The sequence below is a fragment of the Equus caballus genome, chromosome 2, assembly GCF_041296265.1.
Source record: "Equus caballus isolate H_3958 breed thoroughbred chromosome 2, TB-T2T, whole genome shotgun sequence".
NCBI lineage: Eukaryota > Metazoa > Chordata > Mammalia > Perissodactyla > Equidae > Equus > Equus caballus.
The window spans coordinates 93,988,635-94,132,813 of NC_091685.1; the positions used below are offsets into that span (position 1 = coordinate 93,988,635).

General features: G+C 38.2%; 1 protein-coding gene across 1 annotated transcript; it reads left to right on the top strand.

Moving 5' to 3' along the window:
- The first annotated feature begins 56,230 nt into the window (after nt 1-56,230).
- GYPA (glycophorin A (MNS blood group)) lies at nt 56,231-93,307 on the top strand. The gene is made up of 7 exons (XM_005607829.4): nt 56,231-56,509; nt 59,983-60,030; nt 80,158-80,223; nt 82,190-82,222; nt 83,757-83,842; nt 85,613-85,727; nt 88,968-93,307. Exons 1-7 carry the CDS (start codon nt 56,473-56,475, stop codon nt 88,979-88,981), a joined length of 399 nt encoding a protein of 132 aa, XP_005607886.1. The 5' UTR covers nt 56,231-56,472; the 3' UTR covers nt 88,982-93,307.
- Nucleotides 93,308-144,179: the final 50,872 nt, after the last annotated feature.

Genomic DNA, 144,179 nt, shown 5'->3' on the forward strand with positions numbered 1-144,179 from the left:
TGGAAACATCTGCTGGACAAAGATCCCAGATTTGAGAAGAGAGGATAGCCAAATGCTCTCAATACCTCACTATTAGAAAACTAAAACTTACCGCTGATGTTCAAAAGAAAGTTGGGAAACTGTTTGAGATTCACATAGTTTATGTGAAAATGGTCAAAGGGTTCTAGAATTCTTTACAAAAATCTAGATTTCCTTTTTTTTGCTTTTTTTAACGTACTCTTCACTTACAACTATTTGCCCACTTGGATGGGCCCCTCTCTGAAACTAGATTTGTGGAGTCATATCTCTGAGAAGCATATAGGTTGTAGGTTTCAAATTGGTGCAAAATGTCCCCAGGTCATTATGAACTTAAAAGCGCCCACAGATGTTCTGGAATGTGGAACAGAGTTGTGTTTAAAAACACCAGAGGCTGGAATGGTCACTGTTTAAAACTGTATGGAATCATTTTCAGCAACTTTCTTGTCTTGTTTTTAGCAACCCATTTCCCATTCCATTCCCCATCCTTGAAAAAAAATAAGATCTTTGAGTCACAGGTAGAGGACATTTAAATTAAATATTAAACTTAAAGTCATTTTCTGAGAGTAATCTTTTAAGTCTGGTGTTTGCCTTAGGTATGAAGTTCATCATCTTGCAGCCCCCTATGAAGCACCTTAACTCTCAGGTAAGCTGCTCACAATTATATCCATGTAACAGACTGATATTTTCATTTTATACTGTTTTAAAACCCTACAACAGATATATATTCTAGTTTATGTGATCAAGAACAATTAAAGGAAAAATTAGTCATCTTTCTTAAGAAATTGTTCTTAAGAGACAAAAAGTTATATATGAATGCATAAGAACAAGTGTGCGTGGATGTGTGTTTAGGACCAAAGATGAAGTAGAAAAGAGGAGAGTTATTGCCCGAGAGTTTCACCCAAAGGAACATAGAAAAATCTATCTTTAATAAGACATAAAAGTGATGGGCTCTTGTTTTTGAGGGAGAAATTATGAGCAGAGGAGCAGAGAGATCATCAGGGAAAAAGATGGAAAGATGACCCCGTACAATACTCGCATGTCAAGTTCCTCCTTATTAGGTTGGCTGTAGAGTCCAACAGCCACACTTTCTTTTCCATAGGCATAGTTCAGTTGGGAATCTGGCAGCACAGAGCAATGTCATGCTGTATCAACACCTGCCCCCTGATTTGGACAAAGTATGGGGAAACCGAGACACAGAATAACTGCAGAAATTTAGTCCATCAAAGGAGCTCACACCAAATTCCCACCACTCCACAGCAAGCCCTTAGATGAGACTGAGACGGGCCCAAAATTGACTGATGCCGAGGCCTGAGATGCAAAAAGAAGGGGCAAAGACGGTTGGTGATTCCAGACTAAAACTGAATAGTGGACACATGGCTCCTGGAGTCTTGGCAAACTCTCATACTAAAATTCAAGGAATTTTAGAGCTAAGGGAATGGAAATTACCTAGTCTTATCTTCAGACTTTTTACTCAAGGATACAAACTGGAGAAGGCTAGAGCCAGCTCGAGAAGCTGGTCCCCACCTCCCAGTCTAGTTCTTCCGCCTGCCCTCCCCTCACCCCCGTCACGCTTGTGTGAGTTAGTGGACACTGAATGGGTCCAGCCAGTGGCAGTCCTGGCAAAGCCTCTGGCAGGTCCAGTGCAAGATTGTCCCTCCATGGCTCTGTGCCTTCAAGTTTCAAGTTAATGGAGCAGCCACAACCCTAAATGTCTCATCTGCTTATTTCAGTTTCTTTTGTGTGGTACTAGAAAGTACTTGTCTTCCATAGCTTTACAAAGCTGACAAAAACTATAGTTTAAGAAAGAAAAATGTATAGTGAATGCTAAGTAAAGGAAAAGCCATTTCATAAAAAAGTTTTCTCAAAAATTAATTTTCCGATTACGAGTTTGCTAAATAATCTTTAAATACTGGGCCTGAGTCAGCTTCAGTAGTTTTCAGCTCCTTGTAAAGTAATGACCACATGTAACATTATTTCCCTGAATATTCTATGAAAGTTCCTATCTATTCCACCTGGATGATCAGGTATACCAAAAAAGTGCAAGGAAAGTTTAAAAAGATTATCTTTCTCCTTAATTAGGTAAGTCATAGAAAGATAAGTGTAGAAGAGCCCCAAAACTCATCCCTAACCTGTAATCAAGTTTTCACTGGAATGAGGCAAAGTAAGGAAATGCAATGAATTTTTGCAAAAAGCTAAATTTTCAAACATCTTATTCCCAGGCAGATAATGTCATTTCATTTAGGAAATGTGGAAGGTAGTAGATAGTAGGCTTGTTTAACGTTATACTTGGCAAAATAAAATATTAACATTTCCATTTAACAGTAATTTAACTTCTCTGACTCTCAATTTCCTTATTCATAAGTGCAACATAATAATAATTTTGCTCTCAACCTCCTAGAGGTGTTGTGAGGATCAATTAAAACAATTAATATGAGTAAAGTAAAAAATTTAAGTATTTAAGGTATAGTTATCAACTACTATTGTGGCAACCAATTGACTGTGTACCGTAAGCAAGGGGAAACAATGGAAACATTCTAGTTGAGAAGATGAACAGAAATTTATTTTACAGAGTAGAATAGATTTAACTTCATTGGTGGGATCAATGCTGTCGGAGTTTTTAATGCAGGGGGCATCTTTTAGTTAAAGTTCATCTGGCAAAGCTTCTTGGAATCTATGTGATCTGGGAACACTTTGGATTTGTCTCTAGGGATGGGGGTAGGGGGTGTTTCCACTGAGCAGAAACCCAAGTGTAAAGACAGAGAGATAACTAAGCAAACTTACAGGGAAGGATGGTGAATGACTGGCCTAGCTGAAGGGGGCAGTTCAATATTGGGAAAAGTGGGAGATAAATTTTGGTTCATTGGGTGAAGCCAATTGATGATAGACAATGGAAACCAAAGTTGGATATTGTACTTGCCCCCCCAAAATAGGGAGTCATTGACAATTCTTATGTTGGAGGGGAAAGGAGCAGCATGTGGAAAATAATGCTTGTGCACGTAATTATCATATAAGACATGGGATCTCCTAAAACATGAGTATAAACGAAGAACCTGTGGAGATCTCATGGGGTCTTACCTTTAGGAGATGGTCTGAGAAATGTACACAGCAAAAGTGTAAGAGGGCAGATCTAAGAATTAACTGACCCAAGAATACAAATGGACAAGAGAATTTCAAAAAGAGTTTAGACTATAGTTTAAACTGTATGAGAACTTTTTCTTTCTTTGGTGAGGAAGATTCGCCCTGAGCTAACATCTGTTGCCAATCTTCCTCTTTTTGTTTGAGAAAGACTGTCGCTGATCTAACCTCTGTGGCAATCTTCCTCTGTATTATATGTGGGATGCTGCCACAGCATGGCTTGATGAGTGGTGTGTGGGTCGTGTCCGCAATCCAAACCCACAAACCCGACGCCACCAAAGCAGAGCATGTGAACTTAACCACTACACCACCAGGCTGGCGGCAAATTGTATAAGAATTTTTTAAAAGACCTCTAGAACTTCCACAGCTTTTTCGAGATACTAATTCCATGCCCAGTCCTCATACACAAGCCAAACTAACAAACTCTTGATATTCAACTTCTTTGGTGTATTTTGCAATAAATATATTCTCCAAAATACCATTTATTTATTCAAATGAACGAATATACAAGTATTGCCAATATCTTTCTTACTAGAAGAGTATTTGGAAAAGATACATAAATGAAAGACTAAATTATAATTGTCCTGAGTCTTTTCATCTCATTTACTCTTTCTTTTTTTCAAGTACTGAGAAATAGCAAGTAGACCAGCAAAAGCACTATGTTGGGAGGCAGAATACCTGAGTTCCTGTCTTAGTTCTGTCAGTAATTAGCTGAGAGGGAAAATCATTTAATCTTTTCCTGTTGGTTTCCTCCTTTTTAAAATTAAGAAGTTAAGCAAGTTAATCTCTAAGACTTTCTTTTAAAATTATGGGGTCAAACAAGTTAACTTCTAAGATTTTTTCCAGCTTTAATATTCCCTGATTGTAATTTCTCAGTCCTGTGACGTTACAGTGAGTTTTTGACTACATGGTCTAGGCAATCACTAACAAAAGGACTGTTACTTTGGGGAAAAAAAATGAAGCTGTCTAAAAAATTTGGGTAACACGGCCTGTTTTATCACTTTTGTTTAAAGTTTTTACAGATTGGTTTCAACATCATTCAGGAGACGAAACCCATGAAATTGACTATTCTAAATAAAATAACATACTAAATCTCATTTGAATCTATGGAGAAAAATACTAAAGAAAAAAATAATATTTAAAATAAAATAAAGTATAACTTGTAAATCCTAATCTCTGTGAAACCTGTTGAGTCTATGTTGCCACAAATTCTGTTTAGAGAATATTTTTCCATTAAGGATATATACATAAAAGCATGTGTGTGTACACATATCCATACACACAGATGTGCAGAAACTGAACACATACCCAATATGTGAGTATTTGTGTATGTGAGAGAGAGAAAGTGTGGTATGCACGTATTACAGGAAAGAAAGTCGAATAGAGTACCCTTCATCCTTGGAGATGTGAAACCTACCAAATTACTGACTAAAGAGAGAATTAATCACTAATACGTTTCATTCTACTCAGTAAAATAAAGTCAGTTGTTTGCATATTGAGGGTATTATAGTTTTGGGGTCAAATATCTAATTGATGATTTGTCTTATATTTAAAGAGAACTTCATATATTTCCCAAATTTAGACTCTTAAGAATATGTCTAATGTTTATTGGCCCTTGGGAAATTGTTCTAGGGGTACGATCTAATCAAAGACTCAAAGATTATAGGTGATAACAAACTGAATTAAAAGGTGTTCTTCTGTTGTTCTTTGGTTAGTAGTTGTAGTTGTTATTCACAGAAAGAAAGATGACACTAAAATGTTTAACCTAGAGCCATAGTTTGTAGAAATTAAAAGGTAAATATCTACACAAATTTATCACATTACTTTCATGACATGGGATGCAGTTCGGGCTGTGCAATTAAATTGATGTGGATGATTTGCATTGGATTCCTAGGAAATAGCTGCATGCATCTGTGCAAAAGATAGAGAAAGAGATTTGTTAGCCAGAGCTTCCCACCCTTCCTATGGCACACTTGGGTAGCCCAGGTTAGAGGCATTCTGGGATATCCATCGCCTCAGTCGTCCTTGCAGCAAGTTGGGTCTGAAGCATTCAGTTGGTCACCTCCAGCCTCAAACAATTCCATCCACCTACCCCAATGTGTTGTGTTATCATTTATCATGTTCTATGTGTTCCATCTGCAGAGAGTTGGGAAGTACTGGTTTACTCTATACTTGAGAAATACAAAGGATGATCTAGAAGCCCACATGCAGAAGATAAGCAAAAAATACCATTCAAATAAACATTTGTTCTATCTCCTTCCTAACACCTGAATGTTCTGAATATGCACTGACATCACGTAAATGTGCATTTGGTTTAGTTCCTAGGTATCCACATAGTAAACAGTGGGACCAGCTGCTTTCATCACTCCCCAGTACGGAAACAGTAAACCCATCTCCCAAATGCTTTTTGCAAATCCTCACAAAGACATCAAGTTAAGCAAGGTCTTACAGAATCCACCATAAAGTATCTTGTGAGATAGAAATTACTGAGGAGATGCATGCTGAAATCCCGCGCTTGTGTGCACGCTTGCTCCAGGAAGGCTATGATCCAGAATCCATCTATGCTCACTTGTTGTGAAGACTGCGTGCCTCAGCAGCTAATAATTGGAACTTTGATAGGGACTTGGAGGAGGAGTTACGAGGCAGAAGCTCTGCGTTGTTTTCTAGTTACAAACTAGCATCCTGAGAATGTAGAATACTTGTTAATAATGATTATATTACAAGAGCACATTTTCCATTTCTAAATCAGAAAGATTTATGAAGCTGTGTGGTCATGCCTTGTAGCTGATGTTTCCAATGAAGAATAATCTAATTTCCCAGTGCAAATCACACTGATGTGACCTAGAGACATTTCTGCTTTGTCACAACAGCATTTAATTGGAACTGAAATTAGCCAGAATTACACCATGTTCCTGGCTGACAGTATGATCCAAAAATGTCACCATAGCAACATGTGTATTCTATCAACAAGTCCCCTTTTATATTTTTTAAGGTCTCATTCTATCAATAATTTTGAAATGCATAAAAAAATTGTTTTGGAACACCAACCCATTACTATAAGGTATTTGTAACTCAATTTAAATGGCATATAGGGTTTAAAAAAAAATATTTCCCTTTACTTAAGGAAACATTTACTTGCTCATTAAGCCAGATCAACTTTGCAGATGTAGTGAGAGCTTCCAGGGATGTTTTATATGACCAAGTGCTGAAATTCATTTTCTTTTTACTGTTTCTTTCATCACCTTCTAAGAAATTATATGTTCATTCCAAGGAGTTAGGTCTCAACTGACCCTGGAAAGGTAATTTTTAAGTTTGCTTCTTTAAGCTAAGAGAAATCATAGAGAAAACACTGCAAGTTCATATTCTCAAAGAGGCTTTAGTTCTCACTTCAGCTATTGAAAGAGAAATCTCTTTTGATTATATATAAATGAAACGGTTCTAATTGGCCCTTCATAGGTTTAAAGCAGTTCATTTCCTCCCTTCATCAGCTAGGTTTGTTCAATGTTTCTAGAAGTAACAATTTGTACAAGGACCAATTTGAAAAATGATAATTAAATTTATTACAATGCTCCAGGTTGATGTGTGGGTGGTTAAAAGAGAAAGAAGGGAAGAAGAAAGCAGACAGAAGATCGAGGGAGGAGAGAAGAGATAATATTTCAATGCCATTGACTTGTGCACAATGAACATTGTATAAATAACAATTGACTTTTAAAGGAAAAAAACTCTCTAAGTGATTTTCCTGAAAAAAGAGTAAGAGCTATATAATGCTAAACACCAGTGTTTGTGGGTGAAAGACAAATAATGATGATAGAGGATGGGTAATAATTTCAAAAAGCTGTAACTTGGTAAATGTTTGAAATGCTTTCATCTGAAGTACTGGCCTATCGTGTGAAGATCATGTGTGAACACTTCAGTTTTTCTGTGTATAATAAGTTTCAGCTTGATACTGTTAAGAATGAAAAAAGTATTGTTTTGTATAAAAAGACTGCCTTTGATTAATCATGCTCAGGGTACAGCATACGAACAACGAACTTTCCAAAGATGTTAATTTCATCTTTATGTTTTGTCACTGTCAGTAGATTAATGATGTAGAAAGCAAAGCATTACAAATAAAGTCATTTGTTTTTCAGTTTGACTTGAACTCCTTAACTACATTGCAACTCCGTGTTGGCATTTTCACTTATAACAACATACTTCGTGAGCTCTATGGCCTCGTTTGAAATAACTTTTTGTTTGTTTCTCTCTGTTTGTGTTTGTTATCTTTCTGGTTGCCTGTATCTCTTTCCATTAAGTTTATAGCTGTGAGGACAGTGACCCATATTTTATTTCCTTTAGTAAAATTCTTCTTTATTCTTTGATAAACAGTCATTCATAACTTGTGGGAAATTTTGACAGAGAGAGACAAGATCATTTTTTGTTTAAACTGTGACAACAGAAAGACTGTAGTGTTACATCCATTTACTCAACAACTGTTTGATTAACAGCTATGCTGTGCTAGGTATTGTGCACGGCAATGGATAGACACGTGTGAGCAAAATAGACTCGGTTCCTGCCCACTGAGACAGATATCAGACATACATAGCAACCTTTATAATGATAAATACCAGTAAGTGTCATAAACAGGCATGATGCTAGAGAATAAGAGGATGAGACATAATTGGGGAGCTAGAAAAGGTCTCCCTAAAAGTTAATCTGATAGTTGAAGATTAGTCACAAAAAGAGAGCGGGTGTGATGGCGGCTGGCGCAGAGTAGCAGGGAGGGGGAGCTGCGGCCGTGCATCATAGAGAATCAGGGGAGAGCAGTGAGAGATGGAGTCGAAGAGACAGGCAAGGGGCAGAACTAAAATGGCCCTGTAGACTTTATTAAGAGGTTTGAATTTTATTCTAAGAGTGATGTGGCATGATTGGAGAATCGCGAGGGTGACATCGTGTGATATATTTTTAAAAATTCACTCTGGCTACTCTGAAGAATAGATTAGAAGGGAACATGAGTAGAGATAAGAAAACCTAATTAGAAGACTGTAGTCTGAGTGAGACATTATGGCGACCTTGATTGGAGACATGACAGTGAAGATAGAAGTAAACAGTTTCGAGATTTACTTTGGAGGTAAATCAACAGGACTTGATGAGATAATAAAACCTCGGAAGAAGAAAGATCAAAGATTGATCTCATTTCCTGTGGGGGTTGGGAGCCTGCATTATGCCCATTATGGCCCCCAATTTTCCTACCTCCTGAAAGTCACACCTTTGTAATTCCCTTCCACTTCGTAATAGGATTGGTCTGTGCGGTCAACAGAAAGCAGCAGAAGTGACGGCATGTGACTTCCGAAGCAAGATCATAAAAGACATTGTAGCTTCTGCCTTGCTCCCTCCCTCTTGGATCACTTGCTCTGGGCTAAGCAACTCTATAAAGAAGTCCATGTGGCAGGAAACTGAGGCTGCCTGCGAAGAGACATCAAGGAACCAAGGCTTCTTGCTAAAACGCTTGTGAGGCGGACAGCTTGGAAGTGAATCTTCCAGGCCTAGTTGAGCCTCCAAACGATTGTAGCCCCAGCTAACATCTCGACTGTAGCTTCTTGAGACGCCCCAAGCCAGAACTGCCCAGCTAAACTGCTTCTGAACTCCTCACCCACAGAAACTGTGAGATAACAAATTGTTCTTTTAAACAACTAAGCTTTGTGGTAATTCGTTACACAGCAATAGATAAGGAATGCATTTGTTTAAGCAATTGGAGGTAATATTTACTAAGCTGCTAAAGACCAGGGAAGGAATAGATTTGTAGAGAAAGATCAAGAGTCAGTTTTACACATCTAGAGTTGTGTATTTGTGGAAATATTCTAGAGTTGGTGCCATGTAAAGAACAGAATAAGTGAATATGGAATTCAGAAATGTGATCTGAGCTAATGATATAAGTTTGGTGATAATAAGCTAGAAGATGATAATTTCAACCATAAGAATAGGCGTGATCACCTAGGAAGAGTATGACATGTTAAGAGAGGAGAAGATCTAGGAACCCCAATATCTAGATGTCTGTATATTTGTACCTCTTTTGTACCACTTCAGTCGTTTGACTTCCCTCTTATTCCAGCCACTGTCATGGTAAATAGTTCCATTCACTCTTCTACAGTCTTTGAACAGGTGCAAACTGACAAGGCCTCTTACCAGCCCACCCTGGAGCTTCTCTGATGTGCTGCCTGCGGCACTCACAGGAACCACTCAGTACTTACGCAAGTGTAACCTGGAAGTTAAGAAAAGTTGCCGCCCGTAGGATCACCAATAGGAGATGAAGAGATGATGGGTAAATGTTTCTCCTTTTCAGCCCCAGCCAGATAGCTCTGAGATGTACTTTATAAAGTTTCTCAAAAGCTCCTGCAGGATCTAGGACTAATTTCCCAAAGTGATGGCAACCACAATGTCTTTTTTGCCTTGATTTTCCCTGTTTTCTATCGTACTCTCTTAGCTCACAACCTTGCTTCCTGGGATCACTGCCCAAAGAAATCATCCACCTGCAAGCTTTTACCTCCTTTCTGAGAAACCCGGGCCAGGATAGTTTGGTAGAAAAGGATCCACTGAGCCAACTTAGTAGATGTCAAAGAAGAAGCCAAATTGGTAGAGGAAAACCAGAAAATTAGTGTCACAAATGCCAAGAGAAAATGAGGGGTCAAAAGTGTTGAACGGTATTTAGAGGACTAGTTAAACAAAGGAAGTTGCACCACACTTTGCTTTTCATCAAATTTTCACATCATCTCACCTTCACAGCAGTCTCACGAGGTAGGCCAGACAGATGATATTCTTCTCAAGGTCCAGGTAAGATTAACGCATCCAGAAAAGTTGCATGATGTGTCCAAGCTCTTGTGTTAAGGGGCCACATGTTCTGACTCTAGTTCATTTACTTCACAAACCATTGCTTACGTTATGGTTGTTGGAAATCAACTTCAGTGAGTATGAGTAACCTCCATCATTTATAAGAATTTAATTGCAGACACATGTTGGCAATATATAAATAGTTTAAATTCTAGAAGTTCTCTGATAAGTTTCACATCATAGAAAATTGGACATTTTTTAAAAGGACTTAATTCTGATGAAATAATCATAAGATGTTATAAACTGCAACTATTTTACAGCTACTACAAAGTCACCTAATAAAAACTGGAGGAAAGCAAAGGAAATACTTCCACATTCTTACTAGACTGAGGCCGTGTCCACCTGAGATTTATTTCAACACTCCACTATTTGAGAAAATCACTAGTAAATCAGCGGGATAACTTGAAAATTTAGATTATAATTGTTCACATAATTGTTGGGATTTGAGGGGGCCCAGTAAATGACACCACTTTCCCTGCCTGAGTTCTGAACATTTGCCTGAATTCTGAATATTTGAAAGAGGAAGCAGTCAGCTGGAGATGAAAATGCCAACTTTACGCAATAGCTAGATTAGAGTACAAGGCTTCCAATGCAGCCAATGGGTTTTTTACCATTCAAAGCCCCCATCACCCTGAATCCAGGCCTTGCGAAACTAGAGATCTACAATACCTAGTCTTGCTGTACTGGACTGTTTAGCTAGAGAAGAAAAGTAAGGAAATCCCCAGTATACACAGGCTTTTTATTGCACTTGCCTTCTGATTAGGAAATGTTGACTAATAGATGTCACACACCAATTAGAGGGAAGAATGGACAAGGAAGAGAAGTAGGTAAGGGGTAGGGCAAGGAGCCAGGTGTGCTACTCTACTGAATGGCATTTCTCTCCAGACTAACCTAATGACAAAAATCCTAGGCTGGTCTTCTCACCTAGGGCTTATTCTGCAATGAGAGGGTTGAGTTAGAAGGAAACACGTGGCGGCATACAGTTAAGGCGGCGTGAAGAATATTACGTAGCCTAAAAAGGAAGTATAGTTTGGTGGCACACAATTGCGCACACGGAAACACACACACGGTCTGGGAAACTCCCGGGGTATACATATTTCATCTCCTACCAGGTGGCTAACCAGCAAGCTGAGTGTCCTGGGCTTTGCCTCCGTCACGTCAATGAACGTTGCCCCAACATGATATTAATACTTTTCAATACCACAAAGCACACCAGCTTAAAAGAAGCATGTTTGTAAAACTCTTCTTTCAGGTAACCTGTTCTGATATTCTGAAACAGACACTGATTTAATCCCTGCTAAACCTTTGTTTATCAGAACGAGAACTTCTTTTTAAACAAAACTTTTTTAAAAAGATTTTTAAAAGAAGTTAAGTCTTTTACCTGATTCTAGAAAATGCATAGTGTTCCTTGCAACAAATGCAATATAAAATTACTATAAAAGGGGGCTGGGGCAGATGTGAATACCTGGGACATATCAGAACAAAGAATTGTAATAAATAAAATCATGGGAAAAAAATCCACGCTTCCCTCTTCATAATCAGCAGTAAAACCTGCGATGATTGAAGACAGTGTTGCTTTACCTGTGCAATGAAACACAAACCAAGCAAAATATTTCTTCCTCTAGAATTTATAGTGTTGTCACTTCAATTTCATGAGCAAAATTTCTACTCCAAAGAATACATTCTAGTGATTATCATTTTTGAGGTTGACAACATATTCAAGCTCCCAAAAGTACTAATAACAAAATTTAGAATAGACTTGATAGTTTTATCTTTCCTTTCCCTGTCTACATTCCAAAGCAACCTATGTCAACTGGCTAGATGATTTCAGCGAAAGGACTAGAAGAAAACACACATTTGGATGCCTAAATACAACTGAGGAGAAATGTCAGGGTAAATCTCCAAACCAGGAAAAATTGTGATTATTGTTGAGAATCTGTTCCTGGAACTTTTTCCTGCCTTTTGAATTTCAGCGCTCAGAAATATAAGCCATGGATCTCAAGTCTGCTACAGCGAAAGAAAGAGTGTCACCAGTCTGTGTCTATTAACCACATTGTGTTTAAACAAAAAACTTGCCATACTTGTAAACCCGCAAAGAGTTGCTTTTTGCTGATGGGGTTGAAGCGCTGTGCTCCCACTGCCCCTTTGGGTTCCTCTGATAGCTCTTCCCTAGTGCTTCCCTGAGAGAGAAAAGCCATGCCCATTGAAGTTTTCCAATTGCTAGCTAGTTCAATTAATAATGAGGGGTCAAAGGTGACGAGAGAGAATGTTTTACTTAAACCATAATGAAGGATATTTCGTGTATAAACTGGGCAATTCTTTCTGAGCGCTTGATTTGACACTCGTGCGCACTCATTTCGGTGCAGGTCCTGCATAGAGCGTTTAGTTACTGAGGGCCGACTGGAGAGCTAGCTTTGCTCTTTCTGGTTGGCATGCCCTGGGATTATGACATGAGGCAGGTACCGGTGCTCTGCATTGAGTGGGCTCACAATTCCTGCCTTCCAAAGACTGACTTATTCTGCATTTTCTCAGCATGCATGTACAGAATTTCAATCTGAGCTCTAGTAATAGGATATTATTTTATACCTTGCTTTGGTTTCAAATCAGTCGAAAACTCTATTCATTTCCACCAGGTACCCTCCATTGGGCTCAGTTCTGAAGAAGATCTGAAAGCCCTTTCAAACATAGACCCTGACTTTAAACAATCTACAATCCAGTTTGGGAGAAAAGACATACATAAACAAAGCAGAGAACTACAGAATCGTATAGTTCTGCATATATTTTATTGATATGGATATGGTTTGCTTAAACATATTGAGCAGCTTTTATGGACCCTGTGCTAAGTGCTTTACATACTGTATCTTATGTAACCTACATACCAACCCTCTGAGATAGCTTTTATTATTATCTCCATTTTAATAGGTGAGCAACTAAGACTTGTAGGAACAATGCTGCCTGAAGTCACTCCACTAATAAACACAAAGTGAAGACCAGAACTGAAACTTCTGTAACTCTTCTGCCCATAGGCTCAGCTTTTGGGAGACGGCGACCAGGAGCAAGGCGGAAGGTACTGGGGTCCTAGGTAAGTAAAATCTACAGAGATGTCATGTCTAAGACTCAAGATCAAAACCCATTGTTCAGCTGGGAGAGGGAAGGCCAGGGCCAGGCCAATGTGAATTGAGGCACAGTTCTAAAACATTTTGGTTAAAAGGACTTAACCCCTGAGGAATCAATACTGAGCGTGTCAGTAGGCCCTCGAATGCATGGAGAGGAGGGAGAGAGAGACCAAGAGCAGGCAGGGTCTGACACACTCAGCCTACCTTCTCAGGATCCCCAGGTTGTAGAAGCAACAGGCCAATGCTGTCCTGATATTATCTCCACAAGAACCTAATAGGCTGAGTGTTGACTCAGTGAATGAAATAAACGGTTGTCATAATTGTAGACGACGGCCATTTGAGGTCATGACTATATCTCTCTCAACTTTATGGCAGGTATAAAATGTACTCTACATGAAAAGAATGAAAGGAAGGCTTTTTGTATACGGTGTGAGCCCCTTCTTATATGGGAAGATTTTCAGGACGAGAGAGAGGTTTTTCAAGGCCCCAGTAAAGCAGACCATCTTCATAAACTGCTCTGGAGGATGTTGCACTGGAACACCATAGGTGTTTAAGTTGGTTTCCTCTTTATCTTTACTGACCTGAGTACATCAAAAACTTGCCTTGCTATCTCTAATACTGCATTAGAGGCATTCCAGTAGCCAAAGGATTAAATGCCTTTTATGTCACAATCTCTTCTCTTATCTCTAAACTTTTCTTTAGAAAGCTATAGTTGGCTTTGCGCAGTAACAATCCCATCAGGCTGAAGTTTTCACTCATTACATAATGTGAAATTACTAAGATCATTTAGACTAATGCATTTAATCCACTAATCCAAGTGATACTCCTCTGAGCATGTTCAGGGTTTGAGAAGATATTTGTTCATCGCAAGGGATTACTCCTTATGTCCTGTGCTTGCTTGCAGACTGTGCTTCAGAGATGCCGCGGCAGGTGGGGTTTGTGGCGTAAGCCTACCTGAATGCTAGGAATACCTGATGGGAGCTCCAGAGTCAAAAGTGCTTATCTGTGGGTGGCGCTGACACCAGCCAGCTTTACCACTAAATCCTGGAAAGCACTAGAGGAGAAAGAAAGAGTCCCAGCCTGAGTCAAGGGGCACACGTGCCATTCCTAGCCTACTGACTCAGTATTTGACTGGGGACAAGTGGCTGAACTGTACTCAGATTCCTCAATGCCAAAGTAGGATGAAAATCGCAATTAAAATATTTTAGTGCCTTAGGCATCCCATCTAATAAGTTAGTCTCTTTCCAACCTAGAGAAGTGAAGTGACTTGTCCAACGTCAAAAGTTCCTTATCTCCTAGGCAGGGAGGGGTTCTCAGGATTCCTGTCTTGTAGCTCGGTGCTGTTTACTGTATTGTCACCTTGCACTGCTGCCAGCCCCGGTGAGAGGAAAAGTTTTGAAACAGTTTAATTTCGCTTTTGCTGAGTATTCAACTCAGCATTTTATGAAGTTATAGACCAATGTTTCTTTTTAAGGCAAATGTTAAAAATATATAAATAAGTTGCTCAGGCTTGCAAGTAAGCTTTGTAAACTTGAATTTTATCCTTGTTTAGAAGCTGACTCAGGCTGGATTTTATTCAAACTCCTGTTCTAGCTCAAAAGAAAAATGGCTCCCAAGTGTTTGCCTCTCAACATTTGTGCTTCACACAGGCCATAGAGTCCAATGATTTCAAAGATCCCTTCAGCTCTGAAGCAGAGAACAGCGCCCCAAATATACAAATGCTCACATTAAGTTCTCAAAGGCCATTAGTCCACTTGTTTGTGAATCTCTTTGTAAGCTCAAGTTGTCTAAGATAGGTGGAAGCACGTAGCCATCAATGTATTTCCACCAAATAGGAGTCTGAATCCATCTTTAATATCTTCAAAACCAAATACACTTTTCTCTACTTTGCTGATGTAGGATCTAGCAGGCACCATTTTCCAAGAGTCTAGTGTTGCCTGCACTCACAATCTGTTGGGGAAGTTTACTGCTGCTCTTGTAATCTCCACAAACTGGCAGGCAACTCCTTGGCCACTTTGGTGTCTACACTGGCTGCCTTGACAGTTGCCTTGATGTTGTGTAGAATCCATTTGGCAGCACTCTCAACAAGCTTAGTCTTTTAGTCCTTGAACCAATGCCCAGCCATCTCCTGAATCACGATTAGGCTCATAGGCACTTACCATTGATACAGGTGCTTTGACCACATGCTTCAAGTTCTCCATTTTTCCTCTCTGGTGAATATGACTGGTTGCATCTACTTTCCACTTCTTTCTCCATAACAGAATCCTAAATGTCCCCAGGTATTCACCCCTATGCCATTCAGCCAAGTGTCTTCCAGGAAGCTAACACCTTTTGTCACCCCTGCCAGCCAGTTTCAAGAATGGGACTGATTAATATATTCAAACTCTCCAATTGCTGTGACAGATTCAGAAATAGAAGTGTGCATAAATCATAAAAGAGATATGAACAAGCAAAGCAACTACATTTTGGGCCAAAGGGTTGCTCAAAAATCAAGAATTATACACCTGCATAACTCCAAACAGCATCCAGGTTGATCAGTATTAATATCATATTTCTCTGGGGAGGTTTTTGTTTCTGACTTGAAAGGTCCTAAAGAGAGGCCTCCAGATATTATTCTTAGCTTGTCAGTGAGCTTTTACAAGGAATTCAAAGGATTTGTACCGTTTGATGATTCACTTTGCTTAAGTGGGTTTATATCTCTTATCTGCGTAGTGAAGAGGATGAAAAGCTGAACTATTTCATCATATATACTGTAGATGAGCAGGAAGGATGGCACTATAGAGTCTGATATACCTCAAAGAGTAAGGATTCCTATACCTTAAAATTGCTGGAATATTCCCAGGATACTGGGCCCATCAGATTGCAACTATGTAAAAATAAATTTTTCATCATTGAAAATTTTAAAAAAATAAAGAGAGAGAGAGGACTATCCCCATAGAAAGAGGCCATTCCAAGCAGGAATGGTGATATGGTTTAGCAAAATTATCAGATAAGAGCAATGATATTTTTGTTATTTGTTTTATTTTGTTGCATGTTGGGCGAAATGACATTTAAAAGTTAAACATATAAAATAAAATGTCATTTAATAGTATTAACTCATTTCCCCCCCCCCCCCCCCCCCCAGTATTCCCCTTTTCCCTTTGGTCCTCCACCCCTTCAGGTAGTTGGGTTTATCTGTAGAACTTTTTACCTCAGGGAAGGAATGTGACAACAAAAGGCAGAGTGTTATTTCTGCTTCTTTCTGGCCTGAGTTTAAAACCCTTAGGCTCTCAGTGGATGGAAAGGACTCATGGTGTGGATAAAATATTTTGAAGTAGACATGATGAGTCAGAGCAAATATTCCTCATCTCTTACTTTTCACCCCACCCTGGGCCTCAGACTAAGAACAAACAAAATCCTCAGGTTGAAACAGGAAATGAACATCAGAGATAACCAATGAGAGAAAGTTGGGTGGTTTTAAAACGTGGTTCCAAAATCCCTTTGAGAGGTAGGGGCTGTGTCTCCTTGCCTTGAATCTGTATGGGCTTTTGATTTCTTCAACCAACAGAGGATAGCAGAGGTGACTTGTGTGTCTTCCTAAGGCTGGACTGTAAAAGGTAATGTAGCTTCCATCTTATTTTCTATAACACTGGCTCTTGGTGCCAGGAACTGCCATGTAAGAATTCTGACTACCTTGAGGTCGCCATGCTCTGAGGAAGCCAAGCCACACAGAGAAGTCATAGGAGGAGCTCTAGTCAGCAGTCCTAGTCTTCAAGCCATCCCTATCCAGGCCCAGACATGTGAGTGAACAAGTCTTCAGATGATTTCAGCCCACAGCCTTTGAGTCTCCCCTGCTGAGGACCAGACATCATGGAGCAAAGCCAGCATACCTGCTGTGCCCTGTCTAAATTCTTAACCCACCAAATTCTGTGAGATAATAAAAGGTCGTTTAAGCTGTTAAATTTTAAGCTACTTTATTATGAAGCAGTAGTAATTGGAACAGAGCACTTCTGGAATTGTCTGTGAGAAATTCCTCATAGAGGATAAATGTCTCAGATTTGTCTGTAGAGTCTGGGAGCGAAGGAGATGTGTGTCCATCTCGAGGACAGAGGCTCAGGAAGATAAAAGTCCCAGTGAAGAAACACTGCAGTGTGTCCAGGCACAAAGGGCCAGAGACAGGCTCACAGACTTGCCCTGTTCTCTGTGGCACAGGTTCCCTACAGTGACCCCTATGTATCCCCAAATAGCATGGGGGTGAGAGAGAACTGCTAGACCTTTCAGGGCCTGTGGGTTTGTCCAACCAAGAGGGTACATTTGGGTACTTTTGGACTAGGTCAGCCCTCCAAAGCCTGTACACAACTCTGAAGTAAAGAGGTCACCCTAAAATTGCTGATCAACCTTTTGTCACTCCTGTAGAATAGGGGTGCAAGACAAAAATTATGTTGAATTATAGTAAAATTAAGAAAATAACCTTTCTTGCACACTCAAGGGTGTACACTGGGATTTATTCTCACTCTTTGTACCAGCAGGTATCAACTTATTGTTCCACCAAAAGTCTAATTCGAGTTAATCTTTCAGTGTCACTAATTGTTTGATCACCAATATTATGAGCTCCCTGATAAAGTATAGTCAATGATCCAACACTGTCAGCTTAAATTCCTAACTCCTTGGTATAAACTTTTATCGATCGCCACCTGGCTCTCCTCACGTGTGCAGCCCATCTCATAACACACTCTACTAAAAACCCAAGGACCGTTAAACTCTTTGCCACTCCCACATAGGCCATACTCTTTCTGACTTCCATGCTTCTTCCTGTGCTATGTCCCCTTTCTAGAATGTCCTTCCTCCTTTTCCACAACTGTATCATTTTCTCCTTCTGCTCCTAACAAAATCCTACTCGTCTATCAAGACCCAGCACCAAAATTCCCTTATTTGTGAAAGTTTTGCCATCATGCCCAGGCCAGGCAGAGTTAGCTATTCCTTTTTTCAGTGCCCCTACTGCACTGTTTTCATGCTTCAGTTCTAAGACTTCTCATACAGTGTTGTAACTATTTATATGCCTCTTTTAGAATTCTGAGCCCCTTGAGAGCAAAGTATTCATTAGGTGTGGTATGGTGATCATTAAGATACTAGCTCCCAGTGACTCAAGCCTCTCCACATCCGTGATCTAGTGTAGTGTTGCCGCATTGACTCCAAACTTGGCTGTATAATTTATTTGGGGCAATAGAACACTGGTAGATGTGATGCGTACAAAGGCTTTAAAAATGCTTATGAAGTAGAACTGCCTTTTCTCTTGAAGAAGTCCAGGCTACCATACTGAAAACAAGATGGCAAACAGCCAGCACCAACTGCGAGACTTGTGAGAGAGGCCATTTGATACTGGCCAGCTTCCATCTGACTTGCCAACTGACTGTGAACCCATGAGTGAGCCTAGCCAGTGCCTTAAGGAGAAGAGATGAGCCATACCAGCTGAGCCTTGTCCAAATTGCCAACACACCGGATGGTTTTTCTCCTAGGCCATCACGTTTAGGGATTGTTTGTTATACAGCAAAACTGATACAGTTTGCTTACTGCTCTAACAAGCAGTTAGAGTATCTTAGCGGCTTAACACAATCAAATATACCTCTTGTCTAAGTCACAGTCCACTGTAGGTTGATGGTGATGGGAAGAAGCTTGTTCTACACAGCCATTCAGGAGCCCAGGCTTCTCTCTTCTTGTGATTCCTCTCTCTTTTCTAGGTCCTTTGAGTCCTCTTCATTTATGTGGCAGATGGGAAAGAGAGAATGAGATATTTTTAAGGGGCAAGTCTGAAAGAGGCACATAACACTTCCGTGGTAAAGAAAACTAGAAAATGCAGTCTAGCCATGTGCCCTGAAGAAAGAGGAGAACACAAATATTGGTAAGAATTAATGATCACTGCCACAGGCAAAAATGTTTTATTCCACTTTGCGTGTCCCCCAGTGCCTAGCACAATACCTGGCTTATAACAAATACTTCATAAATACTTGTGGAATGAATGAATGAAATATTCAGTAATGCTGTGGTGCCTCATTTAAGATAAGACCTGAGAATTATGCATAAAGGAACATTTATCTCATCCAGGCTCATCTTCTCCTAAATCTTCAAAGCGCTCATTTTATGATGGAGCACTCGCCAATTTAAAAACCAAGGCAAGAAATGGATGTTGATGTTTTACTGGGGCTGGTTTTCTAACACGGAGGTGATGACATAGTAGCTTTTTCTCATCCTGAAATTTGTAAGAATATCAAATTTAAAAAAACAAATTGAAAGTATATTTAAAATTAAGTCTCTGATTCCCCAAGTCTTTACGTGTATGTGCGTGTGTGTGAGTATAACACATTAGTATGCCATTCAACCAAGTTACCAGTAACTTAAGCACTTTTACATGAAATATGCTATAAGTAATATAGTTAGAAAATTTATACAACATAATTTTCACTCAGTGTATGATCCTATATAAGCACCCTGAATTGAAAAGCCAAAAAGACTTGGGTTCTAGTTTTCCCTGTGTTATTGCTCATTTACACTTCTCTGGCTTTAGTTCCTTTAGTTTCCTACCAGCTATAAAATTCTAGAATTCTTTAATTCTCGATCATAACATATATGTTAGAGGCATCCTTCATTTTTCTCTATCTGTTAAATCAAATTAAAATAGATCAAGCTTCTTTAATCAAATTGCAAAGAATAGTCCTTTTTTTTTTTTAAGATTGGCACCTGAGCTAACAACTGCTGCTAATCTTGTTTTTTTTTTCCCTTCTCCTTCTTCTCCCCACAGCCCCCCAGTACATAGTTGCATATTCTAGTTGTGGGTCCCTCTGGTTGTGCTATGTGGGATGCTGCCTCAGCATGGCCTGATGAGTGGTGCCACGTCCACACCCAGGATCCCAACCAGTGAAACCCTGGGCCACTGAAGTGGAGCTTGTGAACTTAACCACTCAGCCATGCCGGCCCCAGAATAGTCCTTTTTTTTTACCTGAGAAATGGGAATGTGAGTAAACAGACTGTAAGGTGTAATCTCTGAACACCAAGCATTCAGGTGCAGAAGATGAAATGGGATCCAGGCAGCATTTAACAGATCAGTAGGGCAGTGACTCAGCCATGGGGTAGGACATGAGGCGACAACTGGTAGCCTTCTTTTGCTCCCTAATATCATCTTCAATGTTTGGCAATTATGATTCATTACTGTGTTTTAAAGTGTGATCTTTCCAATCATTCTATTTTGAAAGACACACAAAAAGGTTTGAGTTAATCAATCATTATCCCCTTGGCCTGACAGAGTATTTTTAGCTTCTCAAGTCCTCTAGAAGAAGCTTTAGAGAAAGGAATAACAAGCAGCAAGGTTTTCGTGAGACAGAGTGGTGGGAGTCTGCCTTGCAAGTCAAGACCCTGAAGGGCCACCAGAGAGCAGGAGGAAGGTCCTGAGCACCAAAATGGTGGTGCCAGGACCCCGTGCTCCTGGCTATGCTATCCTCCAGAGAAAATTAAACAGTAAAGACCACTGCAGCAAGTTGAAAGACCACACAGATCACAGGCAAGCTAACTGGGCAAGTGGAAGGCAGAATATAAAGACAACGCTTTTGGTTGGGAATAAGGCATTGTGGAATAGAGACCAGAAAAGAAACAAAGAGTGATACAAAGTATGAGTGGGAGGAGTTACACTTATTCACTGACACACTCGTCCGTTAGTGTGCACCTTAGACTTCTATCTTTAACATTTCCCATAAACTGTTTTAGGGGTATACTTTCTCAGTTTAATTTTAGACCGTACCTGTCACATTAACTTGTTTCTTCGGTGGAGGGAAAGTAACTCAGTTAATTCAGGAAGAGAATAATTTACAGCATGGATATGTGGTTTGTATAAAGTTTTTACCTTGGATGGGCTACTCTGATGTGGTTAGAGACAGTCATAATCCACTCCTAGAAACATTTGATGTTAGGAACTGTTTTGATGATATTCGTATCACTCCGAAATTAGAGTCCATCCCTCATTTCCTCACTACTCAATTCCTTTTCAAAAGAACCCTACAGAACAGATTAACAGTACATTGTTCTTCCATAATTCTCTGGTTACTCCAACAGAGTCAGGGTAAATTTGAAGAGAAGAAATGCAAACCAGCTTGAGGCAGCACTGCCCAATTTGATCAAAACGAAATGCAACCATCGTCGGTTCGAGTTTGGTGGTCCAAAACACTGGAATGTTTCAAAGACATCTAAAATGCCATGCCAGTGTTGTTTTATTTGGTTTGGGGTTTGCTATCCCTTTATGTTAAACAGGAGTTTGGAAACATTGCACAAAAGACTCACTGTCTGTTTCCGAGGATGCCTACATACTAAGTAGCCAGTGTTGCTGATAAAGGAAGACATCAAACGTGCGTGAACAAACTCTCCACTCACCTACCTCATGAACTTAGAGGAAGGTGAGGATGAATCACATATGATCTTTATTTAGCTTCCTACCTCACAGCAGCAATTCTCTCTGAGGAACTAGATTCTGAGCCTTAGAACTGCACATAAAACAGAGGTACACCTGGATCCTCCTGCAGGGACCATGTAACACCTTGTTGAATCCTTTGTACATCAAGATACCTCTCTTTGAAGCTAGACCAAGGGTTGAATTTAACACCATCCAGATCTTCTTAAGGAGGACACAGGGACTATACACTGTCTTTGAACCCTGGAGAAACATTATACTATAATCCAGGTTTGGAGGAGGCAAGTTAAGTTCAGAATCCAGAGCGGCAAATTATACCTTTGTAATTCGCCGAAACATATTCTTCTAATATACTATTTTAAAATGTTTTATTTTGTTTGTTTAGCCCAGATAGCAAAATACAGTCTTGTCAGTCAAGACAGACTTCAAACTGCCTGCGCCCGTTAGAAACGTTTCATTAATAACATGTGTTTACCATTGAGAGAAGTAGACTTCGTGTGCTAAGATTTTGTTTGTCAGTCATTCATTGGAACCCCACTGTTAATAGCATACAATGGTTTGTGGTTATGCCACAATTTAACCCAGGTTTAAAAATACAAACTAGAGCCCTGGTGGTCTAGAAGGAACAAGGAGCGAGTGAAGATATTGGCTCAACCTGCTTTGTGGGCTGGTGGCTTGGAATGCTTTACAAACTAATCAAATTTATTGACTATGATCCCGAGGAAAAAAAATATCACATGCTGGGGTGTGCATTCTGGTTTGACTGCAGTTTGGTGAGGTTCTGAATGTCTGAAGGGGGAAACAAGGCAACTATTTGGCATTCCTTTCCCCAAAGACAAATTAGAAACAGATATCACAGAATATGAGATTTTTTTTCTCCAACAGTCTAATAAGAAAAAGAGATTTTCCTCTATAGTTTTAATTCTACTGTATATTGAGGATAAGTAACCAGAATTCTTATTGCACTAGGCAGAATAGGCAGCAAAAATTCTATTAATTCAGTAGTTTGAGCAGTGAGTGTTTTTTTAATGCACCCCAGGAAAAGAATCGATTTCGCATGTAGTATCAGTTCATCTTGGTAGGGCTGGCTGAAGGGTGATTGGGATTAAACGCTGCTAGCTCTAGAGGCACTACTGTAGATATACAATCCAAGGGAAAAATTTACATTTTGTACAGATCTATGTGTAAAATATTCACTTAAAATACAACAAAACGTAGCTTTCTACAGTAATCGGTAGAAAATGCCTCTGTGTTTAATAAGCCACCTCAGTTATGCAGAAGTGTTCTGAACCACAATAAATAGTTGCTATATGATGTGTTTATGAAATCTCATAGTCATGGAAATAACACCATGATCCTAAACATTTGTGAAATCTTATATCACATGTACTTAAAACCAATTTTCCAGTTGCTTACAACGTATGCTTTTAAAAGTATTTGTGTTTCAAAATAAAACAAGATCACATTTAGAGAAAATTTAACCCATAAAAAAATTCTGTTAGCCTGTCCTTAAGCTATTTCTTTACACATTCCTGGAGGAGATATTTGGTACTTTAAATCTTTTTAATGGTTTGAGTTTGTTTTCCTTTCTTTTTATGACTTTTTTTTTTTTAAGGAAAAGAACATATCTAGAGAGAGAAGCTTACTACTAAAAGATTCATCTTCCTAGTTTTGAGTACTCAGAAAATGAAGAATCACAGACAATATCTGTTAAATCACACTTCACGTTTTTCAAAAGTTAAAGCTGACACTCTGTCTACAAGGATAAATTGTGCATGTGCGACAATATGCTAGAACAGTGAAGGATATAAAGGTGAGTAAAACTGAATCTACCTCTGAGGAGCTGATGATTTAGCAAAGTATACAAGCACCTGGGGCTGGCCCAGTGGTGTAGGGGTTAAGTTTCCACATTCCTCTTCGGTGGCCCGGGGTTTGCAGGTTCGGATCCTGGGTGCAGACCTATGCACCGCTTATCAAGTCACGCTGTGGCAGCTGTCCCACATATAAAGTAGAGGAAGATGTGCACGGATGGTAGCTCAGGACCAATCTTCTTCAGCAAAAAAGAGGAAGTTTGGTGGTGGATGTTGGCTCAGAGCTAATCTCCCCCCACCCCACCCCAAGAAAAGTACACAGACACCTAATGGTTCTTACACAAATTCTTCAATGTCTGAAAGAGTAGCATTTTTACTCATATATGATTCTTAGAGGTATTTCCTACAATGCTTTTGTTTGTTTATTTGTTTTTACTAGGACTTTGTGTATAACAAAGTTTTTCTGTAATTAACTATGGTGGAAACACAAAAAGGAAATAAATAGTATTTAGGGTAAATGGCCCTTTCTCCAGACAATAGGGAGGCAGCACTGGCAGATGAGAAACCAGAGACTTGCTGAAGGTGAAAAATAGCTGAACCATCCTTGACATCCAGACTGAAGGAATAATTTCTGGAAACTGTGTCCTCTGCTTAAACTCTGACCGGATCATAATACAGTCAGCTTTAATCCTAACTTCTAGCTGGTCCACTATAAAACAGCATTTTGAGGTTGTAAAATATTTAATAATATGACAAGAATTTCTTTTGTCTTATGTGGAAAGTAATCATTTCACCAAAATCATTTAAGAGCCAAGATTTTTTTTTTCAAATATGCTCATTTATAGAATTTCACATAGTAAATTCCATTTTCCAGAGACTATGTCCATTTATTCACATTATTGCATAGAGAGCTGTAATCTGCTTTGTTTGTTTGTTTTCTCCAACATGAATCTTACATTGGCTATAAACCAATTCTAGACATTAAAATAATACTATAATATTATCTCACGTCCTAATTTTCTTTAACTAAAAATATCACTGATTATAGAATCTTACAACTCAGGTCCTGAGAAGACTCTAATAGGTAAATTTTGGACTTAAAATAATACCTTTAACCGCTATCCTCACTATGCTGTCAAAAACTGAAATTGATTTTCTGATTTATTATTTTCAGAAGACTGACAGTTTCCTGAAGAACTTGACAGTGAAAACTCTACAGTGTCCTTACTTTTTTACTCATCTTTGCTGAGATTTCCACATTGTTTAAATCTTCAGATGGGAATCCTTTGATGGTGGTATGATTCCAAAAATCTCCCCATTGTTCCCATGACCCCTGGGGCAACTATTGCTTTTCCAACATTATGACTGGAAAGAGCAAGTTGCAAAAAGATGTTAAGTGACTTCTGGGAGTCTGATGCACAGCCCAATAATGCTGTGACCTCTACCCCCTCTCCTATTCATGGAATCACATTGCTTCTTTTTAAAGCTTAGTATAGTATTGTTCTTGCTTTATAGTTTTGTCTAATTAAAATTAAGAACTTCTGTTCATCAGAAGACAACATTAAGAGAGTAGAAGGCCAGCTCACAGAGTTGGAAAAGATAGTTAGAATATGTGTATCACTAAAAGCTGTTATCTAGAGCATATAAAGAACTCCTACAAATCAATGGGAAAAATGCAGACAACTCAATAGAGAAATGGGTTAAAAGACTTCAAAAGGTACTTCATAAAAGAGGATATCCAAATGGCCAATAAACATGTGGAAATATATCAAGTTCACTAGTCACCAAGAAAACGCTAATTAAACCACAATGTAATGCCAATAAACACCCACCAGACTGGCTAAAATGATAAACAAACAAAAATAAAAACTTGGAAAAATTTTCAAGTATTGGCAAAGATATAAAGCAACTCAAATCTTTACACATTGCTGGTGGTAGTGTGAATTGGTATAACCACTTAGTAAAACTGTATCACTAATTCTTCTCTATGAATATATATATATACGGATTCAACAAAAATACATACTTGAATTTTCCAAAAGACTTAACTGGAATGTTCACGGCAGCACTACTTGTAATAGCCTCAAACCAAACTGGATACTATCCAGATGTCTATCAGTGGTAGAGTGTATAAATAAATCGTGGCATATTTACTCAATGGAATTTTATACAGCAGTGAGAATGAATGGTCTACAATATATGCAACAATAAGGTAAATCTTGCAAAAAATACTCAGCAAAAGGAGTCAGACACAAAAGAGTACCTACTGTATGAATCCATTTGTATAAATTACAAAAAGAGGCAAAATGAAGCTGTGCTGTTGGAACTCAGGAAAGCGGTTAATCTTATGACTAGAAAGGATCATGGGAAGGTTTCCAGGGTGTGGGTTATGTTTGCTTGTTTTTGATCTGGGTGCTAGTTTCTCAGGTCTGTTCAGTTTGAGAAAAACTCATCAAGGTGTATAGTTGAGATAAATACACATTTTTGTGTATTTGATAGATACACAATACACATAAGATGACTACACATTAATACACATAAGTATTTTATATCTATAAGAAGTTTTGAAAATAGCTTGTTCCATTCAGTTCATATTGTTTAAGAAAACAGTTGGGATGTAGCTTCTGTATTATCAGAATAATAACTATGAAAGATGAGTTGATAGCTGACAAAATCACACATATGGACTTCCAGTTCATTGGTTCTTTAACCAGCTTCTTTCCTTCCTTCCTTCCTTATTCTTTTACTTAGTGAAAGACCAATACTAAACAAATTTTGTCTAATTCTGGGAAACAACATTGTACCAACTCTCCCACCTAGATTAGTGTAATTAGTTAGTCATTCATATACTAGCTGCTGTTTCAAGCCAGGGAGGAAGTGGAGGTTAATCCTGTGATGAGGGAGATGACAAGAAGAAGCAGAGCCCGCCTGTCTCTACAGCTTGATAAGGAGACAAGGAGAATACCCTTGTCCCATACAAAGCCTTTAACATCTTAACAAAGGGACTCTTACCAAATTAATGGTTTTTCTCTCAATGGACCTACTTAATCTTCACAAAGACGAGTAATAATTCCTTTCACTGAAAAGCAAGGCATGAGTATCAGAAAGTTAATATACTTCTTTTCAAGGTTTATAAGAGAAGTAGCAGCTAAACGAATTGTGCAGAGCATCTCCTACACTATCATTATAACCCGGCAACCGGGTTCTGGGGGGTATCCATCCCAAACAGCTGAGTCCAGCGATCTCAATCACACTTCAGGGAAAGACATTCACATGTCCTTAATCCCCGGAAGCATGAGATATAATATCATGGAGACGAGAGTCGGTTTGGCCTGATTAGAGATTTCCTACTACCTGTAAAAGTCTTTATCCACAAATCCCTCTTGCTTGGTTCTTTCAAGCAGATAAGTAGGGACCTGTTTCTACATCAAAAAGGCAAAAGAACGGTATTGATTTCTTTAAAGAGATGACTCTTTTAAGAGCGCTATAAACCTGGAAATAGAACGTTGGAAAAATGAAAAGTGTCTTTGATATTTCTTCTAGTCCAAAAGGACTGCAAAACTATTTCAAGATTTCCACTAAATCTTCATCTCCTAAAATTTTACTTAGCTATTTATAAATATTGGTAACACACGTATTAAAGCAAACCCTACCTTTGCAGTGGCTTAAACTAATAGAAGTTTATTTTTCACTCATTTGAAATGTCAGTGTTCCACCTAAGGGTGGCCGGTGATTTTCCTCCACTTGGTGACTCAGACACCCAGATTCCCTCTATCTTTTGGATCCACCACCCCTAGGATCTCATCACCATTAGCTGCGTTCAGCTGGAGGAAAGGGAAAAAGTGTAGAAGGCGTATCTACTACTTAAAAAACCAGCTCTGAAACAGCTTCTCTTCATATTTCATCATTAAAAGCTAATTGGACCACACTTTGAGAATTACTGGTCTACGCACTTAAAAATCAATATGTCATTAGCAAATAAACAAAATTGTACTTGAACAGAATTCAACTTTCAGCTGCCACAATGAGAAAAGGTGAAATTCCATAAATATTTCAGTTTATTTGTACTCTACCTGAGAGCTATCCAAATTGGTGTTAAGATGAAAATACTCCAGAGAAAGATATGTTAATAGCTGTGCTAAGAAAATAGGTTTGTTGGTTTAACCAAGAACAGAGTAAAGCAGATTACCTTGAGTTCATCTTTAATATACCAATGTGAGATGTAAATTTCTCAGAGATGTCGCATTTCCCAAACTTTTGACCACAGAAATCTTTGTTCTCCAGTATCTGGAAACTATTGCTCAATTTACAATAGAATAATAAATTGTTCTATCAGTTTTAAAACAACACTTAAGCCCTAATTTCTTACTTCCTAATTGGCTAAACAGTTGCTAAATCAAATTATATAATATTGAAAATAGTGAAAACATTGTTCCTACAGATTTCCACAGATCTCTGTATGTGTCAAATTTAACTTGAGTTATTCATACATATTTTTTTCATTACCAGTGGAGGCCTCCAGGGCAATCTTTCCTCTTCCTGTGGACTTCTTGGGATGACTCATACGAATCCCTTCTTTTAGAGTGGCACCCAATGGCCCTGGCTTTGCCACCAGACCGTCTCAGCAGCCGTAGTCCAGGGTGGTCTCCTGACCCAAGCTGGCTGATCTGTCCCAGGAATTTGGAATTGTGAGCTAAAAGAGACAAGAAAGCCTTCGGAGCTTCTTCATATCAATGGCATAGCTCTAGTGAAAAAGTCTTTGTGCCTCCGTTTCCCCATGTGTAAAATGGGCAGATAATAGTACCTACCACACACAGCTGATGTGAGGATTGAATGAGTTAATACATGCAGAGTTCTTAGGGCAGTGCCTAACGCATAGTAAGAGCTTCATAAGTGTGATTATTTGTTAACATTATTATTAATTCCTGGCTCAAGTCTCTAAAGATGATGAGACTCCTGACCTCCCTAAGCCTTGGACGTTCAAAGTCTCTTTGGCTTTCATGAGATAACGCAGTGTCCTTCCAAAATATTCCTCTATGTCATGTGCTAGGCAGAACAATGGCCTCCCAATTATATCCATGTTCTAATCCCCATAACCTATGAATCTGTTACCTGACATAGTAAAAGAGACTTTGCACATGGGAATAAATTAAGGATTTTAACATCGGGAGATAGTTCTGGATTCTCTGGGTGGGCCCAATGAAATCACAAAGGTGTCTATAGGGGAAAGAGGGACACGGGAGGGTCAGAAAAGAAATGCAATGATGGGAGTAGAGTCAGAGACAGATTTGAAGATGCTCCACTGCTGGCTTTGAAGATGGAGGAAGGGGCCACAAGCAAAGGAATGCAGGCACCTTTAGAATCTGGAAAAGATAAGGGAATGGAAAAAAAAAACCCAAACATCTAATTGTATGGCTGCCCTGAGATGCGAGGAGAGAGCTTTGGAACCTGTAGTTCTTGACAGAGCTGTCACCTCTGACCAAAAACGCCTCTTTGTGAAAGGGAAAATGTGGGGTTTTGGTGGTGGACATATGCTCATCTGTGCCACAAAGGTCTTCACCTACACCAGTAATGAATTTTACCATGAGACAAGGTGATGAGTAACCTAAGATTGATAATTCAGTTAAATATGGAAGGGAAAGTGAATTAGGGAAAAATAAAAGTTGGAATCAGAGATTTGAGGCTGACCATGATTTTTCTCCTCTGCTTAGGAAATATTCGCAGCAATGCATTTATTCATTCATTAACCAAACAAGCATGTGTAGAACATCTCTTAAATGCCAGACACTGATCAGGGCTCTATGGATGCAGCAGTGAACAAAACAGACAAAGTTCCTGCCTCCGTGAAATGTACATTCTAACGTAAGAGCCAAAAAATAAGCACATACATCGATAAAAGTGCAGCACGTAGGGATAAGTGCTGCAAAGGAAATGAGGAAGGCTTAGGTGATTGCAAATGACAGAAGTCATATTTTCAACGGTGAAGTCAGGGAAGATCTGCCTGGAGAAGTGATAACTGAGCAGAAACCAGACTGAAGTGAAGGAGTGGCACACTAGGACACCTGGGAGACAAACAAGGCCCTCGGGGAGAGCAAGCTTGACCTTTCCAAGAACAGCCGAGTAGCGATGCCGTGTTAGCAGGGCTGCATGGGCCCGTTTATGCAATTCATGCACGGTTGCCTGGGAAAGAAGTATTGGGCAGCGGAAGGAGAATGGATTTTGGAGTAAAAAAGACATAGTTCAAAAATGGAGTCTGGCACTTATAGATGGTATTATTTTGGGCAAATCATTAATATATTTGTCCTCTGATTTTTTCACTTGCAAAATGAGGATACTTATCTTACTGAATTGTTATGAGGTTTATATGAGATAATGCACATAAGTTACTACTACTACATGGTATATTGCAAACATTCATTTAATATTAATTACTCTTCCTTTACACGTGGTCCTGGGGGTGGTGAGTGAGTGATACTTTCTCTTCCTTCTTTCCATTCTTCCTCAAGCTGGGCAACTTTCACGACTTCCCATCAGGAACTCATGAAGCCCCTTCCTCATCTCAGAGAACTGATCTTACTTCACAATAAATGAAGAAGGGGAGGAGAGAATGATAAGTTCTTCTAAAAGGCGAAGGACATGGATATAGTTATCCACCCATCTGTGGACCCTTCCCTTATGAATCATGGCATGTTTGTACATTTAAGGATTTGGTTGGGAGAAACCAGAAGTTCACGGCTATGAACCACAGTTTGAAGGTCAAATTTGTAAGTAGGCTCCCTCCCCATCTTATTGTACTATGCTCCTTATTCATTTATTTCAGCTAAGCTCTGGGGGATGCTGTTATCCTTTGGAGAAGTGTTAGAGAAAGATGAGATCAGTGGTTTTTTTTCTTCTCAGACTTACCTTAATGGATTCTCCACCTGCCTTGTGACTTGACTATGGCCAAGAAGTTTCTGCATTCGTTGACACATTGATTTAATTTGGTTTAGTACAAATACATATCTGAAAGCCATACTGTGCTTGCATTGGAACAGATCTGTATTAGCCCACAAACTACAGTCAGAATTACTTTGTGTGCATTGTTATACATGCCATTTTGAGAATATAGTCCCTCCTTTTTTAGAATGTATCTATCCTCACAGTATATACATGTACTCCTAAATTTGTGTCTTTGATTTCGTCATTTGACTGTAACATCCTCAAGGCATTTCTCTCTCTCTGGTAAGTCCTGAGCTCCCTGCGGCAGAACTCAGTGCTTTCTATCTTCAAGGAAGCCCCTAGCCACTCTCAAGAGTACAATACAGCACAGGTTATTGAACATTTATCTATATACTTGCACATGTAGTCACCTACACACTAGGGGCCTGGTTGTAAATCACCTTTTCACAGTGGCAGTAACTTTATCATATGAGTAGCACTTTGAGGTATATATATGGAGTTCTTTCGACTAGATTGTATCATCACTCATTCATTTTACCTGCTTGGAGCCAAATCAGGTCTTCCTTTTTCCTTGGACATACCTTTCCTATCTTCAGGTCTCCCGTATCTCAGACACTGAGAAAAGTTTTAATAATTTCATTTTTTAAGACATCATCATCAGTTGAAACACACTGAATTGCAATCTCAGGTCCTCAGTGAGATAAATAGAACATCCAAAAGTGTCATCATCATGGGGGTATTTGGATATGGAAAATTGGGAAGAGTACTAGAACATCTCTAGCCTCTGTAACAGCAAGAGCCCATTTTCATAAAAAAGAAATGAAGCTGTTTCCTAAAGAAAAGCTTATGTTCCCGTAGCCTGGAAATCTGTGCCCAGCTCCTTCCTGTCTCTAGCCCTGACAGCTCCCTTTGGGCTTTGCCCTTTCTCTCAGCATCTTGCTTCAAGTAAATCCATGCAAAGATACTTTCAGGGACATCTGCACTCTCTCATGCGGGAAGACAAGCAGAGCGGATATCCTGCAGAAGGAAATGCCAGTAAACCTTAAAACACCAGGAAAGACCTTTGTCGGGGTATCTGCAGACAATTGTCGGGACTAAATAAGCCCACAGATAGGCCCCTCTCCATGTGGCAAGCTATTGAAACTCTGTAAAGGCTGCAGAAAACTTCCATATTGCCTTTTACATCTCCAAATGCCAACCTCTGGTGTGTTGGGGCAGGACCTAGATTTTATGGTGCAAGTGAAAAATAAACGTTTGGATCAACTCTTCTTTCCAAAAACACCTTCAGATTCCTCATGAACCTTGGACAACAGTACAGTTGACTAAGAAAGTACAGTGCCTTGAGCTTATTAAGTATGTAATAAATATCTGCTAAAAATCAAAGGACTTTAGAATTGGAAGTTTCTTTAAAGATTGTCTAGCTTGGGCATACAGTACCTTTGATAGAGTGGGGAAACTAAAAAACAAGAATGTGTTAATGGTCGTCAACCTAGGAACCTAGTTATTACATTTGAATTTGCACAAAATAATCTAGGAAATATGTGGAGCTGTTGAAAAAGAAATCAAAGTATAATCTTTTGATCCTGAATTGAACTAATTGTACTAAATTAGTAGGATACTTCAGTATATTTCTAGTAAATGACTTGAGTTTTACTGGAAAATCTTCCAGTCAATGTAAAAATAATTAATATTAAAAGCTCAATGTATTTTCTGAGTTTCTTAACGGTTATGAAGAATATAATGAACAAAATGCATGCTAATTATAAAAATTTTGTGAAATATCAAAGACTATAAAGAGGAAAATAAAAACTATAGTCCTGCCACAGAGATACACATAGTCAGTATTCTAATATCTTCACATTGTCTTCTTTCTCTTCACTTTTTCAATAATTAAGGTCTCTTTATATTCTTTATTTTGCTCAGTTAATATTTACCATCAGCATTGTCCGACTGTGGTAGCCAGTCTCCAAGATGTCCCTCAATGATTCCTACCCCCAGTATGCACACCATTATGAAGTCCCCTCTCCCATGGTACCAGGACTGGTCTGTATGATCAATAGCATATGACAGAAGTGATGGAATGTCATGTCTGAGATGAGGTTATATGTGACTTTGGCTCTCTCCTCGAGCTGGCTGTTTCTTCTGCGCTCTCTTTCTCTAAGGGAAGCAAGCTGCCATGTTGTGAACAGCCTTATGACAGGGCCCACATGGTGAGACACTGAAGCCTCCAGCCAGTAGCCAGAAAGCCCACCAATACTCACATGTGAGCCTGGAAATGGCTTTTTCAGCACCAGTCAAGCCTTAAGAAGACTATAGACCTGGCCAACAGCCTGACTAAAGTCTTGTGAGGCACCCTGAGCCATAACCACCAGATGAGCCATTCCCAGTTTCCCAATTCAGAGAAATTAGGTGGTTTGGTGTGTTTTTTAAGCTATTATGTTTTGGTGTGACTTGTTGTGTAGCAAGAGAAACTAATGCATCTGCATTTTTACAGGTTCTTCAAGAAAACTATTTTTTATATCTTTTTTTTTTAAGGAAGATTAGCCCAAAGCTAGCATCTGCTGCCAATGCTCCTCCTTTTTGCTGAGGAAGACTGGCCCTGAGCTAACATCGTGCCCATCTTCTTCTACTTTATATGTAGGATGCCTGCCACAGCATGGCCTAACAAGCAGTGCATAGGTCCACACCTGGGATCCAAACCGGTGAACCCTGGGCTACGAAAGTGGAACATGTGAACTTAACCACTGCACCACCAGGCCAGCCCCTAAGAAAACTATTTTTAATGGTCGCCTAATATTCTGTCCTGTAGACATATCATGATTTGTTTTAATACCTTATTATTGGATTTTCAGGTTGATTTCAATTTTTTGTTCCCTTAATTATTGCAGTATACATCTTTCGTATACTGTCTATATTTGTGATTAGAGTGTTAGAAAGCACTCTTAGAAGAAAAATAATTAAATAAAAATATTAATATTGTCAAGGCTTTCGATATTTACTATTTTCCAAATTTGTTGTATTAATAAGTTCCTGTTAATTTAAATTTTGTTGATTCACAAACGTCAGATCTATGACATTAATGAATTGTATCTGTTTACAGCGCTAAATGTTTTTCGTGTATAAGGCTCTATATTTGCATTTTATTTAAAATGCTATTCTAGAAAATAATTAGATCTTAATATTCATTTGCTTATTGGTCGTATCTGATGATTCAACCATCCGACACAAACACGGTATCTTAACCACCATGCTTGTTCTCTTTCTGTTTTTTATCATCTCAGGGAATAGTTCCACCACCCACGCAGCCTACCAATCCAGAAACCGGCGAGTCTTCTTAGAATACTCTCTCTATCTCACCCCTCACATACACTCTGCTCCTTATCTTTACACCTCCCTGTCCTTTCCGGCCCCACTTCTACTGCTTTAGTGCAAAGCTTGTTCAGCTCTCTCCCAGACTGCCCTCCCTGTTTTTATTTTCAATTTTCTCTTTTCCATGGCTCTATTTTGCCATAATGGATTTGTTATTCTTGCAAGAACTATTGATAATTTAATTTTATTCAGCTATAATCCATACTATTATCTTGTACTTTTATGACTGCCCTGTAATGCTAATATTTAGTGTACAAAAGACTATAACTATTTTCATGAAAAGAAGAGAACACCTGGACAAATTATGCCTGTGACTGTGGCAAGGCATGGCCTTCAATAACCATGTCAATGGACCATTTAAGAGAATTTTGGAATTGGAGATGCAAGTCTCAGCAGGGACAAAACAAAAACCTGCCCTGAGGGAGCATCATTCCTTCTTCTACCTCTCCCAGAATATTCATTCTGTTTAGGATCTTGTTTTGCCTTTCTTTAGGAGCGCCCTCCACCCCCCACTCCAGGGAGATTTCACTATAGATTTGGCACAGGCCCTAAGACTGAAGGCAAATTCAAGCAGCACAAGAGTAAAGCGTAGACAATGAGGAAAAGTAGCATCTTGAAGATAATGCATCAATTTTCCCGTGTCTTTCAACAGTTGCCTACATTGCAGCATTTTAGCACTCAGAGGAAGAAAGATAGTAGTTGTTCCAAATAATAAAGTTAATTCTTTGTTAATTGTTAGGAAACTGTTCTTGGGGAAAAAATGGATGCTTTCTTAAATTTAGTTTTGGATTATCTTATAGAATTCCCACATCAATTCTGGGTCATCTCTTTTGTTGGCTAAAGTTACCAAAAAGAACTAAATGCAGATCAAATATAAGTTTGAACGTATTTTTTAGATATTTATTGGAATATAGCATTTTAATGTACCTCCTCTAGCTGATGAGTGTTTGATAAAATAATATATATTTTAAAATGATGCCTTCTCTAGATCTAAAAACAAACAGCATGTTTTAAGTTTTATGGGCACAAAGAAATTTCCACGGTTTAAGAGATGCATCTTCTAGGTTGAGGCTATTTCTACTTAGTCTAATGTGACTATTATTTGAAGAGACATTCAAAGAATATATTAGAATAAGATTCCCGTTTTGTTTGGTTCCTGTTATCTAAGCAGTCATTTTTCACTCTCAGTTAAAATTAGCACAGAACATTCTTCAGGACAGCCCCTACATTCCTAACATATTTCCACAAAGGGCCCTTGGTTGGAGGCCCCTATTCTCATAATAGTATTTTTGTGAGTATTTTGTTAATAATATTATTCATAGTCGTGGTTAATTATTCATTTGGTGCATTGCTTAAATCTTTGCATACATTTTCTCATTTAATTCTCATACCAGTGCTGCAATAGATTTATTATCATCTCCACTTTCTAGATGAAGAAACTGAAGCTTGTAGTTTGAACAAGTTGACCAAAGTCACAAAGTAAGGGGCAGTAACAGGCTGGCTTACCTCCAAAGCAAGTTCCCTCAATCTTGATGCTATTTCTTCTCTTGTGGCTCATTGCCTAGTAATTCCATATCAGATTGACTTTTGACCTTGATTCTTCTAAGATGTCTTCTAAGACTTTGAACAAGTCACTGTACATTAGGAACCTGATTTATGAAGAAACATCCCCACAGAGTCTTAACTTGGATTTAACGAATTCCAATTGCTTCCTGCTCACAGGGGAGGCCTGTATATATTCTGTGCTCTAGTAACTTATACACTCAGTTTCTATTTTTAGTGCCCCCTTGGGGTACACAATAGTATTTCTCCAGGGGCACGAAATTCTCAGGGTCTAACCCTCAAGTGGCATCAGCTTTTACCAGGGTGGACTTATGACTGACAAATAGAAATGGCAAGCAATAGGATATATTGGAGTATATGAGGAAGCCATTTGGTGTAAACCTAATTTGACCTGACTTTGTTTTTCCAAAAGGGGCTGACGTGGCCCTTGAGCATGCGTTGTATGTCTGCCTTAAGCATTTGTTATGTCCCGAAGACAAGAACAAAGGCCTCAAGATAAAGGTGCAACTTCCCCCCACATTGGCATTTCCTTAAAAATAAGCATCTTTCCCTAGGCTAGGAACTGATTGCTGGGCTCACCTGTGACCACCCAGCTCAAGACAACAGACCTGCCACCCTGCTGTGTCCACCGAGACAGCAGCCCTACTACCTGCTGTGTCCCTCAATCGCTGTGCTGACAGTGCAGTCTCCTGAGTATTATAAAAGGGACATTTCAATCATATGTGAAACATCCTCTTTGAGGGTATATAACCACTCTGTACACCCCACTTCTTTGGTGCCCTTCCTTCCTTTGGGAAGCAAGGCCCAGGACCATTTTGGCTCAAAATAAACTCACCCAAATTTTCATTTATAGATTGGTTATGGATTATTTTTATTGACATGACTTAGTCTGCGTGATTTAAACTTTTCCTACACACACGTGGGAACTTCAGGAATAGCTTCCTACTCCTCAAAAGTGTATCTTCAACCCAAAACAATCAGCCTTTTCCAGACTTATGTAGTGATATTTGTCTAACTGCAGGCGTCAAATAAACGTGTCTTTCAAATAAACTGCATTTTAAACTGGTTTTCCATTCCTTTAAGTAATTAGGATCACAGCCCATTTTCAATCATCCACATAATAGAGGGTTTGGCTGCCCTTGTTTTCCTTCTTTCCTTTTTTTCTCTTGCCCTCCTCATCTCCACTCTGTATATTTTCTTACCTACCTTTGGACCATTTTGGTGTTCAGAAAAAAGATGGTAGTTATTCCATATAATAAAGTTATTTCTTGGTAATTATCATATAATTTTTCTTGGGAGGAAATGGATACTCTCTTAAATTTGGCTTTAGATTATCTGGTAGAGTTCCCATGTCAGTTCGAGGCTATCTATTTTGTGGCCTGAAGTTCCCAAAAAGAACTAAGTATATATCAAATACAGGTTAAAAATAACATTAATAATGACTTACATTTGGTTAGCACTTTGCTGTTTACAATACACTTTTGCAAATATTAAGTCATTTAATCCTACAACAATTTTCTGTGGAAGCAAACTAACTTGCCTTAGACATTTGCCGTGAGCTAGACATTATGTTCATGCTTTACACTGAGACTCTCCCTTCGTTGTCATAACAGTCCTTCAAGGCATATACCACCTCGACTTTACAGGTGATGAAATTAACTTTCAAAGAGGTTAAATATTTTGTCTAGTATCACACAGTTTTAGGATTCTGAGAGTTTTGAGATCCAAAATCCAGTGCCTGACCCTGTGCTGCTTCTGCCATCCCAGCCTGCTATGGTGGTTCTCAGTGCCATCCCACAGAACACGGTCAAAGCTGTGGGAGCCTTAGCATCGACCATAGATATCATTCTATGGTAAGAATTTTCATCTAGGAGAATATGTAGACAGGCTTAGACATTTTCATCCACATCACCATTATATCTCTAAATTCTCTTCTTTAAAATTTCTTCCCTAACTTCTCAATTTTAGACAAGTAAATAAATTCTTTTCTGGCTTTCCTCCAAATGTCCATGGGAAGGGAAAGAACTGGTACAGGAATGAGACCTCTTGTCTCCAGATATGCCAAGGCCTTTTATTCCACTCCAAAATGTTTCTCCAGCCCATGGGTAACACAACTGTACCAAGTTCTTATGTGCATCACTGTTCAGATTACATGTCCAATAATTCATTGGATTTGTAGTTTGACAGGATCAGATTTACCCAAAGGAGAATTTCACCCTTCTAGATGACCTGAAAGGTAACTCACACGTTTTCCTACTTTCTGGAATAGGACAGAAATAGTAATATGAGCTGCCCCCAGGACATTCTGGTAATGCCCTGGTATAACACAAATTTGCTGTTTCCTTTAACAGAAGGCAGTTCCACTTCACAGATTTAGGCAAAGGAGGATGACTAGGTAAGTGAGGCATGACAGAAGAGGTAAATGGATATTAGGTGGACTTAATTTTAAAATCTTTCAAAAAAAATTTTCTCTTGATACTCTCCATGACAAATTTTATAAATAACATATAACTGATTTTATTTTTGTGTCAAAGGATAACACACACATGCACACACACATATGCGTATATATGTGTGCGGTTGTGTACAAGTACTTCATTATTAAATGAAATTGCCTTTATGATAATAAGAAAAACAGTCCCATAAATCTGAAGCATAATGAGTGAAATAAAATTAATGAGTTTTTGAGCTATGCTTCTGAGTCACTTTATAAGTACAAATGCAAACCTGAGTTTCTAGTAGATTTTGGAATACATAGTCTGTGAATTTCATAAAAGAATCAGCTTTTAGATATAAGATCTCCAATATTAGAATTCCTATATTAATATTCCCTTTAAGTTAACAGCTATTCCATAGTGATAGTTTTTAGGACATCATTAACAACAATCTGTAGTTCTGCATTTAACTAAACTTTTCACACGAATCATACAACAGGTTCCTAACAACATGTTTTTAAATGTGTCTCCTAAGATACAGTGGAAAATGCGACTTTTATTTACAACTTCATAAATAACTCAATGATGTGAAGTGTTGTAAGTACAGCAATGTGCTACTTTAAACAAAGTAGTGAAAATATATAACTGACTGCGTCTAGTTGTTTTCACTTCTTTTAAGCTTTAGATTTCCTTTGCCCGTCCGTCTGATTTAACTTAAAAAAAAAAAAAACTTATGGAAAATGGGAACCTTGGATACTTCAAAGTTAACCAAGATCAAAGTCAAATAAAGTCCGCTGAATAAGGAACAAGCCTGAATGCAAAATGAGTCACGTTGATATTGGCTTGAAGTCTCTTAGTTTATGGCTTGTGCCAGAACCTTGACCTTGGGTCTGTCAGGTATCGACGCACTGGGAGTTCTTAGGGAAAAGAATGATTTCTTTAGCTTCTCTGGGAGAGGGATTCAACACAGATTCATCTACATGACCAGGTAAGTAATTTATCTATCGGTGACTGAAACAGTGAAAATGTGAGAGTCTTCTCACCTATTGCATCTTTGTCCACTGTATTTAACTCCTGACAAGTAGACACCTTCCACATGCTGCATCTTGTTGAGTTACAGAAACTTCATCTTGGAACAGGAATTACACCTCCCTGAAATGTGAGCACGCCAACAACGTTGAAATTAGTTATACTTTCTTTAGCTGCTTGATGAACCTTTTGGAGAAAGACAGTTTCTTTGGATGTTTGCAGGATTCCAGTCTAGTTTTTGACTCTTCCCTGCCTCTCCATAATTTTAGGGTCTGGGGATTTGGGCTTATGTTGAATTCAAAAAATGCAGAATCATTAACACGCGAAAAGGTAGTGTGGTCTGTTATTCAAAAGATGCAATGGGTGTTCTTGAATGTTCTGCTTCATTGAAGCCCTCATATACCACACATGTTACCAGTAAAGGCACAACGTTTTTTCCTTGAAATGGTCCATGCTGTTTCGTTTGAAACGGTGTGTGCTGCTGCTGGGTGTTCTGTGGTTCTGTCTCAACAACATCGCTCAGAACTCACATTCAGCAGGTATCAGCCAATAGGCCCTTTGGTATCAGAGGAGGAAATAAATCACATTCTCCAGAAACACCCATCTGTTTTGAATAGTCCCATAGATAGATGGTTGTCTGTTTCAGAGAATATTTAATGTTAGAAAAAAACTAGTCCAAACAGTTTACTCTCCTTAAGACTAAGCAGCAAGAGGTCTTCCAGTAAATGCTTCAAAAGTGCCTAACAGGAGATGCCAGAAACATCCCTCTGTGACTCAAAATAAAAATGGAAAGAAAAAAAATTACTAATAATCTTTATGACTTTGGTGACCTCTAGTGATCAAAACAGAGAACAAACTTTCCAGGTATTTTTTTCCTTCTGGAAGAAGGATCTTCCAAAGTCATCAGAAATCATATATTTGTTTTCTAATGTTTCTACTCCTTCTTTAAATAAAATAACTGAAACTGATTTTTCTTATTAGTAAACAGCAATGTATTCTCGTGGTAGAATATTTGATAAGCAAAAGGAGGAAAAACCTCATTATTTGAGAGCATTTTCTTTTCAGTCTTGTTTCTATGTATTTATATCCAGGTTCCCAGCAACACACAAAAGTAGATAATTCTCCACAAAAGAATCTTATGGGACTTTTATTTTGCAACTTGTATCTTTTTTTTACAATATATTAAACTATTAGTATACAATTTTGCAACTTATATATTTTTAGCAGTGAATATCTTTCCATGTCATGAAATGTCCTTCTATCACATTATTTTTACTGGTCACTTAGCATTTCATCATAATTTTTTTAAACATTTCTCTATTACTGGCAAGTTAGGTTGTTTAAAATTTTTTTTTATTCTTGGAGCTAATTCTTTGAACTCTTCCAGCGTTATAGCGTTAAGATAAAGTCTTAGAAATAAAACTTCTGTTTCAAAAAATGTGCAAAACAGAATCATTTTCAACACATAGTATCAAATTGCCAGATAATTCTAAGAAAGAAATGGCCACCTAGATACGATTATAGTGTCATCCAAAGGGAGGACATGGTAAGCTGGACTCTGCGGCAGTCTACGGGCAGAGCTTCCACCCGAGCTTTCCTTGAAGGGCCTGTGGCTGAAGAGAAAACCAAGAATAACCAAAATGCTATACGTGAGCCACATCTTGTCCGTTGTTGCAAGGTTGTACCCCTTGAAAAAGAGGACTATGTAGAGTGTTATCAGGTTCCAAGGAAGTTTGTTTTGTAAACACGTATAGACATATGGTTCCCACATCAGCAAAAACATCTAATCTTGCATAAGGTATCCATTCACTATCAGCTGAAGGTTCTATGTGGAAAGCATCTGCTGAAGGCTTAATTTTTTTTTAATGGTTTTTGCCTTCACAGGGTAAACACTCAGTTCTCCTTTTCTTCTCTTTATAAGATAAATAATGTCCAGGTAACGTTTTCCTTGTAGGGTAAGCAGGAGAAAGAGAACTTCTGGACATCTGTTTCCACAATGATCAAAGTAAGGGTGGCACATTCTGAAATACGTTCTAAATGTGGAAATTAAATTTCCTGGCTATCCTGCTTTCTGAGTTTATATTGTCAAAGAGATGTCATCTATTCAGCAACCGCTCTGCACACACACCCCTCTCCCAGGAGGATGCATTAGAATACCATGGGATTCTGTCTTTTTTACACAACATACTCATATACACTTTGTATCTTAATACCAATTACAGAAAGTAAAAATCAATCAAGTCTTCTGGGTTGATTAAAACTGAGGATGGATGGAAGGGATGGGTGGCATGAGTTAAAAAGATTGAGACATTGCCTCAGAGCAATGTCTACGTACCAGGTCTTTGCAGCAGGAGCATCATTTGGTGAAATTAAAGGATGTCTTACAAGGTCTAGTCAACTTGCCCTTGCTCTCAAGTCACACTCTCAAGGCACTGCTGGCCTCCTAATGGCTACAAATAGCCACTCTCTGGCTTTTTCCCAGGATTAAATAACAGCAGCAGGAGCACGACCTGCACAGGGAGCAGGGCTTCCCAGTGTCAACCCACAAAAAAGGAAACCAGTTTAAGAGGCGAAGCATTTATCAGGGCTCAAAGAATTCCAATTGGACAGCACAGAATCAGGTGGAAACCCAAATAATGTCCCCCTGTGGAGTAAAAGTCAGGGGCTTTTAAGGGCAAAGAAGGGAGGTTGTATTACAAAGAATTTTAATTGGAGTTGGAGGCAGAAGCTAGCCTTGGCTAAACATTGATTGACTGTTGATTCTGTCTTCAGAAAGCTCACAATGGTCAGTCTTTGTGAGAAGGATGTCTGCTCTCCTACTGACTTCTCAAACAATTGCTTGAGAATCATTGGCGTTTTGGCCCAGTCCAAAGGTTTCGCCCAATCCAACGTTCAAGACAGCAAGCAGTTTTTCTGGAAAGGCAGCACCGACTCCATTTAAAATGGCTCCACTAAAGCCAATTTTGATACCAGGCTGGCTCCTTAGCCTTCTCTTTGTGTGAAGATAGAGATGCCACAAAGATACCGATGCTTCGATTAGAAGATCCAGGCTGAATCTGTGCATCCTGGTCCCCAGGTGTGGCATCACCTCAGGTTCTGAATTTCGGGCTACTTCTCTGATTATGAGTGCCTTCTCCTGTATCAGTGACAGTTATATGATTGCAAGCAAAATAAATAAATGCTGGCTAATGGGAGCCAAAAACTAAAAATGAAAAAATAAATAAATAGGAGTAGCTCAAGGGATCCAAGGAAAAGGTACTAAAGAAGTAGTCTTTCCTGGACCTGGTTAGGAAGAAGCAGCTCAAACCACATTCTGCGTTTGCGTCCCTCTACCCAAAATACCACGTAGGATACACATAGGTACCTCCCCAACCCTGCACACCCAAGGCAAAGACTCCATACAGAGCTAAAGTAATTTTTCTTTACTAAACGGTACATGTTATCAAAGTGAGACATTTATTTTGTATTTTAAAGTCCTCCCCAGGTAAGTCAATTATGTGTCTCATTGACAGTCTTATATCTTTTTAAGGAATAACTTTTAGGTTATTTCTAGGTTCTAACTTTTTAATAGCAGTGGCATTTTGCAGTATCATTATAATCTATAAAATTTAAACAGATAAATCCCTAAATCGTTATTGAAGCTATTGAAGTATTACATTACTGAAAACTTGTTTTCTTTCTTATGGCATAGTTTTTCTCTTATATTCTTTTAAACTATATCTAGCATCAGTCACAATTTTCATATTGAAGGCTGTGCATTAGAAACATTACCACGTGACTCATTTATTAAATCATGTCAGCTAGTAGCATGTGACGCTACTAATATAGAAATTAACCAAGCATTTGAAAATGTCCTCATCCATCATTGCTTATTCTGCGAACTTTTGCCCTATGAAGATAGACATCAAAATTTTCCAGTAGTCTCTTCTCTTTCCTCCTACATCTAGTATCTGTAGAATGCCCAAATGAAAAGGATGCGGGCCTTCTGTACTGTCACATTCTATGAGGGAAAAAAACAACCCTGGCAATTTGGCTGAAGCACGTAAACGAGAAACAGATTTGTGCAATATGAGTTTGCCCCAAGCCACAGAAGGCTAGCACCATCCTTTGGCATCTTTTTAAGGCTAAAGAGTAACTGAATCCCTTCGACGCTAGACAGATAGTAAAAGAAAAAAAAACCCAGCAGGGTTTGTCTCAAAGCGACAGTGCAGGCTCACATCTCACTTATGGGAGTGTCGTGGCAGGACTGAGGAGCACATTTGACTTGTGCTAAACATCTCCACATGATTAGCCATGCACAAAAGAGCCCTCGAGTCATTTGAAGCCAAATGATCTGCAATGGCTTTAGAGCGGGCAGTCACCACGGTCTTCACTCCTGCCATGGAGACTTGTAAAGCCGCCTGTCTTGGTCCCTGGCCAGTTCAGCTCAGCCTCAGCCTCTGCTTCATTCTGTTAACGATTCTCTAATTAGACACATCAAGGCTGTCCTAATTAAGACTTTTTTGGTTACAAGTATCCTAAACCCACTTCCAAATAGCTTCATAGAACGAGAGAATTTATTGGAAGGACACTGGGCTACCTCACAGACTCCAGGCGTCAGAAAGGGTGGGAACCCTGGTAGTTCATTGGAGCCCTCGAAATTTGTGTTGATATTCACTTGAGAGCGTCATCATTAATAGACCTTTACTTCTAACTCTCAGTCTTCTGTTTTTCTCAAGAAAATATTCTCCAGAGGAGAATCAGATGGAGATACAACCTTGATACAACCCTGATACAACTTGTATCAGGTGTCCATTTATGAGCTGATTAGCCATGGTCAAAATTGATTCTCACATGATAGGCTTACTGTGGGCCCACCTCCAAAGGGGAGGAAAGTACTCCAAAGAAAGGGGTGAATTCTGCACAAAAGATATCTTTTATAAGGGCCCAGCTGGGTGCTAAGGGAACCTGGTCATTTCAACAACAGATGCTGACTCAGTTAGATAACCACAGTGATATTAAAAAAAAAAAGGTCTTGTTATCCATGCAAGACAAATCTGAATGAATCTTGCAGACTTTATGTTAGGGGGGGAAAAGCCAGACGCAAAAGAGTTCGTAATGTGTCATTCAATTTATATGAACTTCCAGAACAGACACAACTAAACCAATGTTGTTAGGAGTCAGAGTATCAGTTACTTCCACAGAGATAGCTATTGACTAGGAAGGAGCAAGGGAGAAATTACTGGGAGTGTTGAAAATGTTCTATATCTTGATGGTTACACATACACACATGTGTATGTATGTATGTACAATTTTTGTATGTTCCATCTCGATAAAAAAGAAATATAAGAAATTACTATATATCTGTTCTTTATCTTTTGCAGATCTACTTCTCTCAGTATTTCTTCTTGTAGAGATCCAGGGCCAAATCCACGTTTACAAAGGTAAAGGGCAGAGTGCATTGACATCCTACATACTGAAGCACAAACGTGCACATTTGTGTGTATGTCCTTAGAATTTCAAACAGTTTTGCAAACTACTACAATGCTGTCTCTCAATTCCAGACCATTGGTCCTGCTGTTTTCTCTGCCTGAAATGTGCTTTCCTCTCCCTTGACTGGGCTCCAGTTCTCGTTGCTTGCTTGGAAAGCCTTTCCAGAACCCTATGTTTGACTTAGGAGCTTTCTTATGTGCTTCTATAGTGCCCTTTGCTCACAAATATATATCCTTGAACACTTCATAATGCAATTACCTTCTTACTCATGTTTCCTCCGGGTAGGCTGTACATTCCTGAAGGGAACTTGAGTTACTGAAGATTGTATGTCTGACACTTGGCCCAGTGCCTGGCAGGTGCTCACGAATCATTTGTTCAATGGTTAAATGAATGAAGAAAAAACTGAACCTATTAATTCTTAGTGGAAAAATCCCACACGATACCTGACTGCAGTAGGACAACACAATAGAATTAGAGGCAACCTGGAGCAGTTGTTCACTGCCTGTTCACCATGCAATCATGAGAGTTTCTGACTTCCTGGACATTATTGAACATACCTGTAACACACAGCACATCTCATAATTGTATAGAAAGGAAATGGGGACCTGGGTTAAATCTCAGCTCTAAAAGACCTTAAAAAGGCCTCTAACGATCTAAATTGGATTTGCAAACCCAAATGCACAAAAGAGTTAGACAGAGAGGATCAATGAATGTGGTGGATTGTATTATTGTTCTCATTTATTCACTGCCCTTCCTGCAAGTGTTTTACATATCCTAACAATTGCCATATGACTTGGGGAAACTTCCCTTTGGAGGAAGTAAACTTCCTTGCCTCTTTGATGTCAGCTTTGCCTGTGATTTGCTTTGGCCTATAGAATGTGAGCAAAAATGACATAAACTATATCCAAGCAGAAGTATTAAAAGCTATTGCCCCCTTTGGCCATTTTTCTTTTCCCTCTGCAACAAAAACAGCGTATTCCAAATGGGGGCTGCTCCTTCAGTCTGGATCCTGGAGCCGGGAGCCAACAGAGAGAAATGTCATGTGAGCAGGAAATGAACCAAGGCTGCTGTAAGATACTGAGGTTTGGAGGTTTTATCAGTGTGTAATGTAGTCTAAGCTGACTTGACTAACTTAAGAAAGCCCACCTCTCCCAAGGGGCAGCCAATCCTCAGCTCCAGCGGATTGTCACCATTTGGGAATGCAAGCTCACTCTTGACAGATCTTCCTGCTGTTTAACAGGGGCCAGATTTTTAACTGAATTCCATCCTGATTTTTAATTAAAATATACTTCCAGATCTCGTCAAGATGGTGGCGTAGGCCGACTCTGAATTCACCTCCTCCCACAAACACAACCAGATTACAACCATTCTTGGAAAAATTATTCTGGAAAAATAGCGTGAAAACTGGATAAAAAGAACTCCCACAACAAGGGACAGTCCTGATTGAGGCGGAGCTTCACATCTGGCCAGGAGGGAGCCACCCTAGGGTATGCAGCCCTCCCTGGAGAAGTGAGCACCTTAACAGGGGGCACATTACTGCTATAAGCATCCTGAGACTCAGCACAGCTGAGACAAGGGTCCTACTATCTGGCTTCGCTGGCTATTAACTGCAACTGGGGACTAAACCCAGAAAAGCTATCAGAGGAAAGTCAAAAAAACTTGACTCTTAAAGGGCCCACACAAAAATTCACACATCTCAAAGAGCAACCTAAAATCACCAAAAAGACAGCTGCACAGTCCTTTGGTGAAAAGAGATTCACCTGGTAGACTCTGGGTGCATCTCAGTGAGAGGTGCGACATCTCCAGAGACTGAAACTTTGGTGGTGGCTATTGCTGTGACCTAGTGCAGGCATGCTGACACAGATGCTGGCAGACATCATTGAAGTTCTTCCCCTGGTCTGATAGCCCAGGGGTCTGCTACACCCACTAGAGCACAGATTTAATCCAGTTCAGCCAGGGCGGGAAGCCCACCCTAGAGACCAGCCCCACCCAACAGCAAGCTGTCAAGTTACTTGTCAGCCTGCATAGCTCCATAGACTGAGTACCTTGAACCTCTACAGGCAGGCGAGTGTGCCCACCTTCATGGGGCAGGGATTGTGTGAGGACCAGATGAACTGTGGGGGGTGTTGGTGGAGAGGTGGGGGCCTCAGCAGTGGGGCAACTGGGTATGCTCCAGGGAATCGGGAAGTATGCATGGACCAGAACTGTGTTGACGGTCTGTGTGGGCCTGTGGGGGCTGGGGCTTATCAGCAGCAGAATACCTGTGCTTCAAAATCAGCCACAAAGAGGATTGACTCCACCTTCCAAAGCCTGAAACAATTGGGTGTTCCCATGCCTAGGGCCAGCCACCCCTCAGCTGCACTCCTAAGAGAACTGACAATAGCCTTGCAGGCCTGAGGCCTACAGCAACTGTAAGCCCCTGAGCATAGCAACCAGCTACACTGGGTACCTACTCAATTAACAGGAAAACTGCAACAGGATTGTGCTGTTAAACCTCGCAGTGAACAGTGGTGGGGCTCCCTAAGCCCAATTTACTAACAGCTGGCCAGGGAGGGAAAGACTAGACTCCCTGGGCACCTGCAGTAAGAGCAACCCTGCCACAGCAGAAGGACACAAGTAGCCCAAACAGGGGTCACTCCTGCATTATTTGGATTGGTGACGAGAGGGAAGCACACTGCTGAGCCTCAAAAGGCATCTCTTACATAAGGCCACTTCTCCAAGCTCAGGAGACATATCTAACTTACCTAATACATAGATATAAGCACAGAGAAAGAGGCACAATGAGGAGGCAAAGGAATACATTCCAAGCAAGGGAACAGGACAAAAGCCCAGAAAAAGAACTAAATAAAACAGAAATAAGCAATTTACCTGACAAAGAGTTCAAACAGAAACTCATAAGGATGCTCACTGATATTGGGAGAAGACTGGATGAACACAGTAAGAATGTCAACAAAAAAATTGGAAAATATAAAAAAGAACCAATCAGAAACGAAGAATACAATACTGGAAATGAAAAGCTCAGTAGATGGACTCAATAGCAGAGTAGACGATACAGAAGAATGGATCAGCGAGCTGGAAGAAAGACTAGAGGAAATCACCCAAGCTGAACAGATAAAAGAAAAAAGAATTAGACAGAATGAGAACAGTCTAAGGAAACTTTGGGGCAATTTCAAGCACACTAATATTCGTATTGTAGATGTCCCAGAAGGAGAAGAGAAAGACTAAGGGGCAGAGAATCTATTTGAAGAAATAATAGCTGAAAACTTTCCTAACCTAAGGAAGGAAACAGACATCGAAGTACAGGAAGCACAGAGAGCACCAAACAAGATGAACGCCCAGAGGCCCACACCAAGACACATTATAATTAAAATGTCCAAAATTAAAGATAAAAAGAGCATCCTAAAAGCAGTAGGAGAAAGGCAACAAGTGACATGCAAAGGAAAGCCCATAAGGCTATTGGTGGACTTCTCAGCCAAAACCCTACAGGCTAGAAGAGAGTCACATGACATATTTAAAGTGCTGAAAGGAAAATCCCACAGCCAAGAATACTCTACCCAGCAAGGTTATCATGTCGAATGGGAGCAGAGATAAAGACAAGCAAAAATTAAAGGAGTTTATCACCAAGAAATCAGTTCTACAAGAAATGCTGAAGGGACTTATTTAAGTGGAAAAGAGAAGACCACAAATAGGGATAAGAAAATTATAAAAAACAAAGAAAACCAGGAAATAAAATCAGTGGTAAAGGCAAAAATACATTAAAGGTAGCACATCAACTACCTGTGAAGATGATATATAGGTTAAAAGACAAAAGTACTAAAATTACTCATTACAATGATAAGAGAGTAATGGATAGACACACACAAAACAAGAGATTAGATATGATTTCAAAAGCATAAAATGTGGGAGGAGGGGAGTAAAAGAGTAGAGCTTTTAGAAAGAGGTCAAGCTAAAGAGAGCAATTCAATATAGATCACTATATACATAGAGTATTATACGGAAACCTCAGGGTAATCACAAACCAGAAACCCATAATAAGTAAACAAATAAGTGAGAGGAAAGAAATCAAGCATATTACTAAAGAAAGCCATCAAACCACACGGGAAGAGAGCAAGAGAAGAAGAAAGGAACAGAGAAGAACTACTACAACACCTAGAAAACAAAGGAACAAAACGGCAATAAATACATTTTTATCAATAGCTACTTTAAATGTCAATGGACTAAATGCTCCAATCAAAAGACATAGGGTGGCCAATTGGATAAAAAAACAAGACCCATGTATATGCTACACACAAGAGACACACTTCAGAACTAAAGACACTCACAAACTGAAAGTGAAAGGATGGAAAAAGATACTCCATGCAAATGGCAAAGAAAAGAAAGTGAGGGTAGCAATACTTATATCAGACAAAACAGACTTTAAAACAAAAACTATAATAAGAGACAAAGAAGGGCACTACATAATGATAAAGGGAACAATCCAACAAGAGGATGTAACACTTGTAAATATCTATGCACCCAACATAGGAGCACCTAAATATATAAAGCAATTATGAACAGACGTAAAAGGAGAAATAAGCAGTAACACAATAACAGTAGGGGACTTTAACACTCCACTCACATCAATGGCTAGATCATCCAAACAGAAGATCAATGAGGAAACATTGGCCTGAAAGGACACATTAGATCAGATGGACTTAGTAGATATGTATAGAATATTACATCCAAAAACTGCAGAATACACATTCTTTTCAAATGCACATGGAACATTCTCCAGGATTAATCATATATTAGGCCACAAAACAAGTCTCAATAATTTAAGAAGATTGAAATAATACCAAGCATCTTTTCTGACTGCAAAGGTATGAAACTAGAAATCAACTACAGGAAGAAAATCAGAAAAGCCAGAAAATTGTGGTGAATAAACAAAATGCTACTGAACAATGATTGGGTCAATGGAGAAATAAAAAAATACTTAGAGACAAATGAAAATGAAAATACGACATGCCAAAGCGTATGGGATACAGCAAAAGCAGTTCTAAGAGGAAAGTTTATAGCAATTCAAGCCTATCTTAACAAAGAAGAAAAATCCCAAATAGACAATCTAACAGAGCACCTAAAGGGACTGGAAAAAGAAGAACAAACAAAGCCCAAAATCAGCAGAAGGAAGCAAATAATAAAAATCAGAGCAGAAATAACTGAAACAGAAACTAAAAAAGCAATAGAAAAAATTAATGAAATCAAGAGCTGGTTCTTTGAAAAGATAAACAAAATTGGAAAACCTTTAGCTAGACTCACCAAGAAAAAAAGACAGAAGGCTCAAATAAATAAAATCAGAAATTAAAGAGGAGAAACTACAACAGACACCTCAGAAATACAAAAGATGATAAGAGAATACCATGAAAAGCTATACACCAACAAATTGGATAATCTAGAAGAAATGGATAAATTCTTAGACTCACACAACCTTCCAAAACGAGATCAAGAAGAAGCAGAGAATTTGAATAGATCAATAACCAGTAAGGAGATGAAAACAGTAATCAAAAATATCCCCAAAAATAAAAGTCCAGGACCAGATGGCTTCCCTGGTGAATTCTACCAAACATTCAAAGAAGACTTAATATCTATCCTTCTGAAACTGTTCCAAGAAATTGAAGAGGAAGGGAGACATCCTAACTCATTCTACGAAGCCAACATTATCCTGATACCAAAACCAGACAAGGACAACACAAAAAAGAAAATTACAGGCCAATATCACTGATGAACATCAGTGCAAAAATCCTCAACAAAATACTATCAAATCAAATACAACAATACATTAAAAAAATCATACATCATGATCAAGTAGGTTTTATTCAGGGATGGAGAGATGGCTCAACATCTGCAAATCTATCAACATGATACACCACGTTAACAAAATGAAGAATAAAAATCACATGATCATTTCAACAGATGCAGAGAAAGCATTTGACAAGATACAGCATCATTTGTGATAAAAACTCTAAATAAAATGGGTATAGAAGGAAAATATCTCAACATAGTAAAGGCCATATATGACAAACCCACAGCTAATATCATTCTCAGTGGAGAAAAACTGAAAGCTATCCCCCTAAGAACAGGACGCAGACAAGGATGCCCACTTTCACCACTCTTATTTAACATAGTATTGGAAGTCCTAGCCAGAGCAATCAGGCAAGAAAAAGAAATAAAAGGGATCCAAATTGGAAAAGAAGTGAAACTGCCACTATTTGCAGATGACATGATTTTATATATAGAAAACCCTAAAGAATCCACCAAAAAGCTTTTAGAAATAATAAATGAATACAGTTAAGACATGGGATACAAAATCAACATACAAAATCAGTTGCATTTCTATACACTAACAATGAAGTAGCAGAAAGAGAAATTAAGAATACAATCCCATTTACAATTGCAACAAAGAGAATAAAATACCCAGGAATAAACTTAACCAAAGAGGTGAAAGACCTGTACACTGAAATCATTGTTGAAAGAAATAGAAGAAGACACAAAGAAATGGACAGCTATTCCATGCTCTTGGACTGGAAGAATTAACACAGTTAAAACGTCCATACTTCCTAAAGCAATCTATAGATTCAACGCAATCCCTATCAAAGTTCCAACAACATTTTTCACAGAAATAGAACAAAGAATCCTGAAATTTATTTGGAACAACATAAGACCCCAAACAGCCAAAAAAAAAAAAAAAAAAAAAAGAAACAAAAGAACAAAGCTGGAGATACCACACTCCCTGATTTCAAAATATCCTACAAAGCTATCGTAACCAAAACAGCATGGTACTGGCACAAAAACAGACACACAGATCAATGGAACAGAATTGAGAGCCCAAAAATAAACCCACACACATATGGACAGCCAATTTTTGACAAGGGAGCCAAGAGCATACAATGGAGAAAGGAAAGTCTCTTCAATAAACGGGGTTAGGAAAACTGGACAGCCACATGCAAAAGAATGAAAGTAGACCATTACCTTACGCCATGCACAAAAATCAACTCAAAATGGATTAAAGACTTGAATGTAAGATCTGAAACCATGAAACTTCTAGAAGAAAACATAGGTAGCATGCTCTTTGACATCAGTCTTAACAGAATATTTTCAAGTACCATGTCTGACCGGGCAAGGGAAACAAAAGAAAAAACAAACAAATGGGACTACATCAAACTAAAAAGCTTCTGCACAGCAAAGGAAACCATCAACAAAATGAAAAGACAACCTAACAATTGGGAGAAGATATTTGCAAACCATATATTGGATAAGGGGTTAACATCCAAAATATACAAAGAACTCATACATCTCAACAACAAAAAACCCAACAACCCAATTAAAAAGTGGGCAAAAGATCTGAACAGAAATTTCTCTAAAGAAGATACACAGATGGCCAACATGTACAAAAAAACATGTTCAACATCATTAACTATCAGGCAAATGCAAATCAAAACTACAATGAGATATCACCTCACTCCCATCAGAATGGCTATAATTAACAAGACAGGAAACGTGTTGGAGAGGATGTGGGGAGAAAGGAACACTTGTACACTGCTGGTGGGAGTGCAAACTGGTGCAGCCACTATGGAAAACAGTATGGAGTTTCCTCAGAAAATTTAGAATAGATCTGCCATATGATCCAGCTATCCCACTGCTGGGTATTTATCCAAAGAACTTGAAGACATAATGCATAAAGACACATGCACCCCTATGTTCATTGCAGCCTTATTCACAATAGCCAAGACTTGGAAGCAACGTAGGTGCCCATCAAGGGACGAATGGATAAAGAAGATGTGATATATATACATAATGGAATACTACTCAGCCATAAGAAATGATGAAATATGGACATTTGTGACAACATGGATGGACTTTGAAGGGATTATGCTAAGGGAGATAAGTCACAGGGAGAAAGTCAAATACCATATGATCTCACTCATAAGTAGAAGATAAAAAGAACGACAAACAAACACACAGCACAAGAGACTGGATTGGTGGTTACCAGAGGGGAAGAGGGGAGGGAGGAGGGCAGAAGGGGAGATTAGGCACATGTGTGTGGTGATGGAATATAATTAGTCTTCAGGTTGTCAACACGATGTAATCTACACAGAATTGGAAATATATTTTGATGTACATCTGAAAGTTATATAATGTTATAATCCAATGTTACTGCTATAAAAACAAAAATTCAAAAAAAAGAAGAAAAAAAGAAAACTTCTCTCCAATGAAATAAAACATAAGAAAGATTAACAAATAAATAAACAAAACAATGAGACGGCTACAACCTATTAGAATGGTTAAAATCCAAAACACTGGATTTATTGAGATTTATTTTATAGCCCAGAAAATGGTCTGTCTCAGTAAATGCTCCAAGAACACTTGTGAAGAATGATACCCTACTGCTGCAATGGATATATAAACATCAGCTGGGTCAAAGTGGCTAGGAACACTTAGCAGAAATCTGCTCTTCTTATTTTTGTTCTTCTGTGTCTTTTTCACTGACTGCTTTTAAGCTTTTCTGTTAATCATTGATTTTGAGCAATTATGATGTGTCTTGTAGTTTTCTTCATGATTTCCGGGCTTGGGGCTATTGATCTGTGTGTTAACAGTGCTCAATAAATCTGGAAGTTTTTCAGGCAAATAAATAAATAAAATAAATCAATAACAAAATATACTTCCTTTTAAATATTGGCAACTAACTCGATATGTTTAACGAACACTTAGGGCCAAATCAAATCAAGTAACACATTTGCAATCTCTTATCCACCCCTTAGTTTCCTCACATATAAGTAAGAATACTATCTGTTCTGCCTCTCTAACAGGGTTATTCTGAGTGTCAGATTTGTCTAAACTGGTGTTTATTTTATTTTAATTTTGAAATGATAAGAAAACAAAAAAAAATCAGGGAAAGAAGTTCAACCACTCTGACAAAGCAGGCTGGAGAGTCCTAAGGTGACAAGACACCAAGGAGGCCAGTAGTGCAAGGCACTGTCTCAGATTTCCTGTCCCTTCCCTGTTCTTCAGTCCTCCACACAAATCGTAAAAGGAAGACTTCTCCACAGGCAGATCAGACCAGCGTGCAACCATCTCCAGGAATAATCTGATCCTGAAATAACCAGGGCATAAGTAATTGGCAAAAAGGGCTAGTTCCCTATCATGAAACACGCTCAAGCTAGGTTGATAGATCCCAGCTGACTTTCCCAGTTTGTAACATCGTATTTCATCCTTCTCCTTGACCAGTGACAATACCAAAAAAATAGCCTAAGGACATATAATACTGAGAAATTGAGATAAGCTTTCTATGTTTGATTAAATGTCTCAAAAGCATTTGTTTTACTTTAGGCATAGATTCAAAATTCTCAAAAAAATATGTAGATTTGTCTGAGACACTTGCATGATATATATCACAGGTAGGATTTTATGATAATCCTGACATGTGTTTCAGTAAGAATATAAAGAAGATTGAGGAAATGCCGAAAAGGAAAAGAGTAGTCTGACGTATATTTTTTTCTGTTGCATTTTCCGGTTTCACGTTATTCATTGCAGTATGCAGATACGCCACTAGAGGTCACCATACAGTTCTGCTTCCACATCTGGTGTGTAATACTGGGTGGGCCTCCAATTTCCGCACTGAGAACCCTACCAGGTTTTGGCTGTCTTACTCAGGCCAGGTAGTGTCAACATGTCCACCTGAAGGACGCTACAAATCCACACTTGACCCGAGGTCAGTGCCCACTCCCCACATTATTAAGACCTGAGAAGTCCTTCCAGGTGACAAGAGCAAAGCACCCATTCCTCCCCTGTGGCCTCATGGTCATGTAGGTGGCTCCTTATGTCGTCTGGTCACCGGCACTGATGACAAGCTGCCGCCTGCACCTCAGCCTCTGTAGGGTTTTCTGCCAGAGGCTGGAAATAGAACAAGGAAGACAAGACTTACAAATACAAGGAAAATGATGGTGCAGGACAACAAATGAACTAGTGTATGTAAGTGCCACAGGAGTTCCAAGCGTGGCTAATGAAGTGATTCTCTAGGAAAGCAGGAGGTCACATGCAGAAAAGTGTTCTCAGAGGCCAATCAATCCAGGCTGAAGAAGGTATGAAAGCTGGATTTTAGGCTGATTTTCCTTTACTCCTTTCTGCCTTTGCAAGGGACCTTCATAGTGGGGATAATCTGAAACTAAGATATGACATAGGAGACATACAAATATATATCTATATATGTATATAAAGATCAGCCTTCACTCCCCCAGACTCCCTGAGAGAAATTGCTTTCCTCTGCACTGCACTATTCATTTGTCGTTTATTGATTTGACAAATGTTTATTATCAATTGTGCCCCAAGCACTCAGTGGTGAATAAGATAGCCACAGGCGGGACACACCCACCTGGAATTTGTAGTCCAGTGGGGAGACAAAGATGATGGCAGTGCAATATGGTAAGTCCTAGGATAAGGGAAGAGCAGAGCACGACATGAGTAAGGAGCAGGGGCCCTGACACAGACTTAGGAAGTCAGGGAAGGCTTCCTGGGTGAAGTGCTGTTCAATTGAGATCCTAAGCAGAACGGAGGTGAGCCATGCAAGAAGAGAGTAAGCATGTTCTAGGCAGAGGGAACAGCACAGAGGAAAAAGAATCAAACAGGATCTTATTTTTGTATACACAGTTTTGGATCTTGCCGTTTTTCACTTACCTATTTTATCCTGAGTCTCCATATCAACTATTTTTGAAAATATAGTTTTAATAGCTGCCTAACAGTCCACTGTGAGGACAGTGACTAATTTATTTACCCACTATCAAAGGGAAATAGCATTTTTAAGGCTCATGCGAATTGCTCTCCCCTTTACAAAATCATGTGAAATAATTCTTTATGGCTCATATTAATACCCCAAAAATCTCCTTTATTGGCTATCCGTTGAGAACAATTTCTACAAACCAGTCCAGTCACAGCAAATACCGAATTTAAGCAAGCTATTTGTTACTAACTGTTAGTTATATTTAACTGTTTGTAAATTTTGCTGCAGTCATTTTACATGAATTGGCAGGGCATTCAGCGGGACTCCAGGATTCTGGGGCTTTGAGATTCTGGCACTGGCCCTCAGAGTCCCCACTGTGTCCCTCAGTCTGAGCGTCCCCCAAGCCTGCAGCTCAGGCCCCATCCATCCCTCAGCCTCAGGCTCCCCCCTCTCTGGGTATTAGCTGTTACTTATCTCCATCTTTTCCCCAGTAAATGATTTTTTTTCTCTGTGGCTCCATTTCCTGAACCTGCAAACAGTTTCATAAATAGTTTTTATGTTAACCACATTTTGGGTAAAAATATAAATGTATTTGACAAATTGTTGACTTAGCAAATTAATTTTCTGGGTCCAGCAGGAAAAACTTTCACAAACAACTCTCCTGGGAAGTAGGCCTATTTCGGTGGAGCGTCCAATCACCTTTTGAGCTGTTTAAGATCTAATTCACATCGTTTTGTTCTGTCTCCCTTTAAAATTGATCTTTCTCAGGTTGCCACGCCCCTCACTTTAACCTGCTTTACAACAAACTTTGTGGTTTGTCTGTTGTTGAGTGTTTGCGTTTATTGTCTTGGCGTTAACTTGCGCTTACCCAGCGAGGCACGTTTCCGAGAGAAATGGTGCACTGGTGCTGCAGCTGTGTGGGCACTCACTGTTCCGTTCAGACTATTTTGAATCAAAGATTTCTTGTGTCTCGTGTATTCTTATGTTGCTGTATGACTTGTCGTGAGTTTGAGAATCTTTTCAAACCTCAGAGCACTCAAATAGTAACTAAATTTCTCAAATACATTTATTTCACGTGTAAGACGTCTCTTTCATCCTGGCGCCTGAGAATCTCCACGTGAAAAATGAGACGGTTCCTAACTCCATTACAGCCCCCACGGCCTGGCTCCTGCCCTGGCCTCAGCCCTTCACGGTCTCGTTCTCGTTTGTCCAATTGGGCGGCTCCTGACTGTTACTACCTTATGATGCCCATTTAATTTATGCAAAGTAAGTTTAACATGTAGCATCCAGTTCCTTGAAGGGAAGATTTTACTTAATACTTTCATGATCTCAGTTAAGCAGACATTCATGTATCTTTATTGACAGGCGTTTAACAACTTTGCATAATTTAAAATGTCACCCGGGCCTATCAACTGATGAGGCCTCAGGAAGGTGGGTCTGAAAGATAACAGCGTGCACACTGGAGCTATAGACGGCCACTTTCACTCCTCCTGAGGGCTTTTCCTGTACTGACTTTTGCTCGCCAGCTCATGATCTCAGGATGTACGAAAAAATAATCATTGTATTACTACTGTCAGGTAAGTGGATTTTTTTTTTCAGCATGATGCTGTTATATTGGATATAAGATTATAGATTAAAACATAAACTACCCCTCTTTAGCACTATCGTATTTAACTGAATAAATAAATGAGTAGAATCTCCGATCCCAGTCTACTGGATGGATTTTATCGGGACTCAGCTGGCAAGGTGGAGGAAAGGGTATAAGGGAACCCAGTAGTTGTGGCTGGATCACCGTTTTCCAGGATGAGAAGTATGCTTCAATTCTAGCTCTAGCTAGACTCAACAGAATTTTATCAAATATTAGAGAAATATCTCTATGTGAATAAATTTGTGGCTTTGTGTTTTAATGAATTTAACTTCTAAATTAAAGAGTCATTAATGAAGGTGATGGTGGATATAGAGTCTTCAGTTTTCAAATAGTTTTCCAAAAAATTATAATTTCCTTCTTCTCTGGCCAGAAAGGTACAAGCCACAAGCACAAACTCTGAAACCATGGGGGAGTGGTTTTCCTCTCCATGGCTCCATTGTTTAGGTGTGATACACGAAAAAGCAAAAACAGCTCTTATTGGCTTCGGTGTTATGTGGTTTGGGGAGAAGTCTAAATAAATCTATTAAAATAAAGAAATAAGGTAGGGGTATTATTAAGTTGTATTAAATTAGCATTATTTCTAGCCTCTTCCTGAGAATATTATGGTTAATGTCTTCTCAAATGCAGTGTTTACATGTTAGAAATACTAGTGCCCAGCACATAAATAAGGAACAGGCATTTCCTTGGAATATATTTAATCCATCAGGCATGCTCTAATTCAAGTTAGAGCAAGTATCAAGGATCTCCTGGACACTCGGCAGGAGACAGGGAAGAGACCCAGCATTTGCTAAGACAGGTTAGGGGATAAAATAGAGTAATGGTTAAAGCACAGGCATGAGAGACAGACAGAACTGAGTTCAGATCTGTTCCCGCATCTGAAAGACTGGGGAACAACTAAGGCAAATTATTTACCTCGCTTTGCCCCAACATTCCCATCTGTAAAATGCAGACATTGTTGGTACCTGCCTTGTGGTAATCACATAAGGACTAAAAGTAATTAATGTCATGTGTGTTACCTCAGTGCCTAGCATATAGTAAAGCACCAAATAAATATTTAGCTATGATAGTTATTACAGACTAGGGAACAAACCTGGGTATGTGATGGCGATTTCTGAGAAGTCATGGAGAAGAGGAAAATTAGGGGAAAACAGAAGCCTAACAAAGCTGCTTGAATTTTTTTTAAGTAGCGAAGTATGAAAACATTCAGCTTGAAGAAAAGAAAATGAATGGAGGGTACATGGTGTCATGTTTAAATATATTCAAATATTTGTAGAGCTATGACACAGAAGAAAGAAAAGGTATTCTTTGTGTTGTTCCAGAGGGCAAAGTGGGGCTACTCAATCACTTGAGACATATTACCCATGTTCGGAGGGAGGGGACAAAATATTTGGAAGAATTTTATGTGACTGTGAGCCGCCCAAAATTTGGAAAGGATTCCTAGAAAAGAAATAAATTCTTCATGTCTACAACTTTTCAAGCAGATAGTGGATTAAGGCCTTAAATGACACTTCATAAGGAGGCCGTTGAGCCTGATGACTCTGAAGGCTCCTTTGGCCTTCAGTGCCAATGCTATTGTCATCTTCACATCGTCTGAAGCCTTCCAGAAAAACTCCCTTGATGTGACTACTTTACAAACTAATAGAAAGACGCGGGAACAAGCCTTTCCCCCTCCACTCATTAGTTGAAGAGAAGAACCTGCAAAGTGTGAGGCAGGTTAAACATCTTTAGCTACAGAAAAATATATGATTGTTTTGCTTTCTCCAGTCGTCTTAGGGACAAAGCCAAGATTTCTAATTCTAAAATATATCAGATGTCATCTGCCAAAAGGAGAGTTAGTTTTCTGAAAATAATTTGATTCCCAGTCCCTGAATTCATTCACTCATTTGTTCATTCAGTAAAGTACGCGTCAGTGCTGATCCCTGAGGTCACAGCTGTGAGACAAATGAGCTCCCTCCCTCTGGGGATGCATTCAGGGGGTGTGGGGGTGGGCAGTGGGAGGGAACACAGCCATTGAACAGAACAAGCACATTATTAACATAAGGGCAAACAGTGAGAAATTAAACAAAGAAAATTAAGCCAGGGAAGGTGATAAACACAATGCAGAAAGCTGCTTTAGAAAAGAGTAGCAGGAAATTTTTCTCTAGTGAGAGTGGAGCAAGAAGCCAACCTTGCAAAGTCTGAGGGAAGGGTGCTGAAGGTGGGGGAAGAGCAAGGGCAAACGTCCGGAGACAGGAGGAAACTCAGTGTGTTCAAGGAAGCCAAAGATTTATTTGGGAACCAGATTCTAATGCTAAGACGAAGAAACAGTTTGAGAAAACAGTGTTATATCACTTCAACAAGGAAATCATGTCATAAACCAGGACCCTCTAAAAGTTTTCTGATTTCACTTAAAAATGTATGCAAAATTTGCATTCTAGGTCATAGTATACTGATTTAATTGGAAAATCCAAGGGACAGGTTTCATGATGGCTGTTTTATTCCTCAGTATATCCCCGGAATCTAGCGCAGCTCTTGATATCCATTAGGATATTGGTTGAATCAGCAAGGAAGGAAGTAAAGGAAGGGAGGGAGGGCAGAGTGGGAGGAGAAAATATTTGTTTTTGTTTGGTTAAGCAAAATGAGAGCTCTGAGTAAATAGACCATGATTACCCCATGCATCTTACTACCTACGTCTGCAGGTCCACCAGTTTGAAAAGCACATGATTAGAGTGACTAAGTAAAGAAACAAGGCACCTCTTTTTTCTTCAGTGATCCAAGAAGAGAGGCTTTCTGTCCATTTAATTGTTCCAGGGAAGAGTTCTGAACTGGGTTTCAGGGACCACAAGACTATGGATTTCTTCAAAATAAAGCCTGTGTCTTCATTTATGCATCCCAAACATTGCTAGGCACATGGTAGGCACTCAATAAATAATAGTTGCAGAAATGATAAATGACCAGAATTTGACTGCAGACTAGTTTAGCTATGGAAAATCAGTTAACCCCCACGGGCCTTGGTGTCCCCATGCCTGCTGAGTAAAGCAGAGCCTAGCTGGCATGTAAAGTCCCCTCCATCTCTAAATTTCAATGAATCGTCAGAGGTCAGCCTCGGGTGAGCTGTAGGCTAGTTCCCAAACCTGTAAATCTCCTTAGCTTGGTATGAAACTGGGTTTTTAGGAAGAAATGGACAGTCCACTATGAATGCCTGGAGAAGAATTCCTAAGACGGGGAAAAAGGGACAGTATCTCAAAATTGACTTACACTGACTTAAATTGGGAAATTGAATTTAATATTCTTGTGATGAATTTCTTTTTACTATGTTTCTATGTTTCTATGTTTACTATGTTTTCTGGAGAGTTATTGAAAATATCTATGAACCTATTTGGGAAACGCATTTTAAGTAATTTCCGCAACTTGTCTTTATAGGTTTTATTTCTGCACAGACTATTGCAACTGGGTCACCACCAATAGCAGGTGGGTAATAGATTTCCAGCCGTTAATATCATATCTATGTATTTAATAAGTGCCTATCTGTGTGGTTTTCTGTGATAACGAACTAAATTAAAACTAAAGCAAAAATATTGAAGAGAAACATCCCAGGGTTATCTCTAGCTGTTGGGATTGTGGGTATCTTTTTTTCTGTTTTTTAAGATTTTCTAAGTTTTCTGCAAAGAGAATCATAAAATGTAATTAGAAAAAGTTTAAAAAATTTTAAAAAGTAAACAAAACACAATGTCTTCTTTCTCAGAGATCTCTAACATTAAGCAATGCTGACAAACATTAAGAGAGGAAAACCAAGACACCAGCTTATTCATTTTATTGTGGGTAGTACTACTCAAATAAACTTGGTTGTCATGTATCCTGAAACTGATTTCAGGGATCTGGTAGAGAAAAGACCAAGAATTGACAGTGAATGTATGAGATAACTCATCATTAATAATTTTCCCGTTTTCTGTTTTTTATAGCTCTTGTTTCTGTTATAGTACAGTAACACCTTCCCAAGCCCCCAGCTGCCACGCTGCAATAGCTAAGAGTGTCAGAGACGTAGTAGCATACGTAGGATACATGATCCACTGAGAGGCTCTGTCACATCATGGGGGTCAGACAGTGTCCTGACTCTTCCCTGTCTCGGAAAAGTAAATGGCTTCAAAAAGACTGGAAGCCCCAAATCATAAAACATTGTACATTCTTCTCTCTGTCCTTAAGCACCACACCAACTCCCAACGCAAAGGTGCAGGAGGAACGTCTGACCTCATCCAGAGCCTCGTCTCCCTTGATATTTTAGATCAGACTCAACTTCAGCAATTTGCTTTGAAGGTCCAGAGCAAAAGAGCTGGTTTCCCGCCGAGGTGTGCATCACCTACAGAGGTGTTAAATTTAAGCAATTAACTAGGTAGAACAAGAAAAAGAAACTCACTGGACTCAGGGCAGAGAAGTTGAGATCCCTGGCAGTAAATGGGGAAAGAATCCAGTTAAAGATATTCTGCTAAGCTATGTTTCTTCTAATCAAACTTGAAAATGAGATCTCTTTATGAGTAACATTAGGCTTTTGTAGTATTAGCCTCCTGTGACTTTTTCACTTGTTAGTATTCCTTAACAGTTTCCCACAGGTAGCAATTATAGATCTTCCTCTTTTACCTGTGTACCACCTGTGACCTTAGGTCCTGTGAATCCACTGATGACAAAAATTTATCCAGTGGTAGAGAAAATGAGTTCTCTACTTTGCGAAAACCACGTGTAAAGAGAGGAGAAGGTTTAACTTCTGTTGTTTTTGCTTTAATAGGGTCATGGCAGATATTTAAGTTTTTACATATTCATTAAAGTAAAAGGAGCATTGTAAGATATTAATAGGGCTAAGCAAACACTTTCTATGTAGCAGGTACCATGTTAAGCCATTTACATGGATTATTTCATCTTATCCTTATAACAACTCTGTGGAGTAGGTATTATCCCCATTACACAGATGAAAAAACAGAGGTTCAAAAAGTTTTAGAATCTTGCCAAAGGTCATATAGTCAGTGAACAGTGAAGCTGGATGCAAGTCCAGGAGGTTAGACTTGAAGAGCCCTCATCCTTAATCGACATGTTCTGCTTCTTTCCTCCAGAGAGGATAACAGTCCCTTCTTAATCTGCTATCTAGTAATAAGTTGGCATTGTGGTGCAAATCTTTCAGATACTTTTTTCTAGGTATCTTTATAAATATATACTTTCAAAATTACTCTATGCAGTGTTCTGAAGTTGCCTTTTCTTCACTTAAAAGGCATTTTTTCAATATTAGCAAATACACTTGTAAAACATTTTAATGGCTTGACAATATTACGTCTGATGCATAAACGTGGTTTACTTAACCTGTGTCAGCTTTTGAATATTTAGATTGTTTCTACTTGACAGTCTTTTAAACCATGCTGTGATGGACATCCTTGTAGATTCATCTTTCCGTGCCAGAGTGTGCACATAGCAAAGATTTTGATGGATATTGCCAAATTTGTTTTCCCAAAAGCTATACCAATATATATGCTCATCAGTAAATTTTGAGAGTATCTGCCTCAGTAACCTCTTACCAAACTGTGTGCCAGACGTCTTTTTATCTTTGCCAATAGGATAAGTGAATGATATGGTGTATTTATGCTTTGAGTTTTATTTCCTTGATTACTGATAAAAGTAAAACCATTTCACTACGTTATTTTTTAACAACTTTACTAAGATGTAATTTGCATGCAATGGAATTTACTCATTGTCGGTGAAGGATTCGAGGCTGGGATTAGGAGGAGGAGAGTGAGGACCTCACCCCGGGCCCAAAATTTAAGGGTGCCCCAAAACCTTAGCCATGGAGATAAATATTTTAATGCAATATTTTAAAAACTCAAAATTAATTCAAAAGATTGACTGTGATTAAAATATTAAAATTTTAAATACAGTCGGGATCCCTCAGAGTCAGGATTAGGGTGAGATGAGTGCGGTAAGGCAAGCCAGTGCTGAGTCAGATCCTGGCTTCTGTCAACAGTCATGGGAAAGGAAACTCATCAGAATCCACTCAGCAACTGAGCTGAGGTGCAACTAGGGTTGTCTTTTTTTTTTTTTTTATTAAGATTATGATAGATTACAACCTTGTGAGATTTCAGTTGTACATTGTTGTTAGTAATGTTGTGGGTACACCACTTCAGCCTTTGTGCCCTCCCCCCACCCCCTCTTTTCCCTGGTAACCACCGATCGGTTCTCCATGTCTATATGTTAACTTCCACCTATAAGTGGGGTCATATAGAGTTCGTCTTTCTCTGTCTGGCTTATTTCGCTTAACATAATATGGGGTTGTCTTTTTAAAGGCTTGTCCTTGTTTCTGTTCACCTCTACTCCTAGGTACTAGTAGCCTTTTGGAGGATGGCTCCTCCTCCTCGGTGGACCCAGAACCCCATTTGTCATTCCTCTAGTTCTGTGAGACTGTCAAAATCTCTGACAAGCTTTGCAGGCTCTCAGGCCCCACTTGCAAAAGACAAATGTCTCCAGAGGAAAGCTGGTGGCTAATGTCAAGCTCACCTCTCTGCACTTCTCCTCCCCACCTCGGGCACCTGCTGTCCTGGTAGCCTCTGACACCCTCCCTAGATGCTTTAAATTTGCTCAGCATTTCTACTTGTTATGAACAGGAGGCTGGATCTGCAACAAGCCAATCTGCCCTGACTTGAAGCCAGAAATCTTTATTTCTCCAAATGAGTTTCCGAATCATTTGGGAAAGTAATCCCTTACGCAACATCAAACTATTCCCACTGTTATTTGGTTAGAATAGAATTAAAGGAATAGATGAGCTCATAGAAAATAAAACATTATATAATAGTAATCTTTGAATAGATCATGTTTTCCCATTGTCGTATCATTTTTTATGTGCTCTGAAGAGTTTGAGAAAAATCCTGAAAAAAGTTTCTGAAGTAAACTTCAGATAAATTTTATATATTTTTCTTTTTTAAGAAGTATTTTACATATTTTGTCATTGTTTCAATTAAAACATGTTTCATTATATTTTCAAACTGTTTATTGATGGCCTAAGATGAATCTATTGCTTTGTGTATATTCATTTTGTAAGTGACATCATTAGCCTTTATTTGTTATAATAGATGATCCTTTTTGGTTTCAAAATTAGGCAATCATATTCCCTATAAAAATGATAATTTTGTTTCTTACTTGAAATAAATATTTATAGCCACTTCTTTTCTTCTCATGTTGCATATGTTAGAACTTCTAAAACAATGTTATATAATGGTCTTGATAGTAGTCATCCTGGTCTCGAGTCTGTCTATAATATGAATGTCACATCATTAGTTATGATGTCTGTTGCTTTCAGTAAATAATTCTCATCACGTTGAGAAATTTCTCTCTAGCTAAGCTAAGAAATTTAATCAAGAAAAGATGTTGAATTCTATAAAATACCTTTTCTGCACCATAGTTGAAACGTTGAATGCTGACTTTTATAGCTTAATGTATAATAATAAATTTCCTGACAATTATCATGAGAGAGAAAATATCTGTTATACCAACTATAACAGAAATATTTTTTAAACTTTTGTTTTCTTTTCTTTAGAAATGGCTGTTAATCTTATTAGTTTCTGTTGATTTCTCTGTATTTTTATTCTTTAATGTTGAAGTGATGATTGTATCAATGGATATCATAATATTGCACTGCTTCCCATCCTAGTACAAATTACTCAGCTATTGTAGCATATTCTTTTAATATTGTTCTGCATTTAATATTTGTTTTAGGATCTTTTTATCTATATTTTTGTATATAAAATATTTCTGCATTTATTTATGCACACAACTGTGCGTTTGCTATCAAAAAGCTAAATGAATTTTTGCCCATTTTATTCAAAAATAATTTATTAATCACTACTATGGGCCAGTTTTCAGCATGGGAGATATTTAGAAGAAATAGCCATCTCTTCCAACTATAGTAGAAGGGTTTTCTGTTTTACAAAAATAGGTAAAAAATATCTTTTCTTCATATATACATGAACATGATAAATTATATTATCTTATTTCTTTTCTCCAAATTTTCATTTCAAACACGTGGAAAATAATCAAAGAAGACTAAAATTAGTATTCATATATTATCTTCCATGATTCAATAATTGTGGATAATTGGCCACATTTGCTCTATCTTTCTATAAGTGCATAAATATATATATCCTTTTGTTGTATTTGAAAGTAAGTTATAAACATCGTAACACTTTACCCCTAAACATTTTAACATACATCTCCTAAGTAAAAAGACATTCTCCTAAATAGCCACAATTATTTTAACATCTAATAATATTACTAATAATCTCATAATCTTACTTTGGTTCATGTTCACATTTCTCCAATTGGTTCATAAATGTCCTTTATAGCTGCTTTTGTTTTAAAATCAAAATTTAATCTACATTCGTGCAGTGAATTCGTTGTTACATGTATTTTAGTCAAGAACAATTATCCAACTTTTTTTTAATGACATTGGGTTTTTGAAGTTTCCAAAAGAGTTGTCTAATACAACGCCCCACGTTTTGATTTGCCTGATTATTTCCTCATTGTGTTTATTTCTTAAAGGAAATTTTTGGCAATGTTCTTTTTTTAATGACTATTGCTCAGGCTTTAAACCTCTTCAGTAGATGTTTAATCATATACGTTTTTCAAAGACCCTTTTAATTTTAATTAAAACTCTCCAATTTAAAATATTATCTGTGAATTTTATATATGTTTTCTCATTCTTAATAATTTCGTATTTGTGTTTTATCTCCTCTCCTTGTCTTGATCAAAATTTGCGATGGTTTGTTTATTTTATTGATTCTTCAAAAACTCTTTTGACATATTTAGCAATTTCAGTATTTTACATTTAGTCATTTTGGTTCTTATCTTTACTGACTTCATCCTTAATTTCTATAAGGTTTATTTTGCTATTTCTTCGCTCATTTCATTTATTATCATTTTTTGTTTAGTAATAAATCAATTGAGGCTGAGAGTTTTGTAGGTTTACTTTTGGCCATCATTACCAAAGTTTAATAAGAAGCTTTCTTGTTGTTAATTTCAAAATAGTCAATAATAACTACATTAATATCCTATTTAATTTAGGAATTATTTTAGAAGTATTTGTGTATACGTATGTGTGTTTTAACTCCCAAGTTATTGCAATTGGATTCTTTCTTAAATTTCACTTTTTCTTCACTTTTTTCCCACATAAATTTCTCTTTTTATTGTATTGTGGTCAGATATTATGTATATAATTTCTACTTTGGGACTTTTATTACGAATTTCTTTGTAACCCAAATTACTATAAGTAAGCACTAGAAAAGAAGATGCCATCTTTGTTTGTAGTGTGTCAAGTTTTATAGATAGCTATTTAATCATCTTTGGTACATCCATCTCTAGATTTACGTAGTGTTGGTTAGGTTCTATATAGAGTTAGGTTCTGAAGAATACTAGCCAGCACTGATAGAGCACTAACTTTGTGCCAAGCACTGCTCTAAGTGATGTACATATGTTTAACTGTTTTTTTATTCTGGTGAAATACATGTAACAAAATTCACCATTTTATTAGGTGTGCAACTCGGTGGCATTTAGTACATTCACACTGTTGTACACCCATAGCCACTATCTAGTTCCAGAATATTTTCATAAATCTAAGAGGAAATCCCAGATGCATTAAGCAGTCACTTCTATTCTCCCTTCCCACCAGCCCTTGGCAACCACTAATTTGCTTTCAGTCCCTATCAATTTATCTATTCTGAATATTTCGTATAAATGTAATCATACAATATGTGGCCTTTTGTGTAGAATGATGTTTTCAAGGCTCATCCACGTTGTAGCATGTATCAGTACTTCACTGCTTTTTATGGATGAATAATATCCCATGGCACGGATATATCACATTTTATTTACCCATTCATCAGTTGATGGACACTTGGGTCATTCCACATTTTGGCTTTTGTAAATAGTGGTGTTAGATTCTTGTGCAAGATTTTTTGAACACCTATTTTCAGTTCTCTTTGGGGTATATCTAAGAGTAGAAATCCTGACATACGGTATTTTATGCTTAACTTATTGAGGAGCTGCCAAGCTGTTTTCGACAGGCACTGCACCATTTTACATTCCCTCCAGAAGCGTATAAGTATTCAATTTCTCACATCTCTACCAACACTTCTTATTTTCCATTATTACTATTATTATTATTATTATAACTGTCATTCTAGTGGGTGTGAAGTGGTATTTCATTATGGTTTTAATTTGCATTTCCCTAGTGACTAATGATGTTGAACACCTTTTCATGTGGTTGTTAGCCATTTGCATTATCTAGAGAAAAGTCTACTAAAATCCTTTGTCCATTTTTAAATTGTGTTTTTTGTCTTTTTGTTACAATGTTAAAGTTCTTTATATATTCTGGATACTAGACTCCTATCAAAGATATTATTTGCAAATATTTTCTCCCATTCTTTTTATTCTCTTGGTAGTGTCCTTTGATGCACAAAGTTTTTAATTTTGATGAAGTCCAATTTATTTTTTTTTGTTGCATGTGCCTTTGGTGTCATATTTTAAAAAAGAAAACCACTGCAAATCCAAAGTCATGAAAATTTACCCCCACGTTTTCCTCTAAGAGTTTTATAGTTTTATCTGTTATATTTAGGTCTTTGATCCATTTTCTGAGTTAACTTTTTTTAGATGGTGTGAGATAAGGGTCAAACTTCATCCTTTGCATTGGGGTACTAGTTATCCCAGCACAATTTGTTGAAGGGACTATTTTTTCGCCCTGTAATGCTCTTGACACCCTTGGTGATAATCAATTGCACATAAATACATGAGTTTATTTTTAGACTCTCAATTCTATTCCATGGATCCTTAGAGCAGCGCCACGCTGATTACTCTTGCTTTGTAGTAAGTTTGAAATTGTGAAGTAGAAGTCCTCTTTGTTCTTTTTCAAGAATATTTTGGCTATTTGGGGTCCCTAGCAATTCCATATGAATTTTAAGATCAATTTTTCTATTTTTATTTTATTATTTGTGCAAAATTTTACATATATTTTAATTCATTGAACCTAGTCAATGATTCTATAAGGTAGAAACAATTATTATCTCTATTTTACAAATGATGAAACAAAAGTACAGAGAGATTAAGTAAGCTGCCCAAGTTCTCAGCTAGTACTTAGTGAAATTAGTTTGAACCCAGGCAGTCTGGGTCTAGAATGCGTACTTAATCATTACGTTATTTTGCCTTGTTTGTCATACACAGTGATGTTCCAGGCTTGACTCCTCCTTACTCTTGCAACACTGTCACTCAGCGTTCTGCTTGTGCTTTCACTAGAATGAAGCCTGTACTGAGGCTGGTGGTCTGTCTGCTCCTTCTGGTGTGCTAATGAACCCTAATCGTGTGACTATGAGGTTAGCCTTTTGTTCCTTTTATGTGGACTAGAAAAGCTTTTAATCTAGGCGTCTCCCTTTAACATTGCCACTTATTTCTCAGTCATGATTATATTTAAAAATCAAAATGAAAGAAAATAAACCCAAAGGACAAAACGAGAATGTAGTACATCTTTTGGAGCAGGTAGGAAGATGGATCATGGCAGTGAAATTGCATCTTGCTAGGAGAAACATCACAAAAGTTTGTCTCTTGGTAACCTCCTTAAACTATTCTGTCAGGTACAGATCTCAAAAACATCTTGTCAGGCATTTCAGCAATGTCACCTCAGAATGTGGATGGGAATGTGGGAACACATGACAAAGTTGATCCATATTGATTTATTACCCAAAAGAATCCCTCACTGTGATTGCAAGACAAGATATTTTTCAGATCCTCTCAGTGTTTATGTTTTGCTTTCTTGATCTACCACAGTTGGAGAAAACTGTTAAATTTCTCACTGTTGTTGTAATTCTGCCAATTTCTTCTTCTTCTCTTTTTTTTTGGTGAGAAAGATTGGCCCTGAGCTAACATCTGTGCCAATCTCCCTCTATTTTGTATATAGGATGCTGCCACAGCATGGCTTGATGAGCAGTGTGTAGGTCTGTGCCCAGGATCTGAACCTGCAAACCCTGGAGCACCAAACCAGAGTGCACAAACTTAACCACTATGCCACCAGGCCAGCCCCAGCCAATTTCTTCTTTTGCTTTATATTTCTTGATGGTATGTTATTCGGATATAATGGTCCGTATTTACTTAAGAATCATTGTCTAACATATCCTTTAACAGTATAAATTAATCCTCTATGTCCTTTTGAATGTCTTTGGCTTTAATTCTACTTTGTCTAATATTAAAATTGTGATTCCTGTTTTTATTTATCTTTATTTGCCTAATATACCTCTGCACTTTTTTTGCACATTTTGTCTTCTTTTGTTTTACTTGAGTTTCTTATAATCTAGTATATTGTTGGAGGTGTTTTTTTTTTCCTATTTTACTCAATTTAAAGTTCTTTGTCTTTTAATACAAAAATGTAATCCATATGCATTTATGGATTCACAACTGACATTTAGTATCTTTTTTGTTTTCTTTATCCCATACTCTCTTTTTAAATGATTTCTTATTTCTAATCTTTTTATATATATGCTATGCTTTATTTGCCCCTATCCTCTTATGCGGTTTGAAGGTATATAGCCGACTTGTAGTTATCCCATCAGCTAACTATGTTTTAAAAGCATTTTCTCTCAGAAATCCCAACTCATTTTAATGGCTCAGCACACGTAGAAACTTTAACTGTCGTTATGGATCCTGTACGACCTGGATAAGGTTGTTCTAGGCTGAAGCCAACTCACCAATAGCTCGTGGGGCCTTGAATGGATTTTAGTTGTGCCGTGGGCAAGAGTCCCTCTGCCCCTCTCAGATAGGCCATAGCCAGGTGTACCAACCTCGTGACATATTCAGGTATGATTCAGATATAGTGAATGTACCCTGCAACTCATTGCACACAGAGATGTACACATAAACACACACACATGAAACAAAATTCCACCAAATGATAACTGTCCTTACTATGTGGGGTGCACTCTGATGTACTTTCTTCTATTTCATACAATTTAATTTTTTAATGTCAGTGGCAACCCACTGAACTGATTTCATGGCCCATTAGTGCAGAAATTCACTATCTTGACCACATGTTGGAATCATCTGAGGGACTCTAAAAACTACTGGTGATCCAGTTCCACATCCAGGGATTCTAATTACTCCTGCAGAGGCCAGCAAACTGTAACCTGCAGGCCCGATCCAGGCCACTACCTGGTTTTGCACAGTTTGCAAGTTAAAGATGGTTTTCACAGTTTTAAGTGCTTAAAAAAAATCAAAAGAAGAATAATATTTTGTGGCATGTGAATATTAGATGAAATTAAAACTTTAGTGTCCATAAATAATTATTGGAACACAGCCGCACTCATTCACTTATGCTTTGGTTTAGATATTGTCTGTGGCTGCTTTTACACTGTAAAGGCAGAGTTAAAGAGTTGTAGCAGAGACCGACCGTCGTCCACAAAGCCTAAGATATTTATTCTTTATCCTTTTACAGAAAAAGTTTACCAACCCTTGCACTAAGGGATCCCAACCTGCAATTTGAAAACTCAGTTTTAGACTGAGGATTTCTAAGCTAAGTTCCCGTGGAGCTCCTTGAAGCTGCTCCAGGAGGCTGTGGACACAGGGTGTGAGGCCCCAGGCTGTACCCCAGTTTCCACCAGAGCCATCCACTCTGTCCATTAAGCTTACCTTTGGAAAGTGCAAAGAGTAAAACCAAATGCTGCGGAGAGGAGATTTTCTAGGACAAAACCACAAGAAATGTCACACTTAATATGGCAACTTGTGAATGTTATTATTTCTCAAGCAAATCAGAGTAATATCAAATCGTTGTCTGAAGCTGTTAAAGTTTTACATAATAGTGATGTGAGAACCTTAGAAAATGTAAGGATAGACCTCAAAAACCATGAAAACAAAGTTTCCATATGTTAACTAGTATGGAGTAGTGGTTCCTAATGCTGGCAACACGTTAGAATCCAGTGCCTGGGGACCACAGATCATTCCAACATGCAGTCAAGAGTGACAACTACTGATCCAGTTTCCTCTGTTGCTATTCGTCACTGTTCAACCAGTCACAGGAAGAATCAGTGGTATGAGAACTTTGGGATAAAGTTTTCATTTTAAATGAGAATTTTTCTCATCCAGCCTGATTTCCTTAAGCCCAAACCTAAGATGTGTAGAGAGTTCAGCTACAGAAATGTCAATACCTTAAAATAAAGCTGGCACACCCAAAGTATGTAAAATCCTCTTTCATTCTGAGGATTTTTGGTAGGCAGGGGCAACTGGACTGGAAGATGCTTGGCTGGAAAAAGTAAGATTTCAGTTAACAAAGTGATACTAACCGGAAACATCTGTCCTTCCATGGTGTGGATATAACAGCACAGGTCACCCCACAACTCTGTGTTAGAGGTACAGCCCTTCACCTCGGGTTAGGCACAAGGTAAATTATTATTTTTGTATCTTTTCAATCAGTCCTCATTTGCTGTAAGTGAAGGCTTGCTTGAAAGTTAGTTGTACTATAATTTGGTGAGAATTCAATCTTCTATTAATGAAATTTATTTGCTCTTCATTCATTTTATTCTGTATATATCATGATAGAACTTGGCAGATAGTTCTGCAGTGAAATAGATTTGAATTCAAAATCCAGATCTGCCACTTAACAGCTGCATGATCTTATGCAAATTAGGCAATGTTTCCGACCTTTGTTTTCCTCCTGTAAATAATAATTAATATATAATAATATGCTCTCAGAGAATTGTTTTGAAGATGGTAAGAGAGGATGCCTGGAATGTGGTAAATACACAATAAGTGTTAAATATGTATATTATTATCTCAGACATATAAATTTCCATGATTTTGAAAGGTGAAGTACCTTAGAAGACGTCTTTTCTGTTAATCTCATTTTAGAGGCGAGAAACTGAGGCCCAGTGACTTATTCACTTCTGCAACCAGATAGTAGCAAAGCCAGGACTAGAACGCTGACCTCCTTTCTCACTGGGACAGTGGACAGAAATATCCCTTGCTTTCCATCTGTCTTAGCTGAAGGGTGTACAATGGCTGGAATTATGGACTGAGTCTTCTCTCTACCCCTGCTGTCTCAGTAATGGTTTGGGACAGTGAGGATGACCAGAAGCTGGGCGGTACAGAGCCAGGCTATGAAGTTCAGAGTTCCCTGAGGGGAGCTGCTCTCCTCTTAGGCCATGGCAGCTTCAAGGTAGACTCGATGAAGAGCTATTCTCTGCCAAGTTAAGGAAGGCAGAAGTGTGACCAACTGGCTGCTTGGGAACTCCCAAAACATGCCACTCTGAAGGGAAGCAGAAACTGGGTCATTTCACTTGAGACCCGGCCCACTAATCAGACCAGTTACCAGGCTATGTCCTTCTTTAAGAAGTACTGACCCACAAGTTCAAACAAAATATTAAGGGCTATTCAAGACACTAGGATCAAATGCTATCACACCAACAACTTTATCCTTTAGGAAGTTCCATTTTTCTAAATTGTAATTGCCTATTTTGGCTTACTAAAACCCTTCCCCAAAAAACAAACGTGAACAACAACAGACAAGATGGACACCTAACTATATTATTACAACTTGACTCAGACTGAATTTCTCAGTCCTCTAATTCAAGAGCAAGACTGAATATTTCTCTTAAAATATTGCTTCATGGCACTAGCCTTCTCTCAACATCTTTTGGAACAGGCAAGATCCCCATTTACACATTCACTCTGTATAAAATAACAAGGTCTGGCTGAAAAGGCATAGAGTTGGAAATCAGAGGATGTGAGTTTTTGTCCCAGTTTTACAAAAAATTAGCTGTGCAGAACTTCCAAAAATAAATTTATCGATCAGTTTTCCTGGTCATCACAATACCAAAAACTGACAGCACTTAGAAAATTTAATTTTTGACTTGAAAACTTTTGAAGGCATTTCATAGGCAGGGTGTATCCTTGTAAGAGTTTGCTTTTGCAAGATAAGACTTCTATCAGCTGTGAGGCAGGAGGGCTTCAAAAGCAAAACCAGCAGCTGCATGAGCTGACCTTATCACGTCATGACAGAAGCTCAGCTACTGGAAGTGTTGGCATAAAGCAAAACTGCAGGGTATTTGTCCAATGTTGCATTTTACTGTTATTCTTTCTAATAACAGTTGATGTTAGAAATGTCAACAGTTTGGGAAAGCCATGTGGTTTAGTGCATAGAGCATAGAGCAGATGCTAGGCTCTATTCCCAATTGTTGCCTAAGGAGTTCTGGGCACAGAAGTCACCCCATGTCCTTGGTACAATGGAAACAGTGGCAGGAGCCCTCTCATGCTTCCTCCCCCGACACAGAGGCATCTCAGGCTGGGAGAGTTTTCACAAGCAACTGTGAGGTCAGAGTAGTGATGAGACAAAGTGATAAGAGACAAGAAGATAAGAGAAAAAAGAGGTGAATGTTTGGAACAATTCAAATGTTATGCAAATGTAAGCTGTGAGATGATATGATCATGCAAACTTGGAATATTTAATATTCTGGGTGGCATATTAATTAATTCATTGTACCCTTCCTAAACCTAAAATAATACGTTTTGGTTCAGGTCACAAATATGTACTTTGTACAAGTATTATAGCAAATGCCATTTCAGTGTTTGGGGATTGAAAAAGAAACTAAACTCGGAGTTAGAGGCCTTGCTGTACCTACCCTTCTGTTTTCTTTTGCACTAATTTGCCTCTTGGACATTAAACTTTTGTCAGTCTGAGAGCTTTGCCAACCTTTGCCTGCTGGCTGCCCCCTAGCCTCCACGTGAATGCACACTGTACTCTTCTTTCTCTATATTTCAGCCCATGCCGTTTCGGTTTCCCTTCTCCACATCTTCACCTAAAACCCTACTCGTGCTTCGAGGTTCAGCCAGTGAGACATTGCAAGTAGGCGTGGGGTAAAGACTTCAGAGTAAGTTTTTCAGAGCCTAGTGCAGCTAAGGAAATGTGCAGTGTTGGCCCAAGACCCATCCATTCCTGGGTAGCCAGGTGCTGGACCCATCTTCCATAGTACCTCAAGGTAAATATGCATCACTTGGAAAGAGAGGTGGAATTTCAGGTATAGTCTGGATGTGTTCCTGCCAGAAGTGAAAGGATTAAGAAAATGACCCTCATGTCAATATTGCTAGAGCAGAAAACAGTTTCTTTTAGTGGCTATAGCAAGAGGACACTGAGGGTAAAGAGATAGAATGTAAGCAGTACAATGAATTGGTGTGAAAAAGTCATCAAAATGAAGACTACATAATTATTATTAAAATTCTAGCCCTTAGGATGCCTGGGAATCCCAAGGAATTTAGTTGTCTTTTTTTGTTTACAACACACCTCAGTGTTCAACAGCTAATATGCTAAAATATCAAACAAATCTTTTTATTTTTCTCAGGTTTCTAGAATTTATTCATTTTATAACTGAGAGTTTGTACCCTTTGACCAACGTCTCCCCTTTTCCCCGCCCCCTCAGCCTCTGGTAACCGCCATTCTATTCTCTGCTACTATGAATTAGACAAACGAAATCTTGCTGACAAGATCTCAACCAGGCGGTGAGATCTGGGAGGTGGGAATAATATTGGAAGTCAGTGGAATAGGTCTCAGTTCTGTTCCTTACCAGCTCCGTTAATTCTGAGCCAATTATTTAATTTTTATATCAAGTTTCTTATCTGTAAAGTAGGAAAGTTGGATTAGATGTTCCGAGTGACCTTGTAATGTAAAATGTAAAAGTAATTCTTAATTAAACAGGACAGTATTTAAGTTGATCTTTAATATGTGAGCAACGCAAACAGACGTGGAAAGCTAGCCCTACCCCTCGTGCGCGCACGCGCACACATACAGACACAAAGCAGGAGAGAGACCCTTCTTATAATCCAGTCTCCAGGAGATTTAGACAAACCGTGTCTGTTGTTTAATGGCTACAGATTTGCTTGGATGTTATCTATCTAGTTGACTCAACTGAAGATTCTATTGTAAAAAGCTCTGTTTAAAATTCACTTACTCACAGAAATTTTGCAACTCAGCATTTCTGAATATGTCCACAGATGTCTATTAGCTGATTAGGGCGTGAGGAACCTGGGAGAGCCTGATAAACATGAGGGCTGTTGCTGTCAAATGTAGGATTAGAACATTCTTGGTGGTTGTTGCAAGTACGTATTGTGGCATTTGTTTTCCTTACCTTGAATTTTGAAAGTAGCTTAAGCATCTGAGGATGTATGAAAAGATAGGTTTTTTTTTGTTTGCTTCTCCTAAATGACATTTTTCAACCAGGACCTAGTTTATTTAATTTGACGCAATTGATAAAATTCTTTGAATTATTCCATGTGAATCTATCTTGGAATAACCAACAAGTTCTTTAAAATTTAATTAAATATTAGAAGATACAAAAATATATCTGTGTGATAAAAGCTGTTGTTCTTTCAAGCTGGTACTGTGAACTATGGATCAATAACAAGTCTTCAAGCGCTCCTCATACCACTAAGCAAGCATGAGGATTAATTCCTATTGAAATACTTATAAGGTTGTCTGGGTTTTTTTCGGAAAATGGAAGAAAAGCTATGACAAAGGTCATTTTATAGATCAGCTACAGATATTAGGTTGTTAAAGAAATATTTAAAAATATATTTTATCAAGTTGTTCTTGGGGCATTTATGTATTCAGTTACTTACCGTGTTGATGGTTTTAGGTGACTGCAACAGAAAATTGTATCAAAGCAACAAATCTGGAGAATTAAAGCAGGTATTTCTAAGAACATAAGTGGCAAGTTTCAGACTCAAGTCAATTTGGCCACCAATCTGTTTTTGTAAGGGCATAAATGGGACATGACATTCACATTCACAGACGGGACTTGGATAAAGAGTATGCAATTTTTGGAAATTATCTCAAAGACTTTGTTCCTCTAAACAATGTGTTGCCTTCAATGTTAGATATTCCTGAATTTTAGCTATAGTTTAGAGCCTTGCTTAGAAGCAAGGATGGAAGACGTGTAGCTCTGAGCTGGAAAGAGGCACTACAACCAACTTCAGACAAGTGTTAAGGCCAATGTCAGCATGTGACCTGCTCTGTAAACTTGGGTAGTTTTTATCTCCTGGGTCTTCACCCTCTCCTTTCAGAATAAATTTCCACTAAATGCTCCTTTTCTTTGAGGAGTAGCTGTTGGAAAAGAAAGAAGTCTACTTATTTGCTAGAGAGTTAAAATTGTCTTGATAAAGTTCAAAACTTTTTAATGAGTGTTCTCTCCCTAAACGTTTTCTCATTTTAATACAAAAAAAAGGTACTTTGCTTATACATTTAAAACACTTTTTTCTCCTTCTTTGACTTTGTTTAAAATTAAAAGATTAAAGTGCCAGTTTGAAAAGATGTTAGATCCTACTGTAGGGTCTTTGCCATATTCTCTTTACAACTTGCTATAATTTTTTGCCCCTTTAAGCTCTTAGATTACAGACCTCCTCCATGAAACGCAATGCCGAAAAGTGATAAGAACCCTCTGCAAGGAGGAGTGGCTTGTTTGTAAAGGGACTGCTTATCTTGGCCACTCATGATCACAAGGTGGAATCCTCCTATGAAGGGTTCTGGGCATGCTGCATGCTCTTTTCCCACACCATCCTCCATGCTATTGACAGTGATCTTTCCAAAATGAGAATCTGGTTCCAATCCTTTGTCTTTCTGCTGCCTTCAAGATAACGTGAAAATTCCATACTATGGCACATAACACATGGGGCTTCACTACCTCTTCTGCCTTTTTCCTTGTCCACCATTTCTCTATTCCTCTGCTTCTCACGTCTTACCCTGCAGCCACATAGACACCCTGCTGTTCTCCCAACTTCTCCCAATTTGATGTCTCAAATTCCAGGACGTTGCTGACTCTGTTCTTAACTGTCCACACAGTCTCCCCAGTAAAATCCTAAACTTCTTTCAAGATGAGTTCAAAGAACACTTCCGCGAGATCTTTCTACATCCTACTCCTTCAAGTAGAAGTGACCACTTATCTCCTTTGTACCCCGACTTCCACCATCACCCTAAAAAAACTGTATTATACTTAGCTTAAATTTCTATCTCTCTCTGCTAAGCTGGAATTTCCATGAATGGAAAGACAACGAATTATTTATTAATTCATTGTATTCCTAGTACATAGCGTAAAGTAGGCTTGCTAAAACTCTTTTGTAAATGAATGAACAAATGGACAAATATACCCAAGGTTCCCAGTGACCATCAAGGCCCATGGACACATGTCTTAATTCCAAATAGTCAATCATAAAATTCCATTGAGACTTTACCATACCACGCCAAGTGCTGTGGACTTCATGGAGTTTTTAGTCTAAGTCTAAATAGAGGAGGTCAGAGAAGACCTTCCAAAGGAAATGGCATTGAACTCTAAGACCTGGAAAGAAGCTTGTTAGGTGAGATGGGTGTTGGGGGTATATTTCAGGCAAGAGGAAGAGCAGGAACAAAGGCCTTGGCATGGAGAAGAGTGTGGTGCCTTTGAGGAACCAAGAAATGTCCAGCATGGTAGAGTGGCAAGCAACGAGGAGGGGAAGCTGGGGGGGGCTGGGTCATGCAGGATCTTGCAGTGTTCACAAGGAGGAGTAGGCACCATCCTACAGATTCAACACACTTCCCCAACTGACCCCTACAAATCCTGCTCAGGCAGTCCCTGATGTCCTGCTGAACACTTCGGAAACCTGGAGGAGGGGTATATTTGTCTTCACAGTCAAAACTACTAGATGTCCTCAGGTGCAGTTTTAACATTTGAACTCATTTAACTCTTGAAAACTTCAAGTTTGGTGCGGTTTTGTTTTGTTTTTCACTTTTAGATTTTTTTCTTCAGGTTGTAAAAGTGTGTGCTTCTTACTGAAATGTTGAAAATATTTTGTTGCTCTTCTATCAACACACGTTTTCAATATGCTTGCACTCATGCTGTGCATGCCTCTTTGCTGTATGGCTTGTTTTATTCATTGTTATGTTCATTTTAGATGCAATCCGGAAACTCACTTAGTTGTTTCTCCATAAGAAATTGGCCAAACATTTATAACTGTTAGCATTTTACTGAATACCTATCATGTACGAAGCACTATTCTAGTGCTGAGGAGATTCAAAGTGAGCTAACTCTGGGACCTTGGAGCCCTGAAAACAAGTTTTATGTTTCAGAAGATCCCATTTCATATTCATGAGGGATTACAAATGTGTGCCCTAAGTGTGAAAGAATTACGCTGAATCGAAAGGTGTAAAGGAGATGTAACGTTAACTAAGAGACAGAAATCATTTTGTTCATTAGTTACCCTTTTTTGTAATTTTTACATACTTTAATTGATTCTTCATGAAAATATTTCTTTCCATAATTTTAATATTAATACTTGCTGAATCTCAAAATCCCAATCATCAGGTAATTATTTAAAACATTTGTTCTACAAACATGACTCTTTATATGCTTTTCCAGTGTCAGAGAATTTGTTGGGGGTCCAAGCAGGTATATGAACCAAAATATTCCTCTAGTGCATTTCTAAGAGAAAAGTGAACTGATTTGTAGGGGCCAACTCATTTTGATATAAAACTTTTAAAATCACAAAAAAAAAATAAATAAAAACATTTGTTCTTATGTTATCTTTAAACCGTGACACCTGAATGTTGAAGAATAACTTAGAAATATTAGTTATTTGTCATGCTATTTGCTTAATTTGTGTCACAATTGTTTACATGCATGTGATGAATTGGGTTGTAGGACAAGTCAAGGAACAAGGTGAAAGCAGGATTTATGAGAAAGCAGGAAACATTGTAGACAGTTTGGGGACAATGATTCTTACCTGTGCAATTTGGGGGAAAATTGATTAGCTGACAGCTGGTAGAAATAGGCAGATTTTGTACTCTGTCCTTGAGTAGACTGACCAAAAATGTGAAAGACATTTGCAGTTCTTTGTGGATTCTCCAGAAAACCTTGAGCATTTAGCTTAGGAGCCAAAGTGACACTGTCTCTGGGGAATGTCTGCAGGTGCCCTTCAAACCTCGACTCCGTCGTTCTTGGGCACCATTTCCTTCACTAGAATGCCTCAAAGGAATGGGTGGAGCTACATCCATGGAGTTTAGTGCACTGCTGTTTATCCCAGAATGATGTATAACTCTCTTAAGAGTAAAAATAATAGGAATGCTTCAAGTTGGAGACTGATAAATAAACTACAGTACATTCATACATGGAATACTATGTAACCATTAAAAATCTTGTCATAGAAGAGCATATGAAACATAGGGTATATGTCCATATATAGTTTAAACACTATGTACATTTTTATGCATATTTAAAAACAATGATTCCATATTTAGAAGCAATAGCTAAAAGTTCAGATGGCACCAAAATGTTTAAAGTGTCTATCTCTGGGTAATTTGATGATAAATAATTTTTGTATTGTTCTTTGTGCTTTCTTATGTTTCCAAAATGTAACTCATTGAATCTAGATTACTTTTGTAATTAAAAATCTTATTTAATTTATAAAACTTTATAAAATAATTTATAAATTTTTAATTTATAAAACTTATTTTAAAATAAAAATATAATTGCTTAATTATAAAAATTAGTTTATAGAGGCTGGCCCCATGGCCTGGTAGTTAAGTTCAGTGCACTCTGCTTTGATGGCTTGGGTTCCGTTCCCAGCTGCAGACCTACACCATTTGTCAGCAGTCATGTTGTGGCAGAGACCCACATAGTAAATAGAGGAATATTGGCAACAGAATTAACTCAGGGCTAATCTTCCTCAGGCAAAAGGAGGAAGATTGGTGACAGATATTAGCTCAGTGCGAATCTTCCTCAGAAAAAATAATGATAGTAATAATAACAATAATTTATAAGTATTTAATGAGATTTTTAAAAGATGTGTGAGAATACAAGTCCTATATTCATATTTGTGTGCATATATATTTGTGTTAAAGAATAACCATGACCCAGAATTCATTATATTACTTGGGTATCTGGACCCTCAGCCAGGAATCATAGACTGGAGCCAGCATTTCCTACAATTCTATTACAACTCTGAAATTCTACTTTTGATAGAGAGAAAAGAAGTATGGATGGGAACCTTAGAACTGACTCACCCCCTATCAAGCTAGAAGAAAACTGAATTTAATAGCGTCTTTGTTTGTTTTAATTTTTACCTGGGAAGTAGGATTGTAACTAGGGGATGGAGGCAGGGAGGCACAGTCAGAACTTTAGTCTTTGTATAATCACCACGAGTGTCCACCTTTCTTTAACATGGACAGTCTTCCAAAATTAGGTAAAAATGCTATGCAAATGAAGCTTCAATCTCCCCCTTTAAAAGAATGATAACAACAATAGCCAAGCATATGTACTGCTCATTATGTGCCAAGTACTACACTAACTGAAACACACATATATATGTATTAAACTAATTTAGTCCTCACATTTTGAGGCAGGTATTATCATTTTACAAATGAGGAAATCAAGGCACACTTTTTCATCTGTAATGCCCCGCCATGCAGAAATTCTGGAGCTGCCACTGGGAGGGACGAGGGATCAATTTGTCTTTTGTGATGTGCTCTATGGTCCACTTGGTCACCTCATTCTTGATCTCTTTCTCAACTTCTCTTTTGTACAGGTACAAGCGACTTATCAACTATCACTTCTGCTGCTACACCGACATTTACTAGAGAACAGGATGGAGGTTTGTTCATATTTTAAAATAGTTGCTCTGGTGTCATTGTTATGGTGCACCTCTATATAATGGCATCCGTCACTGTGGGGAAACTGTGACAAAGACTGAGAAATGGAAGCTAAGTAGACACATGTCCTACTCCAGAGGAATCCTCACTTCTGGAATATCTCACAGAAGTAATGCTGTGGGTTAAAGAAATCAAAACAATCTCGCAAGGCACATAAACGATCAGTGTGACCATGAAATGGTGGGCCAGATAAAAGGGATCCAATAGTCCAGTGGTGAGGAGGGCTTGTGGTCAAACCACGCTGGACTCAGTCCTGGGCTTGGTTTTGTCCCAGCTGCTGACCTTGAGAGAACTGAACTCTGAGTGCCCCAAAGGGCCTCTGTTCCCTTAATTTTAAAATGGGGCCTCTAATACTGATCTCACAGTGTTTCTTTAAAGATTAAATAAGATATATGTAAAATTGCTTAGCTCAGAGCCTGGCACTTCATGAGAGCCTAATAAACTATAAGCCAAGCTGGGCGCTGAGATAAGGGAGGTCAGGGAGCATTCATTATCTCTCTGGTTATTTTTCTGGGAAGAAGATGACTTTACAAGAGTTCATTGAAAGTAGAAAGGGAGAGAGTCTTTCGTAGGTGGGGTTTAGGCAGGATACTCAGGATTTAAAATAAAGCCTCAAAGAAGACTTAGAGTGGCTACAGGATCTTTAGCTAATAGAAACATTGAGAAAATGTACTGAGATGAAGGAAAACAATGGATTTTAAGAACAGAAACTAAGGGAGGAAAATTAGACTGAGTGCTTGGAACTAATTATTAGGCTTCCGGGTCCAATTAAACAATCTATTTTCAAAGTGATTTTAATGTGCAGCCAACATGATGATGCCACTCCAGAAAGCATTTAAGGGTCAACTACAGACACACACACTGCTACCTCCTGTGAATCCTATAAATAATGGCTAGCATGGTGGAGCATGGTACTAAGCATTTTCACGCATTATCTGATTTTATCCTCACAGAAGCCCAAAGAGACAGGTATTATAATCTTCATTCACCTGAGGGAATGCGAAAGCCCAAAGCAATTACGTAACTTACCCAAGGCCACACAGCTACTAAGAGGTGTACTCATGATGCTGCATCTGTTTTATTCCAGAGCTCATACACCAACCACAGCTATTAACTGACACAGAAAAAGAGCAGACAAGCCCTAACTAACCTTTATACATAACTGTAAAGAATGACCAAATATAACCAAGCCCTTGACTATGTGATACAATGTAGTGTAATATGTTATTTGTAATAATTAAATTCAAGAGAATAGTGTGGCTATAGTAGTAAGAGGGCTTCATGACATAAAATGGCATTTGAAAACATCAGAAAATAAAATTTAAGATGTGGACTGATAAGGGAGAAGCTGACTCTGGGGAGGCGTTAAGGCAGCCATACTAGAAACTTCTGCAGACAGGGAATCTAGTGGTACTGTTGACAAAAGCTCAGACTAGACACAATAACGATTTGGATTCAGATGGTGGCTGTGGCATAAATCTGGAAAATTGATAGCAACATGACCTCTTTTTTGGGTTGGACTGAAGTCCACATGGGATGATGATTGAATATGTTTGTTTTCTGCTCACCATTTTTACATTCTTTTAAAAAATGCACTACTTCTTGTGGAAGTCAATAGGTGGTTCTTCCAGTACTTTCTCATACCCTACCTTTTAGATTTGCTAATTTCTGACCCATGGAAACTTATTGAGCAGTTGACAGTAGATATTGGAATACCTAATGTGAAGACTGGCACATTACCTCCTAAGTTTTACTAGCTAACTGTTGAAAGTTGAACAAGAACTCTCCACACTTAGTTAAGAAAAAGTAATCCACTAACCAATCTAATTCCAGAATGATATTATTTAGACCCATGCTATGTGCTATGTATTCTGACTTTATTTTGAAATTTTGTCTCTTTAACAATAGGACTACAACTTGCTCATGATTTCTCACAACCAGGTATGTTATTATTTGACATGGAATGACAATAATTCCATTTTAAATTATGTATTGCTAGTTCCAAATGCCTAAGAAAATAAGAAGTCAATTTTAAAAACAAAAAAGTAAATGTAATCAACGTTAGTCACACAAAATGGTAAAGGCAAACAAAATTTGCTCTCTTTAAAATTAAAATAGACATTTCTTATTTTCGTAAACATTTTGGAAATAGCAATGCATTGCTTAATAATTTTTCCTATTAAGTTTTTTAGCTTTCTAACCAACCATGAGTACTTGAGAAAACTCTCTTAAAAGCTTATGAAACAATTGAACTTCTCTCTTCCCTACTGTAAAGAAAGCAAGGAGCTTAAAATCATGTAATTAACTAGCACCATCTCAAGAATTAATATAGACCATTCATGTCTCAATCCTGATTCACTTTTGGCCCAACGCCACCACTTTGGGGCTATCCTCCAAACCCTCTCTAACTGTCGCTTCCCTGTTTAGATGCTGCTATAGCTCTGGCTTTAGTTAGTTTATGTGCTCGTTTACTCTTCTGTATTTCTAAGCCTCCTGTCACACTTGGCCTGTGTCCATACTTCACACAAGAAAAGTGAATCCTAGAACTGAATCAATATAAATTAAATCTTATAAATTAAAGCTAAGTGGACAGGAAGGCTGGGCAATACCAGTGGGAGGAAAAGCTACTTTTACTTTTTTATCAGTAATAAGACTTTTAAATATAAATTAGCCAAATGAATGTGCCCTTTTCCCCATAGGTCTTGCCTTCAGTTCTATTTACTTCATTTGGAAGCACTACAAATATCCTATGAACATAGGAGAATACCTCTAACTTAAAAATTTGTTTCATTCTCAACATGGAAAAGATTTGAAAAATATTTTTAGTGATTATGTTATAGATTATGTGTAAGGATATTCTGGAAGGAACAGAAGCTTAGAATATAGGTGACATGGATTATAGTTACGATTCTGCTTCTAACTAGTTGTTATCTTATCACATAGGATAAGGATAAGTTGTAACTTATCACATAGGATAAGGAACTTAAACTCATTAGATTTCTTTTCCCCATTTGTAAATTGCTTATACATACCAGTTTCCTTCCAGACTTCTGATTCTATGATCTGTCCAATACCTTTTTATACTTCGAGACATTATTTTCTCTCATGTCTTTGAAACTATGAGTTTGTGGGTTTTGTCATATCGGGGTAGAATGTCCACCTAGCTCTCATCCATAGGTCACCTATGAGGCCCTGTAAAGAACACTGGACTTGAGTTGGAACCTTTGGGTCTTGGTTCTGTCACTAGTTGTGTGACCTTGGACAAAAAACTTTACCACTCAAATTTCCAGTTTCCCACATGGTTATTGTGAAAAACTTAATTTTTCAAAAGATAAAATATGTATAAAAGCATATTAACGTGCTTTCTACAAAAAGGCAAATTGGTATTATGCTGACTTTACCTTTTATTTTTCAAATGCTATGTGGTAGTTTATTTCACACTTTTGTAATTTTCTGCTCTCTTTTTCTCCCATAGTGATAACAGTCATTATTTTGGGGGTGATGGCTGGTATCATTGGAATTATCCTCCTTCTTGCTTATGTTTGTCGCAGGCTGAGAAAGGTGAGGATTCAGTTTTTGAATTTTGCTGTAAGTACTGGTGTGAACAGCTCGAGGAGGGTTTATCCCTCTACGTTCAATTAAACTTAAAGAGAAACAAAACTGCCTAAAACTCCATCTTTTCAACTGGACACATAGAAGTCACTGAGTTACTCTGGTAGAAATTGTTTTTGCATTTGTCCTATAAAGCAACCCCAAATATAAATCTATCCCCGTTTTCCAGTCAAAGACCTTCCAAAGTTTTTTCTTGTTTGTTTGTTTAAAGGTATGCTTCTTGATTTTTTGTGAGGAAGACTGGCCCTGAGCTAACATTTGTTGCCAATCTTCCTCCTTCCCCCCCCACTCAAAGCCCCATACCTAGGTGTATATCCTAGTTGTAAGTCATTCTATTTCTGCTATGTGGGATGCTGCCACAGCATGGCTTGATGAGCTGTGCTTAGGTCTGTGCCCAGGATCCGAACTGGCGAACCCCAGGCCACCAAAGCAGAGCACATGAACTTAACCATTTGGCCATGGGGCCAGCCCCCATCCAAAGATTTTGTCTAACTTGATTTAATATATTTTGATGGATTTAGATGAAATAGTCAAATTTCTAATCATAGTATTTAGTTTATTTAATTTGTATATGAAAATATTTAAAATAACATGATATATTTACATATGTTTAAAACATTTGTTTTTTTCCATTCTCCTATTTCCTGAAATAAATTTTTCAAACTCCACCCATGAATTTTCCAGCAGGAGTGATTTTTTTCCTTCACTAAAGCTAATTTTAGGTTCATATGCCACAGCATTCCAAATCACATAACCTTTACTATAACCTTCTGTTTAAGACCTTTAAGACACAACATTTATGTGTGTATTTCTAATGCTGTAATTGGAACTGTAATCCTAGGTCGTTAAGTACCTAGTCACAGAAGATGGTACAGGTGAGTTGTCAGTCATCTTCTATCCTTGATCTCTCTTTGTGATCTCCATACCATAACCACTATACATATTCCTTTAAAAAGGCTTGTTTAGAGGGTAACAACACTGCAGTCACGGGCTGTAACATGATTGATAATAAATCTACATGAAGTTCCTTTGCCCTTTTCTTTTTTAACTACTTCTATTAGGTGACTTCTATAATCATCCAAACCAATGATTGATCATCATTACTCTATGTAAATGTATCTTCTCAAAATAATACTTTCTTAATAAAAGTAAAGTAATTGAGAGTGTCTGCTCTAATATGAGAGATTTTGTAAGGACGTGAACATCCGATGACTCCTCTTATCTGCACTATAAACATTGGGGAAAAATCATCTTCTTGTGTTTGGGCATATATGGCAAACTGAGTTGTTTTCTCTCCTGGTTGATGATCTGAAATCTGAAAAAGTCAATGAAATACTTAGCTGGCAAAATTCAGAGAAAATCTATATGAAATAGAATAATTGGGTCATAGTCAACATGACTAAGACATCATACCTCTTTCATAAAAATTTCCATTTTAGCTTTTCATTACAGCAGAGAAATATGGCAGAGCCAATGTTTGTGGTAATAATTCATCTATGGAAATAACAAATACTATTTAGAAATACAAGTTTAAATCGAAGTTTGCAAATACCTATGAAATAGTGACTTTTCTCTAAAAAGAACTCTACAAAGTGAATTTTAACCAAAAGCAAACAAACTTTAGCTCAAAAAATATATTTTTAATATGAGACATTTTTCCTTATAATGTCTTAGGTTTAGAAAGTTGTGGCATTAATATTTTTCTGTTTTTATTCGTAGAGACCTCCAGCTGATGTACCACCTCCAGCATCACAAGTACCTTCGGCTGATGCACCACCTCCAGTGTCAGAAGACACAAGCACTAATTTAACTTCTGTAGAAACAGACTATCCAGGTTGGTGCTAATATTCTTATTGCCTTTTGCCTTTTTGGAAGGGAAATCAATTATTGAGTTATTTCTTCCTGAGTTGGGAGAGGGGCACCCAATTGGGGCCCAATTATTTATATTCTATTTCATCAGTGCTGCCTCTATAAGATTTTTTATATGAACATTTGTCTGCAGCATAATGAAATGCTCCTTTAGGCGTAAAGTATCTTAAAAAAAAAAAAAAACAAAGAAAAGTGAAACAAATACTATAAGTAAAAGTGAAAAACAAGCTCTTTCGTGCACTTCTTATTTTCCAAACTGCAAAATGGATATAGTTTAACACCCCCAGATCTGAATCCAGACCTGGATTTGAATCCGTAATCCAACTCTTGCAACTTTGAGCCACTCATATGGAGATAACGATAGTTAATGTGGAGATAATTTAATATGGGCATAATGATAGTGTCAACCTCATAGAGTTCCCTGGGGATTAAATGAGCTACAAGTAAAGTGTCTAGAACAACTCTTGGCCATAGTAAGTGCTCATGTCTGTTAGCTATTATCTATATTGTAGGTTCCATTCCCAAATGACCTCCTCTGCACAATGCGGCCAGTCAATTGGTCCCTGTTTTCATTTCCCCTCCCAGGTGCTAAGTAAATACACAACCTGTGGAAGACTGCCGGTGTATTTTGTTCTCACAGAACAGTATTGACCTAGGCCGTGTTTTTTAAAAAGAGTGTTTATTGCCAACCTTAAAAAGTGGGAGATTTCTACATTAAAAAATATCCAAATATCAGTACTCCCTTACAGAAAAAATTGGAAACCCTAACAATGCTGGAGCCTCCTTAACAATATGAGAACAATTCATCAAAGCTGAATGGTGGTCCCTGCCTCTACTATCTGTTTAAAGACCTAGCCAGTTTCATTTATTTTGTTCATGTGGCCTCTTCTGTAACCTCACTAATTGAGCATATAGTTTCTATTAAACTTTGCCTGAAGCATAAACCCAAGTAAAATCTATCTTGGCAGATGTGCCCCAAGAACCAGTCTCTGTGGATGCTTTAGTGTTCAGGCTTTAAGGGACCTGACTTTGCCTGCTACAAACTGACTGAAGCTTTTCCCATGATTATCCAAAATCAAAACAGAACTGAGGTTCTGTAAATTTCCTGATTCAGTTTTTAACCCTGGACCGATCACCCATCTTCAAAGGCCCTCCCTGCTAGGTTTTCTAGACTTTGAGATCATAGAAAATAGAGAGTTTTAAAGATCCACCCCAGCTACATAACCTTTTGCTGGATTTGCCTCATCATGGTATCTCGTGGGTTCTTAAAGCTTAATGATGATTGTTACGTAATTACTTAGTTCTACGAAGTTCGTGCTCTGTAGAGTGAATGGCGTTATTCATAATTCTCAGCTAAAAGGATTAATCAAACCCAATCTGCAGATACTTAAAACAACAAAAGTTGTGAGTCGTGTACCAGATTTACTTCATTTACTAAGGGTACCTTGTTGTAGGACTTGGAGCTGGAACAAATATTGTAAAGTATTTTTTAATCAATATTCTGAATTGTTTCAAAAACGTTGCTTTGAGGAGTTGTTAAAATGGAGCAATTACCACTCAAAGTCTAATTTTTTGTTACCTAAATTTCTCTATGCTTTTAACTACCAATTTTTTCTGGTGACAAATTTAGTGTGTAGCATTTCCTCTGCCATTTTTTTTTCATACCATCTTGAGCCTCTCTGTAGAGTAGCTCACAAAAGTTTAGGACAATTTAATCCACCAAAATGTGTTAAAATATCCTTGTAAGTTTAAGTGCAACAAACATTTATTAAATGCCTACTGTGAGCTGGGCACCACAATCACATTAGATATACCAATGTAGGTCTCTGCCCTTTAGATACTGAGAGTCTAGTGGGGGAAACAGATAGAATGCGGTCATTGCAATGAACAAGTTTTAGGGTAGCAGAGGCAATAGTATCTAAAAGAGACTAGGGCAGGTAGCAAAGGCTTCTGGAGACAGAACCAGAGGTCAGTCTTAAAGAATATCGATGTTACCCAGAGCAAATCAGTTCCAGGCAGAAGGGCATCATGAGCACAGGCATGGAAGAAGATGGAATATGGTGTACCCAAGGAATCATGTGCATTTCCACATTAGCAAGATTAAGACTTCAGTTCTCTGTTCACATCTCAAGTATACGTAAAGGCAGTGGAAAGTCAGATGAACCAAATTTTAGGTTTATTTCATTTCCCCATATTTATGCAAATAAAGTTATTAAAATGAGTCTCATTAAGCTAGTAAAATGGGTTACAAAATCTGACCTCATCTCACAGGGAATTTTGGGAAACACATAAGGTTACCAAAAAGTGTTTTAATCCTATCTTTATAGAATACTGCTCTAAAGTAATTTACAAGTCAAAGGCATAATAAGAGATTAGAGTGATCGCGGCATCTCAGCAAGAAGTAGAAATGTTAAAGTATATAGTATGAATTGTTTTAACCTCCTTCAACTTGCACATGGTTAATGCTTGGTAGAAAATGAAAATAAGTGAGTCTTAGCTGCCCATGCTATCAGTCACATATGACCCCTGCCTGCCCATTTCTCACGGGAGAATGTCTGGGATGCACAGTTCCTGTGATTTCCAAATAGAAGAAAACTGTGGAAAGTTCTCTGCTTCCGTAAGAGCAAAGGATCTCCCCATCCTTTTCACACACTCTCTGAGAGTAACATAAATCCAACCTTCCAACCAAGAATGGTGGGGTGTTGCATTGGTGGGGGAGACCAGTCCAGCGCCCTTGTACATGCTAGAATCAGAGAGGACTTTAGCAGTGAGTTTCTGTACAGACTTCCCCTTGCTTACGTCCAAGAAAAAAAGTTATCCCTAAAAGAAATTACAATCTAGGGAGCTTGACTTAAATTCAAGTACACATATGTAATTCAACTCATTTCTCACTATAATCTGCACCTACGTAAGTTCTCTGTTAGTTTCTCATCTCTGTAGAAACTAAGAGCAGAGCAATCATGTTTGTTCCTTATCTAAGGCTTTTGGAATAGATTTCTAAGAAATTCTGTATCTTTCTTATCACATAACTCTCAGAGCTAATGTAAAAGGAAATTCCTTTAATTTCTTAACAATTATATTCAAGGACAACTCTGTTAGAATGTAGAATCTTGAAATTTAGTTTATGCATTAATTTCCTGTTGTATTTAAATATAATTGTCTCATACTAATGTTTTGTATTTTTTTCTCTATAATCCTTTTACAGGAAATAGTCAATGAGAATCTGCTCACCAAGCCAGTTTTTGGAAGAACATAAAGACACAAGACTTCAGTCAAGTGAAAAATAAACATGTAAATTAGACACTCCAATAATTGTATACCTTCACAAGTTATACAATTTCAGGATGAAAATTTCATCATGAGTCCAATGACTCAATGATGAAATACGTCTCTATTCAGTAATATTTCAAAATGAAGACCAAATATTTCCTTTCATTCTTGCTTTTGTGTGTTAGCATAATTTTTTTTTCCTTTTTTTTTTTTTGTTTTGAGGAAGATCAGCCCTGAGCTAACATCTGCTGCCAATCCTCCTCTTTTTTGCTGAGGAAGACTGGCCCTGAGCTAAGATCCATGCCCATCTCCCTCTACTTTATATGTGGGACACCTGCCACAGCATGGCTTGCCAAGCAGTGCCATGTCCGCACCCAGGATCCGAACCGGCGAACCCTGGGCCACCAAAGTGGAACGTGTGCACTTAACTACTGAGCCACCAGGCCAGCCCCAGCATAATTTTTTATAATTAATTGATTTGCAGTTCTGGTCCAAAACTTCAGTGGGCTTCATCTGCAGTTCTTTAAGACTGACTTATTCTATTCTATTGTGTTTTAAAGATTGTGTTGTCAAATGAAAGGCTTGTAATATCTAGAGGAAATCTAAGTTCTCTTCTCTTCTCATTCTAAACTTCTAAGTCTATTTTTATTGTATTGAGTAAATTAGGGGAACACTAAAATCTTATCATTTCCCCCATTGCTGAAGAGGCAAGATATGGTATTACACTAATGATGATGGTATTTTAGTCACATTGATAAAGCTTGCTCTTGGAAATGCCTTTCATACATACATATATGTATATACTTAGATAAAGATGTAGACATGGATATATAAAATGACACCCACATTCATCCTTTAATGCATAAATCAATACAAAAATTTTTCCTATTTAAAAAAAATGAAACATTACATATGGATAAATGGCCCATTTAAAATAGTTGGTCTGACAGGACCCTTCACAGCACTCACTGATGCATTCACCGTGTTCCACTAAAGACTTATTTATGGAAGTGGTTAGAGTATCCTGAGAAAGAAAACTATTGATGACTTTTCCTTGCAAAAGAAACTTAACTCCATAAATACAAGAAGATGTGCAAACTTGACATACAGGTGAATATTTTAATAGGTCACTCTGTATTCTCAATTAAATTCTTTAATCCATCCAGTCCTAGTTTCTCTTATTAATAAAGCTTTGGAAATTGGTTTAAATAATCTAAAAGAAACTTCTAGATATAAGAGACTAAGGCTTTATTACTATACAGATGTCAGTCATTTATAGTGAAACTTAAAAAGCAAGGTAAAAACAAAGTGCCTTCTTGTGATATTCTACTGCCAAATTAACAAAAGCCCATCTGGCTTTCCCTTTTTGTAAGAAAGTTAAGTAAATAATATTATGTACATATTTGGGCTTGACAACTTAAGTTTATTTTTTAATAAATTAAAAAATCTAAATCTTAACCTACGTGTATGTTCAGAGTGTTCTTCTACTAAATTGACTATTTAAAATAAGGAATAAGAACAGAACATTTCTATTGCTATATATTTTTTAAAAGTAATTTTAACAGTGTCAATGGGTTAATTTAATCAAATGAATGACCCAAGCACCAAGGCAACTTTAAATGTACTTTTTTCAATGAAAATAAAACGTTGAACCAAGAGAGAGCATGAGACCAACCTTGTCTCTAAAGTAATTTACAAGTCAAAGACAATAAGAGGTTAGAATGACTGTGTCATCTCCACCAGAGCTAGAAAATTCAGAGAATAGTTAAAGCATGAATTGCTTTAACTTCCTTGAACTTTTCTAGTCAATTTCTCATTACTTCTCTCTATGGACTTTTCACATTTAAATTTAATGTTTTTAGGAAGAAATTGACCTTAACTCTCTTCTTATTTCTGTAATTAAATCAGCATAAAATTATGGCAAAAAATGTTACAAAGAATCCAACATAACCCCATGAATGTTTCATGCTGAATTTCTTAAAATTTGGGACTGAAGTGGGAGGTGGAAATGATTAGAAAATTTATTCTTCAGGCCTAGGTGTTTGCTGGTATAGATAGGAGTAAAGGATCTAAACTAGGGAGAAAGTGAGTGGAGAAAGATGAGCGACTTTATGAAGGGCGAATTTGGGGAGCCAAGGAATGGCATGGTGAAAGGGATATTTTGGTAATATTAATATATAGTAATCAAGTAAGAACCTTTCAGTTTCTTCTAAGCATTTGTCTTATCAAATGTAGCAAATTTCTCACAAAGAAACTCCGAAGAGCCAAATATCACCCAAGCAAAAACGAACACAAATTTCTACACAATATGATGCACAGGCCTGTTATTGTGTTAACCCAGTTCTAATATGCTTATGCCTCCAACTCTGTTTAGCTAGAATATATGCACTAGCAACTGATAAACCAATTGCAGCCTCTAAATTTAAACATGTCCTCTGAACTCTCACAGCGCTTGTACAGATTTTGTAGCATCTACTATGATCTGAATTCCATCCCTTCTTAACTGTAATTCGGTGAAAGCAGGGACTTTAATTCATTTTTGTAACTCCTGTGAGGCTTCACAAAACTTGCTTCTTATTTCGTGAAGATTTTCTTAATATTTAAAATGGCATTAAATGTAGTAATAGCATAAAGGTTTAGTCCGGTATGGTCTGGAAAGATAATTAATTTTGTAGCTGGAGTCTGAACCCTTGCTATTTATTCATGTAACTTTGGTTTCCTTATCTGTAATGTGAGGATAAGAATAACTGCCTTGCATAAACGTTTTGAGATTTATGTGAAATGAGGTACTTAGGGTGCCCATCACCAAGGAAGTGTTCGATAAATGGCAGCTCTCCTTAAAGTCACCTCTGACAAATTCTTCCTTACTTGCTACCAGCAAGGCAGCATAGAGTTCAAGAGCCAATCCACTTTAAATGTCCTGTGGAAACATTTAGCCTTTAAAAAATGTTCCTAGGTTTCTTTTGGCCATCTCATTTTTGTCATGCGAAATAGAAGAGCCAGTATTCCTTCGTCACTGGAATATTAAAATATAATGATAATATAATGATATAATAATATTACAATGTCATGATATGCTTTTTCACTGAGTAGATGTACAAAAAGAAATCAGTTGCCTTTTAACCTTTCACTTCTCATCAGTAGTTTTAAAATGTTACTTGAGATAAAATTGAAAAAGTAGGGTTGTTTTGAAGACAATAGGGTTAAAAAAATTTGATCTCAATGACAAAAGGAACTAATCTACTGATTTTCATCATTTGTTTATATACCCAACCAAACGACTCACTGTGGGCACCTGTAATTTGAAAAAAAAGCCCCACCCTCTAATAATTCTGACTTACCCTCTTTCCCCTCTTAGAGGATTAGTTGGAAAGCAGGTGGAGATTCAGAATGTTATAAAATTCTTGCCATTTGTAGGTAACAGCTAATAATAGAACCAACATACAAATTAAGTATTGTGTAACTCTTAAGTGCCAGCTACGATGTATGCAATTTACCTGAAAAAAATTTCCTCAAAGTAAAAAGTCATTATTTTTTGGATATTAGACACGTTTAACCAAAGTAGCATAGCATCACTTTTCAGAATCTCTGATTCTGTTGACTTTTAGACCCAGAAAGTTTTGACAATTCTATGACACATTCTCTTCGAAAAGATTCTTCTCTAACACCAGGCACTTTCTGAATTCATAAACCTTCCTAAACTGTCTATTCTCTTCAGTGACCTGGTTGTGATTATAATAATTGACTTGTTTCATTTTGTTGCCTGCATAAATGTGGGCATTGGCATTGTGTGCCTTAGATTTTAAGGTCTTAGCAGAAACAAGGTTAGAAATGTTTTCTTTTTTATTACCACAGCACCATAGTACTACTATGCATTCAATAAATATTTTACCATTTAAATTTGTTTTAAACACAAACATTTGGATAGTGATATGTTAACACAACATTTATTAAGCATTTACCATGTGTCAGACATTGTTTCAAATGCTTTAAATGCTTTGTGTGGGGTTGGGGGAGAAGTTGACCACCCCCTCCTGATTCCAGATGGGAGAGGGAGTACAGCATCAAATTAAAATCAGAATGGAAATTTTGATGATTGCATTGGTAGATATTTTAATTACTAACAGGAGAACCATTTGTATTACCTAATAGTGACCAGAATAGTGATGAGGTCTACCCAGGTTTTGACAGGGGAACAACAGGAGAAATACTTCCACAGAGTACATTTGAAAGGACATAGGAGACCTAACCAAAGTTATTTTTAATTGTATCTTATGAGTCTTGTTCCCTCAATATAACCATTATATTGATAGAAAATAGATAAGGCATAACAAAAAAATAATACTTGTACATTGTTAGTAACTGTAAATTTCCTTGAAAACAGTAGAGCAATGTATCCCCAAATTCACAGATTTGCCCATACATTTTGGCTCAGTATTTCCATTTTGAAGAATGCGCTCCAGTAAAAAAATAAAAGAGCAATTTGTAATTTTTTTAGAATTTATTTCATATATTCATAGCAACAGCTAATAGCAAAAAGAAAATAGCCCAAACGTTGAACAACTCAGTAATGTTCATGTGTCAGTAGTAATTTACTTGTTAGTGTATTAACAAAATAGACTATTACATAGCCATGAAAAATTACAAGTATATGGACTTTGCTTACACATGTAAATGTGTGTATAAGTTACTTTTAAGTAAGAAAGTAGAAAATGGTATATGTTTACCCTGAACTAAAAAAAAGTACAGGTGCATAAATTAACAAGTTCAGAAAAAAATGTGCAGTAATATTCAATAGTTTCTTCTTGTGGTTCTTTAAGAAGAAGCGCCACTAATTTAAAATGAAGTGCTTTCCAACATTGCTGGTTCCTGTCGAATATTTCTAAGCTAGAGCTCTATTTCAAAACTGAAGGCCAGAGACATCTTGGTATTGCACCATTGTCCATATCTCATGAAACACGTCTTTTGGGTGTGCTCAAAAAGTGCTGTGACTCTGCAAAAATAGGCCTTGAAAGCTGAAGGATAACAGCTTCAAAGACGGGACAAAACAGAAATATGTGTTTCCTAATTCACCAATAAAATAACTTAGTCTGTACACCTTAGAAGGAATGTGATCCTATTTTTTTGATGTGCTGTAGTCTTAAAAACTACTTTTTTCATATTAAGATATAGATCAGTTTGGTGTAATGTTAGGAGCAGGTGTGTATATGATCTTTCATCAGCTCAACAAATTTTAATCATCCAAATCCTAGTTTGAAAGAGCCAGGTTACTTCTCCCTCTTATTACCCGAGGAAGCATTAGCAGAATGTCGTCCCAGCAACAGAAAGCAGAAAAGTGTGCATCTGTTTCCCCTCAAACTAAGTCTGCTCCAGGATAGACTTTATTTCCGGATGTCTAATGGCCACCTCACACAGCAGTGACCATGGTTCCCACAGGGGTTATAAAGAAAACCCAAAAGGACAGCAAATGAAGCCTTCATCTCACTGGGACCATTTGAGCAAAAGGTGTAGGAGTTTATGTTGCCCATTTCCCCTGACAAATAATAGCTCTTGTGTTCTCTTTTAAAGCTAAACATAAACCTTGAAGAAATGATAATCATGTAATAATTATTTTTTTAAAAAAACCTTTGATAAATTGTTTTGATCTACTCAACTCGAGGTTTTGACAAAACTGCCAATATATGGGAGCTCAGGGTTCCCAGATTTCTTCCCAAATTCCTGTTTAATACAGCTGTACAGTATGACCTCTAGTATCATGTGATCTGTTTCCTCTTGTCTTACTTCCAGGGTACTATGATTCTCAAGGGCAATGACAGAGCATCCACACATCCTAGCTCCTTCACCGAGCCCAGAATAGAGTCCACCAAAATGGTACATTGTTGTATAGATGACTAGTAACTCTTCTTGAAATGAAAACCAGGACACACTAAGAGTTCATGTATTTTTTTCCCTATATTCTGTTGGTAGAGAAATGAAAATAATACTATTTCCTGTTAGTTTGAAAAAGTTTCTTAAAGCAAAGTAAACAGTGTTGATTTTTGAATTTATAAAAATGTCTTTGCCCACAATTCCTCTACCATGATTGGAAAACAGACTTGAATCCTAACTCTTTCGTCTGGTTTCTTACCACTTGGGTAGTCCTCTTCTTGTGAGTAGATGCTTCTCTTTATCCTCAAGCCCTGATGTGATCATGATTCTTAAGCCACGTAGCCTATTTGCTGCCACACATTTGAGTCTGAGTATTGTCACTGCTACATTATCCCATCCATGTGATTGTATATAGTATAAATTATGGAAGTTTAAGATACAAAGTATAATGATGCTAACACATGAGAAGCTTATTTCTTGCTTAGGCAATGTTACAGAAATATCCCAGGTCAATGGAGAACAGAGATTATCCTTCACATATTTATTTGTAGATCTAAACCAATGGCACCTCTGCCGTCTTCAACACATGGTTTCCAAAGTTGCCCTGGACATCATTGTTCTAACCAACTAGAAGAGGGAAATAGTAAGGAGCACAAATGGGAGGTTTAGTCAGGAAGAACTAAAAGAGAGGAGGGGGCATAGCTCCACTCACATTCTATTAACTAGTGCTCATTCACTCGGCCACAATTAACTGCAAGAGAGAGTGGGAAAAGTCAAGCCCTGCATCCAGGAATAAGGGTCAAATGGATTTTAGTGGACAGCTGACCGTCTCCGCCACAGTTCATGCGTCTGGCCACAGATACTCACGTACACCCTTATTCCCACATATAGGTCGCACTCTCCTCTTGTCTACTCTGTTATTCCATATGGCTCAAAGCCCAGGACCTTTTGATGATGTACAAGTTTCTGATCGGGTTGAAATGTAGTTCCTTATGGTCAGACAATCGATAAACTAAGAGACAAGTTATCTATCCCTTGCCATACCACATTCACAAGGGTGGAGCTGGGCTAGGATATTGGCAATAAAAATTGCCATTCAAAAAAGAGATGAATGTGAAACACGCCTGAGTGATTGGTCCATAAGAATGAGAGAATCTGATGGGCAAGCACCGTGAAGACTCCTGCTCAGGATGTAGAAGTGTCCATTGTTCCCTACTGCGCTTGGCTTTGCACTTTGAAAGCTTCTTCCTTGGTCATTAAATTCTGTGGCCACATTTGAAGTGAGCATTGAGCAATGTGCCCTCCTTGAGAGCTATACAGGTTTTGTGGCACATTTTCTAATGGTGCTAGGGTTGTTTTACAGAGGAAATAGGCAAAGACTTTTTGAGCCAGGTTCATAGTTACTTTGGCAACACAAATCCCTTAGAAACTTAAGTGACTCCTGGTCAATTTGCTTTCAGTCAGCTCCATTTGCCTGTAACTACACCCAAAGTTATTTCTGAGACACAGCTCTAAATCTCTTTATTTCTTTGTCTACTTGCATTCATCTTTGCCTCTAACTTAATGACACTTCCTTTGAGGCATCTCAAATAATGAGCTAAGATGAAAAGCATGATTCTTGATGTAATCTTAGCTAGAGGGCTGAGTTCTTTTGGTTGATGAGAAGCATTGATATATCTTTTTCCTCTAAGCCTTATTTAGCCTTATCTCCTATTGTTTTAGGTCTAAAAGCATTTGGTTTCTCCAACACTCTGAGATCCTCAATTTCTTTTGAAAATCAGCAAATCCTTTCCTGAGCTCATTTTTTTCTCATAATATTGTTAAAAGCAGTAACAACAAATGTTAGAACTTAGGCTCTTTTAAACCACTCTCCCAAACTACAGGTGCAGAAGGCATGTAGTACTCCTTCCAAATTATTCTAGACGACATTCACCAAATAACTCACTTCAGCATAGCATGAATAGTCCACTACTTTCTAGTAAGTGATGTCTAATTGTTTATCTCCTGATACCCAGACAGTAACCCAATGCCATGTATTTCAGGGTTTGGCTATGGTAACATCTTTATTTCTGTATTAAATAGGCTAAATGCCGTAATAAATACACCCAAAATGTAAGGGTTCAGCACAATTAAAGTTAGTAATTTTGCTCATGTAACTATCCAGTGTGAACCCGGGAGAGGAGAAAAGACTTCTGCTCCATACAGTCATTCAGAAATCTAGGCTCATAGTGCCTCTTCGTCTACAAAGTCATCTTCCCAACCGCCTAGTGGCAGGGAAACAGAATGGAGAGATGCTCACACGAAGTTTTCTGGGCCAGACTGGCAAGTGGTACAAGTGGTAGCCTTCACTCACCTACCATTGGCCAGACTTAGTGGCATAACCACATCTAAATGCCAAGGAGGCTAAGACTTGTTGTTTTAACCACTATCTCCAGTAATACATTAAATAGTGGCAATGATCATTGGCATTCTTTATGTCCCTTATCTTAAAGGAAATGTATGTGAACTAAAGTTTCTCCATTAAGAACAATGTTTTCTGTAAATTTTTAGTCTATAACCATTATTATTTAAGAAAGCACTTTCCTAGTTGCAAGGGGATACTATTTTCATCATAAGTAGTTATTGAACCCTATAAAGTGCTTTTTATTCCTGCAGCTATTGAGAATTTGTAAATTTAAATCCTCCTTTTCCTTATTATTATTATTTCAACACAACTGTACCAGATTTCAAAGCCAAAGTTTTTTCTACTACAGAAGGATCTGCTGACTATTCATAAGAAGCTTCTGTGCAACATGGAAATAAAAACACAAATAGGAATTATGATAATAAAAGAGAAAACATGATGCACACCACCGGGTAGTACCACAAGTGTTCCGGGAATTGAGATGAGGAAGAGAGGTCATGCTCAGGTGGGTTTCAAGAAAGACTCAAAGGGTTAGAAACGAGAGGTAGATGCCCAGAGTCGGGAAACATGAGGCACACCTAAGAAACATAAGTTAAAACATGTGGAGCTCAAAAGTAAGAGTCAAGGTTAGGAAGGCAATCTGGGGACAGGTCACAGGTATGACTTGATGCACTTAATGCAAATCACACTTTCCAGGTCTAGAACAAAAGTAGTCTTTTAGTCCAACATGGCACAATGGACATTAAGTTTATATTTTCTCCATCTAATAATATTAAAGGATAAAAAACAAAATTAAAAGAACAGATGAAAGAATAACAACAACAGATGAATATTTCAATAAAGATCTGGAAAACTGAAAGCAAATGAAAGAGTATTGACTGATGCAGTAGAAAAGAGGAGGAAACGTGATTTGTGCAATAGGATATCCCCCCTAAAATGGAACGAGCTATCTGAAGAACACCAAGACTGCCTGTGTGAACTTCAGTTTCCAAGTCATGGGAGGAACAGCGGGGAGAGGTTGGAACCAAGACTTGTTGCAGAAAAGCATAGTGGTTAAAAACACAGATCTTATGGCTAGGGCACATGGGTTTGAATCCAAATTCTGCCACTTACTAATTGTGAGTCCTTGGACATGTTCTTTAACTTCTCTGTGACTCAGTTGATCTTATTTGCAAAAACAGGATGATAATAATATTAGTAACTTCTCAGAGGGCTATAATGAGGATTGAGTGAGTTAATACATATGAAACATTTAGAAGGATGCCTGGGCAATGTTAGCCATCAATTGATGTTGGCTGTCATGATTTTTACTATAATCTCATGAAAAAACATTTGATTTTTTAAAATTTTCATGTATTACCTTGATGATTTGTTATTTTCAATCTATTTTTTAAATTCAAAACCCATTGCCGTAGGATAGGTGAGAAAGGATGAGGGTCTGAACAAATCCAAGAGCAGAGAACATGCAGGAGGGGAATGAAGACTTCAGCCTGGACTCTCACTGGGTGGCTGTCTAGACGCAAATGAAATAACATGTGAGAGGATGGGAAAGGAATGTTACAGAAAAATTAAGATTCAGTCAAGTACCCCCGGTGCCTGGCTGCTGAAACTGCATTGTGATTGAAAACAAGCAAAAGGCCAAGTTTATTACACTGTGAGATCCTTGAGGGCAGGGACTGTTCTATTTAAATCTTTGTCTCCAAGGCAGAGTTCTTGATAGGCTTCCATTGGCATCGATTGACCTCAATTATAATCTACCTGCCTGGAGTTGAGAGTCTTCCCTCAAGAGTAAAGAGAATGACAAGCACAGGGGTAAGACCGAACAGAGAAGAGCCTGACTTCCAAATGAACTCTGTTAGGAACCTGTCACCCCAAAGACAGGGTGGGTCCTGCTGAGGATGCTGGGTCAAAAATCTCCAAGGAACTGTTGAGGCCCACATGTCCATGAAGGAAAGTTAAAATCAAAGGAATTAGTGTCATGATGTGTAGTACTTGCTGTCCTTTTACACACACACACACACACACACACTATGGCTGCCCTACCCAGGGGGTGGGGCTGAGGGATGTCTGTGGTTCCTTGTCTCCTGTCCTAAAAGACAGGGTATGCCAGGGCCCTGGCCATACACCACAGGCCTTTCCTTGATAAACAGTGAGAAGACTGTCACAAATCTGTGTTGTTCAGGATCAGCATTTGAATAAATGCATACCATGACCTCCCAAAGTGCCTGTTTTGAATGCGTAAATTTTAGGGTATTTCAGAATCCTCAAGAGATGGCTTAACAGTCACATTATGCTGAAATCTGTTAGGTTTAACGACAAGGAATGGCGTTTCTTACGTATTTAAAAGATTGCAGTTGGGTCCTACAGTGAGAAGTCACTGTGGGGGCACGTGTGTTTAGGTGATGCTATTATAGCTCATTTTAGCTTTTTTCTTTTCACACTTTTCTGGCTTCCAAATCTTCTATAACAAACCTGTATTACATTTTTAAAGAGAAAAGCACAAGAAAAGTCATTAGCTTGTTCAAAGTTAAAGAAAAAATCATGACAAGACAGTTGCTAATGCATGTTTCCCTAACGGTACACTGCATTAGTCTACATGGTGCTTTACTGATAATTGATAAAAACTGCCATCCAAATCTATGAGTTCTTTGACTCTGTTGCATGAACATGTTCCAGCAACTGTTTAATTGTGGTTTACAGAGAACTGTGGCTGTCAGTTCAACTTAGAGACAAGAATTTCAGTCCTGCAGTGGATATCCAACAAGTTCTTCAGTACAGATGGGTTTAGGAATAGAACTTGAGATGATGAACATGTGTTGAGTGGTTCCCATTTTTTTGAGCTTGGCCTTGAACTTATCTGCCCCTTAGATTTCATGCTCAGGTCAATCATTTCACAATGAAGAATACACAATTTCTCAAACTTCCTCCTTTCCAAGTTTTATGACTAGAGTTCAACCTGAGTTCACATTATCAGTCGATGAACAGCCCTCAGCGGAGCTTATTAACTAGGATTGTTGTCTCAGTTTGGGTCTCTTCCAAATGGTTTGGCCAAATGCTATCAGTGCATCATATATTAGGAGAATACGTTTTTTCAGCCTCTACTGAAGTGACTCATAGAATGTCCTTGACCCTTCTCCTGTCTCATCTCTCTTGAGGGTGGTGTTATTTGTAATAAGATGTGCTCTGAGGAAAGCTAATAAAGGAATTTTTAGACCGTTTTCATCTAAAGGTGAATAATTAGTTCAAATATTGCCAACTATGTGAAAATTATTTCCATTCTCAGCTGAAAGATATTACCTTAAACTGGAAAGCAATCAGTTTAATGTAAGTCTTACTTAACCTAAACCAATTAAATTCTTTCTAGGTCTACTAAAGCAGAGAAGTGCTGAATATTTTAACTTCCTCAGAGCAAAGTACCCCCATCCCTAATTTTGAAATCAAGAAAAGAGAGAACTGAAAAGTAACCAACATCATTTATCCCTACTGAAAAGAATAGGTGAGATTGTCTGTAACAGCCCCACGTCTTGGTCCCCTGCCTCTGCTCATATTTTCTACATTCCCTCCATCACAAAGCAATCAGAGGAATGTTTCTAAAACATAAATTAGGTCATGTGCTTCCCCTACTGGAAATCTCCAATGGGCTTCCCTTTGCACCAGAGTAAAATCCCCGCTCCTTAGCATGCTCTTCAAGGATCTGACTTGTTGCATGCCTGACCTTATCTTCCCTCCCCCACCTTCTCCAACTCTCTCCTTGTTCACTAGGCCCCAGCCAGACCTTTTTCTTTTTTTTCTTTTTGAGGAAGATTAGCCCTGAGCTAACATCTGCTGCCAATCCTCCTCTTTTTGCTGAGGAAGACTGGCCCTGAGCTAACATTTGTGCCCATCTTCCTCTACTTTATATGTGGGATGCCTGCCACAGCATGGCATGGTGTGCCAACCGGTGCCATGTCCCTACCGGGAATCCGAACTGGGGAACCCCAAGCTGCCGAAGTGGAACGTGTGCACTTAACCACTGCACCACCAGGCCAGCCCCTAGACCTTTTTCTTGAAACTTCAAAGAAAGTTTGCTCCTTTCTCAGGACTTTGTTCTAATTTTTTCTCCTTTTTACCTCATAGCTTTGCTTGGCTGCCTCCTTCATATCATATCTATCTCACACCTTCAAAGAAGACTTCTGGTGATTTTATTTTTTGCCTTTTTTGTCTACTACCATACACCAAAGCTGGGAATGGTGAGTGGAAGACAGAAAAACTCAAAGTTGTGTTGAATGAAATAGATCTCCCCTGCCCGAGGTAAAGCAGCTTCCTCTCTCCTTCCTCCATTAAATGCTATCTCATTTCTTTCCTTTCTTTTCATCACAGCACTCAGTTTCTACGACTATCCTCTTTATCTGTATAACTGGCTATTGATAAGTCTCAATTCAGTGGGGTAAAAAACATTCAATCTTTCATTCACTTATGCTATATGGAACCTACCTTTCCTATTCCTTATAGACATCCTGGAGAGATAATAGATTTTCCAGTCTCTTTTGTTATTAAGAGTATTCTAATTGCAAAATGCTAATATCATTTCTCATTCAAAGCTCTAGGCTATCCTCTTCCTTCTAGGCTCCAGCTTCTCACGGGTTGGAAGAAGGGAACAAAAAGCAGGGAAAGGACATCTTTTTACTGAACTATTTGTTGTGGTGGTCCTCTGCTAAATGGGTGTAGCTGCTGACCTGGTTTATACAGACTGCCCACTGATGGACTCTGGGAGTCAGAGTCCAATGCTGGATCTCTCAAAGTCACAGAAGGAATCTCAAAGGACTTTGCCATAACATGGGGATTCACACCAGCTCTGCCTCTTCCATTTGTGATAAACTGCCATCACCAAATTCTTATCCAGAGGGTCTTACTGTTGGTGTCTCCTGGCTTAGGGGGCAGGCCCCTTGTGTGAGATACCAGCAAGATAATTCTTCAGCCACCTCCCACTTGATCCTTTGGGTATTCTGGCATCCCTACACACCAAATGGATGGAGTGCAGCTGCTCCACCACTTCCCTTTTTCTGAGCATTGCTGTCCAGCCCAATTTTCTTCCCCCGACTCATGTAGGAGTAGGGCATATCGGCAAAATGCTGCCCAATAGCTGTTCAATAGTAAACAAAATTTCAGTCTCTCACTTTCTTGCAGGCATCTCCAATCTTTATAAGCTTTTCTTTCAGAACTTCCCTTTCCCTTTTCCTATTTAGACTCTAGGAATAGAGGGTACCCTTCTTCCCTCCTTTATACATTCTCTACCAAGTCACTGACAAGGAACCCTCGGTGAATCTCTTCTCTCCACATTCCTTATCTTGTATGGCCTGGGCCAGTAGGAGGTCTTGGTCTGCAAAGTCTAAGAGAGCCCTGTGAGGAACTCAGGCCCCAGCAGTGAGCAATAATTCAGTGGTTCTCTTTAGAATGAAGTAGTACTCAGTCTTTCTTGTTTTCTCTTGTGGATCCTAGTGGCCAATTATGAGAGAATAGAAATAGTCTCACAGTGTCCTGTAGCATTGATTCACATGTTTATTTTGTGCCACCTACGTCCTCACGGACAGCAAGACGTAAGTTTCTTGAAGGCAATGACTATGGGGCCCTCTATGTGCCTAGAATAGTGCATAGAAGAGAGATATCACTCAAAAAATATTTGTGGAATGATTGATACACTGACTGGAAAGTTTCAAACATTTTCTTAGGACATATAAAATTTGCCAGAGCAATTAGCAGATCATATCTTATAAAAATATTTAGCACATTCAATGCTGTGTTTTAAAACACCTAACTTGTTCAAAACTTGTTCTACTTTCTGTCCAACAAACTTCTATTCAACTTTTTATGCACATGCATTTCAAAATTGTATTATTTTCAAAATGTACTAAAATGCAAATTAAAACAATAGGAAGCTGCTTGATTATCTATGAAACTTACAAAGTGTTATTTTTTAATATAAACCCAGTCTGCTGAGGCTATCATTGCTTGTTATGATAATGCAATTTGGAGCAATCTTTCAGAAAGAAATTGAGACAAATCTTGCAGCACCTCCAAAATGCCCATTCATTTTTCGCCCTATAAACTCTAATAAGCAATAAATCTGTAGAGGACAGGTATATGTGGTTATACGCTGATTGCTTCTTTCTATCTCACACCCTAACACACACCCATATGAACATTTTTATATAAGATGGATACATTTCCTTTATTATTTATACTAGCAACTGTAAGACAACTGTAGACAAGCTGGAAATTAAGTTACAGGTGAAAAAACAATGAAAACATTTGGATAGGCCAAATAGAAGGGAAGGGAAATAAATGATCACTGAAAATATAAAGAAAAATGACTAAGAATAAAATGACATTGAAAGACAATTTCTGAAGAGATGAGAGCAAGACCTCAGCTTGTGCCTGTGTCACCCTTCCTTATGAACACTGGTTAAAGTAAAGTACGGGAGATGGAGTTTTATGGCAGAGAGACGTGACTCCATGATGTACATATTGGCCCCAGGGAAGAAAACATTATCCCAACAGATCCATCCTCTGCGGATACTCTGAAATGCTTTAGTGGTTTAATCTACCACCTTCAGGGGTGAAAAAAAGGGCAGTAAGTGTGTTTATATATCAAGTACTTGGTACAGCTTGCTAGAGGCAGCTAACGTTCTTTAAGAAGGATCTATTTGCAATTTAAGTGCAAGGAGAGGAACGGCGGTTATTATACTATTTTTGTTGTCTGTGGTAAATACTAAGGAAAGTGCCATGAACCTGTTAGAAGCCAAAACAATTGCATAAAAGGTAAAAAGCACAGCCCATTTTTGCACCACTTATTTATTTTCAACGAAATAGTGGCTCCCAATCCCAAACTCACTATTAACATCTCCTACCTAATAAAAAAAGATAAAATAATAAATCATTTGGAAAAGCCGAACAATAACAGAGTTATAAAAAACAGATGAATAGGCGCCGGCCTCATGGCTGAGTGGTTAAGTTCTCACGCTCAGCTTCGGTGGCCCAGGGTTCGGATCCTGGGCGCAGACATGTCACTGCTCATCAGGCCTTGTTGAGGCGGCGTCCCACATGCCACAACTAGAAGGACCACAACTAAAATATACAACTATACACTGGGGGGATTTGGGGAGAAAAAGCAGGAAAAAAAAAGATTGGCAACAGCTGTTAGCTCGGCTGCCAATCTTTAAAACAAACAAACAAAAAAACAGATGAATAAAAATAATAACTGTAAAATGTTCTTTAAAAACAAGCTGAATATGTCTAGAAGATGGTAGTTAAAGAAAACATCCACAAATTCCATCTATTTGAAACGTGCTTAAATGAGCCAAAAGAATGAAGGAAAGTATAAAATAAAAGTTAATCTCTGGGGCCGGCCTGGTGGCACAGCAGTTAAGTTCGCATGTTCCGCTTCAGCGGCCCGGGGTTCACCAGTTCGGATCCCGGGTGACGACATGGCACCACCTGGCAAGGCATGCTGTGGCAGGCGTCCCACATACAAAGTAGAGGAAGATGGGCACGGATGTTAGCTCAGGGCCAGTCTTCCTCAGTGAAAAACAAAGAGGAGGACTGGCAGCTGATGTTAGCTCGGGGCTGGTCTTCCTCAAAAAAAAAAGTTAGTCTCATCTGAAATTAGGAAATAACCCAATGTCATACTAGAAACTCTGTAGAATATCTGCTTAGGACCAAGTGGAAAGAGGACCTTGGAGCTTCCATAACATTCCACCATAGGGCACAGAGCAGGGCTGCAAGAAGTAGAGGACCTTGGAAGAGCCGTACTACTATTTTTCATCTACTTGGCTGATTTTGAAAGGTGCATGACCCTGTAAAGAAAGCTGGGAAGCCACTGGAGAACGTAGAAGAGAACCTGAATAAAATCCAAGTCACAAGGACAAGGCCTGGTTCTTTGAAAGGAGGCTACCATGTCATAATGGACCACTTCTCCCCCAGATAAACCTATAAGTTTAATGCAAATAAAATGCCAATTAAATATTTTGGAAAGTGAAGCACAATAAGTGTTGACATTTACTGAAAACTTACTGGATGCCAGGCACTATTCTATGCATTTTACCAAAACAGTTTAGTTAGTCCTCACAATAACCCTGTCAGGTACATTAATCCCCATCTTGCAGATAGAAAAACAGAGGCACAGAGAGGCTAAGGAGTTTTCCAAGAGTGTCAGTATGTGGCAGAGTCAGAGTTCAAGCCCAGATAGTCTGACCCTACAATCTGCATGAATGGCCACTGTGCTCTACTGTCTCTCTGACAAAATTATTATAAAGTTTAGTAAAACAGTGGTGCTCAAACAGGCCAATTTTTCCCCCTGGAAGACATTTGGCTGTGTTGGGAGACAGCTCTTTGTTGTTACCTGGTGGGGGTGGTGCTACTGGCCTCTAGTAGGTAGAAGTCAGGGGTGCCGCTAAACATCTACAATGCACAGAATGGACCCCCCAACAAAGAATTACCCAGCCCAAAATGTCAATAGAACTGAGATTGAGAAACCCTAGTCTAGAAGAATAGATGTGTGCTAATAGCCAGGAAAATCCTGAAAATGAAGAATAATGAGTAGGAACTTCTTCAGCCAGATAGTATAACATAATATAAAACTATGTTAATTAAAACACACGGTATAGGTAAAGAAATAGATATTCAGATAAATGGAATGTAACAGAGAATGTAACTCACATATAGACCCAAACATATATAATAATTTAGTGCATAAGAAAAATGGCTTTTCAAATTAATAAAAAAGATTGTTTCTTGTATTTAGAAAACCTGTTGATCCTCAGGAACAAACAATGGATCTCCATTAGTTATTCTTTACAACATAATAAATTTAACATGATTAAGGTTAAGATGTAAAAATAAAACTGGAGAAGTACTAAAAGAAAATACGAACTGAGTCTTTCAGTATGAGAAATTAAAGACACCCTTCTACAGACACAGAAATTCTCAATAAATAGAACAACCCTACTTTTATTGGGGGGAGCCTGGGGATGGAGGATGTTCTTGATATCAAGTGACTTGGATTTTAATGTAACTTTATATAAATAAATAAACATTTGTGTAATATAAGTATATATTTACCGTAATTTTAGTAAAAGACACATACTGTTTAAAAAGAAACCTTTCAAATTTAAGGACACAGAGAAGTTGAAATTAAAGTAAGACAAAAGATGCACACAGAAAATACCAATGGAAAACATACTGGTGACTTTCTGGGATGCTGGAAATGTTCTCTCTCTTGACCTGGGTGGTGGGTACATGGCTGTGTACATAAGAAAAATTTCATCAAGCTCATCCCTTAAGATTAGTGCCCTCCTTGCTCTTTACTATATGAGTGTTACACTCAATAAAAAGGTAAAGAAGCTGCAAAAAATACAGAGAGCTGGAACAGTTGTATTAATATCAGACAAATAGCCTTTTACATAAAACATTTTCAGAGATAACGAGGACCACCAAATGCTGATAAAATAAATAATTCTCTAGGAAGTCATAACAATTCAGAACTTGGAAGAATTTCATAAGTAGCTTATAAAACTATGAAGCCACAAATAGAGAAAACTTTAAAACATTCAATTCTTCATTTAGAAAGAGTAAAAGTTAAGTAAATATGAACTCAAGAAGTTAGGAAAAGAACAAGAGAATAACCAAAAGAAAGTAGACAGAAGGAAAGTAGAAGGATGTAAAAGAAAATAATAAAGAATGGAAGTCAATAAAATGGAAGGTGGAGTGAATAGCTGGGATCACACAGCTGGAAGGAAGATGGAGAAACAGGGGAAATTGAAACAACTAAGCAAACAAACAAACAAACAAACAAAATATATGACACAACTTTCAGACACTCGATATCAGGTGGCGCAGGTCAGTGATGCCTGAGAGAAGGGAAACAAAGGAGGTGAACTCCATTGCCCAGCTTACAGGCTGAGGAATGTCCAGGCCCCACTGCAGCATCTCCCAAGATGAGGAGACAGAGCTGAGCCCAGGGAAAGCTGAGGCAGCTGGAGTCTAGAAGGCAGAGGATCCCAGAGGAAAAACCCCCACACAGAGAGCTCTAGAAACGTGCAGAGGTTCCTCTGAAGTCTTCAGCCCAGGGCTGACTTCCACATGCATAGGAGGACACCATCCACATGTGTCGAAACTTTTCTAGTGTCATAATGACCAATGTAAAAGGCTTGATCCAATTCTGGGTCTTAATTTTCTCATTTAGAATATAAAGTCAGGGAGGCTGGGGGGTCGGAGGCTGCAGACTTATCCAAAAGTCAGTTTGTCATTTAGCACCAAAATGCTCTCACCTTGTGTAAGCTGTTTCTTTAAATGGATCCCTTTTTGGCCTTTTTGAGGGCAAATGCATGAATATGTTTTGATCCTAACTTGGGTGATAGAAAAGGGAACCCAGCCTCTCCCGAGATGCCTTTCATTGTAGAGCTGCAGCTCTTCCACCTTCTGTGGGTAATTCTGGATGCCATCAAACACTTCCAGTCATGAGAGAAAGGTGAGCCCCGGCAGAGCACCAGCAAAGCTTTGCTCCTCCTGGAATCAAAAGTATTTAAAGTCAAGAAGAGAAAGTATAAAGCAAAGAGCATAGTCATGTAGATACCATTTTCAGCAATTTAATAACTTTTCTTCCACCCTGTTTTTCACTCAGTACAATAAGCCCTGAGGTCGCAATGCAGACTTTCTTCTAAGTCACATTTTTCAGAAATGTAAGAAAATGCAGGGAAAGGAGAGAAATTTTAGATGATAAGATATCAATTCATTTTGTCTTTGATTTTGTCACCATCACTGGTGACAAATGTGAAAATCTCAAGTATACATGAGAGTATGGATGAACAACAATGCAGAGTTTTATTTCATTTTCCTCCCTCTGATTTCCAACCTGTTCTAGAAGCAACTCTATGAAAGAAAAAGAAAAGTTGCACATGTTGATACAGTATTTTTATAGATTAAAATCAGAAAAATTGCTGTGAATATGGAGAACAAACAAAATTTCAGAGGGATCTCTTAAGAAAGCTGACTTTTTAAGTGCACAATTAGATTTCATATTTTAAATATCACGCCTGAATCAAGGGGTGGAAATGGAAATAGGGAAGCCAGTGGAATTTCCATTTCCCTGCTCATGCTGACGTATCTGAGTGTTCTTGGAGCGATGTTACAAAAAAGAATGGAATTGCATTTAAAGAATATGTAGAATTAAGTCTGCTTTAGAGGCAGATTTTTTTTTATTGAGATTCATAATAGTTTACATCATTGTGAAATTTCAGTTGTGCATTATTTCTTGTCTGTCACCACACAAGTGCTCCCATTCACCCCTTGTGCCCAACCCTCACCCTCCTTATCCCAGTAACCATTGAACTGTTTTCTTTGTGCATGTGTTTGTTTATATTCCACCTATGAGTGAAATCATACGGTGTTTGTCTTTCTCAGCCTGGTTTATTTCGCTTAGTGTAATACCCTCCAGGTCCATCCATGCTTTTGTAAATGGTATGATTTTGTCTTTTTTATGGCTAAATAGTATTCCATTGTATATCTATATCACATCTTCTTTATCCAATCATTGGTCGATGGGCACTTGGATTGTTTCCATGTCTCCATCTCAGGCTCTGCTTCCTGGACACCTGACCTGCAGCTCTCCTCCCTTCTTCTGCTTGATTTTTCTGCATAGCACATCTTACACTTATTGCTCAAATATATTCATTACTGACCCATTATATATTCACTCTACATTGTATTATTGGACATTCCCCCCTCTCATTAAGTTGTAAGCTCCATTTGGGGCAGGAACTTTGTTTAGTTTACTGATGTAGCCACAAGACTTGGAACATCATAAGAACTAAATAGATTTTTATGATAAATATTGAATAAATGAGAGCAGGAACTTGCAAAACTACATCCTGTTTTGACTGCTATTGCTCAAAAGTCTTCCTAAACTCCAGATTTTACTGTCTGCCAGAAATTCAAAGTAGCTCTACTGGTATATATTAATTACGATCACAGCAGAAATTAATATGCAAAGGCTGTGCCCTAGCATAATTAGGACTACAGCATCAAGAGTTAACATTTTCAGGGGGACAATTTCTGTTATATTTCTATAATTTGTATAACTTTGATTATAAGAGTTGTCTTTAGAATAATGATAGCCAGCATTTGCATAGAGCGCTACAGGTCACAAAACATTGCACGTATTATTTCATTTGGTTTGATGCTGACAGAAACCATGTAGAATTGTTATCTTAGTTTTACTAATGAGGAGACTAAATCTCTGAGAGCTTAAATGACTTTTTCAGTGACAGCTGGTACCTGAGTTAAACCCAGGTCTGCTGACCCCAAATCCACTGTTTATTCTCTCAGGATACCAACCCAATAATTCTCTGGAGCATGACTCTACAAAACTCATGTTATACTGTAACATCTGTCAGAATAGCAAAATATGGGCTCCTCAGTCATCCACCTACAAGACATCTTATATATACAGCTTATTTAAATTTATTCCAAATAGCATGGTTACTTAGCATTTGTGGAAATTCTGAGGGTTTTGTTTGTTTCGTGTTTTATATCTGCAGTTGTGAATTAATACCATAGATCTTCTGGACAAAGGCCACATCCTAGCCATTACTTCTTATATCTCTAAACATTCATTTACAACGTTTTGCCTTTCTATGAAAGAAGATACATACTTCACCCATCTACAGAATGAATTTGCTTTTGATTGTTAGTGACTTTTATGCTCTTTTACATAAATGTAGAAATATAAAAATTTCATATAAGCAAAAACAAAGAAAATTACATATTGCATCTACACAAAGAGATCATATTATCACATTAATATTTTTGTGTTTTTCCTTCCAATACTATGTATATGAAATACATATTATTTTATAAATTTATTTTTCTGAATTATTTTTTATTCTGATGATACAGAAATGTTGTCTTGTCATTTTAACATTTAGAAATCAATCAAGAATTTAAAAATATCTTAAATTTGTAGATAAATTCTTACCAATAATAATATACATGATTAATGTGATTGTCCACAGCACGCAGGTAAATAATAATCTGAAACATACACATTAAAACTAAAAAGAAAACATCTATGTAGAAAATCCAAAACAGTTAACCAAAACACTCCTGGAACTAACAAGCAATTATAACAAGGCTGCAGGATAAAAGTTTAATATATAAAAGTCAATTGCTTTCCGGCAATGCACAAGCAGAACTTGAAATTTAAAACACAATACCATTTACATTAGCACCTAAGAAAATTAAATACTTATGTGTAAATCTAACGAAATATGTACAAGACCTATATGAGGAAAACTACAAAACTATGAAGAATGAAATGAAATAACTAAATAAATGGTGAGATGTTCCACATTTGTGGATAGGAAGACTCAATATTGTCAAAATGTCAGTTCTTTCCTACTTGTTCTTTTTTTGTTTGTTTGTTTGTTTGTTTGTGTGCGTGTGTGTGTTTTGAGGAAGGTTAGCCCTGAGCTAACATCCACCGCCAATCCTCCTCTTTATGCTGAGGAAGATTGGCCCTGGGCTAACATCCGTGCCCAGCTTCTCCTACTTTATATGTGGGATGCCTGCCACAGTATGGTCTGATCAGCAGCGCATAGGTCCTCTCCTGGAATCCAAATCGGTGAACCCCAGACTGCCGAAGCAGAGCGCATGAACTTAACCACTGCATTGCCGGGCCAGCCCCTTGACTTGTTCTTTAGAATCAATGCAGTCCCAATAAAAATCCTGGCAAGTTATATTGTGGTTATTGACAAACTGATTCTAAACTTTACATGGAGAGGCAAAAGATCCAGAATAGCCAACACAATGTTTGAAGGAGGAGAACAAACTGGAGGGCTGACAATACCCAATGTTAAGGTTTACTATAAAGCCACAGTAACCAAAATAATACGGTGCTGGTGAAAGAACAGACACATAGATCTATTCAGAAATACCCAGAAATAGACCCACATAAATATATTCAACTGATCTCTGACAAAAGAGCAAAGGCAATACAATGGAGCAAAGATCATCTTTTCAACAAATGATGCTCAAACAACTAGACATATACATGAAGAAAAATGAATCTAGACACAGATCTTACACCTTAACAAAGTGCACTATAGACCTAAATGTAAAATGCAAAACTATAAAACTCCTAGAAGATAACGTCTGGGAGAAAACCTAGATGACCTTGGGGATAGCTATGACTTTTTAGATACAACACCAGAGGCAAGATCCACGAAAGAAATAATTGATAAGCTGGACTTCATTAAAATTAAAAACTTTGTGAAAGACAATGTCAGGAGAATGAGAAGACAAGGCATGGACTGCAAGAAAATATTTGCAAAAGACACATCTGGTAAAGGACTGTTACACAAAATATACAAAGAACTCTTAAAACTCAACAATAAGAAAACAAACACCCTGACCAAGAAATGGGCCAAAGATCTTAACAGAAACCCCACCAAAGGAAACATACAGATGGCAAATAAGCGTATGTAAAGATGCTCCATATGATATTTCATCAGGGAAATGCAAATTAAAACAGTAATGAGATACCACTACACACCTATTAGAGTGGCTAAAATCCAGAATACTTACAACATCAAATGCTGGAGAGGATGTGGAGCAATGGGAACTCTCATTCATTGCTGGTGGGAGTGCAAAATGGCACAGCCACTTTGAAGGACAGTAAAGCTAAACACACTCTTACCACACAATCCAGCAGACAATCACGCTCCTTGGTATTTACCCAAAGGAGCTGAAAACTTTTGTCCACACAAAAACCTGCACATGTATGTTTATAGCAACTTTACCTGTAATTGCCAAAACTTGGAAACAGCCAAGACATCCTTCAGTAAGTGAATGAATAAACTGTGATACATCACACAATGGAATATTATTCAGCACTAAAAAGAAATGAGCAATCAAGCCATGAAAAGACATAGAGGAAACTTAAATGCATATTATTAAGTAAAAGAAGCTAATTTGAAAAAGCTACATACTGTATGCTTCCACCTATATGATATTCTGAAAAAAGCAAAATACAGAGGCAGTAAAAAGATCAGTGGTTGTCAGGGGCTGGGAAGGGGGAGGGACGAATAGATAAAGCACAAAGGAAAATGTGTTTTTACTTTTCTTACACACCTGATTTCTGTTTACCAGTATACCAGCTGAGCTTACAAGAGAACATCCAAGCATGTGTACCTTGTGATGGTCTGTCTTAGTCTTCTCATCCTGCCATAATGAAATATCACAGACTGCATGGCTTAAACAACAAAAATTTATTTTATCACACTTTTAGAGGCTGGGAAGTCCAAGATCAAGGTCCAACAGTGTTCGTCTTCTGGCGAGAGCTCACTTCCTTCCTTGCATATGGCTGCCTTCTCGCTGTGTCCTCATATGATGGAGAGACAAAGCAAGTTCTTTGGTATCTCTTGCAATAAGGACATTAGTCCTATTGGATCAGGGCCCGATCCTTATAACTTCATTTAACTTTAATTCCTCTACAAAGGCTCTCTCCAAATATAGTCACATTGGAGTTCAGGACTTCAACATATGAATTTGGGAGGAACACAAACATTCAGTCCATAAAGTGCCCAAACTTGAAAAGAAGAATGGATCTAAATAATATGTTCTCAAGGAAGGATCTTGGGGGCACCTGAACATGCAGCATTGACTACCCCAAATCCGCTCTAAACAAGGCATGCCTTTAACTAGATAGCAGCTAAGGTGTGACACAAGTCCATACATCACAGTAAACTTAGCTGATGTTAGTAAGTCATTTTATCTCTTAAGACTCAATTTTCCTATCTGAAAAATAGGAATAATATTTACTTCAAGGACTAGAGTGAGGATTAAACCAAATTTTGAATATTACTGCCAACTATAGAGCTTACACATACACTCGATAAATGTTAGTAGAAATGAAGGAATGACAAACTGTTTCAGATCACCTCAAAGAATATCCAGTTGCTTCTAGATTAGCTAAGGTCCTTTGAGGTATGCTCCCAGGGTTCTAACCTAGCACCAAAGAAAGCTCTGGATGTACTCCGTAAGCCATGAACATACTGAACACCTGCTTACTCTATGTCAGGCTCTGTGCTAGGTACAGGTATAGGTTTTCTATAGCATTTTAACCTAGGTAATGTACATTCTTAGGAAGAAATCGTCAGATTGAAAGTGTTTAATTATAGCTAAAACATAATTAGACAAACTCGTTAGAGGGCACTGTCTACTGGTAACAGTTTGTCTTTTAGGGCCTTGGAGCTGCAAGTCACGTGTTCTAAGAAGTGAATCCCTCTCTTTCATGGTTATTCTCCCAACAACATTGACCACACCTCCTCAGTACATCTCACACTCAGCACATCTCAGTACTAGGGCTCATTGGCTTTCAGAGTCCTCTGGCTGGTTCTTCACACCCAAGGAAGAAGAGCTATGGTAATTGCAATGAGACTTGAAATACCGCTTTGTCACGCCAACAGCAACGTCACAGAAAATAGTGCCTTTCCATGGAGCACCTCCCCAGGAAACAGACCCTGAGATAGGTTCATCAGTTATGTTATCTCATTTAAGTCTCACAGCTGCATGAAGTTAGTATATTCATTATTCCCATTTTACCAATGAAAAAAAATGTGTGGCTCCAAAAGTGATCTGACCAAATAAAAATATAAGGGGCTGGGGGCCAGCCTAGTGGCATAGTGGTTAAGTTTGTGCTCTCTGCTTCAGTGGCCTGGGGTTCATGGGTTCGGAACCTACACATTGCTCATCAAGCCATGGCATGGTGGCATCCCATATACAAAATGGAGGAAGATTGACACAGATGTTAGCTCAGCAATAGTCTTCCTCAAGCAAAAAGAGGAAGATTGGCAACAGGTGTTAGGTCAGGGCCAATCTTCCTCACCAAAAAGATTAGGTATGTGTGTATATATATATATATATATATATATATATATATATGGCTGAGTAAAATTTCAACCCCAATCTGTCTAACTCCAAAGTCAACGCATGAATCTACCAAAGGCTGGTCTATTACGGGCAACCTAAAATCAAGAAAGACTGGCAATTTAGAATTCTGAATAAATGGCAACTATATCTTCTTTCATCTACTTTCAGTAAAGACTTGGAACTGGAATATAGCATAGTACTAAAACTTTGTATCAGACTTCTGACAGGAATGACATAAAACAATGATTATAGGCCAAGTGTGAAAGAAAATGAGAATAATTGACTTTTCAGAGCTACTTATTTTCACCTAGAGACGGAACTGATATTACACATTTATTTATATTGGGTAAGGAATCATAGCCAGCTCTGGTGATCTAGCAGTTAAGATTTGGTGCTCCCACCACCACACCTGGCTTCATTTCTGGTCAGGGAACCACACCACCCATTTGTGGATTGTCACACTATGGCAGCTGTGTATTGCTGTGATGCTGAAAAACTACCTGTGAGGTGGAAATCGTAACTCTCCTGTGGACTCTTTCCTCCTGACTGGTGAGCATTTTTGCGTGTTTCAAAGATATCAAAGTAATTTCTACAGGGCTTCTCTTGTACCTGTGACTTTTGCTATACCCTTAGTGCTGCTGAAAGGATGTATGATGATAAAGCTCATCTCCTCTGGTGTGGTCTGGGTCAAACTTGAATCTTGAGCTTGAAAAGAAGGCAGAATTTGCTGCATGGGGAAGCTAGCCCATGTGTTTCTCTAAGGCATGTAAAAGTTTTAGAGGTGAGAAATAATTGATTAAGAGAAATGGGTAAAGGAAAAATACTTTTTTGTTGTTGTTAATGTGTAAATGTCTAAAAATAAATCCTATCCTGAAATATTAGTGATACAGGTAAATTAATGTAGTACTAGTAGCAAGATCATCCACTCTGATATGGAACCTATTTATTGCTCATTCTTTTCCATAAAGCTTTCCCAAGGTGGTAGAACATGAAGAACATTGTTTGGAAAAACAGATAAGATAACTTCATAAGTGGTTTCCAAATATTTCTCTGCCACTAGAATTTAAAATGGATCTGCTTACCTACCCGGGGCTCAGCCACATTCACGGATGACACCCTTTCCCCTTCTGGTGATTCTCACAAATTACTACAGGCTTTTTTACTCAAGAAGTCATAAGGCATCTGCCTGAAGGAAATATATTCAGCTATGTCAAAGGCACGCCTTCCAGGAAAATGACCTTAAAGATGGAAATTTTTGAAGATAAAAATTTATTGAATTTTTTTTCTGGGTTTCTATCTTATGTTCTTCAGGTCCATTTTAATATCCTTTACATCTTAGGTTGATGGGTACATTAAACCAGTAGGTTTATTCACATATTTAAAGAAAATGTATATTCTAAAAGAAACAAAGCAAAGCAAGGATATAAGAATAAACAGGACAGGGTAAATTTTTTGCATAGGTACAGCTGTCATCTACAGGAGTAGATGTAGCAAACCCATGTCCTGCTTCCAACTGTGTCTGATGGCCATCTTACACTTAGTGTAACTCAATGAGGCAAGAGCCATCATTGACACAAGTGTGTTCCAGGACATATTGCCAATGCCGACTGGAAAAAAGGATCTGGGTTTAGCTCTCAGCATTGTTACAGACTTGACTCACTCTACCTACCACTTTCCACCTATTTTATTAAAATTTCAGTGTGTGAACAACTAAATCCTGGCTAAGATCAATGTTTATGCACTCGTCTTCAACATACCCAGTTCCCAATTTAATCCCAAGATCTGATTGGATTGCATGCTATAACCTAATTGTTTAAGACTTCCAGTGTCTTAAACTTTCTTTAATTAGACATTCAAATCTTAAGGAGATGCAAAGATAATTACTTTTAAAATCTTTATAACTCTCCTCACACCCATGTGTAAATAGATGCTTTGTTATCAAGAAATGGCTAAATAAATACCCTGTAGCTGTCAACTTATCTTCTGAACAGAGGAAGCAGAGCACCTGAGTGCTTAGTTTGAGTGACAATCTGTCTAATTTATTTCTGCTGAGTGAATTTATTCATTTGCCAGGAATAATAGTAACAGAAAAATAAAAAGTCCATGCAAGTGCCAAGTAATTAAGCATGGTAATAGAATTCCGTCAGGCTGCTGTGTGGGGTCTAGCACACAGGTTTAGCACACAAGGATAGGAAATTGATTTCTACCCTCTTGATGATCATGTATTTACTTTATATGTCTTCTACTACCAATTCAAAGCACTGTGATCTTTTTTACTGTTTTTTCCTAAGATTAAGCCAGCCAGAGGGCAGATACTCTTACTTTTACGTGTGTAGTCTGTCAATATTCAAAATTTTTTTTTGTCCTCCAGAGATACATAGATAATATAAAATGCTACAGTTTCCTACCTTGTAGAATTAACTTAAATATTTGATTGATAAGGACTCAAATGGAAAATCAGACTCCAAAGACCTATTATCTATTAATATTCTAAACAGAAATTGTGAAGTATGTTGTGATGGGGATAAAAAAATAGAAGAATAAGGGCTCAGTTTATAAAAGAATAGTGATTGACTACACTCTGTTTTTATGTCCTTCATATCCTTTAGGACTTTTAGTACTTTTGTGGGTGGGAACACGGAAATAGAAATGAGTTCTTTAAAGAAAGCAGCTCTACAGAGCACACATCCTTTAAAAAGGCAATAATATCTTGGCGTTCAAGTGGCCCCAATTAAAAATAATAATTACTCACACTTTTTATTCTAATGGGTCTCCTACTCTCTCATCCTCCCACCTACCCCCATCTCATAAAAGGATAGCTCATCAAGAGGTATTGTGTATAATGGGATACTTTTTTCTTTTAATTTTACTTTGTCTTCTAAATAAAAGGTGTAAAAATTTATGCAGAATTGTATGTGAGAACAAAATATGGAGTTTGCACAATTCTAAGTATTAGAAGCTTCAGGATATGATTTTTCTAATTTTGACATTCAGAAATGTAGCAACGAAACTTTGCTTATAAAAATAGATAAGCAAGTTCCAACAGATCATAGATCAGATAAGGGATAAAAAAATATTAGACGATTACTATGTCTATGGCTATGTCCCCATCCTAGAAATATAAAACAAGGGTTTAGTCCCTCTCAAAGTGATGAAACTAAACTGCAGAAATCCATCTTCTCCTTTCTTACCCTTTTATTGTTCACAGAAAAAAATGCCCTCATCTGCAAGAAATTTCTATGCCAGGGTCCGAAACTTACAAGCCCTGATATTTTCCCATTTAGACAGGTCACTTTGTCAGGCACTCAATGTATTTCATTGCTTGCTTCACTTAGAAAGCAGTTTTCTACAGAGAGCAATAAAAGTGTATTTTCCAACTAAACCAGGGATCACCTCAAGTTGTTGTTAACAGACTACAGCAAGAATGAGAAAAACATATTCCTCTATTTTACTATCATGATGTTGAAAAATGTTATTTTTAAAGATTTTATTTTTTCCTTTTTCTCCCCAAAGCCCCCCGGTACATAGTTGTGTATTCTTCGTTGTGGGTTCCTCTAGTTGTGGCATGTGGGACGCTGCCTCAGCGTGGTCTGACGAGCAGTGCCATGTCCGCGCCCAGGATTCGAACCGACGAAACACTGGGCCGCCTGCAGTGGAGCGCGCGAACTTAACCACTCGGCGAAAAATGTTATTTTTAAAGCAAGCAACTAATTGGAAAAGTTAGTGATATCCTAGAAAAAGAGTGAAATAAAGGCGATAGAAATTGAATATGCCAAGTTGAGGTTAAGGAAAGTGGGTTGTATTATCCTAAATGGGACAAAGCTAAAGTAAATTGTAAATTAGTCCAGTTAACCCTACGCTCTAGGTAAGAAATTCTGTAAAGATGAAACTGAAAATATCTTTCTCAAAATCCATTCACCTCATCATAAAATTGCTCAGTTTTTGTAGTAAATCCAAAGAATTGTCCTAACAGTAAAAATGCAAAGAAAGCTGAGAATCTTGACAAAAAAATCACAAAAGAAGAAATACAACTGGGCACTAAACACACGGAAAAAATGTTCAACTTCTTTTTGCCTCCAAACTTTCTTGAGGGGCATATAGCAATGTATCTCAAGTCTCACTTGACCAGTCATTCCAGTGTTGAAATTTAAGAATGTGCCCTGAAATTTTGCTAGAAGTAGAGTCTACCCAATTGTCTGAAAAATAAACAAACAAACAAATAGGAACTTATTAAGTTCTGGAACATCTATAAAATGAATTACTCTGCAACAATTAAAAACTATCTCAGAGAAGTATATTTATTGCAAAAGAAAGACATTCAAGATTAAAGTAGAAAATGTGACACAGTTGTTTCATGTGGTCATTTTGGGTATGACCATTTTGATTTGGGGGGCATTTCATGGCCCAAAACAAATTTATGTTCATTTCATCTTTGTAAAAAAAATCAGAGTCACAAACGCAAGAGAAACTTCACCTCCTCCCTAGCACTCCCCATCTTGAGTCTCTGGAGTAGGGGAGGTGTCTGGGAGCTAGAGTAATGGAGTCTGCCAAATGAAGATTAAATAACAAAGTACATGAGATTTTAAATGCCCATAGCATCAAAATAGATGTGTGTGTAAAATAGATAACATTTTGCATCTATTTGACTTAATTTGCAAAACTTACATTGTTTGAAAATATCAAGTGTTGGTGAGATTGTGGGGAATTAAAGACCCTCAAGGACTACAAATGGATGATGAAGGTATAAGTTAGGAAAATCACTTAGGTAGTATTTAGTAAAGTTGAAAATATTCTACCTTATGAACCAACAATTTAAGTTTTAGGTGTCTATGCTTTTAAAAAGCCCCAAAACACTCACATAGGTATCTATGCTTTTTGAAAAAGAATCCCAAACACTCAGGGTTTTTTATACAAAAAACTTCATTTAGGGGCCGGCCCAATGGTGCAGCGGTTCAGTTCACACGTTCCGCTTTGGCGGCCCGGAGTTCACTGGTTTGGATCCCAGGTGCGGACATGGCACCACGTGGCAAGCCATGGTGTGGTAGATGTGCCACATATAAAGTAGAGAAAGATGGGCATGGATGTTAGCTCAGGGCCAGCCTTCCTCAGCAAAAAGAGGAGGATTGGCAGCAATTAGCTCAGGGCTAATCTTCCTCAAAAAACAAAACAAAACAAAACAAAAAAACACTTCATTTCAACTTTTTTTTTTGTAATTTCAATACTTGGAAATGTCCAACAATAGGGGAATGGATAAATATAACGTAGCACATTTTTATAATAGAATCCTATGTGCAATTAAGAGAAATAAAGTAGATTTATTCATATAGACGTATGACGTGTAAAATGTGTCACTGAGTGGACAATACCAACAATAAAAAGATACATACATATAAAATATTGCAATAAAATAAGAAATACCAAGGACTACAGCAAAATTGATAGCCGCTATTATCAGCCTTTCAGTGGGGGTCTCTTGTAGATATCTTCCTAAAGTTACAAGTAACCACTGCAGTACTGTGTGTATAGTACCTGGACACCAAATATATTTTCAGGACTGCTCTACTTTACGTAAGACAAGAACATTTTACTTTTTAAATTGACAGGAGAGAGCACGAACTCCCGTCTTCTTGGCAATCTCAATGCCTCTGCTTCTGAGCAGATGCCATCTAGTCTGAAGAGTACCATCTGCTTTCGTCTTCCTCTTCTTGTCCCCCACCTCTACCTTTCCCAGCTGCTTCATCTTTCCATACTGTCCCTCAAACACCCAATTTCAGGTGAATGAGGGAAGGCAGAATTATGTAAGAGAGTTGGTGACAAGAAAGCAATTCTTTTTCTGACCCCCATAATACAATATATAATACTACATATAATATAAATAGTATTGAATTAGGAAAAACCACCCAGTTTTTCCCTCCTATGTCTTTCTTTCCTATGTGTCTCCTTTACTCTCACACTACTAGCACACTCACAATACTTCAGACATGAAGCGTGTGGAAGTTTTTCCCCACACCAAGCAATTCCTTGTGACACCAGCTGGGTGTCCTGCAAATTAACTCACTTCTAACACTATCCATCTGGATATAGTGTCAGATCCCACGGGTGAAGGGTTCAGTCCCACAAGACTGCTCCCCATCACACTTTAGATGCCAATCACAAGTAGTGGGTCCCCAGGTTACCCACAACTTCTGTCTGATTTAGCTAAAAATCAGAGGTTCCCATGACCCCCTCTTTGGGTTCAATTAATTTGCTAGAGCAGCTCACAGAACTCAGGGAAACACTTACTTACATTTACCAGTTTATTAAAGGGTATGATAAAGGATACGGATGAATGTCCAAATGAAGAGATACGTACTGCGAGGTCTGGGAGGGTCCCAAGCTCAGGAGTTCCTGTCTCCATGGGGTTGGGGTGTGTCACCCTCCTGATGTGGATGTGTTTGCCAAACTGGAAGCTCTCTGAAGCCCCTGTTATTAGGATTTTTATGGAGGCTTCATCACGTAGGCATGATCCATCATTAGCTCCATTTTCACTCCTTCTTCCTTCTCAAAAGAAAGGAGGGTGGGTCTGCAATTTCCAAGCTTCTAATTATGGCTTTGGTCTTTCTGGTGACCAGTCTTCATCAGGAGTCATGCAGGAGCCCACCCAGAGACCTCACTAGAACAAAAGACTCTCCTATCACCTAGGAAATTACAAGGGTTTCTGGAGCCCTGTGTCAGGAACTGGGGTCAAAGACCACATGTTAGAACAAAAGATGCTCATAGTGCTCTTATCACCCAAGGAATTATGAGGGTTTTAGGAGCTCTGTGCCAGGAACCAAGAACAGTTTCTATTTTTTACTAACTAACAACTATATATACATTTTCTATTATCTCACAACTATAAACAACAGTTTCACAAAGCAACAGAACATTACACCACAGAATTTTACAAAGCAAGGCCTTTCTCTATGTTCAAAACTACCTAGAGTAACACTTCCCGTTTTATAGGAGCTTCCCCCTTTGAAGCCAGAGTCCTCTCCCCATTTCTACCATCTCCTCCTCCAAGAATTCAAGAAGATATCTGAGATACTAGACAGACTTCAGTCGTCTTAAGTTCCAGAAAGTCTAGTACAAATCTAACATTGGTTTCCTCTTCCTAGAGAACAGATATATTTCTAGAATTTGTTTTTTTGTTTTTGTTTAGAATAACATTGATTTATCAGATTAATTGATTTATCAGATTTATTGTTTGCTTTTTTCTCAGGAGGGAAAAAAGAGCCATGATCACATTTCTTACCTAAGTACTAATTTAAGATGAAATGAATAATCAATGCACCAAAGATTTCTTTGCTGGGATAAGGGTAGAGAGGTTAAGCAGAAATTGGAGAATGTATAATCACATTTTGACACAAACTTATGAATCCAGAATCAATACACTTAATTAGAGCCAGACCATTAGTTTCATTTGGAAGCTTAGGCTTAACTACATGACTTGGATGAAATTAAACATTATATTCTGGCTCTGAAGCCACATAGTATAAACAATGGTTTTACTAAAGCAACAGAGTATCAAACCATATAATTTTACAAAGCAAGGCCTTTCTGTGTCCAAAAGTCTTTGCATTACTCTCAACATTTCCTACATTCCCACAGAGAAAATAAAATCAGAAATGGCATAAAACTATTCAGCATTACTCGAAATTGAGCCTCATTTGGTTAGCACTTGAAAATTGAGTGTGGCTATTGGGGAAGATGAGTTCCACTGATGCTGGTGTTTTTGTTATGTGGACCAAGTGATGAGCTTTGCCTAGTGGCCCAATACATCGTTCTTTATCAATGTACTTAATCTATCCATGTTTTTTCCTCTAGCCAAAACTTCGTATATATAACTCCTGTTTCCTCAACTGACTGTGGGGCTGACTCATATCATCAATTTAGCAGGCAACTGGCCCTTATCTCCTTCCCTGAGGTCCCTCTCTGCTTCTCTCAATGAGAGTTGAAACAACCTGCATTTCCTGGGAACTAGAAGATAAGAGAGTATCAGAATTACTTCTCTAGCAAACAATGTTTGCCCATCTAGAGTGACATTTCCCAATTTATAGGACCCACCCCTCTGAACCAGAATCCTCTCTCATTTCCACCTCTCTCCCCCTCATAATTCCAGAGGGTATTTGAGATGTTGGACTGTGAATATGACCTACAGTGAGCAGTCATGTTGACATCAGAGCTCTGGCTAAGCCAATCATCCAAGATTGCTCTGTTTAGTATTCTTTTAGAATAGTTCTGACAGGATTAAATATATTTTGTAATGTGTTAAAGAAAATATGATGCTATTTTGGGAATGTCACCTGTTCGTAACTTGATCACTGTCTATAATTTCATCACTGATTATAATTAACTACTATTACTAGGATAGGAAAGCTGGATGATGTATGGGAAAAACATTGGATTAGGAAATTTGGGTTCTTGCTCTGTGATACAAATTATCTGCTAGGTCTCCTTAGTTAATTATCTTAACCTGTCTGTACCTTGCTACCCTCATTGGTTAATGGTTAGTGAGACACCTATCCCACCTACTGCATACAGTTCTTATGAGGATTAAATGAGATAAGCAATTCCAAAGTGACTTGAAAACTATAAAGCACTGTGCAAATTTAACAAAACAGTTTTAACAATCTCAGAGACATAACCTATCATAAGTTTACTTATTTCTAAAATAGAATTTGAATTTGATTATGTTAAAATTTTCTCTTTCATCTTTACCCTTTATGTTGGGCATCTTTTATTCCCTGTCTTACAATCTCTAGGCCTATCCCTCTTCTCTAGCAATTGCTGTGCTAACCAGTTGCAAACAGGTGTAGTCTGACAATCCCTTGCCTCATCTCGACCCCATTTCTCTTGCTTTCTTCCCCAGTGCTTCTGTACTCCTCATTGTAGGATGACTGTAGGAACACGCTCAGCCATTCTGGCCTATGTGAAGGTGTGAGAACTGAATCCCCTTTGGGTCAACTCTTGACCCATTAGGGCAAGAACCAGTGGATAAATTTCCCCCTCCTGCATGCTTTGGGCAGGCAGTTCTGAGGGGCATTTTGCATGGTTTCTCAGAGGGACCCCAGTGGAACTGAACACCAGTTGCCCACACCAGTACCCCAGTTTAGTAACATACCCTTGAATTTCCCTTCCCTCTCTCCCTAGTTAACTCTTCTCAGTGTCCTCTCTCCAGTCTCCTAGGATTACCCCCTGCAGGGAAGGAAGACATTTCCTCTACCCTCTCTGGGTTCTTCTGGCCAGTGAATGAATGAAATTCACATGAGACAGAATAACAGGAGAAAATTAAACACAGCTTTATAACATGTATACATGGGAGAGGCTCAGGCAAGCTGAGCAACTCACCAAAATGTCTGAAACCACCACCTTAAATATCATCTTCAGCTAAAGGCAAAGGAGGATGTTGGGGGGCGGAGTTGATCATGAAAGATTACCACACAAGTATAGTAAACAAGATGTAGATTTAAGTCCTTGCCTTTGGCATTGATAAGAGTTTCTAGAGATAAGGTCATTCCCCCCCTTCTTCCTGGTACAGAGAGGGAGACACCTTTACAGATGGAGATTTCCTTTAAAATGTAAATGTCTCTCCACAAAGGGTAAGTAAATTCCACTTTTCAGAGTTGCTTTCCTGTCTGCAGTTTACTAAAAGTAACCAGCCCCAAATAATCCTCATGCCAAAGAGACATATCTTGGGGTGGCCAATTCCAGTCCCCCACACCCCTAAATAATCTACCTGTACCCAAATACCTGTTCAGTGCTCTAAATTTAGGAGCTAGGGGAGTATTCAAGCTAAAACATTCTAATTACATTTCTCATCTCCGCTAATAAAATAAGAACACATTGAGGTCAAAAATTATATTTTCTTTATCTTTATAACTCTGACAATTATTGTAATACTTAGAACATAGCAAATATTCAATAAATATTTCTTTCAATAGCAAATAAATTATCAGTTGAATGAATATGTTCAATTTTAAATTGGAAATCAGGGATTTCCACTTTTACCTGTGATGAATTTACATGTCACAGACCATTCCTCATGCCAAGAACATGAGAAAAGCCAACTAAAATTTAAGAAGAAAGGAAAAATTGTTTGAAGGCATTGGAGAGCTTCTGAAGCAGCCAGAACTTGAGGTATCAAGATCCCTGTGATAAGGGAAATGCAGAAATGTGATAGCAATTCTGAATGCCACTTACTCCATAGGGCATTTGACAATTTTAAATGTCAGCTGAGAGGTTAAGACTCCTTAGTAACTATAAAAAGTAGATAATTTAAACTAGGTTAGATAATCTAATCTCACAAGGCTGGGTAAACAAAAATTAGTGTTTGGTGATGCCGAGGCAGCCAGGATTTGAGAGTTTAAGCCTGGAGGCAAAAGAGATGCAAAAAAGTAAACAGATACTCACCTGGTTTTCCCCTCAAGGCATTTTCTGAATTAAGCTCTTTAGGCCAAGATGGTAAGAAGACCAGCACAAAGCCTTTGAAAGTCAAAGCAGATTTTTAAACGTCTTTTAGTGTTGAGAAGATGAATTTGGAGGCCATGACCCTCCAAGGGAGAGGCACTCTAGTGAACAATTTGTGCTCTCATTCAAAACCTTTGGGATGGTATACCACTCAAGAAGGAGCTTAAATCTTAGGAAGACTGAAATCCAGCTTTTGGTCATCTCAGCGATTATGGTGATCCATCTCCATTAGAGCCACCAAGCAGAGGGTAAACTCTCTCCGAAAAGAGAGAACACAATCCAGATCATCTCCAATTCTTCATATGCCATGTCTGATAGTCAACAAAAATCTACAAAGTATACAAAACAAAACAACAACATATAAGACCAAGAGAGAAAGTAGACGATAGGAAAAAACTCAGAGATGACCCAGATGATGGAATCAGCAGTCACAGACTTAATTTAACTATGCTTAATATGTTTAAGAAAATAGAGGGAAAGGTGGGAAATTTCACCAAAGAACTGGAATCTTTTAATAAGAGTCATAGAGAAATTCTAGAACTGAAAAATCCAGTAACAGAAATTAAGAAATCAATATATGGATTTGACAACAGACTGCATATTGCAGGATAAAGGATTCATGAAGTATAAAAGTGAAAATTTAGACAGATGTAGGAGGTATTTTGTTACTGTAATTAACTGTAAATTTTATTTTATATTACAATCTGTAATGTTTTTTATTGGTGGGAGAAAGGAAAAGTCCAAATGAGTTTTACTCAAATGAAAAAATGAGACAAAGAAAAAAAGACAGTCAGTGGGGAAGAAATAGTCCTCTGAGCAGGAACCATTTAAATCCGTTCATATTAGCAATGAGAAGTTCACTATATGACTGTGCTTTCTTTTTCAGAAGATTTATTTTTTTGTACGATGGTTTCTTCCTCAAACTGGAAAACCAAAGTAAAATTGAAACTTAGATCATAATAAAGCTAATAATTTGGTTATGATAATTATAAAGCTTATGGTAATTAAAAGACTCTTACTAATTGAGATAAGGAGGATGAGCACCATAAAGATCTTATAGTTAAAACCGCTGAAAGTTATTGATTTTGGTGCATAGTGTAAATATACAAAGTAAACCAAAGGGAGTAATCGTTTTACTAAAGATTGGAAAGAAAATAAGAGTTAAATCATATAGTGTATTAATTTAGGTTCCCACCAGATCCTAAGACAGGATTTCAAGAATAAGCAATTTATTTCCAGGAAAACAAGCAGTAAGGGAGGACATCACTGAAACTGCGGAAGGATAAAAGATATACTATCAAGTCAGCTACCACTGTGAGTCCTTAACATCTTAGAGCTCTAAATTACATCAAATATACGCCTACCAGTTATCCCACTAAAGCAGTGAGGGAGCTGGGGTGTTCGTATACTGACTCCTAGCACTCATTGCTTGAGGGTTGCTCATGAGGGCAAAGGGTTAATTCCCCAGAACTTCTTGCCTGGAATTTGCATGTGCAGACAGTGTGCTCCTTAGGAGAAAGCCCTCAGCAAAAATATGAACATGCTGCCAGTTGGAAGTCACTAAAACTCACTAGACAGACTGCAGTGGCAAGGCTCAAGGAATAAGCGTGGTGCACTGTCAGCATCTGCTCCAGACAGGGATTGAACACTGGTGAGATAATGTGGTAGGTTGACTGCACTAATGGCCCAAGCCTTCACCTCTTCCTGGATCTATGCCTTTTGCTATGTGACTTTGCAGTTCCTCTCATAAAGAGGAGTCCACTCCCCTGCTCCTGATTCCGAGTTTGGCCTTATCACCTGCTTTGGCCAATGGGATGACAGCAGACGCATGTAGACTTGAGCAAAGCACTTTTGCACTTCCACTATTTCTCTTGCTCCTCTGCCTTTGCCATGAGAACTACCTGAGCTAGCCGACTGAAGGATAAGACAAGGTAAAGCAGAGCCAGGTCATCCCAATCATCCCAGATGAGGTCATACTAGATCAGTTGACTTGCCACCAAACTCTAAGCATGTAAGACCAGACAAACTAAATAGCCGGCCCACAGATTCATGCATTAAATAAATTCTTATTGTTTTAAGCAACTGAGTTTTGTGGTTGTTTGTTTGCACCATTATTACAGCAACAGATAATTAGTACCTAGAAAGAGTGTACTGCCATAGCATAAACCAAACATGGAGAACTGATTTTGGACAAGGTGGCAGATAGAGGCTGGAAAAATGGCAAGGAACTATTCGAAGAGACTGGGGAGATGGCAAGGAAATTGCTAGAACAGACTGGGAAAATGGCACCCATGTTATATAGTCACGAAACATTTGGTAGAACTGTCATGTGAAGTAACCTGAAGATATAAAATGTACCTCATAAATTTTTGAACTTGACTTCCAAGAAAAATGTTGAAAATATCAGCTGACTCTTATTAGTTGCACATAAGGTACTGCAAGAAAGCGACAAATTTAGAAGAGAACACACACACAATTTACAAGAGAATTTTGTGGAAATACTGAGAGGCCAGAACTTGCTAAGATGGAAACCGAAAACCAGAAAAAGATTCTCAATTGAGACTTGGCCTCAAAGTAAAGATAAAATCAAGGGTGTGGCCATAACATTTTTTTCTTAACATCTTTTAAAGAATTAAGCCAGTGCCCGGTAGAAGTTCTGAGCTTGACAAAAGAACTTTTAAGAAAATTTAGGATGCTGTGCCTCAATAGCCCAATGTGTGCAAAAGCATCAATGGTTAAGAAAGGCGTGACTGCAGCCTGACTATGGGAGACCACCACCCACGAATCAACATTGTGCTCACACTTTCTCTCTCTCTCCCCCTCTCTCTCTCTCTTTCTCTCTCTCCCTCTGTCTATACCTCTAAGTTTTCCTCTCTCTAGGGTTTGTAAATATCCCCAAGTCATGGCTAGAGTCAGACCCAGGTAGGAATCCGGAGTTTCATATCTTCTATAACACTTGGAGCCAAACCAAGGATCACCCTGGTCATATGGTTAGTTGGAGGCTTCATTTCTGGTTCTTTATGTCCTTTCAAATTAATATAAATCAACCTCTAGCAGTTAACAAACCAACAATGGCAAGGGCCAGCTGCCCAGGGAATACAATCTAAGAAAGGAGATTGAAATAGTCAAGATATTCCAAATTCAGCGGTGGGAGTCATTGAAAGAAAACCCAGGAACAATGCGCTTTTCAGAAATGCATCTTGAGAGACTGAAGGGTGGAGTCTGAAAAGTTTGATTTGTTCGTCACTGCTGACTTGAGACGTTATCCCCATGCATGTAAACAGCTTCGAGCCTTGCTGTTGGCCCTCCATACCTTACTCTTTTTTAATAATCAAATATATTATTTCTCAAGAGAAATCCCTGGTTTACAATTAGTGGCAATACGACAGGTCAGAAAGACAAGCTGCTTTCCTCAACTCGACTTGAAAATCTCCTTTTTGATCTCTATAGCCAGAAGCAACAGAGTCAATAAATTTCAAACGCTACAACTCCAGAGATGCTAGTTTTTCTCTTTCTTATTTGGAAAAGCAAGTATGAGATAAAAATAAGTATAAAACTCATGCCATGGAAATAGTTATATTTCTGGTCAAGAATATTTTTTAAAAACTTAATAACGATAATAATAATTAATAATAAAAACCAAACATCATATTGGCTGGCAAAAGAGACCAGGCCAGTGTCTTCTGACTCCCAATCCAGTGCTCCTTCTATTTCTGTCTCATTTGACTGGATGTTTTAGATGCTAGAAAGACATTTCTATCCTAAATAATTTCAAAGTAATTTTCTTCGATATTGAGATCCTTTAAATTATTATTTAAAATAAAAACATTTTGGAAAAAAAGGTATGTTACAAACAGTATGTAATATAGTCTCATATTTGGAATAAATTTTTTTTTAAAGTCTAATATAGTTGACAGTTGACCCAATTACATTCCTATTAAGTTAAAGGCATTTCACCAATTAATTGGCTGAAAACAAAATTAAATCTAAACAGAAGGAAAGCCAATATTTCATGATTATCTTTGAAGAATACAGATGAAGGGAAATAATTGCTTTTTCAACAAATGTTTTAAATCAAGCCATGTCCAGCTGGTAATTTAAAGGGGCTACTAAGTAGGAATTACCAAATAATATTATGAAATTGAATGCGTGGTATTATGGCCTGACAAATTATTATTTAAGTTAGTAAAACCTTTATTTCTAAAGCAGCTCTACAAGGAACTGAGAAGTCCTAGAATGCTTGCAATGAAAAGGTTTTGAAAGGACTTTCAATGTTCAGGCAAAACCATCTTTAAACGTAACTAGTGGTAAGTGTTGCTTATTAATCTGGGGCAGGGTTGATATTCAAAACATTTAACCACTTTGACCACACAGTACCGATCAATCAGAATGAGTTCTGGCTGACGTAATGTAAGAGCGCAGGCCAGCTAAATATCAGCCCTGGTTTTAGGTAAAACCAGTAAAATGAGTTAAGCAATAAGGAGCCACATCCTATCTTTTTTCCTCTAAACCCTTAATATAAATGCTTGAAAAGTTACAGGTGCACACTCTTTAACTGGTCATATTGAGAGATGTTCTAATATTGATGCTGGAAACCAGTGGGGCATTTTTGGTCTGAAGGCAAGCTTTGCTTGGCCTGCTCAGCATTTCTTTAATGTGAATTAATGGACAATATTTTGTAATAAGTAGACCTCACATAAAATGTTTTGGCTTCTCTTGAAATATCAAAGATCTATGAATAACGACCTCACAACCCCTCATGACAGCAATTAGCAGCTGTTTCCTTCCGAATGGGCTTGCTCCCCATGGGACACGCAGCTGCAGCCAGACTGTTTGACACCTTTAAGTAAGCTGCTTCATGCCTATAGACATGTGAGTTTGGAACCCGCGTAGAATTCAATTAGGAAAAAAAGCAGAGAACAGCCTCAAGCTTCCTATGAATTTAAGTCACCTACTTAGCTCCTCCACCCCGTGTGTCCTTCCACAAACCAATCAAACTGTCAGCATGAGTAGGAGCAGCCTCAAAGGTGAATAAGTGACTTGAAAAGGAATATAACAGCATGAATTGTCTACAAAAAAGCAGGGTAGAGAATATTTTATAATTTTACAGAAACAATAGTGTTTCCTGTGTCATTTTCCTACAATTTGTCACAATGCCCCTTTACAAGGAGTTATTATTCCAAACAGAGTGCCCCTAAATTGCAGTAGAAATTGGATTTCAGATGAACAATTTCATGTCTCCTAAAATTTCAAAAGACAGTTCAGGCTTGTTTTATTTTGCTAGTAAAGTCCTTAGTTTAGCTAAGTGTAAGAGACACAAGCCAATTAATGTGCTTTGAATCTTTTTGTGACTCAGAAACACACATTTGTAAGATCCTTGTACTATAATCCTACCTATTTTGCTAGACAATGAGCGCATAAAACACTTCCAACTCCAAGTGCTTAATAACAGTTGATTAATATTGATCAAAGAATGTACAAAAGAGAGATGCACAGTCCAGTCGATATTTAGTCATGTCAAATAAGACTCATTTCCTTTTCCAGTATGATCTCTAGATTGGTAGATTATGAGAATGTGGCTATATAGTGTTATCTATAAATAATAGGTCTTTATATAAGCTTTTCCATTGTATTCTTGCAGAGTGATTGAGGAATATGGACCAAATTAAATCAGTTAGAAGGATTTTATTGTTTCCTTAAAAGTGGCTCTTTCTCCAGCATTTTCTTGGTTTGTGGCACCATAATTCACCACTAGATATCCAAGACAGAAATTTTGGCATCATCTCGATTCTTTTTTCTCCTCCTTCACCCACATTTGATACTCTACCATGTCTAAAATCCAGTCTATTTTCCTCATCCTCATTACTGCTTCTCTGAAGCAAATCTTCCTACTACAACAGCTTTCTAACCTTGCCCTCCAATCTGTTCCCTTTAAATCCATCCCCAGAAGGTCACCAAATTGATTATTTAAAATAAAAATCACTCCACAGCACTACTCTACATAAAACCCATCGATCATTCCCCATTCAAAGTCCTCACTGATCTTAGGTTGCAAACTAGAAAGAAACCAGAATCACCAAGAACCACATAACCTTTTCACATGAATCTGGAGATGTTTTGTGTGGAAGTGAAAAGCTCTGGGTATATAGAGCGATCTGGGAGTAATTGTAAGATTGTAGTTAGATTTTTTTTCTGCAAAGGTCCAAGAATGGAACAAGGATTCACATATATTAGAGAATCAAATTTTGATTACTACAAGGGACAACTTTTAATGCTCAGAATTAAAGAAGATTATGCCAAGAAAGTGATGAATTTCCCATCACTGAAACTGTTCAAACATAGACTGGACAATTTATTTTCCAGATCAGAGTATTATAAAAACTGTTCAAGTCTCTAATACTTTAATTACGTGAATTTTGTGAATTCAAAGATACTCAATACCACTAACCTTTCTATTATAAGATTTAATGAATCAAAATATTGACAACCACTGGCTTTTTTTATAATAACACAGTTTCTCTCTCATTCCTTTTGGCTAACCATACCCACCTCCCAATTACCCATCTCATCAGTTTTAACAGTCTTAACTAGAGTAAGTAAAACCTCCTTGGTTTAGGAAAAACTCAATAATATTCACAACTACTACCCACCAATTCCTCACAAGAATCAGTGGGTAAATGCTATGACCCAGGAAATACCAGTCACAAAGCATTTGCCACTCCAAGTCCTACAGAGATACCCTTGCACATTAACTAGGTAATAACATTTTTTAAGAGATTCTGACTTTAAGTTCAGGTCTAAAGTTCCTGGTAAAATTAAGAATTCCTATGAAGATTCTTTTTTTTTTTTTTTTGAGGAAGATCAGCCCTGAGCTAACTACTGCCAATCTTCCTCTTTTTTTGCTGAGGAAGACTGGCCCTGAGCTAACATCCATGCCCATCTTCCTCTATTTTATACATGGGAGGCCTACCACAGCATGGCTTTTGCCAAGCAGTGCCATGTCCGCACCCGGGATCGCAACCGGTGAACCCCAGGCCGCCAAGAAGCGGAACGTGTGCCCTTAACCGCTGCACCACAGAGTCGGCCCCCCTATGAAGATCCTTACCTCTACCATCCAGACTTTATGAGACCCAGATCCAGGAGAGGTGGGAAAAAGCCATGCAGGAGAAAAAGAGACCAATCCTAAAAGAATAATGCAAAGTAGCTTATGTAGTATTATTTTCGTTACTCTGGGTGATCAGTTTTGTTATTTTTTATGGTATGAAACAAGTTCCAGGATAGAACTCTCTTCCAGGAAAAAATTAGTTCATAAGTTGCCCATATGCCTCATTTCAAGGAAAATTGGGAAAGGCTAAATAAATACAACATAACTATGGCAAGAACCATGGATTCATATCATTTTTCTGCTGCTATTCAAGCCTCTTCCTCTTGCCAAATTCAGAGGAACTGACTGTATATAAAGATTTAGCAAACTTCAACATTCTGGCCACGGCATGGAAAAGATGTAACCAAGCGCCATCTTGAAATTCATAACTATGGAACTGGGAGTCAGGATCCTCCCTTGATGATCCTCCAAGCATCTAAAAGAAGCAGGCATGGGTCAAGTTGAGGTTTCTGAAGCTCAGGGGGAAGGTTACAATATAGCACCCAGCCTACAAGCCAAAGATAAATGGCTCTCATGCTCTCTCTGGTATACATGCTATATATAGCATGCCAGCTCCTGTTCTGAGGCGGCAACCCTATCAGAGGACAATCCAGAAGTGGAAATGCAGGAGGATAGACAGATCTGGGGAGCATACAGGGTAAGAGACATGGTAATAGTAATTCAGATTCTTGCATAGCTTACCCTTCACTGGCCAACATGCCACATGTCCTAAGTGAGAGAATCTGTGCCAGTTCTCAGTCTGGACTTTGGCAGGGCAGGGGTGGAGGGAGGAGGTTTAATGAGCTTTCTGGAGCCTTCACTGTAGATATTCAGATAGAGGGAAGTCTCTTCTCACTACACCTAATCATAAAATATCAATAAATTACCTCAATGTCTTTTCCAAAATACCCAATGATGTACAGAGTCTAATGGAATGTTAAAACTGGTAAAATTGGTTTAAAATTATTTAAAATCATGAAATCAGAAAGGAAAGTTCACTAACGGTCACATCGCATAAAGAAATATAGTCATTAATCCATTCTCCACTCTCAGTTCTGTTAATCAGCTTTCCTAGAATCTTTGGTGCATAATAACTCTCATTTGTACCCCTTCTGGAAATGGCTAAGTATGTTTTGAAATTGTATGGCTCATTTCATTGTCATTCTAACAGCAGTTACAATATATTGTGGTTAACACAGCACAATGTTCACTGAACTCTGCAACAATTTTGCCAGCCAGTTATAAGTGGATTAGCCTGGTAGGCGCCCTGGGAATATACTGTCCCTAAGTAATCTTCCCTGGCCACACACACGAGAGAACTCTCCTTCTCAAAGTGGAGGGTAAATTTGAGCACCTCTCTCAGGGCCTCTGGAAGAAGTTGCACATGGTAATCTGAAAAAATATCTTTTGATTGTATCACTTGTTTCTCAATACTGATGACTTGAAGGAGTTCAAAAACATCAGTCTCCAAGCCGTATTTTTCCCCCTTGGTAGATTATATCTAACGCTCTGCAGGGCTTTCTTCTGGATACTGAATCATTTTAAATAACTATTCTCCTGCAGCTCAAAGCTTGTTGCTGCTGTGCTTTTATGCCATCTATTTTTCCATTGCAAATGGGCTCGTGATTATTTAAAATTAGTTTAAATTATAATATGTTTTGAGTAGGGTTTATACGTACACAGGATTAGAAGAATTTCACTTCTGTCCTGTTCCTCTTGACCACATTATTCATCCTAAATAGATACAGGAGGAGGAAGAGCAGGAAAGTACAAGGAGAACGCAGTTCTGTTGAGCCAAACCATCCACCAGTAAAGAGCACTTGGTTCTGATTCTCCACTAGGATAAGCTGCTCTCACTTTCTGCCTATGACTCTGTGCCGTAGTTTCTGTCCTCTCTAGGAAAAGTAACACACAAAAGAAATTCCACCCAGTCTAGCATCCTTTCAATATCCGTAAGCTGGAGTTCTGTGCTCAAGGCAGCACTAAAGGTTTTCTTTTAGAAACTGATCTCAGAGGACAGGGACTGCATGTGTTTCATTTGTCACCGTCTCCCAGTTCTTGCTTCATTGTATACAGAAATGTTTCCAAAACTGAAATTTCCATTTCACACCTTTTGTTACTTTAATTCTCTGCTCTTTTTGCTTCTGCTCCCAGTGGGAACCCAGTATCCAAAAAATAAAAATTAAATGAAATAAAATTTTTTTAAAAAATTAAAAGTCATAAAAGAAAAAAGAAAAGAAAGAATTAACAACTAATGTCAAGCAAGATTTCTTAAGCACTTCTATGTGCCAGGAATTCTTAAAAAAGATGTATATATTTAAATGCCTGCCTCACTAAAAAGAAGTCACAGGAGTAACAAAGCCAAGAATTTGGCCAGTGAGTGAAATGGTGAGCAGCAGTTGGCTATTCTGATCCCATCCATTGAAATTCTGAAGAACTACACTGTCTTTTGTCATCGTCATGGCATATATCTGTCCTGGACAGTTGGCCACAGCTCCAGAAAGCTGGCCAAAACATTTTAAATTCTGAGAACTTGACAGAGATAATGTTTTTGAGATTCAACCTATGTTTCTTTTTCTCCCTTCAATTCAAGGTTGGAAATAACCTAAGGGGGAAAATGAAAAAAAGAAGCAGAACTTATTCTAAGTTTCTTGGGCTTTTGGATTCCAAACATACCAGTTCCAGAGAAGGAAGACTACAAAGTGTCAAAAAATATTTTTAAGAAGCAAGAGGGAGAGAGCCAGAAGTCCCACCAGGAAGGTTCGCCAGGGCAGGAAGTGAGAGGGTGGAGGGCCTCTGCTGCCTTCTGTGCTGTGCAGACAAGGAGGGGGCAAGATCACAGAGGAGAAATGGCTCTGCATGCTCCTTGGAAACTGAGACCACGGTGTGGGCGTACTAAAGAGCCACCAGGCCTGAAGGGCTACGCTGATAGACTGGGTGTCTTATTGCTCACCTGTGTTGGCAAGTGCCTCAATGACCAGATGCCATGCCCTGAATTCTTAGCTCTGTGTAAATTTTTACAACTATGCCACAAATTCCAGGGAGATAGGAGAACGCTTGAAAAGACTAAAGGTAATGTTTCCTGCCTTTCTGAAGATACAGAGGCCCAAAATAAGACTTAAGATGATGAATTATGGAAAATTAAAGAGCTACTTCCTTCCACTCGAGGTTACCCCCACCCAGTGTAGACGGAGATACATGTGCTGTAGTCAGCACATGTCTATGTAAGTTTGCACCAAAGTTCCTGAAGTTTTCAGGAACCCCTTTGCTCCCCATGAGCAATTCCATCCCAGCAGCTAATGTGTCTCCCAACCTCAGCAAGGAACGGAGGCAATTCTACACTTCTCAGCCATTCATCATTAGGCTCCTATTCCATCTGGGATTTGCCAACACTTCACCTGTTTTAATGAGAACTTTTGGACACTAATCCCTGTCTCAGCTGTGGGGTCTTGATTGTTCCTTAGGATGTGGTTCCTACAAACGCACAGCAAGCGTCCTTACCTTATCCTCTACTGTATACCCTTCACACACTGACATGCTTCACAAATCACAGTCAGAACCCACTCCGCAACCTTGCATTGCTGAGAAAAATGTCTTCTGCAGCAGCATCTTTTTATAGACATTTTTGTGCGGTAATCAGAGATTAAATCCTGTGTGTGACTCAGCCACCTGAGTGATTGACTACTGCACAAAGAAAATTCATCTCAGTCTGTTTCTATTGTGTGGGAGCAACGCTGAGTCGATACCTATTGTGTAGTTTCACTGCTGTGGGTTCGATCAATGTCTCCGTTTTCTCCCCTCCCTCTCACAATGGGACATGATGTTTCATTTTATCAATTACCAAGCAAATGCTCATGACAAGGAATTTTATTCTGAACCACAGCTGACAATCCTTTTTCTTTTTTTCCCCACTTGGAGATTCAGAGCAGGTACGGATCATTGTCTCTTGCCTGAGCTGTTGCCTTTTTGATGGCGACAGCACAGTGGAAAATCATCTACTTGCCTGGCATATAGATGGCCTCCATGTGGCCAAAAAACAAGATGAGAAGGTGTAGATGCCATAGAAATAAAGGGTGGAATGATAAGGAAAAGCTGTAGAAACAAAGGGAAGAGAATCAGAAGGCAAAGAAGAAAGAGACAGACACATAAGGAGAGAAACACCCAGGAAAAGATCCAGAGGGAATTAAAGATCCCCACATACAGAGAAATATTCAGAAAGAGAGAAATCCAAAAAGAAGAAATGGAGGGATGAAAATAAATGAGAAGCAGAGGAGAGAAGGGGGCTAGTGAGCTCAGAATTGCTTTAGTTTGTTTATGGGCTTCAGAGGAAATTATCATCTATTATTTTTGCCCTTTGAAATTCTTCTCTGATTATTAATCATTATTTACAATTTTTGTTTTTGTGAAATCTTAAGCGGGTTCACACTGAAGGAGTAACAGCTTCCTGCTGATGGAGAGAGGGACAAAAATAATTCTTTACTGAGTGTCAGAAGTGGCCAAAGCAATATTATGTCAAAGACCAGATATTGCAGCTGAAAATTGCATCTGGTAGCCAAATAGTTCCTCACCCTCTGTGTTAATCTTTTGAGCAAGTTCAACTCAAAGACTGAATTATGCTACCTCGAGGGGTGTTAAGAAGATTAATAACCTTAATATCTGTAAAGTTCTTTGAAGATTAAAAAGTACAAGTACGAAGTTTTTAAAAGCCGGTATTTAATTTGTGTAACTAAAATATATTGCAATGTTTCATTTAGACAAGTCTTTGAGAAAGAAAGCAACATGCTCGAATTACATTGATTTATGTCCCTGTGCTGCTCCTGATTGGGAAAGTGATTTGTTATATGACCTTGGAAAGAGACAAGATGCCAGAAAGGGGATGGTGAGGAGAGAGAGCAAAGGAAGGAAAGCGATCTAGTTTGAAGTCACAGCTATGACAGGAGCACAGACGGGGACTATCAGCCTGCGAAACAGATGGGGTTTGCCTTTGTGAACACCTTCACCTCTTCTTAAGGCAACCCGGAAGTGAAGATATCACACCCTCGCTTACCCCATCTCCTGGCACCATTTTCTGCGCTCCAGACCCTGGATCAACTATCTGGAAGTGCTCCAGCTCCTGTGTCTCAGATTCAAAAATCCTACTTTCTTAACAACACCTTCTGGCATTCCCCTTCTCTCATCCCCTTCCTGCCACCATATTTGTTCTTCCACCATGGAGATATTTGATTTTCCACTATCAGCCCATCCTCGTTTCTACTCCTTCCCTCCTGCCTGGCTAGTCAGTAGCTTCAACCACACCATCAGCTCCCTCACTCTCTCCTCTCTCTGTCCCATCCAGTCAATCCAGTCCTGGATGAATACAATCAGTCACTCTTAGTTTGTGCCACAAGACACTCAAATTTGCGTCTACCAATTAAATCAAATAAGATAAAATAAGATAGGATAAGATAAGATAAAACAAAATGACGTAATGTGAAATAGCTCCATTTTTACTGACCTCAGCTACAAAATGATGGCTTCAATTGGCCTCTTGGTCTAATAGGACTCACAACTCTCTCCATTGGGCTGATATTTGTATCTTTTGGTGTAGCAGTTCCAACCCTCTGCCCCTCTCAAATTCTCTACTCCATCCCACTTTTAATTTCCCACCAATGATCTTGTCTCACACTTCACACAGAAGAAAGAGATGGTCAAAACAGACCTTCTCCAACTTCTCTTTCTTTCTCCTCTAGATTTGACAAATACAGACTCATTACCATTTCTCTTAAGGACAAAGTGGCTCCCCCACTTCCTAGAGTATAAACGTGATTTAATCACATGTTCACACTTCTGACTTCTTCACTGTACTATGAGCTCTTCTCTTCCTGGGTGGCATTGACTCTTCTGTTTCTTGAGGAAAAAATGGCATAGGAACATTACTGAATAAATTACATTATCAAGAAGGGGAAACACATCAAGAAGTTTTTTTATATGAGACCTGCTAAACTAAAATAATAATAGCTGGCATTAGTTGAGCAGTCACTATGTTCCAGTTAGTCCAGTAAATGCTTTACATTCATTATCTCATTTGATACTACCCCCCCCCCCCCACACACACACACACATAGCTCTTTCAGGAAAATTCTATTAATACTATTATTTAAAGATTATTTAGTGATGAACAACCACAACTCCTGGGGGAAAGTGCTACAAAGTGCTGATGTCAGGTCAATAACATTGGCATTATATCCAAAATATACATAATCATTATTCATATTTTCATTCAATCATTGGCTAAATTTCAAGACCTGAAAGCAAAGTTTAGCACATTTAAAATGTCCAATTTCATTGTTTTTAAGACACTGAATATACTAATTCTGTTATTGTCTGTTCAGATCTACATGAGACAGAAGAATTGTGAAAATAGTTAGAGACTTAAAGTAGTTTTCTGGAAGCTATCTTATAAGTCCTGGGAGCTTGTACTAGAGAAGCTTCCTGTCTTTCTGGCTACTGTGGGGCAGGGCCTTCATCTTCATGGTGTCCTTTGGATGCCTAATGTGCAAGCCTAAATGTTATCTGAAAAATCTCTTTCCTATCTACACAAAAGCAATCAATTTTGTTATAGAATGAGGAGTTGGGAGGATTTCTGTGGTTCTTCCATTCTAATAAGACTGAAAATTATAAAAATAACCACTTTATTTTTGGGTGTTGTTATGGATTGAATTGTGTCTCCCAAAATTGATATGTTGAAGTCCTAACCCCCAGGATCTTAGAATGTGACCTTACTTGGAAATAGGGTCATTGCAGTTGTAATTAGTTAAAATGAAATCATACTGGAGTAGGGTGGGCCCCTAATCCGACATGACTGGTGTCTTTATAAGATTTGGACACAGACACACACACGCAGGAAGAACGCCATGTGAAAATGAAAGTAGAGGTTAAGGTGACGCAGCAGACGCCAAAGAACATCAAAGATTGCCGACAAACCACTAGAAACCAGGAGAGAGGCGTGGAACAGATTCTCCCTCATATGCCTCAGTGTAAGGAACCTTGATCTCAGACTTCTAGCCTCCAGAACTATGAGACAGTAAATTTCTGCTGTTTAAGCCACTTAGTCTGTGGTACTTTGTTACAGCAGCTCTAGCAAACTAATACAGCTGTGAGGGGGCAAAGATCTCTGTTGACGCAAAGGGCCTAGAAATCCAGGGGTAAACGTTTCTAAAGAATGAAGTATAGAAAGCTGTCACAAAAGCATTTTTTCCTATATTTTCTATTCTTATATTTTCCTTTTCTATTCTTTTCTATTTCTATTCCTATATTTCCTTTCCTTATATTTTCTATTCTTCTTTCATCTGTTTTTCCAGCATACTTAATTTATAGCCTCTTTCAGATTACTCTGTCTGCAATTCCTAGTGTGCTTTTTTTCAGAGGAAATGTTTGCGGACTTGCTGATTCTTCCTCATGGTGCTTTTCTCTCTGTCTGGTTTACAGTGTTTCATCATGAGTTCATTTTCAGTGGGTTTATGTTGTTCTTCGGGGATCCAGTTTGTCCTGAGATGTGGACGTTTTCCTAAGAAGGTCTCTCCTGGAACCCAGCCTGACTTTGAGCTCCTTCTTTGTTTATGACATCCAAGGACTTCTCTTCCTTTTGGTCAAGCTTGTCCATGGTCATTTTTGGTGGTGGTGTTTGTTATTTTATCTAGCATTTTTAAATGTTTTCAGCAGTTGTGGGACCATTTTGTGTCCCCTCATTCAGCCCATTGCTCAGAGTTTCAATTTTATAGACTCTCAACAACATTTCTATGTGACGAGGAAGAAGAGAAGGATTGCTCATCCGCCATTTTATATCTCAAACGTTTCTCTCTCCTTCTCTCGCCTACCAAAACTAAAGTGATAGAAGCTCATTGGCTTTTCTCCTGGACCAAGACTTTTGTATCTTACAATACAAAGAAAACTTAGAAAATTATTCGCGAGTTCCTCAAAGTGATTCTGGAAAAAATCATGCCTCTAGAAGCTTGCTAAAATGTAAACTTTGCCAAACCAATAAAGAGGACGATAGGAGAGCCAGATGCTTTGAAACACTTGTCACACAATTCCAATTCAAAACTCCCAAGATGGAGGGAAATTATAACTGTCCCACAATTGTCCTACCAAGTGCCAGAGATGCTATAAGTATTACCTCAATCTGATCCTCACAAAGTGCCTTTAGATGTTTATCTCCACTTGATGTCTGAGGAATGCAAGCCTCAGAGAGTTAATCAAGGCCCCTGAGCTGCTCATCAGAGCACCTGGATGCATGTGCTGCTCCTGCCCTTTCCTGGCTCATGGCAGATTTCCTTGCCACTCTACCATGCTATTTTTTATTAAACAAATATTTTAGCCTTTCAGCTGTAAATACATAAGCACGATTGGAGGCTTTAATCTATCTACTTCTCATGGAAATGCTTCATTTTTTGGTCTCAGAAACCATTTTAGGTAAGAGGATTTAATCTAGTTTTATCATAAAAGAAAACCAATGTGTTCCCATTCTGTCACCACCAAGTTAAGTCAAGCATCATAAAACATTCTAATTTCATGTAATTTGTGCGGATTTTAGCCATGACAAAATGTTAACCTTTATCCTGAGTGAGTACATTGACTTCTTTGAAGGCAAAGCACAACTAGTAATAGCCGTGTATCTTAACACAGGTCCTACAGATTTAGGGGCAACAGATGCACTCATAACATGCTATTGTAATGAGTTTAATAGGGATCTGGTTAAGAAGATTAGGGATTACTGTTCTGACAATGGCTTATGTTACAGGAACCCCAGTCCGAAATTGGACGATGATATCTGCTAGTGACACAGGGCTGTGTTCACTGTTGGCCTTCAAGATTATCTTTAGTCACATAGAGCGAACTCGAGAGACAGTCAGCTGTTTGAAACAAGAAAATTTACATAAGCCAATTTGTATAAGGACTTTGCTTTTGGATAAAAGAAGAAGATGAAGGTTTTAAAACAGGACCTAAAGAGCAAAAAGAGAAAATAGAGAGGAGATGCTGTTGGGTCTGTATGGAAGGACTATATGAGAGTCAGGATATATGCCTTTTGTTAGATTCCTAAGGAATAAAGCGCAAATTGCACGAGGGAGGGTGAAACAAGTATGTCATGCATCTTGAGGGCTGATGGCTGTGCGAACATTACATAATAATGCCCATAGCTTTGACATGGTTTTTCTAACGTAAGCACAGGAAGCAGTGGCAGTAATGAGGCATCATGAAGTTTCAAAGACAGAGCGTCAACAAAGGGCAGAAGCAAAGACAGGGCAAACAACCTATGGTGACTGTGGCTGGCAGACCAGTTTGTGCTGGTCTAGCCACCACAGCTAGCTCTAGGCGACACCGTCCCCTCCTTCCAACTGAAGCCTTGTTTTCAGAAAAGAATAGGTGCCTTTAATTTCCTTTAAAATAAACCCTTTCCCAGGAGAGTTCTCAATCTTTTGTGAAGACAGTCGGCCACCTGCTCCAGATATGCCTGCATCCTGAGCTGAGCACAGTTCAGCCCAAGCTGAGACCACACCTTTTACATTCAACCAATACTTCCCTATAATTACTGTTCCACATTTTTCTCGACTCTTTTTGTTGCAAAGTTTATACTCAAGTACTCCCAGGAATGAGGACCTGTTCTGGGTCCTGGTAAGGGTTGGTGGCTCCAGCCATCTGCATTTATGACCCAGCAGGAAGTGAGAAAAAGCACAGAATTCCTGTGTCTTACTTTTCACAGAGAAGAAAGATTGTTCTGAGCTTGCTAAGGTCTCCCTCGACTATTTCCACCCTGTTACCACCCCAGACATTCCTCCTCCTCCCCTGCATTAACCATTTCCAGAAAAACTTTTCCCTAAATCTCCCAGTCAATCACTGTACAGCCACAGCTCCCCAACCTCAACCTTATACCTAAAGACTGACAGTATAAGAACCTGCACGGCCTGCGTTAGCTCTGCCTGCTTCTCCCGGGCAAGGTGTCTAGGAAAGTCTGAAGAACCATTCAGTTAATTCCAACCTCTCCCCAGTTCCCACTTACTGAACTATTCTGCGGGTAACAAGAAAAGCAGAGGAGCCTGGGCTCAATGCCATGTGTCCCTTATCTAAGATGTAAAGAGATAAGATGTGCACAAAGAGGTGAGTTCTCTTGAGGCTCTCACCACCGTGCAGCCCACATCACCTCCTTCCTCTCTCATTGCTCACCTAGATAGCCCTTCCTGTGGCTGCAGGTTTAACATGAGGTATGGGCAGTGCAGCCCTTCCGTTAGTGATTTTGTATTAAACCTCTGAAAGCAGCCTTTCTGAGAACGGAAAGTTGAATTTCTTTTTTGTTTGCTTTGTTACCAATGAGTATTTGATGTAAGATTAAAGTTGCTGAAAAGCTAAAAGGACTTAGTCAACGCTGTCAAGAAAATACCAAGGAGATTATTTTTTTCTTGATGGGTGACTTTTACCCAGTGAAGAATGTAGTCTGTGAGATTGTCTTGGGAATATGTGTCATCAGTAGCTGGAACCAGACCACATTTCAACAACCTAGTGAAAGAAATGAAAACTGCTTCCTATTGCTACAGGTAGTCTTCACTTGTTAGTTTTGAAAGTAAGAGATTATAAAAGAAACCCACAAAAAGCCTCATGGCATCAAACCAAACATGCATGACTCATTTTGTACTGTTAAAGGTAATTTTGCTTAATACACTGGGGTTGGAGTAAATCATTATTTTTCTTTTAGTCTTCAGATTGAATATTATTGTGTAGAAATGGGGCAGAACCACTATCCCTGATGGTTCACAAAATGGTTATTGTGATTTCTGAAAAGCTGTACCTGCTAAAATTTCTCAGATAACACAAAACCAGACTTTTTAACTTAGGGTTAAAGGATGGATTCTGATAAGAACCAGGGATCTTTATGTTTCCTAACATTTAAATATCCTCTTTTATCCATCATGGAAATAGACTAAGGATCCTTGAGTCTGTCCTGTAGGTAAACATCTCAACATAGATTACATGGAAGTACATTTCAGTTATATACAATTTCACAAAGCAAATAATAAAATGTGAAATACGTAAAAAATTCTTACTTCAAATATAAAATGTTTTCAGCATACCACTCAACACATAATAGAGATTGACAAGGTTCTTTCTTTCCTTCATTTCTGTTTTTCTTCCTGAGATGTTTCTGGTTCTAGGAAAAAATAAGGAGACACCATTTTCAACCTGAAGAGTTAAATAAGAAATTCAACAAAGCAGGATTGGCAATGACCTGCACTTTTCCATACCTGGAATAGCTTCGTGCAGAGCAATCCTCTCATGGAAAACAATTATAGAACTGGATAATCCATTAGAAATATCTGTTTGAAGGCATCAGAGAGCTAATAGGGTGGCAGGACCAAGGGACTAAGATACTGGAAACAAGGAGCATGCAGAGAGATGAACCAACATTTAGCGCCACCTTTCCTTGAGCTGTTTATCAACCACTAAACAACAACATAAAGATGACGAAACTGAGCAAATATTCTAGGAGTGCTATGGGACTGAGGGATAAAATTAGAGTCAGGCCCAACAAGAAGCAGACAAAATCACCCAGGATGTCAGTTGGAATCCCGAATGGGTTTCATCTTAGGAGTAAGAGCAAAGTAGGAACAAAATGACTCTAATGAAGATTCAAGCTACTGAATCTCAGTCCAAGCTAATGAATCCAATCAACTCAATCCCAGATTGGGTTACATCATCTGCCCCAACCCTTTCAACTGGAAGAAAAATAAATCCTCTGAAAGAAACACCATCTAGAGCCTAAAAGTACCTCTAAAATTTTTCACAAACAATATCCTGAATTCAGTAAAAGATGATCAGGCATACCAAAAAGCCAAAATCAAACAAAAGAAGCATAATGTACAGGAGGTCTAGATCTTGAAAGAATCAGGCATGAACTTTTTAATGACTGTGACTAATATGTTCAAGAAATTTGCGATAGTAAGAATAATTTCAAGAGAACTGAAAATTTAGAAAAGAATCGAATGGAAATTTTAGAACTGAAAATTCTGTAATAACTGTAACTAAGGCATCAATAGATGATATTAACAACAGAAGAGAAGATGAGATGATAAATCAGAAAAAAAATTCTTGAATGAGGTATAGGAAGAAAAAAAGATTAAAAATCACAGAAACAGCATAAGGCATGTGTGGGATATTGTGAAAAGGTCTAAAGTACGTGTAACTGGAGTCCCAGAAGGAGAGGTAATAAGTGGAGCAGATGCGGTATTTGAAGAAATAACTGATGAAAATTT

Excerpts from the sequence above, each read along its gene's own strand:
- GYPA (XM_005607829.4), top strand. The coding sequence starts at position 56,473 with ATGTACGAAAAAATAATCATTGTATTACTACTGTCAG. Across the intron at positions 80,224-82,189 it reads TACTAGAGAACAGGATGGAG|GACTACAACTTGCTCATGAT; the intron begins GTTTGTTCATAT and ends CTTTAACAATAG. Across the intron at positions 82,223-83,756 it reads TCATGATTTCTCACAACCAG|TGATAACAGTCATTATTTTG; the intron begins GTATGTTATTAT and ends TTTCTCCCATAG.